This window comes from Taudactylus pleione, unplaced genomic scaffold (genome assembly GCF_031769625.1).
Source record: "Taudactylus pleione unplaced genomic scaffold, aTauple2 ptg000095l, whole genome shotgun sequence".
In the NCBI taxonomy this organism is placed as follows: domain Eukaryota; kingdom Metazoa; phylum Chordata; class Amphibia; order Anura; family Myobatrachidae; genus Taudactylus; species Taudactylus pleione.
Window position 1 is genome coordinate 15,797,126 of NW_028284497.1, and position 115,488 is coordinate 15,912,613.

The 115,488-nt window shown below is 45.0% G+C and overlaps 2 protein-coding genes across 6 annotated transcripts; both read left to right on the forward strand.

Annotated features, from left to right (window-relative positions):
- The first annotated feature begins 38,031 nt into the window (after nt 1-38,031).
- Nucleotides 38,032-85,527, forward strand: DCAF11 (DDB1 and CUL4 associated factor 11). 5 transcript variants are annotated; one of them, XM_088470010.1, is made up of 15 exons: nt 38,032-38,138; nt 49,186-49,351; nt 52,432-52,559; nt 53,577-53,695; nt 55,520-55,575; nt 55,716-55,816; nt 56,480-56,626; nt 62,057-62,111; nt 65,042-65,110; nt 66,246-66,303; nt 66,611-66,796; nt 67,106-67,259; nt 67,354-67,506; nt 81,143-81,249; nt 85,075-85,527. In XM_088470010.1, the coding sequence occupies exons 2-15, from the start codon at nt 49,197-49,199 to the stop codon at nt 85,189-85,191; spliced, it is 1,605 nt and encodes a 534-aa protein (XP_088326136.1). In that variant the 5' UTR covers nt 38,032-38,138; nt 49,186-49,196; the 3' UTR covers nt 85,192-85,527. The 5 variants fall into 5 exon arrangements, with proteins under 5 accessions (XP_088326136.1, XP_088326132.1, XP_088326135.1 ...); XM_088470006.1 differs by lacking the exon at nt 38,032-38,138 and adding an exon at nt 38,230-38,310 and having other exon boundaries at nt 49,186-49,328; XM_088470007.1 differs by lacking the exon at nt 38,032-38,138 and adding an exon at nt 38,294-38,310.
- An 829-nt stretch (nt 85,528-86,356) lies between these two features.
- On the forward strand, nt 86,357-96,332 carry FITM1 (fat storage inducing transmembrane protein 1). The gene is made up of 2 exons (XM_088470251.1): nt 86,357-86,821; nt 94,919-96,332. Exons 1-2 carry the CDS (start codon nt 86,628-86,630, stop codon nt 95,535-95,537), a joined length of 813 nt encoding a protein of 270 aa, XP_088326377.1. The 5' UTR covers nt 86,357-86,627; the 3' UTR covers nt 95,538-96,332.
- The last annotated feature ends 19,156 nt before the right edge of the window (nt 96,333-115,488 follow it).

Below are 115,488 nucleotides of genomic sequence, written 5' to 3' on the forward strand. Positions count from 1 at the left end.
ACTCAACGTAACTACCCACAGGGACTCTTCCTGTCAATCAGCTGCGAGTGAATCCTCACAACATGCGTGATCACAATTAATTTGCAGCATGTGCTCAATGCAGCTGGGACGCATGCGTGGACCACCGATAATCGCTCAACTATGTGAACATGGGAATAGCGTTCAGCTCTGAAGCAGGCCCATTGTGTGATAACAATTTATGTATATAATATTAGTTTTTAAAGAAATAGAATATCATCATGTTGGGCAGTTACTGCAAACAACAAGTACTTCTAAACCTGTCCAAAAGCAAATATTATGTAACCACTATGAGGTAGTAATACAGTACACAACAATGAATATGCAGACTGTGAAAGTGATCGTGGTACTAAGGGAGGTGTCGCAGTCCTTGAGATATGCTAGGTGACTACATAAATTTGATCATTATCACAGCTTTGTCGTCTTACGAGACTTCATATAGCCAGAGGCTGTGTGACAGCAATGAGAAATAACAGGCTGTATATACTGCTAACAAATGTTCCAGTGCTGTTTTGAAAAAACAAGAAAGGACGTTGGACCCAGGGTGAGAGTTTGGTCTTTTCATGACTAATTATAGCTGCCAAGATAAAAGGGCAAAGGTACTGGTAATAGTTTACTCTTACTTCACACATATACATTTTTCAGGATTCAGTAAGCTAATACCTATTTTGTATTTTTTTCCCATTATTGTGTTGGAATTACTTTACTGCAATACAATGCATTCTACACATCAACCTGCTGCGGAGAGCTGAGGCTCACTTATCATGTTTGTTGCATGAAGTGCCCCCGCAGCTGGACAGCCGGGCTATCAGGGAAAATAGGAGGACAAATCTTAAATGATATCTTTTATAGCGCAATCCTACCCTTGCATTTAGATTGTTCTTCAGTATTTACAATTGAGAGCATTTATTGATGGTGGATCAGTATATACAGTAACAGATACATAAGTAAACACTGCTCCATATTCAATTTCTCAGAGAACATGCAATAAGATATAGGGGGTAATATAATAGGGTTTGAGTATTCAAAAGCAGTGAGATTCTGGCAATCTCGGCTTCAGATGTAAAGCGTTAATCATTTAAAAGGCAAAAGCAGACCAGGGTAGGAAATCCTCACTTGCTTTGTTTGCATCCCATAGAGGTGTTTTGAAAAAAGTGTAATGGTTAAAAAGCTGCAATCAAATCACAAATATAATACTTGCAGAACCGAGACATAGGACCTTGCCATGGAGTTATTGTAACACCAAGAGTCAGGAGGGGCTAGACCTATGATTACTGTAAGTGAATAGTTTCTATTGGGTCCAAAACCGAACTGAAACCTCCCCTCCCAATGAATCCTCTCAATGCATCTAAAGGCATTTGGGAAAAAATTACCTTGCCCTTTATTAAGTATATATAGTTGCAAGGGTGACTGCTTCAAAACGAAGAGCGCTTATAATAGGAGACATTTGTGATTTACTTGGCATGAAAGGTACTTTATTGTGGATTAGGATTGCCACTTTCTCTTTTTTAAACCAAGTAGTTTTTATTAGATTTTTCAACAAAACATTCGTTACAACAAAAAGAGAAACTCTGTCAAAATGATACAGAATATAAAACATACATGTGCAAGTAAACAAATTGTGTAGTTCACTTTAGGTTCAAAATTATATAACCAGTGACATCAGTAAGCTTTAATGGTAAAATCAGGCTGGTGTGCAGAAGTTGTGCCTTTGAGATCCCGGCGGTCGGAATGCCGACTATTACATTACCGGCTCCAGAATACCAACACCGGTCAGAATCCCGGTGCCGGCATCCCGACCAGTCAAGCAACTATTGCGCAAATCACCATACATAACATGCCTAGCGCAGTAGAGGAGCAACCCTGTTGATACGATGCCCGGAGAGCAATACCGCCACTCTGTTTCTTGGAGTTAGCTGAGGCAAAATAGTTTGTTTACTTAGTATATGAGAGTGGTTATCTGTCAGGTGAGTCTCTTGCAGAAAGACCATGGGTCGGACGCAATTTCTCAATCATTGCTTGCATGGAAATAAACACATATATTCATCTGTATACATCTCTGCAGTGTCCCTCCCCTATCCATACTTTTAAGGAGCGTACACACTAGACCAGTGATTCCCAACCTCGGTCCTCAAGGCACACTAACAGTCCTGGTTTTAGTGATATCCATGATTGTGCACAGATGGTTAAATCAAAATAACTGAGGTACTAATTAAGTCACTTGTGCTCTAGTATGGCTATCCCTAAAACCTGGACTGTTAGTGTGCCTTGAGGACCGTGGCTGGGAACACCTGGTCCAGTGTGTCCCCGGCAGGGTGTGCTCAATGTCGTTCATGACATTGAGCACACCCGCTGAACGATATCATTAACGATATTGTTCAGCGCCGGACTCTCTCCCCCATTCCCCAACATGCAGCAACCTGACAATATCGTCAGGTTGGCCTGCATGTTTACCCGATGAATGATAACGACGAACGACCCGCGGGAACGTTCATTGTTTTGGTGTTAAAAATGGACGATAAAGTGGACGACTGAACGATAACGATATCGTTGTCGTGCAGTCGTCCACTTTAATCGCCCAGTGTGTACGCACCTTTAAGGTGCATACACAAATAAAGATTTTCTGTCCAACCATCCAACTAGTTGATTGGTTGGAATGAAAATCTGGTAAGGTATGAAAGCAAATGACAATCAGCAATTTGCTCCCAAGTGCCGGAAAATGGACAAAAACTGTTGTTTGAACAAATTGTTTAGCTCAGACATTTAACAAACTTGTCTGACGACCATTTTCATCTGTTTTCTGGCATTTAGGAGCAAATTGCTGATCATCAGTTACTCCCATACCTTACCAGATTTTCATTCCAACCAATCAACTAGTTGGATGGTTGGACAGAAAATCTTTACGTGTGTACCCAGCTTTAGTTTGATAGTTGACATCATTATCAGGACGCACTTTGAACTTTCCTTAGCTGGTGGCTTGGTTCTGAGATTAATATGTGCTTTATTATGAGGAACTGTCAGACAGGTCAAGCAAAATATGTGTAAAGAGTAACTTTTAACAAGGTCTGAAGGTAGGAAGCAGAAACTAATTACATTACATTGCATATATTCTTACATTGTTTCTGTGAGATCTCTTTTCAAGGTCTTCCTGCTTCTCCTTGCATGCTTTGTGCTTTGGTCTCAGGGCCTGATTCAGACCTGCTCGCTAGGATGCGTTCACACGCAGCCAGCAGATTGTATGCATTCTGCGAATGCATACGCATCGCAATGCCTGAACAAGTGCGAGCGATCGGGAAGCGTTCGCTCGCTGCGCCTAAACAGCCTGGCTGACTGAGTGACAGGAGAAGCCATTTGTGGGTGGTGACTGGGGCTGTCCACTAGAAACGGGAGAGTGGTGGTGCGAATGCAGGCGTGCCTGAGCGTCTTAACGCCGTTTCAGAGGCATGCATTATTAAGAGGCAGCGTCATAGTACACATCTGAAGCACTAGCAGTGCTTGCGGCAGGGTATGGTCAATCACAAGTGCTACGATCGCATCCGATGGTACTCGATGTTACCGATGGTTGCATACACTTCCTGGAGATAACGTGCGCAAGTGGGCGTCTTAAGACAGGCCGGTGGGCGTCTGCATACACAATGCGATCGCAAGACATGCCTTGCTGTGCGATCGCTTGCCTTGCCAAATTTGCATACGCATCTACCGAGCGAACGCATCTAGCGAGCGGGTCTGAATTGAGCCATCAGACCGTACTGTTGCCAGCTCTCTATCAAACACGATTTTGAAGCTACATGGTTAGTTTGTTTTAGCCTTTAGCCTCTATAGTCCGTTCTGGTGCCAAAATGGGCTATTTTAATTCTTCATAGAGCTCTTCAGCTCCTGTTAAAACCTTACTGCAGGGCCGTAGCTAGAGTAGTGCGGCCATTGCACAGGGCACCACAAGTCAGGGGGCGTTGTTTGGGCCTATCAAATTTCTGTTTATTATCATACTCACTTATAGCTTCCTCTAATTTCATCCCCAACATCTCCAGGCCTCCACTATCTCTTCCCTGGCCCTTCCCCATGAGTACATTCCCCTTTTTTGGGTACATTATGTCCCTTTGAAAAATGTGGGGGGCGCAAATGCTCTTTCTGGCACAGGGCACCGTAAAGTCTAGCTACGGCTCTGCCTTACTGTATTGGATGTTGGGATCAATTATTTGTAGGGATGAGTGGGTTTGGATTAATGAAATCCGAGCCCCCCCGATCCGAGTCGGGTCCGAGACAGGCTCGAGTTTTCCAGCCTGACTCGGATCTGAAATCGAGGCAAAACGTCATCATCCCGCCTTCCGGATCTCGCGGGTTTTGGATTCTATAAAAGGTCCCCGCGTCGGCGCCATTTTTCACTCCGGCTGTGGACAGTGAAGAGGGAGGGTGGGAGCTAGGGCAGACTGGGCTGGGCTGTGTTGTGTTGTGCTGCTGTTGTCCATAGGGTCTGTGTCCACTCTGTCCATAGGGGCTGACGGGGCTATGTTGTGCTGCTGTTGTCCATAGGGGCTGGGCTGTGTTGTGCTGCTGTTGTCCATAGGGGCTGGCTGGGCTGTGTTGTGCTGCTGTTGTCCATAGGGGCTGGCTGGGCTGTGTAGTGCAGTCAGTTGTCCATAGGGGCTGTGTCCACTCCAAAGTCTATAGGGGCTGGCTGGGCTGTGTTGTGCAGTGTCCCATAAAGGCTGTAGTCCTAAAGGGGTGCTGTAGTGTTGTCCAGGGGGTGATCTGTCCATCAGGGGTGCTCCCCCCAAGTGCAAAAAAAACAATTATTTTTTTCTGTGTTTGTGAATTGTGTGCGCAGTAGCCGCACGTGCATCAACAAAGTAGCGCCAAGCGTGCGCCTGTGTCATAAATAAAGGGCCGGCTGGCTTGTCCGTTAAAGGGTGCTTTAACCCCCAAAGTGCACTCCAAAAACAATAAAAAAAATCAGTTTGTGAATTGTGGGCCTGATTCAGACATGCTCGCGAGCGCTATGTGCTCGCAAGCGGGTCGATGGTGGCCCAGTGTGCATGCGCACGATGGAGCCGGCTCTGTCGTGCGCATGCGCGAGACCCAGATAGCGACGGGCAAACCGTCACTCCGGGTCTCGTACCAAAGGGGGCGTGCTGTCGATGTTGAGTGACAGCACGCCCCCTTTGGTGGGCGGGCCCGGGGAGTGGCTGCCCAAACGGAGGCGTTCCCATGTGAACGCCTCCATTTGGGGGCGGCCCCACTGACATCACAAGTGATGTCAGTGGGAGAGATTTCAGCTCTGTGAGAGCTGAAATCTCTCTGGGGCTTGCGGCAATGAGACCCTACCACAAGGGTCTCGTCTCATCGCAAGCCCGATGGTCGCAATGGTCTTGACCATCGCGACCATCTTCCTGGCCGCTTGCTATAGCTGTGGGTGGTCACCCACAGCTATGCGAGTGGCCAGGAGGCCGCTCTAAAAAACAAGAAGGCCGGCCCTGATTCAGAGCGAGCGCTCTGTCAGTAGCCGCACGTGCATCAACAAAGTAGCACCAAGCGTGCTCCCGTGTGATAAATCAAGGGCCAGCTGGCTTGTCCGTTAAAGGGTGCTGTAACCCCCAAAGTGCACTCCAAAAAAAAATAAAATACATTTTTTTTTCTGTGTTTGTAAATTGTGTGCGCAGTAGCCGCACGTGCATCAACAAAGTAGCGCCAAGCGTGCACCTGTGTCATAAGTAAAGGCTGTCTCATCTCTTAAAGTGTGGTGTAACCCCCAAAGTGTACTCCAAAAAAAATTAGAAATTCTTCTTTTCTGTGTTTCTGTGCGCCGCACGTATATATCAATATAACATAAATGGAGGACAAAACTTTGTCCGATAAAAATAAAATAGGGAAAGATCAAGAACCACTTCCTCCTAGTAGTGAAGCTGCTGCCACTAGTCATGACATAGATGATAAAATGCCATCAATGTCATCTGCCAAGGTCGATGCCCAATGTCATAGTAGAGGGCATATAAAATCCCAAATGACAAAGTTCAGGAAAATGACCTTAAAAAAAACATTTAAATCATCTGAGGAGAAACGTAAACTTGCCAATATGCCATGTACGACACGGAGTGGCAAGGAACGGCTAAGGTCTTTCCCTATGTTCATGAATAGTGGTTCAGCTTCACATGACGATGGAAGCCCTCCTCCCGCTACAAAAATTAAATGAGTTAAGCTGGCAAAAGCACAGCAAAGAACTGTGCGTTCTAAGAAGATATCACAAATCCCCAAGGAAAGTCCAAGTGTGGTGGCGGTTGTGATGCCTGACCTTCCCAGCACTGGACGGGAAGAGGTGGCTCTTTCCACCATTTGCACATCCTCTGCAAGTGCTGGAAGGAGCACCCACAGTCCACTTGCTGATATGCAAATTGAAGATGTTACTATTGAAGTACAACAGGATGAGGATACTGGTGTAGCTGGCGCTGAGGAAGATGGCGAGGAGGATTCTGATGGTGATGTGGTTTGTTTAAATCAGGCTCCGGGGGAGACAGTTGTTGTTCGTGGGATGAAAAAACCCATCACGGTCATGCCTGGGCAGAAGACCAAACATTCCACCTCTTTGGTCTGGCAATATTTCTATCCAAATCCGAACAACTGTCTTGCCATATGTACCATATGTAAAGGTGAAATAAGTAGGGGTAGGGATGTTAACCACCTAGGAACATCCTCCCTTATACGTCACCTGCAGCGAGTTCATAAAAAGTTACTGTCAAGTTCAAAAAACTTTGGCTAAGACCGTAAGCAGTCCAGGGACACCTAAATCCCTTTGACCTGTTGTATCCAAGCGCCTTCAAACCACACCGTCAACTCCCTCCTCGTCAATTTCCTCCTTAGTCAGGATCGGAAGTAGTCCTGCAGGCCATGTCACTGGCATGACTGACTCTCCTATCCGGGATTCCTCCGGAGGATCCTGCATTGCTACGCCTACTGTTGCCACTGCTGCTATTGCTTCTGGGAGTCATTCATCATCCCAGAGAGGAAGTAGGAACACCACTACTTTTACTAAACAATTGACCCTCCAACAGTCCTTAGTGAGGATGAAGTACAACAGCAGTCATCCTGAAGCAAAACGGATAACTGAGGCCTTGACTGCTATGTTGGTGTTAGACGTGCGTCCGGTATACGCCATTAGTGCAGTGGGATTTAGATAATTGATGGAGGTAGTGGGTCCCCGGTACCAAATCCCATCTAGATTCCACTTCACTAGGCAGGCGATACCGAGACTGTACAGAGACATTAGAAAAAGTGTCCTCAGTGTCCTAAAAAATGCGGTTGTACCCAATGTACCAATTAACCACGGACATGTGGACAAGTGGAACAGGGCAGACTAAGGACTATATGACTGTGACAGCCCACTGGGTAGATATATCACCTTACACAGCAACATCACCAGTAGCAGCAGCTCAGAAATGCCAGCTCGTTCCAAGGCAGGATATGCTGTGTATCACCGGTTTCAGTAAGAGGCACACCGCTGACAACCTCTTAGAGAAATCATCGCCCAGTGGCTTACCCCACTTAGATTCTCCTGGGGATTTGTGATATCTGACAATGCCACCAATATTGTGCGGGCATTACATCTGGGCAAATTCCAGCACGTCCCATGTTTTGCTCACACAATAAATTTGGTTGTGCAGAATTTTCTGAAAAATGACAGGGGCGTACAGGAGATGCTCTGGGTGGCCCAGAAAATTTCTGCCCACTTTCGCCATTCTGTGACTGCGTGCCAAAGACTGGAACACCAGCAAACACTCTTGAACCTGCCCCGCCATCAGCTGAAGCAAGAGGTTGTGATGCGGTGGAACTCAACCCTCCTTATGCTTCAGAGGATGGAGGAGCAGCAAAAGGGCGTTCAAGCCTATACATCCACCTATGACATAGGCAAAGGAGGGGGTATGCACCTGACTCAAGCGCAGTGGAGAATGATTTCCGTGTTGTGCAAGGTTCTCCAGCCCTTCGAACTTGCCACACGTGAAGTCAGTTCAGACACTGCCAGCTTGAGTCAGGTCATTCCCCTTATCAGGCTTTTGCAGAAGCAGCTGGACAAAATAAAGGAGGAGCTAAGACGGAGCGATTCCGGTCGGCATGTGGGACTTGTGGAGGAAGCCCTTCATTCGCTTTGCCGGGATTCCAGGATGGTCAATCTGTTGAAATCAGACCACTACATTTTGGCCACCGTGCTCGATCCTAGGTTTAAAGCCTATGTGGTGTCTCTTCCGGGCGACACAAGCCTGCAGAGGTGCAAAGACCTGCTGGTGAAAACACTGTCAGCTGAAGCAGAATGTGACACGTCAACAGCTCCTTCTTCATTTTCTCCTGCAACTGGGGCTGCCAGGAAACAGGTATCCTAAGCAATCCGCTGGCGGTGATGCAGGGCAGGCAGGACCAAGTTTGGACATCTGGTCCGGACTGATGGACCTGGTAACAATTTTTGACATGTCTACTGTCACTGCATATGATACTGTCACCATTGACAGAATGGTGGAGGATTACATCGGTGACAGCATACAAAGTAGGCATGTCAGACAGTTCGTACCTGTACTGGCAGGAAAAAGAGGCAATTTGGAGGACCCTGTACAAACTGGCTCTATTTTACCTGAGTTGCCCCCCCTCCAGTGTGTACTCCGAAAGAGTGTTTAGTGCAGCCGGGAACCTTGTCAGCGAAAGGCGTAGGAGGTTGCTTCCACAAAATGTGGAGAAGATGATGTTCATCAAAATGAATTATCAACTCTTCCAGGGAGACCAGCCTTCATAACGTACAGAGGGACCTGTGGTGGTGGATTCCAGCGGGGACAAATTAATACTCTGTGAGGATGAGGGTGTACACAACACTGAAGAGGGTGAGGAATCGGTGGATGAGGACGACTTCTTGCCTCCGTAGAGCCAGTTTGTGCAGGGACAGATTAATTGCCAGCTTGTTTTGTCAGGGCCCAAATGAACCAATCATTTCAGCCACAGTCATGTGGCAGACCCTGGCGCTGAAATGATTGGTTTGTTAAAGTGTGCATGTCCTGTTTATACAACATAAGGGTGGCTGGGAGAGCCCAAGGACAATTCCATCTTGCACCTCTTTTTTTTCTTTGCATTATGTACTGTTTGGGGCCTAGTTTTTCAAACTGCCATCCTGTCTGCCACTGCAGTGTCACTCCTAGATGGGCCACGTGTTTGTGCCGCCCACTCGTGTCGCTTAGCATAGTCATCCAGCTACCTCGGTGCAACCTTTTGGACTAAAAACAATATTGTGAGGTGTCAGAATAGACTGGAAATGAGTGGAAATTAATGTTATTGAGGTTAATAATAGCATAGGAGCAGAAAAAGCCATAAATGCTGTGATTTTAGCTGTATTTATGCTTTTTTTTTTTTTTTCAAAAAAATACAGATTCAAAACACAAAGCCCAGAACCCAAAACACTGAAGGGTGGTTTTGGCAAAACCAATCCAGATCCAAAACACGAAGAAAGATCCAGATCCAAAACCAAAACACAAAAAGTAGCCGGTGCACACCCCTAATTATTTCTGGTGAATGATTGGGGCTTGGGGGACCAGGCTGATTGGAGATTTGTGATGTGGCTTTGACTTTCTTGTAAAGAAATTGGCTGTGTTGCTTTGGGCCACAGTATGAGTCACAGGCACTGGGCAGCCGTGCCGGGAGATGATGCGGTGCCGGCTGCCCCAGGGGGAACAGCAGCAACTGCGGCTACTACTTACTACTACTGTCGCAGTCTTTCCCATCACTGCTGGACACAGTGATCGGGACACAGCATCAGCCACTGCTAGCAGGAGCCGCAGCTGCTGCTTCTACTGAAGTCACGGCTGCCTGCCGCCGCGCCAGGAAGGGGGTGATGCCGGATGTCCAATCACTGTGACCAGCAGTGATTGGGATACACTGGAGGGGCAGCCACGGCTAATGTAGGCGGCTGCTGGAAGATTAGCTTCCGACAGCTGCCTAGGTGGTATTTCTGACTGGTCGCATCAGATGCGACCATGTTAGGGAAAGCCCAGTCTGGTGTGGTTGCATCTGATGTGACAATGCCAGGCAAGTGGTTAAATAATCCTTTTCCTCCCACATGCAACTTAACAAGAGAAAACATTCAGGATGTGCTGGCGGTAAACGAAATCCGGACTCTCTGGGATATATTTACTAAAGTGTGGGTTTTTAGAAGGGGAGATCAGACTCTAGCTATTATATTCTATAAGGTGCGAGTTAAATGTTAAGTAGAATCTGATTGGTTGCTATGGGCAACATCTCCACTTCTAAAATCCCGCACTTTAATAAATATACCCCTATGTATCCATTTCTACAAGTACTGTCCCCTGTTCCAAGTGCCTCAGTCACTAAATGGCCATATGAAATTAAGTGTATGACACCAAGCACATCTTCTTCTTATCTCCTTATTAATCTAATCACTTGCCGAGTCGCAGTTTGGGAATGCCATATGGCCAATCCACTTAAACTTCCTGGATTATTTTATTTCTATTTTTTTTATTTCTTTATTGGATTTTCATATTATGAAAAAATAGTCAAGGAAACCGCAATATAAAGCATAACAAATCTGCAAAAACAGATTGTATATCTTACAAAGGTACAATCATGAGAACCGTAAAGAAACATTGATAATTACCAGGATACATTGATATGTTCATCATGTTATCAGTAAAGATTCTCACATATCGGTGTTCTGTATTTTTACATAAAATACTAATACATAACATAAGAGAAGAGATATGTAATGGATAACGACAACTACATAGGAGACAAAGGGAGAATACGAGGGGGAGAGAAAGGGGCGAGATAAGATTGTAAAGGTAGTCATCTTTTGGCTTCGTTTGGACAATAGTACGCCAATCTTTTAAAGAAAGAAAGAAAGAAATCATGTGAGTAGAATGTTAATAAAATGAATTGGTCAGATAAGTTAATGTATAGTGAAATATGGGAAGGGATTGACTCATCCAGTGTCGAGTTAATACGTCTGGGTAAATACCAATCAGTAGTTTCATAAAGTTTTATAATATGCTCTTGGGAGGATGTTTCCAATGTGTTGATAAAAGATTCCCATTTCTGGTAAAATTTCTCTACACCTTTATTTATATCAGGGAGAGTCGAGCGTCTATCAAAGTAGAGAAGTTGTAACATTTTCCTTTGTACTTCCAAAAGAGATGGTGAAGACGAACTTGTCCAGTGTATAAGAATAAATTTTTTTGCAACAGTAAGGAGAACAGTCAAAAGATGTATTTTGGAAGTTTTATCTGGACCCAATCCCCAAGAATTATAATTACCACATATACACGCTTCCTGGGCTATTTTTATAGACAATGCCCAATTAGGAAATACAGAACCACTAGGTACAAGTTTAAAGTTCCCTGTCTGTGTCAGGCTCACCTTTATTAATTTATCCATAACCAACTCTGGGTAATCCATAACTGGATTGTTGTACACTTTCAAACTCTTAGAATACCTAGAATGGATTAGAAAACCATCTGAGTAGCAATGCTTATCAATTTGGTGCATTGTGTCTGTTCTCACTGGCATTGAGAATGGACACAATGCACTCCGAGACATATAGGCAATATTGCTAATGGAGGTGTTTTTATAGGGTTTACTATTTCATCTGATGTGTAAAAATGCATATTGTATCCTGCACCCCTCCCTTCTCACTTTCTTTTCTGTATCCATAACCAAATCCTCAAAAAATGTATAAAATTTAGTTTCAAAGGAAAAAAACAAAACAGATATGTTTATTATACCATTTTGCAATATAGCAACAGACAACGTATCTGCAAGGAAGCAACATTATTATTTCTCTAAGGTGGACATTATTATTTACTGACAGAAATGTATCATTTGTAGACATTAATATAATCCAGTCCCTATTGTTCAGGATAAAATGCAGTGTGGTGTATTATATTCTTATTTCCAAACCAATAAATCTATCAGTGGGGCACTGACTGGAAGTATAATAAATTGCCAGTACACTGTTTACAAAGCATATAGTGTCTGGTGTGTGTTGTTTACATAGCATGTCATAATGATAATGTTTTGTTCCTTTTTTATAAAATATTAGCATTTTTAAACGATGCCCATTTAGGTGGAAATTAAAATTAGAGAATGTTATCTTTGATAAAAGGACCAGACATAAAGGATTAAGGGCCTGATTCAGGAAGGATCGCTATTCTGCTTATACGCACGCAACGAAGTTGCTAATATCAGCGGTGATATGCAGTGGCGTAAGTTCATACCAGACACCCGTAGGCAAGTTATAAATTGGTGCCCCCCCCCCCCTGTCGCAGTGTGCAATTGACACTGTGAAATTTGCATGCAGACAGGCCACAGATAGATGAAGGCAGCAGCTGATGGTCTGACATGGAGCTGTCCGCTAGTGTATGGTGGCCTCTTAGGAGCTGGGAAGGGGTGCCTTGTATTAGGTGGCCATGACATTACACTCTGGATGCACAGCCCTAAGTGGGGAGAATATGTTGTGGACAATGGAGAAGGTGCCCCCTTCAGAGCTGGAGCCCGGCGGCAGGCGCCTCCATTGTCTCCCATAGTTCTGCCCCTGGTGATATGTAAATGTTTGCGTTCACATTACAATCGCTTCCTGACATAAGGATGCCCATTTCCCCTTACTCACATCCGTATACTAGGGCAATTTAGCGAAACAATCGGTAACATTGAGTAACATCGGAGACCATATGCACAATTGCACAAGCCCTGACCTTACTCAGAAATTGCTAACATCCACGCACACACGCTATCAGTATCTGCAATGACGTTGAAACGTAGTGGCATTCCTGCATTCGCTCGACCACCTCCCCCGTCACCACCCACAAATGGCACTTCCTGTCAATCACTGTGCTCTGAGTCTGCGTAGCCTCTGCAAACACAGTTCCCATTGCAATTGGTAGTCCGCGCATGCGCAGTGCGAATTGATCGACCGATTGCGTGTGTATAAGCAACTGCGTTCCCCCCTGAATCAGGCCCTAAATCCTGATTCATTAGTTTGACTTGCAGCATATTTAAAGCTGCTCTACCACCCAATAAAAAGGACCACCCCACGCAGAGCACTGGGGGCTGTCTTGTGTAGCCGTTTTCCCCATGACTCCTCCATATATCTTACAGACCTGGAAATAGGAGGGGAGGTAATTTGTAATCCCACAGACACACTCTGTGCCGCAACTTAATGGATTTTGACAAAATTAATTTCCGGTTCTGTACAAAAAACAGACAGAGCTCCAGTAAAAATGTCTTTTATTTGCTGCTTTTAAATAATAGAACTAAATATTGATTTAAAATTGGAACATGACACCAAAAAGCCACTTTCATCAATCCCCATAAACAGCATGTATTTATGGCTTGAAAATGAATAATAGGTTATTCCATAGGCAGCGGAAAACACATCATGGCCCCACCAACTCCCTCATGTGAATGGGTCACTAATGCTATAATCAAAGGCGTTATTCACCCACTCGATTAATCTGTCCCATGGAATATGATTGGTTGTGTGTTGAGACTGGGCGACATATGATGCTATCAACAACCCTCATTGGCAGCTCACATTTTCAAAGTTCTGCTGCCAATCACTATCAACAGTAGAAAATTATGTTTCTGCAGGAAGGATGATAATGCTGTTAATGGCAAACACTATTCAAATAACCAATCCCTCTACTAAAAAAAATGCAGGGGTCCTATCTCTGTGATCCCAATGGTTTAGCAGTTACTCACACCTAAAACTATTCTGCCATGGCTTATTTTCAACATTTTTCAGACAGCGCTGCCCTAATAACATAACAACTGGCTGGTTCTGGGTAGTATCATCAACACATGATCTCAGTGCTGTGACGCAGTAAGTTAACCACAATGCCATCATGCTGCCTATGTAAAGAGCCCAGAATGGAGAGAGTTAATTTCACAGAGAATTACCAGCATCAGCATTGGAACGTGAGTGGCTACTTTATGGTCCTTTATTTGGCATCAAAGCCCCCTCATAAATACAGAATTTAAAAAATATATATATTTTTTTATATAAAAAATAATATAAAAATCATTTGAAAAATATAATTTTAAATATTGGTTCAAATTATTTAAATATTAGAGTGCCTTAAACATAACCTACAGTTGAATAGAAGAGGTAATATATTATAGGTCCCACTGAAATACTTTGGGGGGGGGGGGGTGGACATGACTGCCCTGCACTACACCAGATATATACTATATATATATATATATATATATATATATATATTTATATATACACACACACACACAAGGGGTGATTGAAAAGTAATGAGACTATTTTTTTTTATTCACAATCAGATGTCTCCACAGGATCTGAACATTTTTCTTTTTCAAAGTAGTGTCCTTCACATTCTATACATTTTTTGCAGCTTTCAACAAAGACGTGCAGTAGACTGTTTTGTGACATCACTTTTACTTTTGCAGCTGTGGAATTTTTCACATCATAATCTGTTGAAAAATTCTTTCCACACAGTTGTTTTTTCAGGGTTGGGAATGGTCAGAAATCACTGATTCAGACCCCCTCTACCCTACGGCAAGCATTGCAAGGTCTTTAGTGTAAACTCCAGCCTGATGACGTGTGCTATGAAGCTGACTGTTACTTATTCACGCCTCTGAAACGGCATTGAAACACTCAGGCACACCTGCGTTCGCACACATCCACTCCTCCATTTTTAAAGTCCTGCCCCTGTTACTACCTACAAACGGCCACTCCTGTCAATCAATACACTGGCCTGTCTTTGTGGGGTGAGCGAGCCATTTCCGATCGCTCTGAGTAGTTCGCGCACGAGCATTGCAAACTATACGCATGCGCAGATTAGCAAACATCATCAGCAACGAGCGGACGCTTGCTAGCGACCGGGTCTGAATCAGGTACTTAGTCTGGGCTACATTCTCAACAGATTATGATGTGAAAAAATCCACAGCTGCAACGGTAAAAGTGATGTCACAAAACAGTCTACTGCACGTCTTTGTTGAAAGCTGCAAAAAATTTATAGAATGTGAAGGACACTACTTTGAAAAAGAAATATGTTCAGATCCTGTGGAGTCATCTACTTTTCAATCAGTCCTTGTGTGTGTGTGTGTGTGTGTGTGTGTGTGTGTGTGTATATATATATATATATATAATATATATATATATATATATATACACACAAACACACACACACACAGGTTGAGCCCCCCATAAAATACAGAATTATTTTGGCATGACTGAGATAGTGAAACCACATTATTACAAATATTGTTTAAAATTACCTTCAGGCTGTGTGTATAAGGTGTATATGAAACATAAATGAATTTCATTTCTGTACACAAACTTTGCTTGAGCCACAAAATTATTGAAAATATTGTATAAAATTACCTGCAGGCTGTGTGTATAAGGTGTATATAACACATAAATGCCTTCTGTGTGTATATTGGGGTCCCATTCCCAAGATATTTCATTATGACATGCAAATATTCCAAAACACCCCTGGTCCCAAGCATTTTGGATATGAAAGACTCAACCTGTATATATTATATATATATATATATATATGTATATATATATATGTATATATATATATATATATATGTGTATATTCAATATCAGTCTTGACTTAGACCGTGGGGTCTCTGTGTCATTTTTTTCTATTTATTGCCTGAGTGCCGCCTAATATTGATTCTGTTTTACCTTGTGGAGGAAGGCACCGGCATAAGCTGAAATTTGTTAAGTTTAGTGCCGAGTACCTGGATTTCTTCTATATATATTATATATATATATATATATATATATAGATAGCTAGATAGATAGTTAAAAAAAAATGGGGCACTCACCAGGTTCCTTTGCACATAAAAAACTGCCATTTATTTCTTACTTGTTGCATGTCACAAATACAAGTGCTGTAGGTATTTGGTGTGATGTACATGCTGTTCATTACAGCTCATTGTGCCTCCTGATGAAGGACCTATTGGGTCCAAAAATGTTTGAGAGAAGTACAGCATTTGTATTTGTGACATGCACCAAGTAAGAGATAAATGCCATTCTTTTATGTGCAAAGAAACCGGTGAGTGCCCCATTTTTTAACTTTCCATATCTGAGCAACCACCTGGGTTTCTTTGACTTAACTGGCAACTGTTAGACCAAACAGCGTGGTGAATTGAATAGCTATTTAGCATCGCACTGAATTGAATCGAGCCCATTATTACAAATAAGCTCAAAAAAATGAGGATTATGGTAAGAACTTACCTTGGTTAACGCTCTTTCTTCGAAGTCCATAGGGTCCACAGGGAGACCTTGGGGTGTAGGTTGGATCTGGATCCCGGGCACCACCCAGTTAAGGCTTTTGCTCCCAGGATGCACTGGTCCATCCCCCTATACCCCGCCCCCGAGGCACCGCAGTTGGTAAGTAGCCAAAGGCCGGAGGAGGAAAGAGAGAGAAGGAAGACTGGAACACTCAAGAATCACAATCACAGACGGGAATCCGGTGGCCAGCAACACAGTCCATATTAAGCCAGGTGCGTCAGGGCGGGTGCCCTGTGGACCCTATGGACTTTGAAGAAAGAGAGTTAACCAAGATAAGTCATTACCATAACTTTTATTTTCTTCTTCAGGGTCCATAGGCTCCACAGGAGACCTTGGGGATGTCCCAAAGCAGTCCTTTTAAGGGTGGGGACGCTCCTGCGCTGAGAGGAGTATCCGGTGCCCAAAGGAAGCATCCTGAGAGGCGAAAGTATCAAATGCATAGAACCTCAGAAAGGTCTGAATGGTAGACCACGTGACCGTCTTACAAAGCTGAACAGCCGAGGCACCACAGCGAGCTGCCCCGAGGGGCCTACATACCGAGTAGAATGAGCAGTAACAGAAGCCGGAACAGGCAAGTCTGCCTGTGTATAAGTCTCTGAGATAGTTATACGAAGCCATCTGGCCAATGTTTGTTTATTGGCTGGCCATCCTTTCTTGTGAAATCCATAGAGCACAAATAAAGAATCCGATTCCCGAAGAGAACTGGTCTGGTCCACATAAATCCGGAGAGCACGGACCACATCCAATGAAGCCTCACCTGCTGAGAGGTCAGGTGACTGAAAGGCCGGTACAATAATTTCCTGGTTAATATTGAAATTAGAAACCACTTTAGGAAGAAACTCAGGGCAAGTGCGAAGCACACCCCTGTCCAGGTGAAATATCAGAAAGGGGGGACGACAGGAGAGTGCACCCAATTCTGACACCGTCCTGGCAGAAGCAATAACCAGGAGAAAGAGAGTCTTAGCTGTTAACCACTTCAGATCCACCAAATCTAGTGGTTCAAATGGAGGACCCTGGAGGGCCTGAAGAACCTCCAAAGCCCAAGGAGCCACTGGGGGGGACAAAAGGAGGTTGAATCCGGAGAACACCTTGTAGAAAGGTGTGGATATCCGGGAGCGAAGCTATCCTTCGTTGGAACCACACTGACAGTGCAGAGACATGTACTTTCAACGACGCCAGGCGAAGGCCAAGGTCCAATCCCGCTTGAAGGAATGCCAGAATCCTGGAAATACAAAACACCTGAGGGTCGTTATCCCGAGAGCGACACCACTGGAAATATGCCTGCCACACCCTGTTGTATATTCTGGCCGAAGCAGGTTTACAAGTTCGGAGCATCATACTGATGACTGAGCTAGAGAATCCCTTGGACCTTAGGATGGATGTCTCAAGAGCCATGCCATCAAAGACAGATGAACCAGGTCTGGGTAAATGCAAGGACCCTGAGACAACAGGTCCAGATGTTGAGGCAGCAGGAACGGAGTGTCGATGGAAAGACTCTGAAGATCTGAGTACCAATGGTGTCTGAGCCAAGGTTGAGCCACCAGCAGGATTGTGCCTCCGTATTGCTTGAACTTCCGAAGATCCCGAGGAAGCAGGGATACTGGAGGAAAGAGCTATGCAAACTGGAAGGTCCACATTACTGACAAAGCGTCCACCAAGCTTGCTTCGGCATCTCTTGTTCTGGACCCGTACACTGGTAACCTGTGATTGTGTTGGGAGGCCATGAGGTCCACCTCTGGGAGACCCCATTTGTCCACTAGGAGTTGAAACACCTCTTGGTGAAGAGACTATTCCCCTGGATGCACGTCGTGACGGCTAAGGAAGTCTGTTTCCCAAATGAGAACTCCTGGAATGACCCCTGCTGAAATTGCCGGGAGGTGGCATTCCGCCCACGTCAGAATGCGTGACACTTCTGTCATCGCTGCCCGACTTCGAGTGCCTTCTTGATGGTTGATGTAAGCCACTGTGGTGGCATTGACGGACTTAACCTGCACAGGCTTTCCGTGAAGAATGTGATTTGCCAACCTGAGGGCCCTGTACACGGCCGAAGATCTAATATGTTGATGGGCAGGGCTGCTTCCACTGCTGTCCAACAGACCGGTCACTGTGTCCCAGCTCTGGAGACTGGTGTCCATTGTGTGGAGTACCCAGCCGGGATCCAAAAGGGGTGTCCGTTGGTGAGATGAGGTGTCAGTAGCCACCAAGACAGAAACAGGCACACCTCCGGAGAGAGCACCATCGTCTGAGCCTTGATCCGGTGCGTTAAGCCATTCCATCTGGAGAGGATCAGCCCCTGCAGGGGCCTTGAATGAAACTGAGCACATTCCACCATGTTGAATGTGGACACCATGGACCCTAGAACCTGCATCGCCAAGTGTACTGACACCCGACGACTGTGGAGGAATCTGCGCACTCGCAGCGAGAAGATCTTTTCTGGAGTAAGGAAGATTCTCTGCTGGTGAGAATCCAGAAAGGCTCCCAAATACCATCCTTTGTGAGGGAATTAGGGAGGACTTATTCCAATTGATCAGCCACCCGTGCGCTTGTAGACAAGCGATAGTCGGGCATAGGTGGTGTTGAAGCACCTCTGGAGAACCCACCAGCAAGATGTCGTCCAGGTATGGCAGGAGTTGTATACCCTGACTCCGCAGATGGGCTGCCATGACAGCCATAACTTTTGTAAAAACCCTTGGAGCCGTGGATAGGCCAAATGGCAGCGCCCGAAACTGGAAGTGTTGGTGCAGAATAGCAAACCGTAGATAACGCTGGTGATAAGATGTTATGTGGATATGCAGGTAAGCATCCTGAATGTCCAGGGATACCATGTAATCCCCAGGTTCCATAGCCAGTATGATGGAACGTAAAGTTTCCATCCTGAACTTGGGCACCCAGAGGAACTTGTTCAGAGATTTGAGGTTGAGGGAGGCCCGTCCCATCAGTCTGAGCATTTATCCTCTGACTTGGAAGCAGGGCAACTGGCGTTCCAGGCCTGTTTCTTAGGTTTGGTGGTTGATTTGGTCGCTGATTGTTTAGGAAATGACTGTCCTTTGGGCTTTCCCTGAGAACGAAAGGACCAAAAGGAAGAGGTTCTAGCCTTGGAAGGTGCAGATGCTGATGGCAGAAATGCTGACTTAAATTTTGCCAGTGTGTCTACAATTTTGTCCAGGTCCGGGCCAAACAATGTCTCCCCATTGTAGGGTAAGGCCTCCAGGCCCTTTTTAGAGTTGGCATCCACCCTCCAGGAGCACAGCCACAGGGAGCGGCGAGCAGACACTGCCGAGGCCGAGACTCTGGAGGTCAGTAGACTGGCATCCAAGGAAGCCTCACAAATCTAAGCAGCCGCATCTCTAATGTGGCCCCCCAAAGACCTCTGAGTCTCAGGAGCCTCCTCGGGGAAAGTGTCCTCCAGAACATTTGCCCAACTTTCTATCGCCTTAGCCACCCAGGAGATAGCCATGGACAGACGGGCAACCGCTCCTGAGAGAGAGTAATCGATTTCAGGAACGTCTCCACCTTCCTATCCGTAGAATCCTTCAAGGAGGAAATGGAAGGCATGGGTAGCGTGGGACTTTTAATCAAGCGAGTAACATGAGAATCCACCGCAGGAGGTGATCCCCACTTCTTACAGTGCACCTCAGGGAATGGATAACATCAGGCCAAACGCTTTTGCGGCTGATACCACTTACCAGGTGCTTGTCAAGCCTCTGCCATATGGTCTACCAGCTGGTCAGAGAGAGGAAAAACTGCAGGTCACCTTAATCTGTTTAAACTGAGGGTATTTGGATTTAGGGGTAGATTCATCATCTACTCTATCTAGTATGGATCGGACCGCCCGCACCAAAGGCGGGAACATTAATACTCGATTTAGGTTCCACCTCCAGTGTAGGGGAGTCAGACGCATCATCCACTTCCCCATCATCCGATGACACCTCCGTGTCTGATAGTTGTCAAACTCTGAACTGCACTAGATAAAACATCCACCCAGGGTGGCTGTACAGCTTGTGGTAGTCCCTGGAAGGGAACGGCAGACTGTTGTGATACCGAAGGGTTTTGCACATATTGCGGGAATCCCTGGTATGGAGTGACAGACTGTGGTACAGGAGTAGGCTGCAAACAATGCGGGATACCCTGAGAGGGAAGGATGGCTTGTTAAGGTAACCCCATATGGGGCAAAACAGCCGGGACCGCCAGGCAACCATCAATGGAGGCCAAGGGTGTTTGAGAAAAACACGCCCAAGGGGGATCCTGTCCAGTTGTTGGGTGGTTTGAGGTGCCAGGCAACTGAGAGCACCTCACACATAACCCATCCTGAGTTAAATCCTCCTTACTCACCCCTGCAGCACATAGCCTGCAGGATAGCAGAGTGGGTGCAGCATTGCGCTCGACCTCCTGGTCAGACATGTCTGACAAAATATATAATGGAAAATCAGGAAGCGCTACACTGGTCCTGACTAACGCTAAGAATAGCTGTCAGACCCCACTTACAACGTATGAAACTCACTGGTCCAACTAAAATATGGCACCGTACAGCACACAACCGTATGTGACAGACCTCACAAATACTGTAGTCTATATATGTGAGATCCAAGAACTACCCTAACTCCACCTGTTAGGGCTGGTAATAAAGAAAGGGGATAGACATAAACTGACAGATGAGAGAAGAAACACAGACAGTAAGCGCTAGCATAAGTCACATACAATGCAGAATTATATTATATACTGCAAATTGGCACTACAATCAACTGCGCAGTTCAGTATCTGGGAAGGCTATAGCGCTGCATACACTAACTCAAGGGAGAGGTATGCATTGGGACTGGACCACACGCTGTCCTGGGAGATATGCGATGCAGCATCCAGAGAAAATGGCCACAGGAGACCTCAGAGGGGGCGTGGCCTCAGGAGGAAGCAGCTCAGCAAAGATAGACCTCAGAATAAAGGCGTCCTGAGCTGAGGGGAGGACCCACTAAACAGGGAAGGCTGTCTCCCCTGGCTGACGATTAACACCCTGGACGCTGGCTCCCTCACCAAACAGTATTGGGTGCCTGCTTCCACAGTCAGCACCTCCAGTCTTTCCCCTGAGACTGGAGGTAGGACTGCTAATATGCGGGTCAACGCAACGGTGACCCGCCTTACCTGTCCCCGTATGTCCAGCCGCAGTCCGGGATGTACCGCGGGGCCAGGCTAGCACAGACCCTGGGGTCCCTCCGAGATCCCCAAATCGGTACTGGAGTCGCGGCGCCAGCGGGGTGATGGAGCAGCAGCGCAGACGTCCTAAGGACAGTCTGCTGCTGCGCGCTCTGAAGATGGAAGAAAAACTACCCAAAACATAAAATAAAATTAGCTTTGGGGCTGCTAAATAACCTCCCCTGCGTAAACAGTGACCTGACTCTGGCCGTGCACCAACGTAAACTGAGGTGCCTCTGGTTCTATAGGGAGGATGGACCAGTGCATCCTGGGAGCAAAAGCTTTAACTGCGTGGTGCCCGGGATCCAGCCTACACCCCAAGGTCTCGCTGTGGAGCCTATGGACCCTGAAGAGGAAATTATTATTAATAATTATTTTATATTTAATTAATAATCCCAGGAAAAGACTATAATAGGCTAAATATGTATGTATTATTTGTTATTTTCTGTAAACCAAGACAGGTGGCAACCCTATCTGCAGGAACATTTGGTATATGAATGTTACCTACTTTACTGTAACCAATGCAGTAAGGGCCTTCATCAGGGGAAGACTGCCAAGACTGAAGTCCCTGGCCCGGACACTTGGCAGAAAGGGGGGGGCTGCCCACTCCTACTGCCCGCCGCACTACCCCTTTGAGTGAAAGGGGGGCCCATTGCTACCACCTGCTGACCCTATCCCCTTGAGTGAAAAGAGGAGGGCCCACTCCAACCGGCAAGCTGCGCTAATTTAGGCTGATTGAATGCCATCTGCCCCGCCCTCCCCCTTGTTTAATAAAGGGATTTTTTTTGAGTCGGCACACGTGACATCATACCGCTGGCAGGGAGAGGTCAGAGGAGCCACGGCGTGTGAGGAGCAGCGCCAGCCAAACCAGGAGAAGCCAGAAGGAGACAAGGTAAGGGAGAGAGGGGGTCCCTGCCTATTTTGCCAGTCCCGGGCCACACAATTTCTGATGGCAGCCCTGAATGCAGTGGCAGATCCCGTCTCTGCTCTCTCCCTGCCCTGATGTGTCGCACACTGCTGCGCTGCTAGTGCAAACACAGTGATATTGGTAGTGTTCACTCTAGGTCCGGTAACAGGCAGGGCGCCGAACCTAGAGCTAGGGCACTTCTACGCGTGCTGAAGGGGGCGTGGCCAAAGGAAAGGGGGTGTGTCTTTATGACACATCCCCTTTTCATCACTCCTGGGGGCGTGCCTGGCACTTACGGACATGCCGAGCAGCCCCCAAGCGCTGTGGTCACAGTGAATGGATGCCGGACGCATGTGCCCGGCATCCATTCACCGGCAGTGACCGCTGTGCCGCAGTTTTGACCACCCGCGGGACACTGTGGCCCGTGGGTGGAGACAGAACCCGCAGGCTGCTAAAACAACCTAGCGGGAACGCTAATTGGGCAAAAGGGAAGTGTTCAGGGGAAGGTCAGGAGGGTGGGGGAGGGGAGGCAATAAGCACCTGAGTATTTGGTGGCCTTCTGGTCTCAGCAGACACACTCCAGAATAGTGTGCTACACTACATCCTGGCACCCCAAGTGTTATAGCAGCACGAGAGGCTTCACCAACCAGACACCAGCTAATATGCATCAACTGTGAGACACAGTTCAATTACCATAGAATGTGCTATTTCTTGGGGGTCGATTCAATTCAGTGTGATGTTAATAGCAGTGGGAATGATTTCCTGGAGCTATTCATTGTCCCTATTGTACCCTGCACTTAAGTCGAGAGATGCAGGTTATCGCACCAATGCTGTTAGCGCACGCTACGCCTTAAGCATTGCGGCACTAGTTTAGAATTTCTGCTGTCACCTCAGTAGGGTGCAAGCAGAAATCCTCTAATTGGTGTTAACAGGGTGGTCAATTGAATAGCTGTTGGAACTCATTCCCGGCGCTATTCAACATCGCAATGAATTGAATCGATCCTGTTGATGATTGCATGTCCTCATTGATTTAGCTTGATTTGAGGACATATGTGATAGCAATGAGCCTTTGCTGTGAGCTCTTATGGCAATCTCGGTAAAGTGAGTGATACTGGTCTTCATACATTTGAAGAGCAAACAAAGGGCCTGATTCAGATCTGCTCGCGAGCTCTCGCTCCGGAACTCACTACAAAAGGGGCGGCTGTTGATCAGTTAGAGCAGGAAGCTCTCTGGGGCTTGCAACGGACGAGATCCTACCACAAGGGTCTCGTTGCAAGCCCCGATGGACGTAAGGATACTGCCTTTGAACCTCTATATACCCCTGCCTATACCTTCTAATATCCTGCCTATAAACCTCTAAGGATGACGCTAATTTGCGTATGCAGTCATACAGTAAATAAAGACTCCAGACCTAGAACCTGTGGTTCTAAAGCACAAAGTATTATTCAAGTAAAAGACAGCAGTTACACGCTATGATCCTCATATAATCTTAGCGCAAAGAGATTATACAGACCCAAGTACAATTATACATACGCAGCGCTCTCTGGTCCAGATGTTAGGCATCAGCAAGAAACCCCTCGTCAATCAGCATTCAGCACAAAGACTAGGAACCCAGGGTCAGAGCACACATATTTATACCCACCAGAAATAAACAACACAATAGAGAAGTTTGTTGCTAATACCATTGGTCCTAAAGGAGAGGGCATATGTTACAAGGCATTTAACAGGTTGATTCAAATAGACACAACCCAGCCTCTAACAACTGGGGGTCTCTGGTTTCCTGCCTCATGCAACATCCTAACAGTTGTTCATATAATGTACATTTTGTTGCTTGAAGTCTCTGCGGTCCATAAGTTGAGAATGCATGATGCGATCTCCACACCGATGGTACCGGAATACTGTTGAAAGAATACACATCAGTACAATACCAATCACGGCTTACTTATCATGTATAAAACCTTAGTTACCAAATAATCTTTATTTCACAGAATGAACAAACTTAAATCTTATACTTTAAAGCTTGTTAAACCTTTTATGTGAATATGTAATGTGTAAGTATGCGGGGTGTGATGTAAAGACGCTAGTTAACTTGGGGCAGATGCGTGTGCATGAAGCTAATAAACAGCGTTTTCATACAGGATCTTATGCATTCGCTAATATGTGACTAGTTAACAGCGCAATTGTGCGTATTAATGTGTGTATGAGAAATGGTGTACTTAAATCTCACTTAAACTAAGTGAACATCAAGCAGTGTGGAATGCTGAGCCTTATAGTTCCACATGCCCCCGTCTCTCAGCAGCCCCCATCCTTCCCAGGCTCAAAGGTACAGTCCTTTGTTCTCCCAGGTTTTTGTGTAAATGCAAATTAGCACAGCTACAAGACCCAAACCTCAGATAACACTCTTGGCTTTGAAGATATTTTATTGTAGGAAGTCTGCTAATGTAAGGTGCTACAAACGACCCTCTTGCTGTATTCGTGCAGGGCCACCTGGAGTGAGAGCAGACGTTATGTCCATGAAGCTTGTCTACACAGGCTAGTTGTCACGTGGCCATTTGCTCTGTTTAGCTAATGCAATCCAATTTTGACATACTGTACAGCCATTTCTGAAATATATCCTTTAGGGGAATTATAATAATATACACTTTATCCAGAGCACCCAAACTATGCAAAGTCATGAAATGGGCTTTTGATGAATTGCCGTAACTTATGGCGATGGTCACAGATGCAATCGCATGATGCTAATAGTAATATCGCCACATGTACTAAAGTGTGAGTTTATCTAAAATGTCGCTTAGGCGGCCATTCGCAAAATGGCGTCTTGCGATCTAATTTCCAAGATGGCGTCTTGCGACCAGTCGCAAGATGGTGTCGCTGCGATTCAATTTTAAACTGATCTTGTCTCAGCCAATAATCCAGCTTCGACAGTCCACCCTTTGATAGCGAACAACATGCTATCACAATCTGATTTGAAAATATAATTTAGGCTTACATTTATATACTATTTAGTGTTATTATGGGATGGCACAAGGTGGTTCTTAATCCATCAATAATGTGTCTCTGAGTGGGGACATAAAACTACTATTATACGCACACCGCGGATCTTGGAAGATCATGTGAAAGGTGTGGGGATACACCAGTCCTATAAAGGCAGTCTTGAAGGGGAATTGAGACTTTACATTATCTGAGTTATTTTTAAAAATAACATTTCAATAATATATTCTATGTATGTCTAAATATAATACATTAAATGATGGTATTTCCTAGTTCAGGGTTGTAATGCAGTTCTGTATTTACCTCGGTATTCATACTGACCACCATCATAATTTTGTTCTTTTGTTTTACTCTATTTTTAAATTTTCCACACTTCAACACAATAGGAACACACTGGACACATATGCCAATTATTATGATGACAATCAGTATAAGGATTAAGAATTTGCCTATACTGGCAATCATTTCCTGGACTCATTCCCCTAGACCTGAGAACCATTTCACTGGGTTCAGCCATGAAACCCATCCTTCTATCTTCTCCCTTACTTCAGCCACTGAAGCGTTATGGTTCTTACTAAACTCCCATTTTAGCTGCAGAATTTCATCCATCCTCCGGTCTGTCACCTCCTTGGGGTCGCTGGTATCGTTGGTGACATAGGTGCAACATTTTACTCCAAATTGGGTGGCCAACGTTACGCAATACCCTCCAGTAACAGCAGTTAAATAATTTAACACTAGCTTGTGTTGCACCAGTTCTTTCTTGTACGCTTGCAATTCTCTCCCTGTATACCTGAATGTGTCATCGTACATCTCGGTGATATTATCTATCAATATAGCAAGTTCCTGAATATATCTAAAGTTTAATGTACCCCGAGCGATTCTGGTGGGATCCAATGTGACTAAAACTTGAAAGCCAGTTGTCTCACTAATTAACCGAGTGGCTTTGTGCACGTGACCAGGTATCATATTTCGTTTGCCTCTGTGTTCGTATTGTGTGTGAAGATATGGTGACGGTGTGTTTTTATGTATACCAAGCACATCAACATGTGTGAGGGTCATAACTTCTGGGACTACTCTTCCCAGGTAACACAAACCTTCGGAACTCGGGGAGAGCCACTTATACGCTTTTCTTCCATATATAAAATATACATTATCAGGGAGAACATAAGGAATGGTATGCATCATTATCATTAAGCACATTTCCCTTGCAAACAATCCTATTTCTGGGTCTTCCATCTGGTACATGCAAGTTTCTGGCTGTATTATTTTAGCACAATAACCATCTGGCACCTTAACAATAATTTCTTTGGTGGAACTCAATGTATACCGATACCTAAAATGTTTTCCACTAGATTTAATTGAGCGTAACAGATCATGGTTTATGGACATTATCAGCTCTTTGTGAGAAGGTCATCGTCTGATTATTCCCCGTCACTTCCCAACTCCCGAGTTTATTGGAGTTGGTTCTGTTTAAACACAAAAGTGATCTATCTACTTGGAATTGATATAGTTTGAAATGAGGTGGTTTGGATGAGAGAAATTTTCCATCCAATGTTTTCCCTTTTTGTAATTCTAAAATTTCCGTGATATTCAGCGGAAATGGCACCAACCCTACATTATGCTGTCCCTGTGGAACATGTGAACACACCCAGCAATCAGTTTGATTTAACACTTTGCCTACCATGCTATGATAATCCTCTAAAGGATACCCACCCCAGTACGGGTTATATTTAGGTTGGCACCGTTGGATACAGTTCTCATCAACTAGGGACCCACAAAGCTCACAAATACAGGAATCTGCAGACGATAAACCTCCACACCGTCCCCGAGTATCCGGAATGACAGCTCTCTTAACAATAACAGTACTAAGATTGGTCAGACACTCCCCTGATTGGCATTGCACTCCTCCTGACTCCACTCCATCAGCACTGCCATCAGCTCCCATTTCCTCAATCGGTCTCCCATCACAGAAACTGGATATTCCCGAACCGACCAGGATGGTGAACACTCTAATAGAGAATATGAAAATGAACACAGCAGGCCTGTCCATTGTCACAACAAGACCTGCAAATTTGTTTTAGTTCAGGTATCTCTACGACCTTTTCAATCCTCCAGGAAAAGGTCCACGCTATCATCCTTGTCTCCGACTTGTTTCTCCACCGGTTGATTGACCTTTTTGCAGTGAGTGAATGGACCCAGGTATCTCTCTCAGCCACCTTCAAAGAGGTAGTACTTGTCAGCAGCACCTGGTACGGACCTTCCCACCGATCAGTCAAACAACCTGAACGCAAGAAATTTCTGATCATAACATATTCTCCTGGTTCAACATCATGACAGTTAGTTTCAGGCATATCATGGGACAACAATTTCAGTTTCTGCTGCTGTTGCTTTAACTGCTTACTCATAAGATACTTTACAGTTGCCTCGTTGTTACCCTTCAAGTCTTCCTGTGGACTTATACTCAAATGAGGTTGTCTACCGAACAGTATTTCAAATGGGGATAGCTTTAGAGGGGGTCTAGGAGTGGTCCTTATGCTATGTAGGACCAAAGGTAACGCTTCTGGCCATTCTAGTCCAGTCTCTGCCATGATTTTACTTAACTTATTTTTAATAGTCCCGTTCATCCTCTCTACCTTGGCACTGGCTTGCGGTCGGTAGGGGGTGTGAAGTCGGCTATTAATACCCATCAGCTTACACATATTTTGAAAAACATCACCTGTGAAATGAGTATCCCTGTCACTCTCAATTATTTTAGGGATACCGTACCTGCATACAAATTCCTGAACTATTTTCTTGGCAGTAAATGCAGCAGTATTAGTGGCCTCTGTGTAGGCCTCAACCAAATTAGAAAATACATCAGTGCACACTAATACATACTTAAGATTCCTGCAGGGTGGTAATTGGATTAAATCAATTTGTATCACCTGGGAAGGTCCATCAGTCGGTGGAATGTGGGACGGTTCGGTAGGGATCGCTTTCCCTATGTTTTTCCTCAAGCAGGTCAAACAGGACATTGCTATCTTTTCTGCTTGTGAAGAAAAACCTGGTGCGCACCAGTATGCTCTCACCAACTTGCACATACCTTGTTTTCCCAGATGAGTCAGACCGTGTGCTGCCTCAGCCAGGCTGGGGTAATATGCCTTGGGGGCTACTGGTTTACCTTGTCCGTCCCTCCAGAGCCCGGAGGACTCTTGCCCACATCCCTTGGACTTCCAAATGGACTTTTCCTGAATTGAACACAAATTTTGCATCTCAATTAATTTCAGCATATCAATTGTTTGGAAAGACATAATTTTTTCAGTGGGAGAAAACATTTTTAACCCTGCTGCCCATTTTGCAGCTTCATCGGCTCTGTTGTTGCCCAGTGACACCGGATCATCCTCACATGTATGGGCTTTACATTTAATTACTGCCACCACTTTGGGCAGTTGGATTGCTTCTAAAAGATGTTTTATGTGTCGGGAATGTGCAACTGGTGTGCCTGCTGCTGTCATAAAATTTCTCAGACGCCATAGAGCCCCAAAATCGTGCACCACCCCAACGCGTACGTCGAGTCAGTATAAATGTTAGCAGATTTGCCTGTTGCCAGTTCACACGCTCTAGTTAGTGCTACTAACTCTGCCACCTGGGCTGAGTGAGGAGGACCAAGAGGTTTAGCTTCTATGATGTCTGTGTCATTTACAACAGCATAACCTGTACATAATTCACCTGTCTGTTTGTCTATGACAACTCCCATCCGTATAAAAAGTCACATCCACATTCTCTAAAGGTGTGTTGTGTATGTCAGGTCTAGCAGTAAAGGTCTGATTCAGATATTCCATACAATCATGCGTATCATTATGTCCGCTGAACTCGCCTCCCGCCAGCAACTCGCCTCCTTCCACCCTTTGTACATCATGTTGTACATATGGTAAATACGTTGCTGGATTCAGCGTGCTGCAACGTTTAACAGTGATGTTTGCGGGTGCGATTAGAGCTAGTTCCCATTTGGTAAACCTAGCCGAAGAGACATGATACAGCATGGGGAGTGTAGACAATCATATCATGACCCAATACTACGTCCTCACTTTTACTCACCAATAAAGCGGTAGCTGCTACACTTCTCAAACAAGTGGGGAGTGATCTTGCCACAGTGTCCAATTGGGCACTGTAGTATGCTACAGGCCTACTGGCATCACCATGTTTTTGTGTAAGGACACCTGCAGCACAACCATCGGCTTTCGTACAATACAAATCAAAAGGTTTTTCATAATCAGGTATTCCCAATGCAGGAGCTTTTGTCAGACTATCCTTAAGATTTTGAAAAGCCTGCTCTGTTTCCTCTGTGTGTATGACACGATCGGGCTTTGAGGAAGAGACTAATTCCTGTAAAGGCAAGGCCAAAATAAAAAAACCACATTCTACAGTATCCACACATTCCCAAAAAGGTACGAATTTGCTGTTGATTCTGCGGCAGTGTCATGTTCTGTATGGCCTGGATTCTATCATTTGTAAGATGTCGTAACCCCTGGGTTAGACAGTGTCCCAAATATTTTACTCTGGATTGACACGGCTGTAGTTTGTCCTTAGCCACCTTGTGTCCTGTATGCGAGAGATGAAGCAACAAAAGTTTAGTATCATTCAAACATGACATAAATGAGTCAGAACATAGCAATAAATTGTCCACATATTGAATTAGAACAGATCCATTGGCAGGTTGAAAAGATTGTAAACAGTCGTGCAATGCCTAGAAGATACTGGGGCTGTCTATGAAACCTTGGGGTAACCGTGTCCATGTGTATTGTACACCTCTGTATGTAAATGCGAATAGATACTGACAGTCAGGGTGGAGAGGCACAGAGAAGAAAGCAGAACAGAGGTCAATGACAGTGAAATGGGTTGCATTTGGTGGGATCTGCATCAGGATGACAGCTGGATTTGGCACTACAGGGAATTGGCTCTCTACTACCGTATTAACACCTCTAAGGTCTTGTACCAGCCTATAACCCCTCCCACCACTCTTCCTCACCGGGAAGATGGGACTATTGGCTACACTAGCTGTACGAACTAAAATTCCCTGTTGCAATACTCGCTCAATTATTGGAAAAACCCCTAATTCTACCTCCTGTTTTAGTGGGTACTGGGGAAATTTTGGAGCTTACCTACCGCTTTTTAAATTTACCATTACAGGGCTTACGTTTGCCATTAATCCAGTGTCCTGTCCATCCTTAGTCCAAAGGGAATCTGGAATTTGGGACAACATTTCATCTACCTGAGATGGATTTTCATTTAAACTTGTAGAGTGATACATTATCCTTTGGGGAGTGTCCAACATATCCCGCACCTCGTATGCAACTCTCTCTGGGATATCTAAAAATACACCATCAGGGGTGCAATATATAACACATCCCATCTTACATAACAAGTCTCTACCCAGCAGGTTAGTAGGAGTCGCAGCAGCCAGAAGGAAAGAATGCCTGGTATGCAACAGCCCAATAGTAACCTCTGTGGACTTTGTTAAAGGATAATGTTCCACTTTACCTGTTACGACCCATTGTTGGTACTGTCTCGTTGGTCACCTGTAAATTAACGGGAGATTTTATCACTGTCCTGGTCGCCCCTGTGTCTACAAGAAAAGGATATTCAGTACCAGCTACAGGGGCTGGCTGGCAACTTTCCACCTGGGGGGCAAACACAAGCAAGTGGCCCCAGCTTTTCTACCAGTATATTGTGGAGCTTGGCCCCGATAGGGTAATGTCATCTCCAGATGGCATTATCCTGTAGTAGCCTATGCGCTACTATTAGCAAATTCTTCCAGAGAGGGGTGCTCCGGATCACTCTCCGTCAGCCCCCAGTGACATATGCATCGGCCGACAGCCACACATACACAGTGTGCACAGAGGACCGAAACCAGAAAGCAGTGTGATAACGTTACACTATCACACTGCTTCCAGCTCTTATTGTAGCACGTCTCCTGGCAAGAGTAAATTTAGTACATTTTAGTAAATTTGCATGAAAATATTATTTTACAAAGTGTGAATTTGGGCATAAAATATTTATCACATCCGCATTAAGGCAAACATGTTGGTAGGGGATATAGACACAGATTGGAAGGGGGCAGAGGCATAGAAGGGGAGGGGGGTAAAGCTCAAATTATTCAGGCAGTGGGAGAGACTGCAAGGGAAAGGTGACAGTGGGGGAGTCTACAGCAGAAAGCAGATACTGTAGTGGGAGAGACTACAGGGGAAAAGGAGATAGTGGGAGAGACTGCAGGGGAAAAGAGAACCTTGGGAGAGACTGCAAGGGAACGGGGACAGATGGATAGACTACAGGGATAAATGGGACATTGAGAGAGACTGCAGGGGAAAGGGGACTGTGGGAGAGACTGTGGGGGAGGCAAGGACAGTGGGAGAGACTGCAGTAACTAAAGGGACAATGGGAAACACTGCACAGGAAAAGGGGCCAATGGGAAAGTCTGCAGGGGAGAAGGGACCAGTGGGAGAGACTGCATGGCATAAGAGGCCAGTGTGAGAGACTGCAGGGGAGAAGGGGCCAATGGGAGAAATTGAAGGGGAGAAGGGGCCAGAGAGAGAGATTGCAGGGGAAAGGGAGAGACTGCAGGGGAAAGGGAGTACCTATGTTTGGTGTGCACCACAGCTACACAAGGATCAGCCCTTTTCTGTGCGGTTCAATGGTAGCAGTGAGGAAGGAGGAGAAGAGAGGAAGTGAAGAGAACTGGGGGCGGTGCTACTGCAGAGCCAAGGAAGGAAAGCTGATCTGGTGGGACGCCCTGAGGAGTGAACCTGTGTGTGAGAGGAGATTCACAGCAGGGCAGGCACCAATGATCCTGGCCACTGCTTCACAAAAGCAGTTTGTAGTCAGGATCATTAGAACTACCTGTAACCCCTTCAAGGCCCTGTCTCAGACAGGCTATCTGTGTCTGCTGGCCCCTCCTCGTTCTAGTTCTAGTTTTTTGTTAAGCAAAAAAAAGAGTTTAGGGCGCCTTGGTGGAATAAACCCTAATATTTATGTTCTTATCGCATTTTATTTAAATTTGGACCTGGAACTGAACTCTTGGAATGCATAACCAATATAAATAGTTGTAGTTAAATAGTTTGTAATTATCTCTTTCTAGGTGGTAGTAATATAATATAAATTTGGGTTCCTTTTTCAAAGTGTTCCAATATACATCAGACCATAAAATATTAGTAATAAAACACAGGAAAAAAACAAACACATACCTGTACAGTAGGAAAAAATAAAACACATACAGGGGAATTCAATTAGCTGCGAGTTTGTAAAAGCCATTAAACGCGCACACTTTACCTTAAATTTGCACACTTCACCTTCATGCACGCACCCGAGATACACACATTTTAATTAGAAATGCCAATTCGCACTACTCGCAGTGAGAGTGTATTTTTTTTTTTTCACCCCAAAAATGGCATGTAATTATTGGTCCAATTAAGCTAATTGAAAACTTTCAAATGCCTATTAAGTCATTTAGGGGTGGTGTCCAAAAAGTTCTGCATTGTGCCCCGACATTTTTACTTTAAAATAAAGATTTTCTCTACCTTTACACATCCTCAGAGAGGTGCAAACAAAAACAGGAAAATTTACTCTGAATAAGAAATGCGAGATTGGAATTGAAATGCAAATGTAATTTGCAGTGCGAATTTGATGTAATTCACCTCACGTGACCAAATTCGCACCTAATTAAATTCCCCCTATAGGCTTCACATGAAAAAATAAATAAAACACATAGGTCCAATACTAAAAAAAGAAAACACATAGGCCCAAAACTAAAAAAAGATACATACATATACAGGGTTACATATAGAGACACACACAAGAGTAAACTGTGGTAGTATACATAGTGGGTGGAATAGTTAGTGGAGCGCATGTATAAGATAGTGGGTAGAGGTGGCAAGCAAGACGCTTTTTGTACACATAGCCCTGTCTAGACCACCTTCTCTCTGACATGCCCAAGTGTTCAAATGCATGGCCCACCTGTCCACCAGATTTTCCCTCAAAATTCTATCTGACCCACATGGTACCTCCTTACATGCCCCCTCCACAGCCGGCTATATCCCACCTGTGTGCCTCAGCATCTACCACCCTCCAGCAGCATGTTCGTAACATGCCCCCCAGTGCCCAAAATGTCTGACATGCCCCACTTTTTGTCCCTAATAACCCCAGCATCTACTCCACAGCAGCATCCTCCCCACATGCCTTCTGTGCCACAATTGCTCACAGGGTCTGTCTGTCTCACCCCCAGCAGCATCTGCCCCAACATGCCCTCCCTGTGGCCAAAATGCCCCCAGCTGTGCCCCCCAACAGCATGTTCCACATATGCCCCATGCCCTAGCGTCTGCCCCATCAGCATTTTTCCTACATGCCTCCTTATGCTCCTATTGTATACGACATGCCCCCTCCACATTAGTCACTTTGTGTCCCAAATTCCCCATCGTCTGCCATCCCCCAGCAGCATGCTCTCCACATGCCTCCTGTATGCCCCCAGCATCCACAAGTTCCACATGCCTATCAGCTTACCTTACTCTCATTGTGATGAACTTGCCAGCAGCCCACAAAAACTATGCTGCTGCAACTACAGGAGGACCAGGGGACCATGACACTGTGTATAACATGAGAGGGTCAGATGGTCTGATCACGTGATCGGTTCTCTCATAACGACATCAGGAGGTTTATTTCCTGCAGGCGATCTATCCTTTACCGCCCCCCTAGGACCCGGCACCTGCCTGTCGCCTCATTGCATCCCTTACTGTCCTCTCACTGTCGGGCTGTGCATGGCGGCGCCACCCTCACTATGAGCTCTATGTAACCATATACCCAGCATTATGGTCGGGCAGCCTGACACTGACAGCCGGGAGGCAGGCACAGGAACCTCCTCAGCTGTTACTTGTATATGAATACCGAGCGCAGCGGCGGCCCTAGTGCTGCACAGTCATACCGGCCCAGCCCGCCCCTGACCAGCTACATCAACCATCATGACCGGTTCTTCCCTAGTACTTCCCGTTAACCTGACTATCTGTAGACTACAGGTATGACCTGACGCCTAGCGTTGGCTACCATTCTCCAATAAAGCATTTACGGCTACAATTGGAGCTGGTGCCTGCTGGACATTTGCTGGTCTCTGTGCATATCCCTTATGGGGATGTCCAGGTCTTCCCTGATTTGGGGTTCCTACTCTTTTTACTGTACAGTTTCTACTTAAGTGTCCTGTTTGTTTACAATTAAAACATGTTTGTGGATCGAGTGAAGACACGTGATGTTGTGAGGTTTGAGCAGAGGGTAAAGGTGGTGGATATGGGTAAGGATAGGGAGGGTAAGGGTATTGTGGGGGTTATGAGGTTTGTGAGTAGTATGGGACCTGTGGTTGTATAGGGTTTGTGGAATAGAGCTGTGTTTGTTGTTGCGTGGGGTTAGTGAGGGCATATAACTGTTCAGGTGTAAGTGTGTGTGCAGATGCGAGTGTGTCTGTTGGCTGTGATGCTACCGTCATTCCCTCCAGAGCTTGTATTAGTATTAGCCATTAGTTTTTCGCTCTGGGTCTCTCTCTTCTTTGAGATGTTTTTTATCATGTTCTATGGCAGATTCTATGAGGGTATCTATTGTGACTCCCCTCCAGCCAGGTTGTGAGGTCTGAACCAGAGTCTTTAAATTCTCTTTCAGACCGTCCATGAGTACCGTGACTATAATTCCCCTGTGGTGAGTGCTATCTTTAATATCTTCTAACCCAGTGTATTGGGTGATAGCCTGCAGAGCCCGGTCGCAATAATCTTCTGCAGATTCACTCTCCTTTTGCTTAATGGTGAAAATTTTGTTCCAGTTAACTACTACCGGAAAATATATACCCAATTGAGTTACAATGCGGGATTTACTCGGTCTGTTAAGGGAACGTCACCATCCAATACACATCCGTGATAAATTTTGTCACGTCGGTATTGCGTGGTAGACAGCCCCTTAACACCACACGCCAATCTTTATTAGTTGGCTCATGAGAACTACCCAAATTTCTGAAAAATCTTTGACATTTGGCTAGTTCCTTTTTGGGATCGGGGAAGTCATTTATGATGGAATTTAGTTCTGCTCTTGTCCAGGGACAATGCATTACTACTTCCCTCGTGGGCACTACACCGTTCGCATCTGCATTTCCATTCGGAACGGTTATTGTCCGAATGGGATGCAGACCGGCAGCGCTGCTACCTTTGACCTTGTTACCTGGCTGGGGGTTTAATCTGTTGCTGCTACGTATGGTATTAACAACTTTCTCTACGGGTGCAGAGGGTGTTAGCACTTCCCTTACTGTTACTGATGGAGATGACGGCTCCACTCATGATTGTTGTGATGCAGCATCTATCATCTGTACAGCATGGGAAATGGCAGACATTACAATAGGCTCATCATCCACATCATGAACATTTTCTTTATAGTTGCTTAAGAGAGGGTACAAATTGCTTCTTACATTTTTATGGGTATTTTTGGTAACTGTACTTGCACCTCCATCCACATAAGGTGGGAGTGGTGAGCGTGAACTGCTGACAATACTCTCCACAACGCTACTGTGCTGCACGTGCACGCCATTTTGCGGCTCGCCCGTATTGCAATTTAGTGTCGCAGATGTATTCTCTGGCAATGCACTCGCAATGCTAGTTTGCGTCGCTTGCACATTTTTAAGCCACGCATCCCCTTCATGCAGCCACAACTTCATCATATTTTACCTTTTTCTCTTGGGAGCATATCAGACTGATGTGATCCCGGACATTATCTAGTACATTTTTATCAAAACTACCAATTCTGGGAAACGGTCTAACACTCTTCATCGTCATTTTAAACCATACATCACAATACCTTATCGCATAAGTACCATACTTAGTATGCATAATACGACGGGCCGATCCAAACGGCGCTTCCATTAGCAGTACATCATTGTCTAACATCTCTATTGTTTGCATTGCCCCCATTCTGAGACAACTCCTATGTTTTTCAATAAAGATTTAAACTGGTGAAAGACAATCAAGATATTTTCACTTAACTGTGGACAATTTAAACAGCAGCGCCCACACACCTGGATAAGATTTGAAAAAGGCAACTTCCACACCCGGATAAGATTTAGTAAGGCAACTTCCACACCTATGGAAGTTTAAGTAGGCTACTTCCACGCACCTCTCTACAACAAAGACATGTACACCTGCTACTGTGTATAGAACGGTAAGCTGCTTACTGAGCGACTAGCACTTAGCCCTTAAAGGTCATACGGTACCTCTAACTGTAGGGAACAAGTTACCCCTACCAACAAATACTCACTGTTATACACTTTTTTCCTGCGCAGAAAAATACACGTTAACCCAGATATTGATAACAATTGAAAAATGTAAACCTCAACGGCTTTATTTAAACACGTGGCAGCACAACCGGAAGTACGTATACGCTATTGTGCGACCAGTCACATACACAATAATGTGACTACCACACAACCGTATGACAACTTTTTAGCTGCGTACGCAAAAGTGCGTCTTTACTGTACGCAAAACTGCGACTCAGCCATGTGCTCAATACTGCGGCACCCCTTTAAACGTTAGGTTCTATCAACAAAGGAAAACAAACTTTTTCCTCTCGTCCCTGGATTCTAGTCAGCTTCCTTTGCTCACACGAAAACTGATAGCGATCTTTCAGCACAAAGTGGGTGCAGGTAAACCCTGCATGTGGCCACTCCACCCTTTGCTGAGATATCGATAACCGTATGTGCCGTGTGAGTAGGTAAGTGACTTCACTATGAGCCCCCAACTAAGGATACTGCCTATGAACCTCTATATACCCCTGCCTATACCTTCTAATATCCTGCCTATAAACCTCTAAGGATGACGCTAATTTGCGTACGCAGTCATACAGTTAAAAAAGACTCCAGACCTAGAACCTGTGGTTCTAAAGCACAAAGTATTATTCAAGTAAAAGTACAGCAGTTACACGCTATGAGCCTGTTTCCCTGCATGTGCCGGATAGTACACTTAGCCGACATTATAGCATTTTGCAATGCGATCATGGGCGGTACTGGATGCAAAATGTTATCATTAATAAATGGGCCCCTTAGTCACCTTACATATATATCAGTTTTCTTTTGCGGATCTGTCAAATACAAGAGTAGGCTCCTTCCTCATAAGCTATACCAGTTTCCCAAACTGCACCATTACAGTCCAGGTTTTAAGAATATTCATGCTTGAGTCCAGATGGTTAAATAAAATTGACTGGGGTACTAATTAAGTCACCTGTGCATGGATATCCTAAAATCCTGAAGTGTAATGGCTGAGTTTGGGAGACGCTGAGCCTAGTAATAAAATGGGGTGTTTCAGGTACAACGAGTATGTATACTGATTGTCTGCATGCCGGAGATAGCCAAGTCACAACATTCTCTGCTAGCTTCTGATTGGCAGACCACCCAGGGTACTATTGCTGTGGACAGTCACTGGTGGCAGCACAACACTGTCCATCATAACAAGTTGTCTCTCTGAGAATCTCTTCATCTCGGACCATGTCTCCAGGGTAACCCAGCCAACCAATCAGCACACTGCACCCTCTCCACAGTGCAGGGCGTTGGAAGCAGGGACCAATCAGTGGCTCTGCAGGTGGACTCCGTTGACCTGTTGGCCAACCAGAGAGTAGTCACATGCCGAGTCTGGGAAGCGGAAGCTGTGGAGAGGCGCCTGGGCAGCGATGTAAACAGCGAGTGTATGTACAGTATATTTATGTCCGTGTGTCACGGTGCCGGCACGGTGTGCGCTCGCTGTGTGCCGGGGGCAGGCGGGAGGTGGGGGTGGCGCACCGGCTTGGCTGAATGCGTTTTCGGAATTGTGGTGTGTGTCAGACCGCCTCCGTCATAACAGTTACGCAATGTCATCAAGTAAGGCTGACACATAAACAATGTACATAGTGCAAAGACACACACCGGCTATAACGGGACCGAACACGCTTACCTCTCACTGCAGCTAAATCTGGTACAGTAATCATGGGGTATAGAGTCATAAACTACGCTTACACAATGGGCAGCGTGGAAGACTGATCTGTTATCCCCTGTGCAGATGCCGTCCGTGTTATACGACGCTATGATTTTTAAAAATAATTTCCTACCTATAGGGTTACACAGTCTACTACATAACATGGTGAATAGTCACAGTAAATTGTATTTGTAATCGTTGTAGATCCTAACATACAATATGCTAATGCCTTCCAAAGCTTAGCCAAGCATAGGAATGCTCACTGCTGCCTTTTCATATATGTCCAGCAGTATAAACATCGGTAACATCGACGCGGTATGCAGTCGGGAAGCCGGCGGACCTAATCCCGACAGCCGGCTTCCCGACTTCTTAATCCCGGCGAGGGTTAAATGATAGGCGTACGCGGATAGCCGGGAAGGTTTAGGGTTCCCGTGGGGGACTTAGGTTTAGGCGGCAGAGAAGGGGGGTTAGGTTTAGGCACTGGGGGGGAAGGTTAGGGTTAGGCACCCCTAAGAGAGGGTAAGGGCTAGGGGGTAGAAATAGGTTAGTCAATACTTACCTTAGCATGATCGGGATTTCCGCCTCTGCCGCGATGCCGCTGTTGGGATTCCAACCACCGGGCATGGGTCCGGCGGTAAACCATACCGATTCCCATCTACGCATATCTTTCAGTGATGCAGAATTTAAATCAAGTCTGACCAGCTGGAAACTGCAGCTCTCCTGACACGCAGAGGGCTCTCATGCTGTGAAGGAGATCGCAATGGCTAATTTATGCACGCCTATGAAACCGCGTTTAAAAGGTCCTATATGCCTGCATTTTTCTAACCAACCCCTGTTACTGCCACCAAATTCTGACTGCCTGTCACTCACTTTGCGAGTGGTACCTCTACGAGCGTCTTCACAATGCAATCGCTGCGTGTGTGCAGTGTGGCTTTTGAACATACACAATTACAAATAATCGCTCTATCACGAGGCTGACGTTAGCTCCTTATTCATGCTCCAGCTTCTTATTCAGAACATGTTATATTAAAACATTTAAATAAAGTTAGATCACTAAGTTAACACTATGTGAACAAAAAATTGTGTTCCTTACACAAATTTCAATTGTATTTTACCTGGCACAAAATGGTTTTGGGCAGTAGAGCGGGCACAGGCTCCAAATGTCATTTTGAATAAGAAGCTGTAGTTGTTCAAGGGTTAAATAGCCTTGGTCAACAATTTCAAACTTGAAACCCACAGAGCGTAATCAGATACATATGACCCACTTGCCATTTGCGTTAACCAACAAGGATTTGGGCATGAAATAGGGTGAAAAAGTGGACACAGGCACCAGATTTTGTCATTTTGAATATTATAAGATGCTGTAGTTGTGCAAGGGTTAACTAGCCTTGGTCAAGAAATTTTACACATTGGAACCAACAGAGGGTGGTCACATACATATGACCCACTTGTAGGCATGGTTCTTGCTTTGGAAATCTACTACTATATATAAAGTCATGGTTGTTGTCCAGTTAGGAGTTAGGTTTTAGATAAGATTTGAATCACTTTCCTAATGAGCAAGCTGTACCAATGGAGCTTAATACCTCTTTCAGACATAAGCCTTGGCTTCGACCCAGGTTTTTGAACACTGGGCTCGATTCAGACCTGCTAGCTACATGTGTAGGCTCGCTATCAGCGTATGCAAATTCGGCTAAGTGAAGGCAAACCATAAGCACGCTTACTATGTCTTGGCGTGCGATCAACATGTGTATGCAGACGCCCACCAGCCTGTCCTAAGACGCCCACTAGCACACGTCATCTCCAGGAAGTGCATGCAACCATTGGTACATCGGGTACCATTGGAAGCGAACGCAGCGCTTGAGGTTGACTATACACTACTACAAGCATTACGAGCACTTCAGTGTATAATTCAACAAGGTGACGTGTACTATGACGCTGCCTGTTAATTATGCACGCCTCTGAAACGGCATTAAGATTCTCAGGCACGCCTGCGTTCGCACCTCCACTCCCCCGTTTCTAATGGCTAGCCCCTGTTACCACCCACAAACGGCTTGACCTGTCACTCATTCAGCTGGGCTATCTATGCTGGACGAGCGTACGCTTCCCGATCGCTCGGACTAGTTCGCGTACTGCAATTAGCTTGGGACCCCCTTTCACACTACACCCTGGACCTCGGAAAACTTCCAGGTCGAACATGTTCACAATGAACCCGTGTCTACCCTGACATTCAGTGTGAGTCATTGAAAGGGGACACTTGTTTTTGGCTCACAATGATGAGCTCATGAAAACTGGGTGGTGATTTGGCTGCTGGGAGATGGGTGGAGATTGCATTGTAATAATGGTTAACAGCATTTTTATGCAGTTTCACATGGGACTGCTGCAGCTGCTGACACTGTACTACTTTGCACAGTTTATTTAGCAGTCATGTGCTGTGCATGCCCCACTCATGTGCTCTGACGCCTGCAGATGAGGTCACCTGCAAGCCCCATCAAACAGCCAATCCAAGTATTTACAGTGCAACCTGGGTCGCACCATTCACACTACAGATGACCCGGGTCGGTCCCGGGAATAACCCTGGTACTGATCAGGGATGCGGACCCAGGATATCCGACCCGGGTCGGGTGTGTTCACACATAGCCAAAACCGGGGTCAAGCTGCAAGGCCCGGCAAAATCCTAGGTAGAAAGGCTATTAGGGGTATTCAATATGGGAGCGATAACATCGTTTTTGCGTTAATATCGCATTTATGACGTCATTATCGCAGGTTTTAGTTTTATACCGTATTCAATTTCAAAGACTTATCGCAGTTTTGAAAAGTCTTTGATAAAAAACGGTGATAACTTTTCACCATTGAATAGGTGTAGAAAAAAAGTGCAGAATTGGGGTTTAGGGGTGCAGGCTTAAAAAAAAATAGCCTGCACCCCTGGGAATGACATTAAAAAAGGACTGTGTCAAAAAAAGTTTAAAAAAAAAATAGGGACACCCCAAAAAATGATTTTAAAAATTGGGGTGAAAAAAAAAAATGGGAAAAAATTGTTTAACAATAGGGAAATAGGTTCAGGGCTATTCTGCAAGTATGCGGCAGGTGTTTTCTAGAATAGATTTATAGCGGCAGGTGCACTATTGCAGAATTTTAAAAAACTTACTTTAGGGACATCAAAATATGCTAGTACCCATTTTCATGCACCCCAAATTTGATGGGACCACTTAAAAAAACGAAAAAAAAACCTAAGTGCTCTTCTGCATCACTTCTTCAATGTCGGGAAAAAACACCTGCTGCGGCTATTTAAATCCCCGACTTTCATTTAAAGGCTAAATCGGGGGTACCCATAGTGATCCCCCATGTTTTTAAACCTTTAGGGGGTCTTACAATTTTTTTTAAGGATAAATTCGTAACTTTACGCAAATCTAACTTCGGAGGCTCCCGTTTTCGTTAATTTTATATTGAATATGGGGATAAGCGGGAGCGCGCCCGATACTTTAACGCAGGTAAAAACTCTGATATGAAACGTTAACTTCGACAGTGAAGTTAACGTTTCATATTGAATACCCCTCTATGTCTGAAAGAGGTATAAGGTGGATGTGTATGAGTTCCACAGGACAGTTGTGTGAATCATGCAATAATATTATTGTTATTATACTTTATATAGAACTACAAACATCTTGCAACAATGTACAGATCTAAGAACTTTTCTTCAGATATATCAGATCTTAATCTAATGGAGCATACACACGGTCAGATGAACGATTTGAACTATGAGCGATTTTTGACTGCATTAAAATGAATGGAATCGTCCAAATCTGACTGCAAACACATCAGATGTCAGACATCGTTATCTGACCATCGGGAACGCGCATCGTTCATCTTTCAGATATGTCAGATTTTCCTTCAGATATGAACGATTGAATGATTTTTTTTTCAATCGTTCGCTTTCAGATCTGAAGAAAAATCTGACCTTGTGTATGCACCATTAGAGAACTTATGGCCCCTACACACTATTCGATTATCTTTAATGATTTGTCCGATTCCGACACTCGGAACGACAAATCTTTAAAAATGTGTAGGGGTAAATTTACTAACGTGAGAGTTTTTAGAAGAGAGTTTTAAAAGTGATGTTGTCCATACAACCAATCAGATTCTACTTAACATTTAACTAGCTCCTTCTAGAAGATAATAACTAGAATCTGATTGGTTGCTATGGGCAACATCACTTTTAAAACTCACTTCTAAAAACTCTCACTTTAGTAAATTTACCCCGTAGTGTGTATGCACTACATCATGTAGTGCGCGCTCCTGTGGGGTCGTCAGCCTCATCGCCTGATCTTATGTGTAGTATGTAAGATCAGGTGATGCGGCTGACGCTCTCATGCAGCGCCAGTGTGTATGGACCGCCTGATATGTCGGCCCATCAGCGCTGGGATCGTTCGTCTGTGACATTGCTGAGTACACACATCGTTTACTGTGTGCCCAGCTTTACTTTCTGATTTCCCTACTACAGTAACATGAGCTCAAACATCTCAAAGTCCCACTCTCCTGGACAAGAAAGCTCTCACGGACAGGGCCTTCAACCCTCTTAATCCTCACCCTGCATTATCCTTTCCCCCTACTCAATCACTGACTCTGATCCTTTCTGGCTGCTCCTCCCAGGGCACTGGGTCATTGAATGCTACTGTTATTATCTATCTTTTACTTAGGGGCCCTTTTATCAATTAATATTTGCAGGATATCCCCCCAAAACACCCATTTTTGGTACTGGAGTACCCGCAAATAATAAATATCCCACAAATGTATTTACGGGGGATCACAGCAGATATTGGAGATATCTGCTGCAGTCTCCCATTTTCAATCGCAAAGTAGCTGTTTTATTATGGAGTTTCCCTAGCACCGGAATGCATTTATGACCTTGGCCCCCGTAGACAGTGTCGAACTGGGGCATGAAGAGCCCACAGGGGGAATGCAATGGTAGGGGCCCCTTGAATGGTGGCGGCACAATGAGGTGAGGCCAGCCATCAGAAGGAAAGAAGGATAACTGCCCCGGTCACCTCATCTGAGTCTCTTCTTTCCGCAATAAAAAGGGCCTCTGGCCCCCTACCATCCACTTTAAAATAAATTGGCCACCACTGCCATTGCACACAGGAGGTTAAAATATTCCATCACAATACAACAAACCTAAATGCATTAAAATAAAATTAAAAAGAAAACAGTATCCAGAAAAAAAATGTAAATTTATAAAAATAGACAGGAGGGGGGGAGAGATGGGGACGAGAGAGCGAGGTGAGGAAAAGAGAGAGAGAAAAAAAGAAGAGACATGAGGACAAGAGAGCGAGAAAGAGAGAAATAAGGATGAGAGCGAGAAAAAGGATGAGAGAGAGATGTGGACGAGAGAGAAAAAGAGATAGAAAAAAAGGGATGAGAAGAGAGAGACGGGGAGAATTCAAAAAGTAAAAAAAAAGATGCTTTTGGGGTAATTTGAGGCAACTGTAAGAAAAAGCAATAACTTTTAATTGAAATAAATACTTTCATTAAATTTAGGCCCGTGTTCAATTAGAAGCGAAAAGCCGAGATCCGCGAAAAGTATCGCCAATTGCGACTTTTCGACTGTCGGAAAAGTATCGCCGTATTTAATTCCATTTGCTTTTCGTGTACGCGAAAATGCAATGTAATAGGCGAAAAAGATTCGCCTCTGAATAGGTGGAGAAAAGAAGTGCAAAAATTTTTGTTTGGGGGAGCAAAGGTGGGGAAACCGCTCAGAACCCTTGGAACAGCCCCAATGGACAACTGCGTCAAAAAATTCCTAAAAAAAACCGTAAGAACACCCCAAAAAAGTACTTTGAATTTGGGGGCGAAAAAGTGCAAAGTGGGGGGACAAGTTAGCAAACTAGCGAAATAAGGTTCTGGGGTGCACTAGGAAAGGGTCAAGTGTTTTGGGGATTGCAGGTGCATTTTTGGGGGTGCAATTTCACTTTATTTAAATGCTCACTTTAGAGACATTAAAAGATGCTTGCACCCATTTTCGTGTACCCCAAATTTGCCTGGACTACTTATTTTCACCAAAAAATACTGCTTTATGCCATTCTTCACCACTTGCAGAAACGCTAATTAGTGGCAGTTGTGCAAGCTTAAGTACCCCAAACAGTTTTATTAGAGCTAATTGGATACTACTACATTGATCCCCAATGTTTCTGCATCTTTTTGGGAGGTTCAGGCTGATTTCCCTGATTCTAACACCATTTTTCGCCTGTTCTGACTTCCGCAGCTCCATTTTCGCATATTTTGGAATTGAATACAGCGAATAGCGGGGGCGCGCACGATAGATTTTCGCTGCTAAAATACGCCATGTAGGCGAAAAGTCTGATAGGCAAAACTTTATCGTGGGTGTGAAACTAATTGAATACCGGCCATAGGGTGCATTATTTCGCTAAAAAAAGCTTATTTTGGGGTAAATTGAGGCCATTTATTTTTTTTCACCCCAAAAATGACGTATAATTATTGGCCCAATTAAGCTAATTGAAAATTTCCAAATGCCTAATTAGTCATATATGGAGGAGGGGTGTCCAAGGGGTTCTGAAACAAGTCCCGACATTTTTACCTTAAAATACAGATTTTCCCTATCTTTTCCCTGCTCAGGGTGGTGCAAACAAAAACAGGTGAATTTACTCTGAAAAATGAATGCGAGTTTGGAAGTGAATTGCAAATGTAATTCGCAGGGTGAATATGCAGTGAATTCCCCTTGCGGGACCAAACTCGCACCTGATTGAATTCTCCCCCAGAAATAGAAATGAGGACGAAAGGCACAAATAGAGACATGAGAAAGAGAGAAATGAGGATGAAAGCAAGAAAAAGAAAAGGGAGGACAAGAGACATCCTGTCTTAGCAAGCACTGCAGCCAACAGTGATAGTCACTGAGGGAGAAGTCCACGGTGGACAGTCCTCCCCGATACTAAAGGCTCCGCCCCCTCCATCCGAGTGCTGCAGAGTGAGTGTGAGTCCAAAGGTTTTGGAAAAAAATATTACCCGTTGTTGGGGAACCCCCGCATCCCTTGCATCCTTGTTATGTAAAGGGTATAACCTTGCGGACACTGGCAGCATCTTAGGCCCCGCCTTCTCATGGTAGTGGAGGGGCTTAGAGTCACTCTGGCGCCTGCTGGTAGCTAAAGCCATTTTTGATAGCGCTAGCCATTGTAGCCTGTAGCAGAGGTTCACAGACTTGGTCCTCAAGGCACCCTCACAGTACGGGTTTTAAGGATAACCATGCTTGGGCACAGGTGACTTAATTAGTACCTCAGTCTTTTGATTTAACAATCTGTGCTCAACCATGGATATCCTTAAAACCTGGACCTTTAGGGTGCCTTGAGGACCGAGTTTGGGAACCTCTGGCCTATAGGCTACCTACTACACCATTTACTGGAAGAGGGAGCTGGATCTCTCCCTGGCAACGATCACCCGCACATGTGTGGTCAACAGGCCTAGCATGCACGTCGTGTCGCAGGGTCCCAAAGAAGTAGAGAAGTGGTCGCATTAGCAATCACAATTCTTCTTACATATTGCTGGGATGGGCTCTTTTTGGAGTTCTGGTCCCTGGGTCTGATTACACTGTACAACAAATTAATACTTTTAATTTGTGTCCTTTCTAAAAATAGTCATACATTACTAATTTGAGGTCAAGAAAAACTAAAATGATTTCAGAATATTTTTACTAGCTCTATTTTTTGAGATACACTACTTGCACTATACTGTATGTACATTAGTAATATAGTCATAGTGAAAAGCTATTTTAAAATAATCTGATATTTTCTTGATAGAAAATAAATAACAGTTATTTTAATTCAATCAATCACAAATAAGAACACAAAACGAAACAAACATACAGCATACGAAACAAACATACAGTATATGATAGTACTATCTAATATAGTGGCCTATTCATGGGGGTGCTTTCTCTTTGCTTGTCACTTGTACTCCTCTTCTGGGGCATCTCTTGTCACTGTCCAACAGTAGTGATCACCTACCCTGATATCTTTGTTCCATTGCTGAAATGTCTTGGTGGAATCGGTCACTATGCTTGTCACTCAGTGCACCACAGTTATCTTGTGTGGGTAATCCCGTGAATCGCATATATTTGAATAGGGGAGGGGACAAATAACTGATTCATTTAATTGGGTCATTAGGCCCCGCCCCCTCTGCACGGAACGCAAATTGCTGGTAAGATTCTCTCCATTCTGCCCAGTTCTCTAGGAATACCCCTACATCGTCATAAATGGGCTATATCTCGGAACTCAGAGCTAACTGAGAGTTTTAAATGTCATATTCATTCTTTGCATGCTGAAATCAATTAGAAGTAACTATTTTCACATCGGAAACATTTTCATTGTTGTGCAGTGTTATTAATACATTCGGGTATACAGTAATTTAATATTGGCGTGAAAAGCAGCGATATGAAATTTTAATTATCAGGTCTAGAACCCGATAATTAATAAATATGCCCCTCAGTTGTATAGAAATATCACTGGTTTATATTTTTCCCCTGTATCTGTTGTATTATTTGGGTGTTTTATTGTAGTTATGCTACAGACACTTTGTGGCACCAAATAAATAATAAGGGAAAAAAAATAAAAAATTTAGTCAAAAACCATTAGTATTACCAGTATCTCTTTGAACTCTGGGATGAAAGCCATGCAAAAACTCTGAGTGGCACCCAAGGCAGCACTGCCAACAAAATATATATATATATATATATATATATATATATATATATAACTTCACCCATACATTTTATCATCAGTAATTTTTATTAAGGATTAGGCAATTATGGGGTACAGAAAAAAAGAAAGGGGAGAGATAGGAACATAAGTACAATTCTGTACAATAAAGGGCAACAATAGAGGAATACCATATCACATTAGTGTAATATATAAGCAGTAAAACAGAATACATAAACACAAACAGATCACATGTAAACTAACCGGAAGTGGATCTAACAATAAGGATTTGTGAATAAATTGTATACCTTCGCTGTCTGTAACGGGTTTGGTACGGGATGCCGGTGCTCAGAAAACCGGCAAAATTAGGATACCGACACGTGCAGGTAAGTATCCTAACCCTCCCTCCCCGCATTTAAACTTATCCTCCCCTCCCCCACCACTACAGCCTAATCCTAACCCTCTTTCTAATCCCAATACTAACCGTCGGGGTGTTGGCGCCAGGATTCTGACTGCTGTCGGGATTCTGGCATCGGCATCCTGAATGCCTTCATCCCGACAGCCGGGATATAAACTACATCCCGTCTGTAATATATTCATGCCAAGGCCACCACTTCATAAACAGAGAGCATGTGTCAACCAATGTGATTTGTTTGATATAGTCTCAAATATTCTTGCTGTATTAATGAAAAACCTTTTATTAATCTAATAATGGCTGCACACAATAAACATATATTCAGATAAAACTCATCAAGGTTCTACACATAATTCAACATATAAAAGTACAATAAGCATACAATAACGCAATTAAGTGGGGAAATTATAGATGCTTTGCTGTGGTTCAATTTAAAGGATTGGTGCCATCATAGATAAGCAAACTGCAGACAGTATGTGTAAGTTAATATATTATATCTTATTTTCCATATTTTAGAGTATACACATTTTGTCCCTGAGATGGAGCAGCTGTCCGCTGTGCAGCTTAGTTGAATTACTCACTGGTGCACAATAATAATATCAGTTGGGACACAGGTTACTAGTGCACAATAATAGCAAGGACCTTGTGGGTGGATGTGAAATAAATAGTACCTTACGTGGATGTACACTTTGTCCGTGTCCCGGATCCCGAATGATGGAGCAGCTAGCATTAAGGGAATGTGATCCTTTCTTAAAATGTAGCCCTGCTGAGGGTGATGAGATGAGCTGCTGCCGGACACAGGGTGATAGCTGTCTATTGAATTGCTCCACGGCCATGGAGAGCCGGAGATGGCAGCTGTCTGTATGGAAAGCCTTGGTGCTATGTCAGCTCAGCCGTGTAGCTCTCCCACCATCACTGCTCCCTTTCATAAGGTCACCTAGAGTATTAACACCATGAGAGGACCATAGAAACACATGTAAATTGGGGAAGGGTTTATAAATGGCCAAAATGGAAAGGTAAGTAGTAGGGAGAAATATAATATCAAGTTGAGATAGTAATCTATCCCAAACCTGTAGAGAGGCCTTTGTGGACGAAAGGATCAGGGAACTAGAAGGGTGCAGGGATTTAGGTGTCCGTAATAGGTCCACGAAGGAGTAATCTGTACAATGCACCTTTTCTAAGTGTACCCAGTCCTGAAGCTGAACGAGAAGGCAGCCCTCCTGGTACTTAACAGGATCAGGAAGCGCTAAACCACCCTGTTATTTGCCTTTGGTCAACCTAGAATGGGCTATTTTCGTGGAGTGATTTTATCCTCCTTAGTGGCTGTCTCATCCGTAGCATAGTGTGTGAGTGAATATTGCAAGCTCAGAAGGCAGGGGCATTGTGATCGGACTTCCACTGACCTATACCTTTAATAAAAGTTGGCCACTTACATTTATAAAGGTATTTCTTCAGCTATGATATATGTGTCCATATGTTACTACCACTATCTATATTTTCTGGAAGTGATAGAATTGATATGAAACAATCTAGTGGCAGTTGACCGCTTGGCACAACATATATATGATTTTCAGGTTTTGTTAGTGTTTTACATTATACACTTATTTCATGTGCATATAATTTTTGTCAAACAATAAATGTTATACATATATATGTATGCTGTGCAGGGGGATGGAGGATGGGAACACGCAGTAGCAGCAGTGCGGGTGGAGGAGGAGCTTCAGGAGATTCTCCAGGAGGCTTCAACAACAATTCAGGATCTCGTGGTCTCCATGATGATGACGATGAGGAGAACGTTGACCTGGCGCAGGTATTGGCGTATCTCCTGCGCAGGTAACAGCCCCTAGCCACACCACCTCGCACATAAATAAAACAGTCTATATCTTCATTAACCGAAATGGCCTGCGTTCTATACCCATAGACAGAGACTGTAATACACAGTAGGCTGCCACAACCAGGTGTACAGAAACAATGGATTCTCTCTTTGCCCCCACCCACTTCATTTATACAATGCTGCTGCTGTAGTGAATAGCTAATGTAACAACAGCCATGTATCTGTATACCATGCTTTGTCATTCATTATACCTGAGGGCTGAGCTGTACATCATGACACATTACATGCAAGTGGGGATTAAAGTATTTTGTTGCTGCACTTATCACTAACGTCAACAGCATTTCACACTATCCTCACTTTTTAGTCATCGAGCTGGGTTTACTTATATGATATCTAATATACAGTCCTAGATCATTTCTAGGTTAAATCTATTTTTCTATTCTGCGTCATTTACGGTTAATACACGATCCAGGCATTAGAAAACTGTATGGGTCTATCCCCTTGCCATCTTATCTTCAGCTCAGTAGATTACTGGTGTTTCCTTCTTCTAACTTCTATCTGTCAGGTCTGTTTCACAAATAAAGCTGGGTACACACTGACAGATATATTGGACGATCAATTGATCGGCCAATATATCTGGTGCCGGTCGGCCACTGTGTACCAGTGATATGTCTGTGAACGACGTCGTTCAAAGACATATCGCGTCTGCTGTGCTGCAGAGTCAATGACAGATATCTCTCCGGATATATCTGGCCATCGGCCAGTGTGTACAGGCGGCCTGCCGACCACATGCAGCAGAGGCCGCGGGAAGGGGGGGCGGACATGCCCCGACCCGGCCGCCAGAACCTGCAGCCAGAAGTAGATGATGGCCGTTCAGTGTGTATGAACGACCATCATCTGCAGATATATCTGTATAGTGTGTATCCAGCATATTGCGTTATAGAAACATGTCTGCTTTTATACATCTGTTGGAGAAAAAAAGGAAATGCGGCCAATTTAGCATTTTTATAGGCTATAGATTTGAATTAACATATTTATGTATTTCTTGCTACAGGGGGAGATGCACTAAGCTTTGGAGAGAGATAAAGTGGAGATAGATTAAATACCAACCAATCAGCCTTATAGCTGTCATTTTTCAAACACAGTCTGTAAACTGACAGGAGCTGATTGGTTCGTACTTTATTTCTCTCCACTTTATCTCTCTCCAAGGCTTGGTACATCTCCCCCTGAGTCTTATCATAGAAGCTACACAAACTGACTGATTAATATAATTTGCAATATAGGGAGTGGGGAACGGGAAGACTAGTCGCACTGGCAAAAAGTGAACATATGAAAATATAAATAATGGTATAAAAATACCTATATGCACATGTATATGTACATTTTCAATTGTGCCACTTCTCTCACTAAATGACACTATGAATAAAGCAGATTATATATAGGAGGGGTGGTGGTGCTTGCTAGAGTCATATAACTATCAACAAAAAAAAAACAGGGAAAGAAACTCTGTTATGCGAGCACGCAGTTAATAGAAATGTCAGTAGTGAATGAATAATATGTTATCTACATGAAAGGTGGTTATGATCACTATTACTAGTCTACGTATTTATTAATGAATTTGTGTGACACCCTGTCCATACTGTTCGAATCTCCTGACATTTCTATTAACTGCGGACTATCATTAAAGTAATTCTCTCATTGTGTGTTCGATGCTTAATGTATGACACTCGACAGCAGAAATGAAATGTGAGCAACGTCCCTGTTAGTCTGTTGTTTCCGCAGGCAATTTGTTCTCCGGTAATCTCTCACCCCTCATAGATAGCTTGTAGCATAGGTGAGGAGCAGTAGAATGAGGAGTGACAGCCCTATGCCTGGACTTTTCTAAATACTTTTGCACCCACTACCTATTATGAAGGATGTATTTATAGGTACTATTGCTACAAGATTATATGTCTATTCACAATAATCTTACTATACACTATATATACTGTCTAATATTTTGCCAGTCTCAGGGTGTTATTTGTTTTATTTGTATTTATTGTGTGTATTGTCTTATGTATATTGTATTGTGTTTTTATATATACTTATTTGGATACTCTTTGGACATTTCATGTGTCAGTTCATGATTTTTTAGAATTTGTAATAAAGGTTATTTTTTAAGGACACATATCTGTGTCCTGCTTTCGATGTTACAGTATAAGAAATAAGGTTATTTCCAAGCACACATATCTGTGTCCTGTCTTTGACGTTACAGTATAAGAGTGCTCGCATAACAGAGTTTCTTTCCCTGTTTTTTTCTGATTAATATAATTATAAGGAAATGGCTCAACTGTGGTTTGTCTTTATAAACCCCCCGGAGAAACAGACAGACATTTACTTTAGTTCTAAATGCCATATATTGTTAAATGACTATTACCTTATATAAAATAAATAATCACACACAAGTATTCGTATACATAATGTGACAGTGACTACTTATTAGAACTAGGTGTATTTTAGGTAAGGTTATCAGGCTGTCTGTTTGTCATTCTATTATAAGGACACTATAGGCATCCTTTCACAGCTGAAATTGGTTGGTGACAATATAACCTGTACTAAACTATACGTAGCTGTACATGTGAATTATCCTAGGTCTATCATGGCATGAGCATATTTACACAAGCAATGCCTTTTACATATTGGATTTATTTGGTATTTATTTTAACACATTTCTATAGATGGAATAAATAGTTGACATAGACCCACTGTGCTGACTCAGCTACAGTGTATACAGGTACATTGCACAAGAACAAACCTTACTCAACTCTGTCCTGTGCTCTCATTTGATAGAGGCAAGTGAAAGACATTGCCATTGGTTGCTGTACCGTACCATACCATGCTTATCATCTGACACTGCTGTACCTTTATACTGTTACACAAGAAAACACCTAGCTACACATACTTTCAGATAACCTTTCAGTTACCAGCTTTTCACTTTTGACTGCCAATTAAATGTCCCCCAAACCCATAGTGAAATATCTATTAGAAGTGAATGGGATGCTTTTGCTGATAAATTATGTCCTCTCTGTCCCTCCCACAGGGGGCAGGTGCGGCTAGTACAGGGAGGGGGGCCCGAAAGCTTGCACCTGGTACAGTCTCTATCTGATTCTGATGATGACAATGACAGTGCTTGGGAGGGCTGCTTGGGGGACCGCTACAATCCCCCTGGTAAGTAACATGCCCATAAACCACAAAGTGAGCAGTCTTTTTTAGCCCTGTCCAATGAGAGGTCAGAAACAGATAACGTTATGCTATGTCTTTTGATAGGTCACTACTCATGTCGTTGTGTTTGTAACTCACAGATGAGTGAATTAAATAAAGGTTGTGATGCAGTGAAATCCACATACAGTATTGTAATTGTTTTTATTGGGTGATTCTATCATGATGATAAGTAACTATAAGCAGATTGCAGAGCAGTATTATTAAGGAAGGTAAAAAGACTATCTGGCAGTGTAGAGTTACTAATGAAACTACAGTATGTACGGTAAATTAGAATACAGACTTCTTATTAAGTACTTGAACTTATGATTTACTGGGGACATTAAAGAGATAGTAATATACCTATAAAATTGTAAACTCTATACATGTACTGTAATTAATTCATTGGTAGCTAATCATGGCATAATGTCTAATGGCTAACAAAGTATTCATTAAGATAGGAAACTTTGGTGCTTATGACAATAGGCAAATGTTAGTGAACTATAACTAGGAACACAAACATTTTTGTATTCCAGTTATCTTTTAGAAGAACTCCAGGCAGAACTGATATTATACTGTAATTTCCAAATGCCCCAGCTAGCTGAACCTCAGAAGTCCATTCAGCCCCTGATCAGTGTATATATGTCAGCAGCTCTCTGCAGAGGTATTGAATGTTGATCAGGTTCTACTTGGCAAGAGTTTTGCGACCCACATGGTTCTGTTTGCTGATGGGCAGGAAAGCTGAACAGTATGTAGTAAATTTACTAAGAAGTGATGTTGCCCATAGCAATCAATCAGATTCCAGGTATTCTAGAAGGTGCTAGATAAATGATAAGTAGAATCTGATTGGTTGCTATGGGCAACATCACTTCTTAATAGAATTCCCATTATAGTAAATTTACCCCTTGATTTGATTTGTTTTGATATTTAGCTTTGTTTCCTGATGTAGTCTTTTAATTGAGAATGTTTTGTTACCATCTCATGTAGTTGATCCAACCCCAGACACTGCTGTACTGGATCAGAGCCAGATCAGAACTCAGGTTCTGCTAGCTACAGGAAGGATAGGAGCATGCAAGGAAAAGAATATTACACGCCAGCTACTGGAGGTAAGCTGCACGCTCTTTATAACACAACTAGCTGAAGTACCCGGCGTTGTCCGGGTTTAATCTTCAAGTTATTAAGATTATTATGTGATGTCGTCCAAATCCATCCAGTGGAATGCCCAGAACAGGCTCTCTGGTCAAAGTTCTGCCCAGCATACACCAAAGGGAGGTCCGACCGGGAACTCAACCCCCTAATATGTTTTCTGGGATCCAATGTTACCACTCTGTGAAGTTTTTGTCCAAATCCATCCAGTGGAAGGCTGAGAACAGGCTCCCGGGGTCAAAGTTCTGCCCAGGGTACATCGGGAGGTCCGACCGGGACCCTAACCCCCCTAAAACCTGTCCAGGATCCAACTGGACCACCTCGTGTTGGTTTCATCCCATATGGTGCAGGGGTGTATCTTCAAGTTATTACATTTTATTATGTGATGTCGTCCAAATCCATCCAGTGGAAGGCCCAGAACAGGCTTCCTGGGACAAAGTTCTTCCCGGCTCACTCTGCCGTTAGCTGCGGCCAGGACTTTGTCCATTCCATTAGGCTTCCCAGACCAATTGCCACCCCTCTGTGAATATTTCATACAAATCCATCCAGTAGAAGACCAAGAACAGGCTCCCCGGGCAAAGTTCTGCCCAGCGTACACCAATGGGAGGTCCGACCAGGACCAAATTTGGCTGCCTGGCAACCAGATTTGAGGGCAGTCCCTTGCCGCCGCTAGTGTAGTGCAGACCGCGAGCGGTCCACACTACAGAACAAACACACAGCCGACAGCGGCAGCTGTGTGTTTTTTATAGTAGCCCATGGAGGGAGCCGGCTGGAGCTCACTCATGAGCTCCGCCTTCCGGCTCCCCCTGCAGCGGATGTTGGGAGAGACGTCATGACGTCATAGTGCAGAGCCAGAGCAGGCCCGGAGGAGTGGACAGCGGCGGTCGTCGGCAGGAGCGGGGATCAGGTAAGTTGTGTTTGTTTTGTTATATATATATATATATAGATATAGATATAGATAGATAGATATAGTCACAGTTCATGCATGCCTTAAATTATCAAACATATGGCATTGAAGATATGTACATTTCATTAAAAGGTCTAATGGTTTATTTTTTTTTTTTTTCAAATGTGAAAATTATTTCCTTTGCTTGTTCAAAGGACAGAATGAAAAGCTATTTATGTTTAAATCTATCAGGCCGATGATTTTGGTGGGTGCAGGAAAGGCCTCATTCTCTATATACAGTGCCAGGCCCTCTAAATGAATAAAGGGACGTCATTTTCACATAGGTACACTAAAGAGTTAACCTAATCAATCAGTGAATGTGGATATATATATTATTAAATTGGCAACATACACATATGAATGTAACTGTTAATAAAATGGACACATGCTATAGTATATTAGGATGGAAATTAATTTTGCAAGATGATTCTTGATTAACAAGCTAGTATACAAATGCATTATATTCTATTAACATACAACCACGTTAAAACGCATTCATGAAATAAGTTTGTTTCTTGACATTTTTGTCCTATGACATTTCAAACACTTTCATTATTGCTGCATATACAGAGATGACCCATTTTGCAGAAAGGTACTATTCCATGACGCCTTATGGAGGTGGTCAGGATGGCTATAGGCCACATAAAATGAGTTGTATAGCTAAATCCAGCCAGGTGTCAGCTAGCTAAAAATACCATTCTTAAGTGTTATATACGGAAATGTGCATGAATTTAGCAAAATGCAACATCTGAACATATAACCCATTATGAGAGTAAAATTAAAAGAACATGCTTAATTTTCATTCTAACTATTTGACTGTTGGTTTTGTTGGATACAGAGAGAGCGAGGAGGGTGCGGTTTCTCCCATGGAGAACGCTGCCGTGTGACATCACAGTGAGTATTATTAAATCACTATTACATTGTATGTCTAGTATGTATAATTGATATTGGTTCCTTAAACTAAATGGTAGTGCTTTTTGTGTTTTGAAAAAATTAGGGGTGATGACTAAAATTATGTTTTTGTTTTGTTCCAGCTTTCTGCCAAACCATGTGTTTGCCACAGATTCATACACTCAGAAAGCTTTCTGTGGGGTGTATTCTCCAGATGGATCAACCTTTATGTCTGCCTGCCAGGGTACAGCCTTAATAAATGTCTCTAGTCCCAATCGTATGATCGTCTGCCAATGAATGGTCTTTTTTTCTTTTTTACTTTTTATGTCAGTTTCATATCCCTGCAAGTGACACTTGCATTCTATTCTTCTGTTCAAAGATGGAGAGTGGAGGCTGTTTTTTCTTAAGGCGGAACAATAGCCATGTAGATACATCTGTTTACTAGAAATGCCATATGGATATCTGGTCATGAAGTGTCACAGTGATGTCACTAGTTCTAGTGAATTAATAGGGCTGCATCTTCATAAATATTGGATCGACCCTAAGTAGAATGGTGCACCCCACCCTTTCAGTGATATTGTTTATGTATAAAGTGTGTGGCTTCTAAAAATTACAAACCATAACTACTCTAAGTGGTTATCTTCAGCAGATTTAGCTGATCTTCTATTCTTTGAGCAGCCAGTCCAAGTTATTTGTAGGTTGTCCTTGTGTTCAAACTGCTACCACCATGATCAATGCAGGAACATCATGGGCACAAAACCCCTATAACTGTTCCTATAATGTACTCTACACATTCTTTTCTTTATCTTCTCTTCGTTTATATATATATATATATATATATATATATATATATATAATCTCCTTGTCTCCCACTCATCATAGTTTTCTCTTTCTCTTTTCGCCACAGATCAAAATATTCGTCTCTATGACTGCCGACATGGATCCTTCAAGAAGTTCCGGACTGTGAAGGCTCGAGATGTGGGCTGGAGTGTCCTAGATGTAGCATTTACCCCAGATGGGGGGCACTTTTTGTACTCTAGTTGGTCTGACTACAGTCAGTATACACCCTATGTTTCCTTTTTCTTCTAGAAATATGAATCTGTTGGTTTAATAATTTCCACTCCTTTGCCCTTCTCTGTGGTGTAACAGAAACATTCTGGCCTATACATCGTTACATAAATGGCCCGTTTTCCCCATTTTGCAGGCACAAGAACCGGTCCCTACCTAAATGGAGTATTAATATATGTGTCAGTCTTTTTATTGCAAATATCTTAAATAGTTCTACAGCCCTTTATATATAAAGTACACTAACAGGAATCTCGGAAGGCAATAACAGAGTCTAGCTGCAATAGTCTATCAGAGACGTGGGCACAGATTTAAAATAATTCCATCCTTATCCTGTGCATCTGATTGGTTGGATCTTTGAAGTAATCAGATCTTAGAGGAGTGTCTACATATGAAGCAGTACCTCCTATGTTCTCACATTCTGTTTCTTCTAGAATTAGGGGACGTTAGTATTTTTGGAGATTAATTGAGAGAAATTTAATAAAACAAAAACATAATTTCATTAATTACTATTGTTGGCATACCTGGCTCCATATTTTACCAAGGGGACATTGGAGGAGCACTTATTATTGTATCCCAGTCTCACAGTTCACCAGGTGGGCATTGAAGGGTCTGGCTCATAATACCAATATTCTTACCCTACCAGTATACCTTGGTAATAGCAATTTGTGGTAACCCAAGAGCATTATTGCATATGCATCACTTGCCAGCTATGGGGTAAGGAGAGGAAATATACTGCTGTTTCTCTTACTCCTGGCCATAAAATTGGAGATATTTGTACAACTGTTTTTTCTTTACCGGATACTAGAACAGTATAGATAGCTCATCACATGTTTTATTTTAAGAGCATAGCAGTTGTACAAAAGTTACCTCAGCAAAGCCAGAGCCATAACTAGACATTTTGGTGTTTTTTAGGGACATAAAATGTGTGCCCCAAAAAGAGGCATGGCCTCATAGCTAAGAGCCATTACAAATCTGATTTGTCCCGTACGATGATAAAGGGGTACTGTACCTGTTGTACCACTGTGTTCCAGGTGTCACTGCCAACTACATTGTGAATTCAGAAAGAGTGCTACTTGTAGTGTATATCCAGCAAATATCAGTGGTGGGGAGATCCGTGTATGTACCCTGCGACTGCAGCTGACCTCACTGGCAAGGGTACTCCATGTGTGCTGGTAACACCTGGGTTGAGAATCGGTGGCTGGGTTCAGGGCTGCCATCAGAAATTGTGGGGCAGATAGCTGTGTGTGTTAAATAAAAGAGGATGTGACAGAAGTTGCTTGGGGAGGTGGCATGATGGAGGGGGAGTCTGCCAGGGAGGAGATAGGGACGGCCAGGAGATGCCGGGGATAAAAGAAGAGGAAGCTACAAGTGAGAATGATTGTAAACAGGAAAATTGACAGGCCCAAACAGCGCCCACTGCCCTTCGGTTCCGTGTGCCGTAGCGCATGTCGCACCACCCTAGTTAAGGCCCTTAGCAAAACCTTTGTAGATAAGAGAAATGTTTTTAATCTAGCACATGGACACCGATGAATTGCTTAGTTATCTCTGTACAGTTGTAATTTCTGTGATAAGTCACTCTTTATAAATTACAGAGGAGAGAGGAGAAAACGGAGCCTGAATGAGAAGTGAAAAACTCATTAGACTGACTCCCACATTCATCAGTCACTCACTCATTAATTTACCTTGATTACCTCCACATATCACTAACAAGAATTAATTGTGGTCATTAATTGCCCACCACTCTCCCAAATACATTATCTTTAAATAAATAATTTCAAACATTATATTCTATCAATTAATTTGCACTTTGTACAAGAAATGTTTTAGTTATGTTGTAATCCTCAGATTTATCCATACGTGCAAAATAAATAACAAGATTTCCTTTTCTATCCCTTCAAATAGAAAAAAGGGAGGAGGGCTGGGCTGCATTAAACATAAGCATGCGCGCAGCATCCATTCAGACTTCGGGGTCCGGCACAGCTGCAGTGATGGGGGTCCCCAACCTCCCGATTTCACCTCCCGCGGGCCACTTCGGCCCACGAGTGGAACAGCGGGACAGTACTGTCTCACTGGGATGTTGAGGAGGGGTGCGCCCTCTATGGGTGGCGCCCCTGTTCGACTGCACTGGTCGAACACCCCTAGAGCCGGCCCTGACTAGTGACTTGCCTTGGGTTTGCACAGGAGCAATTTTGAAATTACGGTGATAGTTTTTTTTTAACCAAAGTCTTATAAGATTGCCTTGTAGACGACATTAGTCGTTTTTCCTCCTGACGCCACCTTGAAAAGATTTAGTATTGATACTGACGTGATACACGAAAGGGCCACAGAAAGTTGGCCATGAGAAAAAAGTCTCCACTTAGGTCATCTCCAGCCACGTTAAGTGTCTGTCCCTGTGCTTTATTTATTGTCATGCCAAAGCAGACTCTTACCAGGAATTGGATTAGTTTGAAACTAAAAATAGTTTTTCACATAAATGAAATAGGAATGGAAATATAAAGAGGAAAAAAAAAATTATTTGTATCATTAAACAGGGCTTACGTTGTATACACACGGTATGATCTGCACAACCAACGATATCGCTGAATGATTTCCCTAGAACTTTCTGTAGTGCAGGACAAGCGATATTGGGTGTACATACTGATAGATATCTATGATAGATATCTTTCAGTGAAGTCATCCTGCCACATCTCTGAACATGCAAATCTTGATGAAATCGAAGTTGGCTTGCATGTACGGACGACCATATATATCGTTATCATTCATGTGGGAACACGCATCGTTGGTCATTCGCTGCATAAAAATTAACGATTTATTGTTGAACGATATTGTTATCGATCATAGATATCGTACCCTGTGTACGCACCTTTACATCATTTTTTCTGGAGAAACCAGATACGAATCAATCTGTACATGATATATAATAAAGCCCATCGTTGTGATATATCTTTAATGGTTTAGGCTGCGTAAGGCAAAAAAGCAATCAGATGTCCCTTATTTAAGTGACTTGCTTCACTAAAATCGCCACTGCTCGGCTCCCTTTTGTCAGACATTAGTATTTCATACATCTAAACCTTCCTCGACAAATGCTCTATAGAATCCATATAGAATTCAAAATCCATCCATTGGTTCTCAATATTAGCCTGAACAAACAGACAGTCACCTACCAGGGACTTTATTTTATACTATGTATAGATATACCATGTACTTTAAAACAGTACGTTTTTATTTTGAAAAAGAAAAGTAAAAACATATTGTGAATAATGGAGCGACTAGGCAGCATTATTTCAACAGATGAATACAATATATATATATATATATATATATATATATATATATATATCTCCTTCATCCACTAGGGGACCCTGGAGCATAATAAGGCATGGAGTTTTCTGCTAGCTATGTTGCTGTACAGTCCACAGTGTGCTTCACTTGCGACCACTAACTCAGTACTGGTCATTCTGTTCTACAGCTTCTCAGCGCCTTCCCACCCGGGAGGTCAGCTTTGGGATTTCCCCAGTGTATAATCCAGTGTCCCCTAGTGGATGAAAGAGGGTTGCAGTGGTTACAAGTAAAGCAACACTGTAAAACAGAACTAAAGGATAAACTGTGAACGGTACAGCCACACAGCTAGGAGAAAAGCGTAAAACTCTACGCCTTAGTATACTCCAGTGTCACCTATATTTACTAAAGTGCAGGTTTATAGAAGTGGAGGTGTTGCCCTTTACAACCAATCAGATTCTACTTATTTATCTAGCACCTAATAGAAGCTAATGGCTAGAATGTGATTGGTTGCTATGGGCAACAACTCCACATATAAAAATCTGTGCTTTAGTAAACATACTCCTTAGGGGGAAATTCAATTAGCTGCGGTAATTTACCGCAAGCTAATTGATCCCCCGGAGCTAACTGGATAGTTAGCTCGCAGGCTACATTTTAAGGCTTATTTCTTTTTGGGTCTGAGCAGACCAGAAAATATATAAGTGATAATTAGCTTGTTATCTGGTGAAAACAGTGGGTTAACACATAGGTCCGGAAACTTCTCCTGGATTCTATGTGTAAACGCCTGATAACAGATAAATTATTTGGCGAGAAAAAAGGGCTGTAATTTGTAATTGTAGCCCTGTGCATTAAAGCCAGAGGCTACCACCTTTTTGCACCCCTGATAAATTGTGTGGGTACACACAGGCAGATATATTGGGCGATTAATTTATCGCCCAATATATCGTGTGCCCGTAGGCCAGTGTGTACCAACAATATGTAAGTAAACGACGTTCACACATATCGCGTCGGCTGTTCTGCACAGCCGATGACATATATATCTGCAGACATATCTGTCCATGGTGCTGTGTGTACGGACGTTCAGACGACTGCCCGTACACTTGCAGCGGGGAAGGGGGTGTGACGGGACCCGTGGCCAGATGGCAGATGATGGTTGTTCAGTGTGTGTGAACAATCGTCATCTGCAGATCAGTCTATCTTCAGATATATCAATTCGCTGTGTACCCAGCTTTCGTCTCTACTTGCAGCCATTTTAACCATGAACAAATTGTATCTATTAACATAAGAAGCAGCCAACTGTTTGCTTTGCAGTAGTTCACATTACCAGTACTCTCCTAAAGTTACATGTTGATACAAGATTCATAGGGGGCAATTCAATTCAGTGCAATGCTGAATAACCCCCGGAGGGAGCTACCAGGGATATTCAATTCATCACACTGTTTGGTTAGACCTAAGGATTTCTTCTTGCACCCCCCTGAGGATGCGAGGAGAAATCGGACTAAAGTGCCGGCTGCGCGGCTGTTTGACTGCTTAACGCTACGCGGTCGTCACTTTAGTCGGAGAATGCACCCAGGATAAGTCGCGAGAACCGTCATTCTCCGACTTTACCAGTTGCCGACTAAGCAAACAGCGCGGTGAATTGAATAGCTCCTGGAGCTCCTTCCCGGAGCTATTTAGCATTGCGCTGAATTGAATCGCCCCCATAGTTAGTTCCACCTTCTGCATAAGTGTGCAGATCCTTATTTTATTCTTTTCTGATCTGATCTGATTTACTGATTTCTTCCTGTTTCTGGAACTAGTTAAGAATGTAAAAAATAGGCCAAAAAAAAGGTGCACCCCTTAGTACCACCACTAAAAAGCATTCTCCTTACTGTTATGCACACACAGGCTATGGCACAGTGTCCCTGGTCTGCAGTATACACATTATCAGGTCATTTGATAGAATAAGTCTGGCTAGCAATAAATGACTGAATACTTACACAGCTTTACAAATGACTAACTTTTGAATAACAGTGTTTCTCTGACTTTAATATTGAATTTAGTACATTCATAATGCCTTCTCCATCAGTTTGTTTTTCTTTATATGTTTACTTGCTTGCAATTTTATGTCAGGATGCAACTTTTCATGTGATTGCAGTTCACGTCTGCAACATATATGGCGATGCAGAGTCGCATACTGCACTGGACCTCAGGTACTGTTAGTAGGCACTTTCTGACAGTGTATATATTCATTTCTGTCTATAGAGCTGATGCTGAGTTGGATGCAAATTAGATGTAGCTTGCGCTAAAAGATAGCAAAGGTTAATAATAACATATTTACGTCCATGTATTGAGGTGTATGCATCGGCAATATGCTTGCAGGTCGGCACTAGTAGCATATGCTCCTGGTTTATGTCACGCATAGTTTATATATATTCATACCCATGTTTTTAATAATTTGGCTTGCTTGTGAAATTTACATTTGTTAATAGGTTTCAATAAAACTAAAAAAACTTCTGTAATACAACAAGTACAAATCTTGTGTATGATATTTGTACTAGCAGTACAGAAAGCACTTATCTGTGTCACACAGTTAGAAGTGGTTAGGAAGTTCTGCCAACCGTCATCGTCATTGCACCTGCCGTTGGCCTCCCTCAAATTATATAGCATGGGTCGGCTTATCAACGTCTGCATGCCGGTCTGCACGTTGTTCCCCTCCTTTCCAGACACAAGTAGGCTCAAATGTCAGTGTACATATGTGTGTGGCCCTTTATCAAGGCGTGTACAGTGCATTTAGGAGATTTTACCATACGCAAACTAATTCCAACTCTGCATCATCCCGTGTGTTTTGCCATAAAAATATATTTTGCCATTAATTGTAAACAACAGATGCAAATTGCTTATTTAATAATAATGTCAAGTGTGCCGTAACTTTAACCAGTCAATCAAAATAAAGAACTTTTTTTCTTTTTTTGTGCTACTTTTATAATGGGATGCTATTGGTTACTTTTTCCATGTATAATTTCCTCTTATTCTTACTCTAAGGGGGCATATTTACTAAAGCTGGGTATACACTTAACGATGTGTGTACCCAGCGATGCGACGCCCAACTGGCCGACATATCGGGCGGCCAGTAAATTGGCAAGTGTATACCCACTATGTCAACCCATATGCGCTCCTGCTTGGTTGTTCATCGCTTCAACAGATCTGCAGTACATGCTGGTTAATCTGTTAATGTGATGAACAATGCCAGGCAGGTGAATGGAGCCGGTGCCCGACATATCGGGTGGGCATCAAATCGTATAATGTGTACCGGCTGCCCGATATGTTGGGTACACACATGGGTAAGTATGTACCCAGCTTTACTTGCTCTTTCTTACTCTATGCCCAAACCTGAATCAGTCCCTATGTTTGCAGACATCATTCTTGGTAAATCCCTGTGTTATATTCCTTTCTTTGAAAAGTATTTGCGAGTTGGTCCGATAGTGTATTGACTTCTATTTGTATTTTCGGCCGTGATTTTACTCCTGGAGCGGAGAGGGCTGATGACAGAAGCCAATAAGAAAGGAGAGAGGAGGGGCAAAGAGTCGCTCAGAGAGGGGTATAACAGGCGCCATTAAGAAAGGAGAGTGGAAGGACAAAGAGACAGTCAGAGAGAGGAGGTGACAGTAGCAAATAAGAAAAGGAGCGGAGAGGGGTGGTCACAGAAGCCAATAAGAAAGGAGAGAGGAGGGGCAAGGAGTATCAGAGAGCGGTGGTGATAGAAGCCAATTGGAAAAGGACAGGAGAGAGGTGGTGACAGCAGCCAATAGGAAAAAGACAGGAGAGAGGTGGTGACAGAAGCCAATAAGAAAGTAGAGGGGAGGGGCAAAGAGCCGATCACAGGGTGGAGAGGGGAGGGAATTAAAGAGGTGAGAAGTGAATGTTATCAATTTGACAGGAAAAGGGAGGTGACAGGTGATGATCACAGAGGAGGGAGGACCGGATGGGAGGCAATCTGTGCAGCTTGACGGAGCAAGAAATGTAGAGACAGATCTCAGATACATAACTTATTTAGGATATAGAGCAAACAAACACAAGATAAAACTAACAGGCAGCCATCATACTGTGCAGCGCCCCATGAATTCCGGAACCCTGGATGGTGCCTTCTGTCCATTTTGGCGCCCGGAGCTCATGCTCCACTGGAACCACCCTCACTGCTCCCCTGATTGTAAAATCGAATAACATTGATGTTGTATATCAGGGGCTAATTAACACATTTACTAACACTTAAAAACTGATGTGACAAAAGTCATGGGATAGCAGTATGTAAAAGTAATGGTAGGTGGTGCCACTGGAATGTGATGTCTTGGAAATGCCCAGACCTGCATCATTTGTAATCTGACATCTCGTGAGTCAGTTTGAAAACTGCTCATGGCAAGGTGACGTGATTGATTTTCAAACACACAGGTATTAAAGGCAAACACAGGAGTAAAATCACAGCTTTCCCGTTTGTTAGGGATTTTCATCCACCATCAAATCAAAGTTTCATTTATGGGCCCATGGGCATAAAAAGAGATGGAAGAGATCTCACATAATACCATACATAAAGGTAGAAATTTTAATAGACCATTACAAGAAAAAAAAAAATCATATAAAAGCATTTCACATAAAACTAATATTTCCACACATGGTGATATAGATTTAGACTTTTTGAGCCAGATGTATTTAGGTGAGAGTTTAGCAGTAAACTGTCACATTGGTCGAGTTTAAATCGTGAGAGTTTTTTGAGTCTGATAAACATGCGCATTTGCTCTACTGCTTTGTTCTCGGACGCTGCTACATTGTCCGAGTTTAAAAAGTGTGAGAAAACTGTCACATCTTCTAAACTCTCACCCTATTACGTTTGGCCCTTTAGGTTTGTGGCTGCAGTAGCATTGCCTGTTGACTCACTAGTCACTGTTTATATTGCTATAAGTTACGGCACACTTGCAGCTCCCTCATAGCTACTGTTTGTCCTTTATAGTTTTACATTCTTTTCATCTATCCTGTATATTTTGTGTGCACATTTTGATAGTGTGAGTTATTCAGTCTTCACCCCATTACATTACAACAATTTGCATTTATCTGCTCCTTTATGCATCTCTTTATTTAATTCCCACAGTCCCTCAGACCGACGATTTGCAGTTTTCTCTCTCACTGTATCAAGTGATGGCCGGGAAGTGCTCGGTGGGTAAGTAAATAGCTGAGAGCATAGAAGCACACAGAAGATTTATAAGGAACATACATAACTGTGTACGGATGAGTTATAAATCGGTGTATATTGGTATATCAGAGATATTTGAAGATATGTAAATAGTGGTGAATTTTTGGTCATTTACAGTGATTAGCGGCATCTGCAATATGTGGCATTAAAGTCACACAAAATTCTGTAACAATAATATTAATCACAAAAAGCAAGAGCACTCCACTATCACACCTAGATTATATATATTCAGATTTATCAGGTATACATTATATGTTGTTGTAGGAACTTCATTTTCTTAGCATAGTACATGATGCTATTATTTTAAAGAAAATAGTATTTCACATGAATATACGTGAAGGGGATTTATTGCTGTGCACATTATAGCTCGGATGTAACCAAAGTGTTTACATATTTGATCCTAATTAAATATGTCCGTCATGCCAACTGTGCAGTTTGGTGGATTAGCAGAGGGTCCAGAACATTGATGTCACAGGAACTCAAATGATTGCATTAGGCTCAGATTTTTATCCTGCATGAGATCCCTGTGCTGTGACATAACAGGATTTCTACTTCAAATGCAGGCACTCAGTAATTCGGCGTTTCAAGCACACACCTTCCACATGTTTTGCTGCAAGTGGGATTTCTGGAACTATTTCATATGGTTTTCTGGCACTCTGATTGTAGCAGAGAACTGTTTACAAGAATTAAAAAGGTTCCAACCTAGTCTGCGCACAGCAGCCAATAATGGGAGTTCTAAATGCTGATAGATGTCACCACACCCAAAAATATAATGTTTAAATGTAGCACAGAACTGTCACTGACAGCCAGCAGGTGACATGAGGCTAATTAGAAAGAAACATGCATGGTTTTAGAATGATCTAAATATGTACATTGCCTCAATACTACAATTATTCGCCTATGTAAAATAGTCAGATTTTTTACCTAAATTGCTAATAATGGAAGATTTTTTTCTTCCAATGCATAGTATGCTTACTATCTTAGAGATTATTATTGGATAATGTTAATTCCTGTGAAGTAGGGGCTGAAGGTGTATCTCCCAAAATTGAGGGTTGGTGTATTCAGTTTTCAGCAGTTCTGATCACATGTATTATTCTTACAGAGCCAATGATGGATGTGTGTATGTATATGACCGAGAACAAAACTGTCGAACACTGAAGGTACAATCTCTCTTGTGTCCCCTTTTATTTGTTTCCTTGTTGACCCCTAATATCACTTTTTCCAGGTTTGCTGCCTTGTTATATAAAAGACAACTAAACCTATATATCATATTTCCATGATAACTCTTCCTTCACATCACTTGCAGAACTGCAAAGGTCTCGTGTTCAGTTGTTGGCATTGTAATGGTAACTTTCTATTGATTTACAGGCAAAAAAGTTTGAAAATAAACTGCATTAATTGGAAAGCTCTCTAGTTATGCCTTTATCAATTTGCACTAAACCATTATAATGTTAATCTCTCCCTCAGATTGCCTCTCATGAGGATGATGTGAATGCCGTCTCATTTGCTGATGACAGCTGTCACATCTTGTATTCTGGTGGTGATGATGCTCTGTGTAAAGTGTGGGACCGTCGCACAATGCGCGAGGATGATCCCAAGCCAGTGGGATTGTTAGCTGGTCATCAAGATGGTATCACATTCATTCACAGCAAGGTGAAAACAAAACCCAATTGCTATATTTTCACGTATTGCTTTTCTACCCCGGCTATCACATATACTATGATCTATCTGTCTGATTTCATTCTCTGTATATCCTTTGCATTGATAAATATTTATTTTGATCATTATTTGGATTTCAACAATCTTTGCCAGATTCTCTTCTTTCTGTGTGTTTCCATGTGCCTGTCTTCCTCTGCCAGCATTACCTGTACTCCTTTGCCAGCTGTCTTTTTCTGAGTCCAATGCCCTTTTTCTGCCAGGTTATTTCCTTTTCTTCTGACAAATGTCTTCTTTCTATCCCAGGGAGATGCCAGATATCTGCTTTCTAACTCTAAAGATCAGAGTATTAAATTGTGGGATATTAGGAGATTTTCAGGACCAGAGGGCCTAGATGCCTCGCGCAGAGCTGTGACCCAGCAGAACTGGGATTATCGATGGCAACAGGTGCCCAAGAAAGGTTAGACAACACCCCCTAAAGCTGACGACCTCCTTGAACAGAAATACTCCTTTTGTTCTAAGACTACACTTTTATTTCCTTATATACTTCATAGCTCTGAGGAAAAAATGCCTTCCTGGTGATACATCTCTGATGACTTACCGTGGCCATGGAGTGCTGCATACATTGATCAGGAGTCGCTTTTCCCCTGCGTACAGCACTGGCCAGCAGTATGTGTACAGTGGCTGCTCCACTGGTCGTGTCGTAAGTAAGTAAACCGGCTATGCTGTGTCAGGCCACAAAATATCTCTCTAAATGGCAGATACCAAGGCCAAAAGTTTGGAGCTAATAAATCTAGAACAGTTTTAGCTTCAGGAAGATACTTATAGGGGTACGGTAATGTATGATGGCAGGTAGGAACACAAGCATCATCTTTACTAATGGCATAAATTTGCCCCAAATTGTAAACATTTCTACATCAGGGTCCATAGGGTATCCACAGGATACCTTGGTGTATAGGTGATGACGTCAGGCATCGGGCACCATAGAGTTAACGTTCTCAGCCTCCCCGGATGCACTAGGGTCCCCCTCCTATACCCCGCCCCCGAGCCAAGACATCTCAGTTTTCGTTGGTGCCCGGCTCGGAGTTGGATGCACCTGTTTAGAGGGGGGTTAAGATTAGCCCCTGAAGTTTCTTCGCAAGCAGCTGTGACTGCTCATCTGGAAGTACAGCATGAACAGTCAAGGCTGACGTACATGCTGTCTTCCCTACACCCCCGCCGGTACTGATCCAGGGATGCTGGTAAGCATCTTGGGTCACTGCTAGCGGTGACCCCAGATGTTTGGGACCATGGCCGGATTCAAGGGGGCAGCAGGTAAGCAGCGGGATCCCGCGGTGGGTCCCTGCTGAGTACATGGTCCAGAGTCCCCAGGCAGGGGGCTCCCTGGGGACTGGCTGCAGCGTGGTGCCAGGTAACTAACCTGCGCTTCCACTACCCCCCTGGGACAGCCGACCGCGGCTGAGCGGTAGCGCTGCGGCGTCCCAGGGGTTAAATGCATGCCAGGGGAACGCGCCTTCCCTGTACACAGTCGGCGCCTCCCCCGCTGCACACAACCCTCTCTGCATCTGCTGACTTGCCCTGTGGCAGCGCTCCTCCCCCAGGCCGGCGTCCTCTTTGCTCCTCGGTGGCCATCTTTTGCTGGAAGTATGGTGAGCGCTGCTGGACGCTGATGATCGGTGGCATCGCGGTCTGGGTCCCCCGGCATACCTCTCCTCTGTTGGTTACAGGTCTGTGTATGCAGCGCTGTGTCCTACCAGGCTCTGGCCCTGATTCAGAGCCGGACGCTCTGACCAGACCGCTCGCTCTGAATCAGGGCCCACCTCCATAATTATGGAGCATCCACCTGGACGCTCGTATAGCTGTGGGTCACCACCCACAGCATATACGAGCGTGCAGGATGATGGTCGCGATGGTCTTGACCATCGCGACCATCGCCAGTGCGAGCAGAAGCCTGCGGTTGAATTTCTCAACCGCAAGGCCAGGAGTGATTTTGGCTCTATCAGAGCCAAAATCACTCCCACTGACATCACTAGTGATGTCAGTGGGGCCGGCTTCTGACGGTAGGCGTTCCCTTGGGAACGCCTCCGTCTGGTAGGCACGCCCCGGCACGCCCACCAAAGGGGGCGTGCTGTCAATCAACATCGACAGCACGCCCCCTTTGATCAGACACTACGAGCGAAGGAAAGTCCTTCGCTCGTCTCATCTCGCGCATGCGCACGACGGAGCTCCCTCCGTCGTGCGCATGCGCAGTGCACACCATCGACCCACTTGCGAGCGTACAGCCGCTCGCGAGTGGGTCTGAATCAGGCCCTCTGTGTCTGCGTAGTTGAGGATCAGCGCCGATAGTGCAAGAATCGATTTCTTTGCATTGTATGTGACTTCTGCTAGCGTCTGCTGCCTGTACTTTCACTTTCTACTGTCAGCCATTTTACTGTCCCTGCTCTTCTTCTGCTAAAGCCCTTGCGGTGCGGTGATTGCAGGGTGGTTCTCCCACTATACTAACAAGTATCAGTGAGAGGGGTCACATACTTACCATCATGTCTGAGAGTGACTTTCCTCTCCAGCTTATTTGTACTACATGCAAGGTACCAATAGCGGAGGGGGAGGGTAACGCGGAGGGGCGTCATTTATTGGTGCGGCCAATTACTGTCACGGCTCCGGTACAGGAGCCGCCCTGGGCTTGTTTCGCCAAAGCGCTTACAACCCTCGTGGGCCAGTTAGCTCCGCAGCCTGCGTTCCCACAGATGGGATTGTCCCAGCAGTCAGTGGTGTCGTCACCCATGCAGGGTTTCCCGAGACAATTGATGGTACCCCACAGTCTCCCTATTTCCCCTCCTCAAGTCTCTCAGGAGCCTGCGTGGGTTAATTCACTGACAAGTTCTGTACAGCATTTGTCGGACGTTTTACAAGGGGATTCTGTGTTGCGGCCACATAAACGGCCGGTGGCGTCTCTGTCCGCTCCTTATGAGGACGACGACGTGACGACCGATGATGGGGAGATTCTGGATCTTTCGGACCAAGAACCTCTCCGTTCTAAAGAGTCGGACGCTAAGTCCAAGGTTTATATTCCTGGGCTTATTCGGGCAGTCCGCACAGCTTTAGTGATTGAGGATGAAGATCCTCTGGTGTCCAAGTCAAAATATGCCTTTTTTAAGGATATTAAGGGTGACGCCACAGTGTTTCCTCTTTCGGGTCAGTTAGTAGACCATTTCGAGGAGGCGTGGAAACACCCTGGCAAATCCGTTTGCAGACAATTATTTTTCCAAGTGGGAATCCCCTCCACAGGTAGATTCTCATGTGACACGCCTAGTCCGAAGTGCCACGTTGCCCATGCCCTCCATGTCCTCCTTGAAGGATGCTACGGACCGTAAGGTGGAGATCTGCCTAAAATCCGTTTATTCCCTTGCGGGGGGGGGGGGGGGCAGCCAGGCCGGCTATGGCCATTTGTTGGGTAGCCAGAGCTATGGAGCGCTGGGCTGATAGTTTGGGGGCGTCTTTGGATTCCGACTGTTCGGCTGAACAGACCGAGTTGATCTCCGAGATTCGGCCACTTATATCTCGGAGACTTCTCGGATTTCTTCGGCAGCTGTAGCTGCTCATCGCACCTTATGGTTGCGATCTTGGAAGGCGGATGCTGATTCCAAGAAGGGCTTGGAAGCTTTGCCTTTTAATGGAGAAGTACTATTTGGTCCGGATCTGGACAAAATTGTAGCCACGCTGGCGGCAGCCAAATCGGCATGTCTCCCGTCTGCTGCGGTTCCTTCCAGTTCAGGTACATCGTCCTTTTGGCCTTACAGGGCCCAGGGTAGCCCTAAGGCACAGTCGTTTCCCCGACAGGCTGGCCCCAAAAAATCGGCCAAGCTCCAGAAACAGACCTGGAGTTCCAGAAGTCCGGCCCCTAAGTCAGATGACAAGCCCGCGGCCTGTTAGTCCGGGCCTCCCTTTGGGGGATCCCAAAGTGGGAGGCCGCCTGCTGCAGTTCGCCCAGTGTTGGTCGGTTACCACGACAGACACTTGGGTTCTCGAGGTGGTTTCTCACGAGTATGCCCTCTCCTTCCGGCACAGGCCCCCGTCTCGATTCTTCACCACGGGTCTTCCATCAGACCGGAAAAAAGCCATGGAACTGCGGAAGGTTTTGCACACTATGCTCCAGGCTGGAGTTATAGTGCCTGTTCCATTCTCCCAGAGGGGCCAGGGTTTCTATTCCAATCTGTTTGTGGTGCAGAAACCCAATGGGTCGTACCGTCCAATCCTCAACCTCAAAGCACTCAACAAGTCCTTGCGGGTGCTAAGGTTTTGGATGGAGACCCTACGGTCCATCATTCTGGCGCTGGAACCTGGGGATTACATGGCGTCGTTGGACATACAGGACGCTTACCTGCATGTCCCTATTCTTTTACGCCATCAACAGTTTCTCAGGTTTGCAATACGCAACGATCACTTCCAGTTCCGGGCGTTACCTTTTGGGCTGGCGACAGTTCCACGTGTGTTCACCAAGGTTATGGCGGTCATGGCGGCTGCAGGGAGTCCGCATGTTGCCGCACCTGGACGACCTTCTGTTGGTAGCAGGATCTCCAGAGCTCCTTCTACGCCACTTGGACCTGACGATTGCAGTACTGCATCGGCATGGCTGGTTAATAAACTGGCAGAAGTCCACCTTGATCCCGTCTCAGAGGATTCTGCACCTCGGAGCCTTATTGGACTCCGGACAGCAAAGGATCTTTGTGACAGGGGAAAAGATCTCTGCCTTACAGTTGAGGGTGCGCAGTTGTCTGCAGGGTCGCCGGGTGTCTCTGCATTCGGCGATGAGGTTACTGGGCTCCATGGTGTCAGTATTCGACATGGTGGAATATGCCCAGTTTCACTCCAGACCTCTGCAGCAATTGATCCTGTCCAAATGGAATGGACTGCCTCAGAGTCTAAGGTCTCAGACAATGGTGCTCACTCCAGAGGTTCGCCTGTCCCTAGCCTGGTGGTTGCAGACGACTCATCTCAACAAGGGTCATTCATTCTGGGTGACTAATTGGGTCCTGTTGACAACGGACGCCAGCCTTCGGGGCTGGGGAGCGGTCACGGGTCCACACTTGTTCCAGGGCAGATGGACTCAGGCGGAATAGGAGCTTCCGATAAACATCTTGGAACTCTGCGCCGTTTTCAATGCTCTCCACCAGGCACAGCGGGTTCTCCAAAGTCACCCCGTGCAGGTCCAGTCGGACAACGCCACCACCGTGGCTTACATAAATCGGCAAGGAGGAACCCGAAGTCGGGCGGCACTCGTAGAGGTGTCCCGCATCTGGTCTGGGCGGAGCGCAATCTCCCGGCCATATCAGCAGTATTCATCCCGGGAGTTCTCAACTGGGAGGCGGACTTTCTCAGTCGCCAGGATGTTCATCCGGGGGAATGGTCTTTGCACCAGGACATCTTTCAGCTTCTGGTGGACAGGTGGGGTCTTCCAGAGATCGACCTCATGGCGTCACGGCACAACAACAAGTTGCCGGTGTACGGGTCTCGCACAAGAGACGAAAAGGCGTCTCTGGTGGATGCTCTGTCCGTCCAGTGGACGTTCCGGTTTGCTTATCTCTTTCCTCCGTTTTCCCTTCTTCCACGGATACTCCGGAAATTCAAATAGGAAGGAGGGACGCTCCTGTTGATAGCTCCCGCGTGGCCCAGGCGGCACTGGTTCTCAGACCTTCAAGGTCTGTCCGTGGACAGTCCTCTGCGGTTGCCGCTACGACCGGACCTTCTGTCACAGGGTCCTTGTCTTCACCCGGACCTGACTCTGCTGTCTTTGACGGCGTGGCTGTTGAGACGGCCATGTTAAGGTCCAGGGGGTTTTCCAGCTCTGTAGTACGGACTATGCTAAGAGCTCGGAAACCTTCTTCTGCAAGAATATACCATCGTGTGTGGCATACGTTCTTCCAGTGGTGTCGGCCGATAGGTTATGCACCTCGGGAGTTCCGTCTGTCTAGAGTGTTGACTTTTCTACAGGCGGGACTAGACCATGGGCTTCGCCTTGCTTCTCTGAAGGTACAGGTGTCTGCCCTATCCGTCTGGTTCCATCGTAGGATTGCTGCAATCCCTGATGTGCGCACCTTTATGCAAGGTGTTCTCCGAATTCAGCCACCTTTTATTCCACCGGTGGCGCCTTGGGATTTAGCTGTGGTCCTGAGGGCTCTCCAGGGACTGCCATTTGAACCACTGGGCTCAGTGAACCTTAAATGGCTGACAGCTAATTTTCCTTCTGGCCATTGCTTCGGCCAGACGTGTTTCTGACTTAGGGGCTCTCTCTTGTAGACCCCCTTTTCTGATTTTTCATAGGAGCAGGGCGGTGCTGCGCACTCATCCTGGTTTCCTTCCCAAAGTTGTTTCGAGTTTCCACATCAACGAGGAAATCGTTGTGCCGGCTTTTAACTCACCTGACCTTTCCGTGGGTGAGGCCACTTTGGATGTTGTGCGGGCCCTAAGGATTTATGTTGACCGCACTTCTTCGTTTAGGAAGTCGGACGCCTTGTTTGTCCTCTATGGCTTCCATAAAAAGGGTTTGCCTGCTTCAAAGCAGACTTTGGCAGGCTGGATTCGTATGGCCTTTTCAGAAGCATATCTTCATGAAGGCCTTCCGCTTCCTTCCTCTGTGAGGGCTCATTCCACTAGGTCTGTGGGTCCTTCGTGGGCAGCTCGACGTGGTGCCTCTGCAGTCCAGATCTGCAAGGCTGCCACGTGGTCCTCTGTCCATACCTTTGTGAGGTGGTATGCGTTTGACACCTTTGCCTCTCAGGATGCTTCCTTCGGGCGGCGGATTCTCCTTTCAGCACAGGAGCGTCCCCACCCTTGAAGGATACTGCTTTGGGACATCCCCAAGGTATCCTGTGGATACCCTATGGACCCTGATGTAGAAAATAGGAGATATGGTAAGAACTTACCTTTGTTATCTCTATTTCTACAAAGTCCATAGGGTTCCACAGGACTCCCGCCCTGTCGCACCTGTGCTGCAGATGGGCTTTACTCTGGTCACCGGTTTTTCGGTCTCCCTCTGATGAGAATGTAATTCTTGTGTGTGTCCAGATCTTTTTCTCTCTCTTCCTTCTCCTCCTCCGGCCTATGGCTTGGTACGTAACTGAGATGCCTTGGCTCGGGAATGGGGTATAGGAGGGGGACCCTAGTGCATCCTGGGAGGCTGAGAACTTTAACTCTATGGTGCCCGATGCCTGACGTCATCACCTATACCCCAAGGTATCCTGTGGAACCCTATGGACTTCGTAGAAATAGAGATAACAAAGGTAAGTTCTTACCATATCTCCTATTATTTAGACTTCTAGTCCCAACTTGAGCCCCCAATACCAGCCCGCAACCTCCATCGTTGTCATGGTATGGCTCCTGTCCCTCTCCGGCCCATTTTCTACTCCCATTGATTCCAACTCACATTGTTTTCTAGCTGTGTTCAGAACAGCACTGGAGGGTTTCTGATGCATAACTCTGAACAGTGACCATACAGTGCATTTCAGCCGCAATGACCAGAGTCCATGTTTCTGGGATACACACTGAAGAGTCAGCTGCTGCTCTCGCCCAGTTTCCAGTACAAAGGAAGGGAACAGGTTGCTTTTTTTTCTTCTTCGGGGTCCATGGGGTCCACAGCCATTACGTTGGGTATGAATCCTGGTCACCAAACAGTTAATACAAACGAGCTCTCTGCTCCCAGGATGCACCGGGTTTCCTCCTCATATACCCCACCTCCTGCCTCAGGTAGCCAGTTCTTCCTGTTTGGTGTGTTCACCACATAGACAGTGGGACTGCTGGAGCAGTCCTGCAGACGAGTACAAAAAAAAAAAAAGAGAGTTTTACTCTCTATCTCAGCGGGTGGTCTGAACTGTCCTGGAAGCAGCCTCGCGCCTGATTGGAGGCGCACCGGCCACGTGCTGCAAATACCTCCTCCGGCGCCGCACCGCTAGCCTCGGCAGGTCCTTGGCAGGGGATTCGGCAGGGGCTTTCTGGCCCTGGACCGCAACCGGATCAAGGGGATGGCAGGTAAGCAGGTGGTCGCGGCGGCCGCTGACGCCGGGACCACATGGTGGTCCGGCCTCCGGCGGTGAGACTGGCCGGAGGCGCGTTGCAGTCAGGAGGCATACGGCTTGTTCTCCTAGCCTAGACAGTCGGGATTTGATGTTCCTGACCAGCCGGGGTTTGTGGCGGCAGCCAGGTCAGTTTACCGGGCAGGTCCAAGCAGCATAGAGGAGGTACGCTACCCCAGCAGCCCCTCCCGAAATCCACACGCTAGTTCAGTCCTCTGGCACAGTTGATTGTGGATTGTTCCTCCCAGCCTCCATATAGGGCAGCCAGTGTGTATGTCAGTTGCTCTCTGAACGCTGCTCCTACAAGAGGGACGCTGGGCAGTCTCCCTGTATACCTTGCCTACTGCTGGTCTAGGTTTTTACAGGGCTCTATCCTACCTAAGCTGAGGCTGATTATGGTAGTGAGAGCTTATATGCATATGGCTCGCAGAGTATTTATGCATGACATGTGATTGTTGTTTATGGATACTGTTTCTTCTGTAAAAGAACTGTAATTCCTGTATACTGTCACTGTCTCTCCCCTTCCCTTGCTACAGGTGTGTGGGTTGAGAGTAGAAAGCAGCACATATACCCTCAGAACCAGTGGCATAGTGTTATGTCTAAGGAGTCTGAGGGTCAGGTGGCGGGAGCCCCGTTGCTGATATCCTGTGTAGCCTGCAAGGCAGGTTTGTCCCCACAGGACTTTCTACAAAATGGGCTTTGTGGGAACTGTTTCAGACAGCCACCACACCAGTTAAGTTTGCCTGTTTCAGGCCCTGAGCCTCCTTGGGCATCATTTTCTCAGGTTATGGCTCAGGTGGTGGAACGGCTGGCTGCCCCGGTACCACCGGTTTGGGGTTTGCCTCAGCAGATGCATCCTATGCCCATGATGTGGCCGCCTTGGATGGACCCTGGTGCTGGTAAGCTTATGGCATCATCCTCGGGAGTTTTTCAGCCTCAGGCTGTCAAGCCAAAGCAGCCTAAATCTAGGCGCCATGTACCGCCTTACATGAGTGAGTACTCGAGTGCCTCCTCCGAGGAGGAACAGGCACAGGTCTTTTCGCAGGAGTCTAGCTCCGAGGAGGGTGATGATCATTTCCCAGTAGCCGATGTCCCTTTTCTGATAAGGGCTGTAAAATCGGTGTTAAATATCGAGGAAGGGGATCTTCCGCTTAGGAAAGCCCCCCTGTTCAAGCGCCAAAAAGTGATTAAGGCATAATTCCCAAAGTCTGAACATTTATCAGAACTTATGGAGGAAGCCTGGGTCCGTCCAGATAAGATAAGCCATTCTTCTAAAAGAATGGCGCTTCTATATCCTTTTCCAGCAGAGGACTGTGCCAAGTGGGAGAATCCACCATCAGTTGATGCGCATGTGGCACAGCTGATTAAACGTACCACTTTGCTAATCCCAGCAGTTTCGCTGAAGGAAACCACGGATAGGAGACTGGAGTCTTGTCTCAAATCAATTTTTTCGCTGGCAGGAATGGCCACCCGCCTAGCTATGGCCACTGCCTGGGTAGCAAGAGCTATTGAGGAGTGGGCCAAAACTCTTAACGGAGTCTTTACCAGATGCCTCTAAGGAGTAACTGGATATGATCTCCTTTATTAGAGAAGGGGCCTCTTATTTGGGTGATGCCACCTTGGATGCAGGGGTCCTTTCCTCTAAAGTTTCAGCTGAGTCCGTGGTGGCATGTAGGATCCTCTGGTTGAAGGATTTGAGGGCAGATGTCGGGTCCAAAAAGGCCCTAGAATTCCTTCCATTCACAGGAGGTGTGCTCTTTGGTCCAGAACTGGACAAAATTGTATCCTCCATGGCAGCCTCAAAGGTTTACCGTCAGCAACCTCATCTAAATTGAGGAGGGCATCCTTTCGGGGGTTTCCACCAAGAAAGGCAGCACCCAGGAAGCCCTGGCAGAACAAACGTCCAGGATCTAGGGTCCAGGATAAACCAGTGGCCTGATGGGACGGGCCTCCCCCTGGGGGATCCCAGGGTGGGGGCCCGACTGCTTCGGTTCTCAGAGCCCTGGCACCTCACGACGGAGGATGCCTGGGTTCGGGGAGTTGTTTCCCGAGGGTACGCCCTGACGTTTTGGAGGACTCCTCCTCAAAGGTTCTGTTGTGTAAACCCGCAGGAGGGTTCAGAAAGAGCTTTGGCCCTTCAGAAGGCTATTCTTGCCTTACTAGCATCAGAAGTAGTGATTCCGTTGCCAGAGAACCAGTTCCGAGAGGGGTTTTACTCCAATCTGTTCATGGTTCTGAAACCGAATGGGTCATACCGGCCTATTCTAAATCTGAGAGAGCTCAACAAATTTGTTCGAGCCCCCGGGTTCAGGATGGAAACATTGCGATCGATTGTGTTGGCAATGGAACAGGGGGACTATATGGTGTCCCTAGACATACAAGATGCCTACCTTCACATCCCAATCACACAGGCTCATCAAAAATGTCTTCGTTTTGCGGTAGGGGAGGAACATTTTCAGTTCCAGGCCCTGCCGTTTGGCCTGTCCACAGCCCCTCGGGTATTCACCAAGGTGATGGCAGTGATGATGGCACGCCTCAGGCGCCAAGGCGTCAGGATTTTGCCTTTGACGACCTCCTGTTGCTAGGGCAGTTCCCACAGCAGTTACAGGATCATTTGAGGCTGACAGTATCATGTCTGTACAGTCACGGCTGGATCATAAACTGGCAAAAGTCGTCACCCTGTCCGGTATAACAGATGTGTCATTTGGGAGCGAGATTTGACTCCGTGGTGCAGAGAATATATCTGCCGGAGGAGAGGATCCTTGCTCTACAATCACGAATACGCAGGTTGCTTCGCAACAGGCAAATATCCGTTCTAGTAGCCATGAAGGTCCTGGGGTCGATGGTGGCCACCTTCAGAATAGTGGAATACGCTCAATTCCACTCCAGGCCACTGCAGCAATTCATTCTGTCTCGCTGGAACAAGGATCATCGCACGATCAGGTCCCAGCTGCTGCATCTCTCTCCAGAGGTACGGTTGTCCCTGACCTGGTGGTTGCAGACAAAGCATCTCAGGCAGGTTCGCCCCTTTTGGGTGTCGGATTGGACATTAGTCAAAACTGACGCCAGTCTTCAAGGTTGGGGGCCGATGACGGGGTTACACACTTTCCAAGGAAAGTGGTCAGTGACGGAAAGCCGGCTATCGATAAATATCCTGGAACTAAGAGCTATATTCAAAGCTTTTAGTGCAGGCTCAGGAAATCTTAAAGGGCAGGTCGGTGCAGATACAGTCGGACAATCGCACCGCGGTCGCATACCTAAATCATCAAGGGGGCACGAGGAGTCGGGCCGCCTTGGCAGAGGTATCAAGAATCCTGGTATGGGCAGAGACTCATCTGCCCACGATATCTGCCGTGTTCGTTCCAGGAATCCTGAATTGGGAGGCCGATTTTCTCAGTCGGCAAGAGATAAATGCAGGGGAATGGGCCCTACATCCACAGGTTTTTCGGAACCTTGTGGACAGGTGGGGTCTACCAGAAATAGATCTGATGGCATCAAGAAGGAACAACAAGGTTCCCAGGTACGGATCCTGGACAAGACATCCGAGAGCCGAGTTTGTAGACGCACTGACAGTAAAGTGGCATTACAAGCTGGTATATCTGTTTCCCCCGTTTGCTCTTCTGCCCAGAGTGGTCAGAAAGATCAAACAAGAGGGCAGCACCGTCATATTAATAGCTCCGGCATGGCCGAGACGGCACTGGTTCACAGATCTATGGTCTCTCTCCATAGACACTCCATGGCCTCTGCCATTGAGACCGGATCTGTTGCTACAGGGTCCCTGCTGGTACCTGGATCTTCATCGGCTATCTTTGACGGCATGGCACTTGAGGCCTCCGTCTTGAGGGAAAAGGGGTTTTCGGAGTCTGTTATACGGACGATGCTGAAGGCACGGAAACCATCCTCAGCCCGTATATATTATAGGGTTTGGCATACTTTCTTTCAGTGGTGTGAACTGAAAGGGTATGATCCACATAAATTCCTGATATCCAGAGTGCTGGATTTTCTTCAAAGCGGTCTGGAAAAAGGGCTACGCCTGGCCTCTTTAAGGGTACAGGTGTCAGCTCTTTCAGTCTAGTTCCAACATAAAATTGCTCTGAGACCGGATATAAAGACCTTTTTTCAGGGGGTGTTGAGGATCCAGCCTCCCTTCGTTTCCCTGGTTGTTCCGTGGGACTTGACTGTAGTTATGAAGGTTTTACAGGCTCCTCCATTCGAGCCTTTAAATTCAATAGACATCAAGTGGCTAATAGCAAAGACGGTATTCCTCCTTGCTATGGCATCTGCACATAGAGTGTCGGATTTAGCTGTGCTTTCCTTCCGGGTTTCGTTCTTGATATTTCATCAAGATAGAGCAGTACTACGTACTAGGGAGAGTTACCTTCCGAAAGTGGTGTCTAAATTTCATATTAATGAAGAAATAGTAGTTCCAGCATTTCAGGGCACAAGTCTCTCACAAGGTGAGGCTTCCCTGGATGTGGTCCGTGCGTTGAGAATTTATGTTAAACGCATAAGCAAATGGAGGAAGTCCGATTCACTTTTTGTGCTTTATGGTTGTCATAAGCGTGCACTGGCCAGGTGGATTTGCATGGCAATTTCATTGGCTTATACACAGGCTGGTATGCGTGTGCCGGATTCAGTGATGGCACATTCTACTAGGGCGGTAGGTCCATTATGGGCGGCCCGCCGGGGTGCTTCTGCTGAGCAATTATGTATAGCAGCCACATGGTCTTCCATCCATACCTTTGTCAAATTTTATGCCTTTGACACTTTTGCCTCTCAGGATGCCTCCTTCAGGCGTAGGATTCTCCTCTCTTCCGAGAGTCAGGAGCGTCCCCGCCCGTAGGGTTAGTGCTTTGGGATATCCCCAAAGTAATGGCTGTGGACCCCATGGACCCCGAAGAAGAAAATAAGAGTTATGGTATAACATACCTTTGTTAACTCTTTTTCTTCGAGGTCCATGGGGTCCACAGGACACCCACCCAGATTCACCTGTAGTTCTGGGGGAGGTTTTCCGTAGTTTCTTCTCTTGAGAGTCTGGACTCGTAAGTATGGGTCTTTTCTTTCTTACCCTTTGTTTGTCTCTGCCTGCTTGAGCTTGGTAACGAACTGGCTACCTGATGCAGGAGGTGGGGTATATGAGGAGGAAACCTGGTGCATCCTGGGAGCAGAGAGCTCGTTTGTATTAACTGTTTGGTGACCGGGATTCATACCCAACGTAATGGCTGTGGACCCCATGGACCTCAAAGAAAAAGAGTTAACAAAGGTATGTTATACCATAACTCTTTTTTTATTTTTTTGTTAACTCTCTTTAACAATAGAACTAAAAAAAACAAATAATACAAGAAAGAAAAACCAAATCACAGGTGTAGAATCAATACATCAATATACACTGTAATGTAGTCAATAAAACACATTTCAGCAAAAATAAAAATAACAACATGTTAGAGAATATCTGTGATAAAACAGAGTTGTAGGAGTATTTAATAACATTCAACAGGAGATGGGTTGGGGGAGGGTTGGGACTGGGTGAGTGGGGGAAGGTTCTTCAAGGCTCAAGGGCCCTGCCAGACAGGAGCCCAAAAAAGGACAAAGCACACAATCAAAACAAACAGCATGAAGAAGTACTAGGGAGCAAGGAATTATAAAAGGAGTGCCAAGGTTCCCAGACCAAATGGAATATTTGAATTGTGTTAAGATGCAGACTACTAATATATTCCACCAATGCAACATGCCAAACTTGAGCAAGCATAGCATCATAATCGGGGGAGTCCCGTTTCTTCCAATCTCTTTGGATTTGAGAGTGGTCGTCAGTACAAACATGCTGCACCAGTTTAGTAAGCAGTCTGCTAATAGAATAAACTGGGTAGCGCACTAGCAGGGTGTTTTTTTTATCTGTGTTGACCTGGTAACCACCATATGTCCAGCTCTGTGCAGTATACTATTTACTAATACACAAATGATGTCAAGCCTACACACGAAATGCAAGGTGAACACCTATATATTTCCATATACAAATAATATTATAATAATAATAATTATTATTTGGGAGCAGGTGATCTTTTACTTACATGCCACATGACTACTAACACTTACATACATATATAGGCAATAAAAACAGACCACCTCTAAGTGAATTTATATGAGTGTTTTTGATTAACAGAAATTTTAATTGATTATTATTTCTATTTTTTGCATAATGGAATCAGATGATTGTAATCATACAATTCAATAGATATTATAGTGACACTGATTTGTCTTTCTTTTTTTCATCTCTCAGTATATGACTTACTAACTGGTCAGGTAGTGAAGAAACTGATGAACCACAAAGCATGTGTACGGGACGTGAACTGGCACCCATTTGACAACAGGCTTGTGAGCAGCTCTGTGAGTGATCTGCAAAGTGTTAGGAACTATACTAGATTTAGAAAATATCATTGACAACATTTATTAAAGGTGATTGTATAGGTCCACAGTACTGTCAAAGGCATAACTATTGTGGGTGCAGTGCATGCGGTTGGGGCACGGTATGGGGCCCTGCCCGCCTCACCCTGCACCCAGTCACACCGCCTAATAGAACATAGCTGCCTGCTGGGACTGTGTGTTCAGAGGCGGCATTATAGTAGGGGGGGCGATGTGGGGGCTTAGCAGCTCTGCCTCACTGTGTTCCTCATTCGGCAAGCATGGGAGGCTCCATTGTGACGTAATTACGTCATGACATGCTGAGCACCAGTGCAGTGTGAAGAGGAGCCCGCTGTCCCAACAAGGGTTGAGCCGAGTTCCCCTTCGTCCAACAGTGCAGAACCCGGCCGGAACAGCTACAAACAGGACAGTGTCGCCAACCATTAGACTGGGTGTGCATCAGGAGATAAACCCAAAGAAAATCAGTCAAGTGTGCTGGTGCAGACGTTGCCTGGTGGGAGCATAGAGCTCAGCGGGTGTCGGTGTATGCTGGGAAAGGGACAGTGGGTCCCATTCAGACCCGGTCGCAAGTGCTGATGCGCTCGCAACCGGGTCGATGGTCGCCACAGAGCATGCGCACGACGGAGCCGGCTCCGTCGTGCGCATGCGCGAGACTCGGCTAGCGATGGGCGCTCTAGGGACGGGCGCTCCGTCGCTAGGGGTCTCGTAGCAGACGGGGCGAGCTGTCAATGTTGAGTGACAGCTCGCCCCATTTGCTGGACGGGCCGGGGGCGTGCCCGGCCAAACGGAGGCGTTCCAGTTGGAACACTTGCCGTTTGGGGGCGGCCCCACTGACATCATTGATGATGTCAGTGGGGAACTTCCTGCTCAAACAGAGCAGGAAGTTCCCTGGGGCTTACGAGTGCCCAGACCCAACCTTAGGGTCTTGTCGTAAGCCCCGATGGTCGCGATGGTGATGACCATAGCGACCATCACCCTGATCGCAAGCTAAGCTGTGGGTGGTAACCCACAGCTTAGCTTGCGACCTGGAGGCAGCACTTCAAAGCAAGAAGTGCCCGTCCTCATTCAGAGTGATCGACTCTGAATGAGGGCCAGTGTGTGCTGGGAGGGGATCAATGCATGCTGGGAAAGTGGCAGTGTGTGCTAGGGGTGAGTGGTGTGTGCTGGGAGGGGGTCAGTTAGTGCTGTGGGGGGAGAGGAGGGGTGCGTGCTGAAAGTGGACAATGATTGCTTAGAAGGGGTCGGTGCGTGTGCTGGGAGGGGGACAGTGAATGCTTAGAAGGGGTCGGTGCGTGCTGGAAGGAAGATAGTGAGTGCTGAGAAGGTTTTGGTGCCTAGTGGGAGGGGGACAATGAGTGCTTAGGAGTGGTCGATGCTTGCTGGGAGGAGGACAGCGAGTGCTTAGAAGGGGTCGGTGCGTCCTGGTAGGGGGGGGTCGGTGTGTGCTGGAAGGACAGTGAGTGCTGAGATGGGGACATTGCTGAGAAGGGTTCGGGGCGTGCTGGGAGGGGCTCGGTGCGTGCTGGGAGGGGTTCAGTGAGTGCTAAGATGTTGTTGGTACGTGCTGGGAGGGGGTCAGTGAGTGCTGCAGGAGAGGGACAGTAAGTGCTTAGAAGGGGTCAGTGCGTGCTGGAAGGAGGACAGTGATTGGTGGGAGGGGTTGGTGTCTGGTGATAGGGGGGTCAGTACGCGCTGGGAGGAAGTGAGTGCTGCGGAGGGAGGGGAGTGGTGCGTGCTGGGAGAGGGACAGTGAGTGCTAAAGAGGGGTCGGTGCATGCTGGGAGGAGGGCTACGTGTTTGGAAGGGGACGGTGTGTGCTGGGAGGTGAATGTGAGTGCTGAGAAGGGTTCGGATGCCTCCTTGGACGGGTTAGGTCCATGCTGGGAGGGGGACAATGAGTGGTGAGTGGGGTTCGGCGCTTGCCTGGAGGGGGTCAGTTACTGCTGGAAGGGAGTTGGTGAGTTAGTCCTTTTGGTTGTAATAAGCTATTTACACCCACTAATGGAGTCATTCAGTTTCAAGTAGGTCTGGTTAATGCATGTATTAAAAATGATAGTAAGCAAGGAAGATCGTAAGCGCACTCCATGGGCAGCACTAGGCATTTCCACATATCACAGCAGTATTTATCAGGTCAAATGTATCAATATTTTCCTACAGGGATAAGAGCTCTGATAAGAACCCATCCATGCAAAGAAAAAACAGCACCATCACTTTTCTTCTAGGCACGGACTCCGTTTGCTAAATATGCATGTGCAAGCATTCGTTACCGGAGAGGTGTCCTTCAGAACCCTCTCCGTAAAAAATTGTGTTAGTTAGTTAAATGTCTGTTGTGTTAGTGTAGCTCATAGGCTACAATTGCGCACATCTAAAGCTGGTGTTAGTTGTTAGGGGCAAGCTCAGAAAGCTAAGCTTTTCGGAGCTGAGTAAATGTGTAAATTTTGCAGTCCTGACAGAAAGCTATGTGTATTGCTTTCCCAATAAAATCTAGAGGGTCCCTCTTAATACATCACATTGATATTTAATGAAATCCTCTGAAACGTAATTTTTTTTTTTTTATGATTTTCGGCAAAAACACTTTAATAAATACTGTAGTGACAGATTGTGCAGTTAGTAATGCCTTTAGCTAAACCTGCAAGTGATTTAATGTATTGCAAACTGAGTGAGTGGGCTTTTATTCTGTTGATAGCCTATACCAGCAATAACTTGAAGCATCCCTGTAATTACAGCAATTGTAATGTGAGGTCACAAAGAGAATATGTCAGGTGCAAATGACAGGAAATCAATCATCTTGTTTGTTACATCATTTTTTTTTTTTTGTATAAAATTTTATTTACTTTAGTTATTCTTTAAACTTTTGCAAATATGAAATAAATTATATTTGTAGTTGCTGCTTGTAGAGGGGTACATCTGGACCCTTTACAGCAGCAAAATGGCTGCTACACAGAAAGGGCTTGCATGGCTAGTTGGCATCCCTCCATCTTCCTTCTCTTGCACTGGCCACCATCTTAGGACTTAGAAGCATGAATAGACACTACTTTTTGCTCTTTCCCTAACACATCAGCTGATCAAGCAAGGCCAGGGTAAACAGTAACACCAACTAAGCGCCCCGTGCTCTGAGCCTCTAGTAGATTCTAGCATTGGCCGAATAGGTGATCAGTAAAAAGAAATGTAGTATGCTTCTCTTGAGTCCAGTTGCCCAAAATGGCAGCCAACACAAGAAGCATGGAATGTGACGTCACATAACCAGATCAGTTACACGTCCAAAGCAAATGGAGGCCAACAGCCTTGTTGGTATAGTCTGAATGGAAAAGTGGCATCTCCAAGCGTATACATATTACTATGCTGCCTGCAGAAGTATGAATTATGTTTAATGAGGAATTAAGCAGAATTAATAAAATAAAAATAGTTCAGATGTTATCACATGATCACAAGTAATTTCACAATCTAAAGACCCTTTACCTAGTGATTGAGGGGGATGGGTAGTGCAGCCACATACTATGTGTAGTATCACATGCAGGTAGCATAGTGTATTATGTAAAACTGAAGGGTGATAGAAATGATGTCACCACTTATTCACGTGTATTTTACTGCTAATGAATTTATTGGCTTCATTATGCTACAAATAGCCATATGTCAGCAGCATGAAAATATTATCTTCTAGCCAAATAGTGCAGTATGTTATCATTTATGTGATGAACTACCTATTGCCTGTCCTATCTTGGCTAACATTGCATATTTCAGGTATCTACGTCTGATTTTCTCATTTATTTTATTTTACCCTCACTTTAGTGGGATGGAACCATTCGTGTCTGGGAACACCGCCAGTCAGAAGCTTATGAAGAAGATCTGCGTACTGCACGCCTAGAGTCTGACGGCAGCCCTGCTAGCAGCTCCTGTTCCTGGTAGCCTCCTTCACTGACTGGCTTGCTATGAGACTGAAGGCACATGGACAGCTCATAAAATTATATATGCTTTATATGTGCGAATGGATAAATGTGATTGTATGGGAGAATTTTTATTTAGGAACCAGTAAAACAATGAATGGACTACTGACCCTACTGAGGCTAGTTGGACAAGTGGGCAAAGCTCTTGATAACTGATGTCACAGTTTTGGAGTTGGGTTTGTTTGGACTACAGCAGCGGCACCTGTTTTTGACATATGCTGAACAGAGAATACTACAGAGGATAGTGGGTTTGTTGTGTTCCTGACTCCCACTTCTATAATAAACGTGTCTCAAATTTTTGGTGTGTTTTCTTTTATTCTGAAGGCGGTCACTATGTGCATTGTCTATGTAGCTTGTCATTACTACTTGGTTTTCGTGATACATGTCACACAGGTTCAGTGTGATGTATTGGGAAGTCAGGTTCTGGCTCAAATTTCCATTCAGTGTGCAGTTGTACAGATTGTGGCCAGTTACTGCTTCCAACAGCTACTGTAAGTACAAATAATCCGTACAAGGGGAACAATGTATGTAATCTCTATGTATACATGAGTGGCACCATGTCTGCATGTTAGACACAGTAATATCTGTGTGATTTTCTCTATAAATAACATTTGTTCCTCTCTTATGTTGGTTTGTTGGTTACAAGTTGTGTCTTGAGAACTCCAATATCTAGTACACATCCAATTTGAAAAATATTTTCCTAATTTAAGGATGTTTTGCCAGATGAATTGTGAAGGCATATTACACACATGACCAAGCTGTTGTATTTACAGTTGTTAGTATCTTAAGGAGAGGTGGTGTGCAGTGTGTTTCCAGTTGTTGCTTCACTGCTTCATTTAATTATTACTGTCCTATAGTTAGGGTTTGTGTTTGTGGTAGCATACTGTACACTTGGTAGTGATGGGTTCTCACAGAAGGATGGTGTCATGACAGCATGTGTGACAGGGTTCATGAAAGTGAAATTGCAGAGCTTGGCATATGGCACAATGGGTACTTTCCAAAAAGTGTCCTCATACCTGCACATGGTCCTGCACAGAGCAATATGGACAGGGTCCCAGTGTCATATGTGAGGCGCTCAGCAGCTGATAGGGGGATGGGACTTGAGCCGTCCTTCCTGGGGAGGGGGTGAAGGGCAGGCTAACAGCTGTTGTGGAGCAGTTTCTGGGATTGTGTGCTATGTGCCTGTATCTTCATGTCTGCTGTGAGTGAGCTGTGCTATGAATCTGCCTGTCGGTTCTATGCCACAATCTGTCCTCTCTGATATTTCACCTATTTGTTTTCCATATAGCTCTTTATTACTGCACCTTATATTACTTCTGATCTAGCTTTTCTATTGTAATCTGCCAACCTTACCCTGAGTTCAACACCATCTACCAAACTCACTGTCCATATTCTGACATGGCTACTCTCAGCAACTTGATGTGTGCCCCAGTGTGTGCCTGCTCGGATATCTGTGCCCGTATAGTGGGCAGTATGTGTATGAGAAGAGGATATCACTTGTGGCTGGCAGCCGTGGTCAGTCTGATCCCTTTCCTGCAGGGACTAAGTAACCCCCAGAGCATCTTCTCCAACTCCAATAACTTCTTCAATGTGTAAGTATATTAAATTCACATAAAGATGTGAGCTGGGCTGGTAATAATAGGCATGGTTTTGGTATGGACCTTAAGTAACAATGGGCTCAGAACCAGGGTTGAATTGGGTTGTACCTATTTAGAATATATTACAAAGTAAATTCTAACCAGTATATTGATTCTGATCCATGAAATGTGAAATTGATCACATTCTGCATAGCCTCATAGTTGATATTCTATAACCCAGCTTGCATTTTACATCTTACCCTGCAATACATGCATGTTACCCTATGGGCCAAATAGGGAGTAGATTTTTTTTAACGCATTGCGATTTTGACAAGTTAGCAGAAAGATTTACAACAGCAATTTTTACTATGGTGAACCAACCTGCTGTTGCCTTGATATACATTGCTGCTTTATATCTAACTGCTAACTCGCTGAAACCTCTGCACAATCAAAAACCTGCTACCTCTTACATTTGGTTCTTCTGTTTCTTATGGTCACCCCTTTGTATTGGAGCTCACTTTATTGAATGGTATGGCTGAAAGTATGCAAGCAAAATACAGTGCTCCATAATGCCCAGTTTTCCTTTAATTGCTCCATATTCTGCTAATTGGTACAGTACGTTTCTGATGATGCCATGCAGTACTACTATATCACTTATCTGTTGATTTTTAGTGTAATGTTTTGGTTTTTTTTGTCTGGCAACATTCTGACTTTGCTGCTACACAACATGCCATGGTTATTTATACTATCAGCCAGCATTCTGGATTTTTATGCCAAGCAGTGCCTCTAAGCATATTCCACATAAATGTAGGCAGGGACATTTATAACACTGGTACAAAGTGCTGTAACTCATAGTAACCAGATGTTTGCTTCATTTCCTAAACTAAACTAGAAGATGATTAATCAATGGACCACAGCATCTTTTACGTCTATACTACTCCTGAGCTCATCACTCTCTGCCAGATTGTATATTGTTACTTGGAGTAATCTCTCCCCATTTCTACATGTATTTTGTAAACTAGTTAAATAAGTTAAATACTTTTCTATATGTTTGCCAGACTATTTTATGTTAACCTAGTTACCCCAGCTATATCCTCTCATCCAGTGTACATCTATTTATGCTTCCTGTGTATCCTATTACTGGCTATACAAGTACGGCTATCTTTAGGTTATATTTTAGGTACTTGGTTTGATGTATGTTCTGCTGCGCACATTGGAAATAATTTATGAAGGATATTTCATGAGCAGCACAAATCCAGGTTTTTGTCTTGTCTGCTCTCAGGAGATGCCACCACAAAGTGCATCCAGCTATGTGGGGAGTTGGGAAATCTGAAAAGCGCACTGTGCAAAAATGTAACCATAACTGCAAAAGTAAAATTACGAATACTTTAAAATCAGTCCTCTCACTAACGATACATATCTGTCATATTATTCATGAGATTGAGGGAAAATCAGGGTTGCCTTTATTACATGTAGCACTTGTGTGTTTTTAAGATTTGTTTTACATCAGCAAAGTAGCAATGCTCTTCTCTGCCTAAGTGCAGTTGGAAGGCACAAGATGTGTATTACTAAAAGTATAAAAGTATACTACCAGACCTGATTTATTTATTTATTAAGTTTCTTATATAGCGCAAACATATTCTGTTGCTTTACAATTGGAATCGTTAATAGAACAAAACTGAGTAATAACAGACAAACACAGAGATAGGAAGGTCCTGCTCGCAAGCTTACAATATATAGGGAAATAGGCATTGCTGCACAAGGATAATACCCACCAGTTACTCTCTAAAGCTGGGTACACACTAATTGATTTTTTTAAACCATTTGTCATTTTCCGACGGATGGGAAAGACAAATCGTCTAGTGTGTACGGACTATGGGCTTGATTCAGACCCTCGCTAGTTGCGACCGCTCGCTCCCAGCATATGGAAATTCAGCTAAGTGACGTCACGGCAGGTGATCGCACGGCAAGGCATAAGCACACCCACTATGTCTGGGCGAGTGATCACCTTGAGTTTCTAGACGCTCACCAGCCTGTCTTTAGCCGCCCACTTGTGTACGTCATCTCCAGGAATTCTATACAACCATCGGTACATCGGGATCAATCGAATCTGACCGCAGCACTTGCGGTTGTCTGTCCCCTACCACAAGCACTGCGAGCAGTTCAGTGTAAAAATCAACCAGGTGATGTGAACTATGATGCTGACTGTTAATTATGCACGCCCCAGAAACGGCGTGAAAACACTCTGGCACGCCTGGGTTCACAACTCCACTCTCCCGTTACTACTGGCCTGCCCCTGTTACCACCCACAAACGGCCTCTCCTGTCACTCATTCCACTGGGCTGTCTTTGCAGGGCGAGCGAGAAATTTGCAATCGCTCGTACTAGTTTGCGCACGTGCACCGCGAACTACACGCATGCGCACATTAGTGAACATCGTCTGCAACGAGTGGCCCCTTGCTAGCGACCGGCTCTGAATGAGCTCCTATGTGTGGTCCCGCGGGGTCATCCGCCACATCTTCAGATCTGCAGTACATGCTGCTCAATCTGAAGTTGTGACTGACGACACCATGCATTTGGATATGGCGGGGGAACGGCATATCGCGATGTCGTTCACCAAATCGTGTGGTGTGTACGGACCGAACAATATGTCGTATCGTCGGCAGGGGTCCTCAATGATTGTTATTTTACACGATTTGTCATTTTCCGACAGATCAGAACGACAAATCGTTCAAATCGTCCAGTGTATACGGATTATGCGCGCTCCCGCGGGGTCATCCGCCGCGTCTCCAGATCTGCCGTACATGCTGCTCAATCTGGAGATGTGCCTGACGACCCCATGCATTTGGATGCGGCTGGGAACGACATATCGTGCAGTCGTTCACCAAATTGTATGGTGTGTACGGACCGCATTATATGTCGTATCGTCGCGTCTGCCGTCGGCTGGGTACACAGGTTGTCTAGTCTAGTGTGTACCCAGCCTAAGAGATTTTCTAGCTATGAGAATTTTTTTCTTTTAATAAATGTTAGCCAACCTGATTGCATTGTCCCTCATTCTGAAGATGTTTGCAGTCACTGCATCATAACCAAATTCCTTCATACAATTAGCATTTTACCAATGTTTTACAGAACAATATATGAGCTGGCTTCCAGGATCTTTCATTCTAGATCCTCTTACTTCAACACCTTACTCACATCTTAACTTCAATCTCTTAATTTAGAAACCTGCACTCCATCTCAATTTCCCAAGGTTTCCTATATAGTATTCACACAATACACTATATGGCTGGTGCAAAACCTTCTATAATGTTACAAATTAGAAATCAAATAATTTTGCACTACAATCTGCAACTTCTACATGCAGGTTAATTTGTGGGTTAGGCCAGGTAGTGTGCTGTGGGGCATACTTGCCTACTTTTGAAAAAGCATTTCAGGGAGATTGTGAAAGCAGCACCTATGAGTGCGGCAGATATGTCGGCGTGTACTGCTACATCTGTGAGGCTTGTCATAAAATTTACTTAAGCTGGTTACAGCGTCGGCGTTCACCGATATATCGCAATGGCTGTGCGGCACAGCTGATGAACAGATATGTCTGCAGACATATCTGTCCATCGGCAGGTCTGTACGGGCGGTCTGCAGACCGCCCGTACACACACAGTGGCAGCCACGAGGAGGGGGCGGGACATGCCCCCCACCCGCTGGGAAATGCCCCCCCCCCGACACGCCCCCTGGTCGCCGGGACCCGCAGGTGATGGCCGTTCAGCGTGTATGATCACTCGATCTGCAGATATATCTGTCAGGTGTGTACCCACCTTTGCATCCAAATGTAAACAAGCCCCAAAGCAACTGGTAATATCTTTTTAGTGATAAAAACAAACAGACTTCATGGTTTACTGATGTATTGTTTTTTTTTTACAAGGGGTTCCATATAAGTGACCAATTGAAACCTTATGTGAAAATGCATGTAGCCATAGGGATCATTGTGCCTTATAGCCAATGCAGGGAAATGGTACTGATTATACCATTTGAATGTATATATCTCTGATATCTTTTTTTTTCCCCAAGTACGTAAGAGCTACATAATGAGGGTAAGGTGCAATCAGGGAGATTGCTAAACTCGTCAGGGAGTCTCTGACAATTGGAGAGAGTTGGTAAAGTATGCTTTGGGGTCACAATGAGGAGAAGGTGAGCTCTTGCTGGACCCCAGGTCAGTAATTAGTCATGGTCAGCATATGTAAATCTCATAAGCTTTTTTTTTTTTTTTTTTTGCGCACTTTTGACCCCAATCATTGAATTGAATAAAATCCTGTTCTACAAACGAAAAACACACAAACGTCCCTACGCATGTGCAGCTCCAAAATGGGCATACAGTGTCTCAGACCTAAAAATGATTACGATATGTCGTGACTGGATGTAGTTACGATCCCAGCCAACTGTAATGCCGGAATCCCTGCACAAGCATACCAACCGCTGACAACCCGATGGTAAGTATTGGGGTTAGGGGGAGGGTTAGGGTTAGACTGCATTCGGTGGGGGTTAGGTTTAGGCTGTGGGGAGGGAGGTTTAGGAGTAGGGTTAGTTTACGTGGTTGTGTCTGGATTGTAACCCACTCGAGATGCCAGCATCGGGATTCTGAGTGCCGGCATTCTGTACCCAACCCGTCCTGACACCCTTTTGTAACAAAGTTAAAAACAAAGTAAGTCATGGTAGAAGAACAAATCACATGTCACCTAGGGAATTTTGCTATAATGTTTTCGATGAAGTTCTGTGTCCAGTATATCATGTACTGTATATGTAATCTTCCTTTCTATCAGACTTCACATAAAAACACCATATTAACATCAATCTGGAGTTGGAGTTCTAATAGCCACCTATATATGGTAATTTTTTATGTTTTTGTCCTTAGAACCTATCCCAGAGGGGGGTTTTCTCCTTTTTTCTTTCTTTCTCCTCTCTCTCTCTCTCTCTCTCGTTATAATATAAAATTGATCACATAATTGTCTGGGTATTTTTTTTTGCATAGACCTGATATTTGTTTTGCCTACGTCTCTTAATATTGAGTTTTTTATTTGTTGCGGTCTTCGATGTATTCTGTGATCTCAATAAAATTTACATTAAAAAAAATCTGTAGTTGGGGTTCAACAGCAGTTGGGCTCTATTGTTGTAACTTTTCAGCTTTCTTTTGGGTTATGTGGTATACAGCATTAGAGTGAAGAGCAGGACCATGAAAGCAGCTATTGCTATTGGTAGATCAGGTGATATGAGACCTGGCAGAAAACCATTCCCAAGTATGATCTTAAAGGCATAACATGCTGGTAGATAGATAGAATCACTATTGTTACAGACATTCTGTTTGTCAGATGTACGCCGGGGCCCATGGGTGCATCTCTCATGTGCATTTCTGTTTCTCTTCTATCATTATATATCTTCTGCTCTCCTGGGACACACTGCTTAGTCATGATTCCTCTAGATTGCAGATAAAACTGCTCACAAAGTATGCATCAAATCCTTCTCCATATATAAATATTGAAAAACTTGCGCTCCACTACACACAGTGCTGCACTGACCACGAGGATGGTCATCAACACCCTCAATAAACCTAAACAAAAAGTACCAAAGTACAAACAACTTGCAGTCAATTGCGCTCCTCCGGGATACAGGGATTCCCAAGGTACAGGAAAAATTCCAGGAAACCCTTGTCCTTAACAATATTACACAGTCTTCTTCAGGAACCTTCTCAGCCTCTTTGGACAAGATACTTCTTCAAACGAATGAACATATGTGTTTTTCCTCAAAAAGAAGGTATATTCACAATATAGTGAAGCATAGTTTATTTAATACAATAAAAAAATAATATAAAACAATCTGACAGAGTAGCAGCGTACCAGAATGTGTGGGGTGTATAGTGGCACACACCCAAATAGGCATAAATTTGAGGTATTAACAGTCACCTCCCTGGTATTAGGTCTCTGCAATCCCCCTGGTAATGTGTTCCAAATACTCTGTTCCCACACAGTGTCACCTGGTATAGTCTGCTCCTTTTCTGAACTCACCAACGCGTTTCTGCTCCCATAGAGCCTTTATCAAGGTGTAATTCCTATGCTAACCTTCTCCATATATATATCAAGGTGTAATTCCTATGCTAACCTTCTCCATATATATATATGGAGAAGGTTAGCATAGGAATCACACCTTAATAAAGGCTCTATGGGAGCAGAAACGCGTTGGTGAGTTCAGAAAAGGAGCAGACTATACCAGGTGACACTGTGTGGGAACAGAGTATTTGGAACACATTACCAGGGGGATTGCAGAGACCTAATACCAGGGAGGCGACTGTTAATACCTCAAATTTATGCCTATTTGGGTGTGTGCCACTATACACCCCACACATTCTGGTACGCTGCTACTCTGTCAGATTGTTTTATATTATTTTTTTATTGTATTAAATAAACTATGCTTCACTATATTGTGAATATACCTTCTTTTTGAGGAAAAACACATATGTTCATTCGTTTGAAGAAGTATCTTGTCCAAAGAGGCTGAGAAGGTTCCGGAAGAGGACTGTGTAATATTGTTAAGGACAAGGGTTTCCTGGAATTTTTCCTGTACCTTGGGAATCCCTGTATCCCGGAGGGGCGCAATTGACTGCAAGTTGTTTGTACTTTGGTACTTAATCCTTCTCCATGTCTGAGCACTGTAGTATTAATATGATGCACTAGTGTTAGCGCTTTCTAACACTTGCAGCCAGAGGCCTCATTTCTAGCAATAAGTTCTTTAAGGGTCATTTATGAAGTGCACAAATTGTGGGCATGAAGCACGATAATGATGCCAATTGACCACCCAGCATATACATGTTGTGCATGCTACTCCCTTTACAGCTAATTCCAGAACATTACCCCTTAAATACAGATCCTGTTTTTGCTTATAGGTGTAAACAAGTGTATTACTATGTTTATCACCAGCTTCTGCAAAAACACTATAATTATTATTATTCATTTTTATTTATAAAGGTGCCACAAAGTGTACGCAGCACAGTACATGGTAAACATACAGAATAGTCATAGGGTTACAGAGCATATATTCAATATACAATGGCAGAGCAACAGTACCAAACTATAATATCACACCACAGACTGGGTTGGACACATTGAAAGTGGCAAGGGTAGGGAAACTCACTGAAGCTAGCAGGAGCATACAGAGGCAAGTCACAGGTGGGTACTGATTCAGTGCTTAATGATCCTGTACCCAACATATGGGCGAGCAAGCAGAGAATCTAAAGCTGGGTATACACTTGATCTATATATCGCCCATTCCATTGAGCGGGTGATATATCTGTAGGGCATCTGCGGGTGTATACACCCGATATGTCTGTGAACGATATCAGTTACACCCGGCGATGCACTACAGATATATCACAAATATTAATTGATAAATAGGCCCCATAATGGTAAACAGGAATGAACAAGTTTTGAAATTGCAGCTGTAATGTCATATATGTGAGTGAGAGCACAGAACCCTGTCGCTGACCCACAGCTCTTGTTTCTGACACACCCTGCAGTCTGTACAGCTGCTTGGAGCATCTTCATGACTCCGCCCCCTCTGCTTGGCATCATGATGTCATGTGCTCAGGGGGTGTGGTCGGCACAGTGCACACTGCAGCCCTGTCATGCCGCTGCTTGTGTATGTCATATTAAACTTTACTGCTCCCTTTTAAGATTAAGGGGTCTATTTACTAAGCAGTGGTAGGAGACAGAGTGAAAAGTGATAAGGAAGTGATGAGGTGCCAGCCAATCAGCTCCCAACTGTAATTTTTCAAACACAGCCTGTGAGATGAAGGTTGGGAGCTGATTGGCTGGCACCTTATCACAGACATCACTTTTCACTCTGTCTCCTAACACTGCTTAGTAAATAGACCCCTAAAACACTTTATATTTGTTTGGTCACAGACTATTGTCCCTTACAAGATGTTTAAGAAATAGTTCATGTTTCTTGCATAGATAAAACAACTTAACCTATATCCCTGCATGTTTTCACTTTCATCCCTCCAATAGTTTGTACATGCTTTTCCCTCCTATCCCAAACAGCACACACTCTAACTGCCTTCCCTCCACAGGAAGTTCGTGCATTGCTCCTGCGGTTGGACATTTCTGCTCCTCTGTGGATTTGTTTTGCTGGTGTCTTTGGTACCTACTGGTCGTCCACTACTCTGTCTTATGCACCTGACAAGGCTGGGAGTAAGTACAGCTCTGTGCCAAGGTTTTCCCTACCTTTTCAAGCTTTTGGAGGATCTTACTGGTTCCTGTCACCAGCCAATGCCACCTGGTACACTGCTTCTACCTCGGCTGGAAAATAGACAAACCTGTCAAGCAGAAGGGCACCAATGGCAGGGTTATCATATTTCTCCCCAAACCTTTACCCTCACCCTATGCAGCTTATCTTTGGCAGAAGAGCTATCTGTGTTTGTACGTTACCTGCGAAGGGGCTACCCAGCTGGCACTGCTCTGCATTTAGTCTTCTTGCTGAATGCCAGTCTTCTGGGACTATACAATATGCTTTTGTTGTGCACAGCACTTTATGCCCCTAGCTATACACAGAGTGTGATTGGTGCAGCAACAGGGACCCTGTGCTGGCACCTTACCTATCGCGGCTGGTACCGTACATCCTATTCACCTGGACCACCTGGTTATGGAATGTTTCCTAGAGTGACAGCAACCAGGAATAAGCTGGATTGAGAAAGAACTGACTCCTGGCATCTCTCCACTCTTGGTCAATTACCACCTGAGATTTGCCTCTTGAAAACTAATGACATATGCAATATTTACTATTCATTTTTAAATAGTGCCTGGACTCTGTTTATTGTGAACATGCTAACCAGATTCAAAATAATGCAACTATCTTCTCCATTCCCACAAATCATGGTATCTCATCCGTACCTGGTACCTTAATATCTGTATTCATAATAAATAATTTAATGCCAAAACCAGCGTCACTTTGCTAAATAGTTAACCACATCAAGACAAAGTTAATCCCACCAGTCATGGTGGTTGACCAGAAAAATTCATTGCTGTTCATGTCAACACAAGATCAGTTAAAATTTTGAAAACGGCAATCTCACATGGAAGTTTTTTTGTTAAATATCAAATTGATGGTAATGTTTCTTAGCTATGCTCAGCTGAGTCATTGTCTCCTTTTCTGGTGGGAATACAAGTATGGCTTTGTCAGTCTACTATGCAGATACAGGCTTTCAGCTGATGGTAGGAGGTGGAAAAGCAGGGGGAGGATTTTACAGTGAAATTATAGCTCAGAGGGATATTCCAAAGCCTTTGCTTAATGCTATACATCATGTTACTGTGGTTGCCATGGTAGAGACACTGGAAATGGCATGCTGCTTTAATGGTGTTTTTGTTTTGAGGTGTTTCACCACAAACAATAACCATCTATGGTACTTGCCTGATCCAAATGTGTGTCAGTATGTTATCTTTTGCTGAAAACAACTACCACAGAAAATGTCATCGTTTTTAATTCAGTTGTACACACAGATTTAAAATGATATATGCATTGCAATAATATAATTAATAGGATTATCATTGGAAAATCACATTGATATGACTGTACAATCTCTGGGGTTATAAAGCATTATTGTTTTTCAAATATATGTAAAATGTAGCAAGAATTGTATAATTTATTTGATTATATGTTTGTGTGTAGGCAGTTTTTGCTATGGGGACCATATAATACTTGTTATAATCTAGAAAGAACTGACAAAAATAAATCCTCACTGCAGTTTATTTCTAATAAAACCCATCATATAAATACACTCAAAATACGTCATTGCTTTTTTACTCCAAACTGCAATTACATTTATAGCTAGGGCGCTCCAAACTGCAATTCCATTTACAACTAGAGCAACTTCTAGTATTAGGCACTTTGTATGTGTGTGTATATATATGAATATATATGAATATATATATATATATATATATATATATATATATATATGACAAAAAACCCTGGAAAGATTGTCAAGGGGAGATGTATATGCCCCAGGTTTTTAGCTTCTATCTGTTAGACAGAAGATGATTAGCAGCCTTGATTGCCACACCACCTGTTTGATACAGATGAAGTGTGTCAGTCCCTATAGTAAGTTTATCACGGCCTGGGGAATAGGTCAGAGGCCTGTTGAGAGACAATGTGATCACTGAATATAAGTGTTGTGCTAAAGACTTCTGTTTTGTGAGAGGGACGTTAGGCCCCTCCACTCTGAAAGAGAGATAGAGAATCATTTTGTTTAGTTAGAGCTGGACAGGCCAGGATTTACTTTTAGTTCTGTTTATTTTTGTGCTGCTAATAAAACTAGCTGCGGTTACCTGTACCGAGGCCCTGGACTGGTGTAATACTGCTTGGCAGCTGCCTCACAAGTGCAACCGTTTACCCCAGTATACAGCACCATGATCTTGTGGGTGTGTGTGTGTGTGTGTATATATATATATATATATATATATATATATATAGTCGAGATGTATCCACACTCACGTTTTATAAGATTGCTGGGGTGACTGCCCATAAAAGACCTCCAGGTCCTGTATATAGACTTGAAAAAAGGGGTGCACTCACCAGTCTTCTAAAAGTCCTTTATTCCAACAATAGAAAGTATAAACAGGATCAATGTTTTGGTCCCAAACGTGGACCTTTGTCAAGATAAGAATACAAGCAACTAACACCCCTTATATACCCACCTTGCTAATTGCTAAACCAACCCACCTACGGTGGGAGTGTACATCAAAATCAGTTACTGACCCAAAAGTACATATTGCATGGGTACCTATATTGTAGGCTCCTATATTGATAAAAAAGAGGCTCCTTACCTAATGTGAGCACTGCGATCCCCATGTAATAAACATACTGTCCCCGCTGTACTTTCAGGAGGCACAACATGCCTTAGCCTCGTTGAAATGTATGATCATAGATTGGTTGCCCCCTCCGAGACGCGGAGGCGATCGAGCTAGGATACTCTTGCGGAAAGAAACACTCTGGAAACACAAACTGGACACTATCTACCCGAGAGGCCTAAATGAGGCGATACATCTGGGCATATTTTTAGATTGATCTAATAAGAATTAAACTCAGGGGTGCACCACCAATAATAAATCTTTATATATCTTTGCTATATTTTTGTCATATAATTTTATTTTTTTCATTCATTTTTTTTCATTTTTTTCATTTTTTTACCTATTTTCTTATTTTTTCATTTTCCGGTCACTTTGGCAATGTAGTGGAGGTTTTTGTAACATAACCTTCTGATGTTTATTAAGGTATTGTGACATGTGGAGATATTTAAGTATTTTTTCACATATTCAACTATGTACAAAGTGCTTAAAGTCAGCGCATAGCTAGAAGTAAGTTATAGCCCATTTGTAATTCTCCCCCCATTTGTTTACCATTTTATGTTGTATTTAAAGTGCTATTCAGTCACTGAACCCAGAGACAAATATTTTTAATAGTTATTTTAAGCAGCATCGTGAGTACACGAGGGTTGCTAAGCAACCATCATGTGATCCCGCAGTTTGCTGTGATTGAAGCCAGAGCTGCCTGGGTGACACGCACGCATGCGTTCCAATAAACAGGAAACGGGAGCCAGTGGAACGCACGCCGATAGTCTCCATTAGACTCCCAGTACAGCGGGGACAGTATGTTTATTACATGGGGATCGCAGTGCTCACATTAGGTAAGGAGCCTCTTCTTTATCAATATAGGAGCCTACAATATAGGTACTCATGCAATATGTACTTTTGGGTCAGTAACTGATTTTGATGTACACTCCCACCGTAGGTGGGTTGGTTTAGCAATTAGCAAGGTGGGTATATAAGGGGTGTTAGTTGCTCGTATTCTTATATTGACAAAGGTCCACCTTTGGGACCGAAACATTGATCCTGTTTATACTTTCTATTGTTGGAATAAAGGACTTTTAGAAGACTGGTGAGTGCACCCCTTTTTTCGAGTATATATATATATATATATATATATATATATCAGAAGAATACAAAGTAAGTATGTCTACATCTTCCTGTTATTTTTCTACCACTATCTCATGACAGTGGCACTCTATCTCCCATTCCCTGTATGTGCCAATTTGTCCTTCCCCTGTCAGTGCCATTCTCTTTAGCCTTCCACTGTCTGTGCCAGCCTTTATAACCTCCTCTGTCTTCACCAGCCTCTCTGCCAATCCTGACTTCCCTAGCTTCTGTGCCCTTCTGTCTGTGCCAGCCTCTTACCCTTCCACTATCTGCACTATCTTCCCTGCCCTTCCTCTGTCTCCACAAGCCTCTGCCATTCCCTATTTTGTCCCAACTTCTCCCTACTGTGTCAACCTCTTTATACTTCCCATCTGTGCCAGCATCCCTGCCCATCCCCTATTTGTGTCAGCCTCTGCCCTTCCTCTATCTTGGTCTGCCTCTCTGCCCTCTCCTGTTTGCGCCAGCCTTTCTAACCTTCCATGTCTGTACCAGGCTCTCTGCCCTTCAACTGCGCCAGTTTTTATCTTTCCATTTTCTGTGCCAGTCTCTTGACCTTCCCGTCTCTTTCCAAATGTGTCTCTGAATGCCTTTTGTGTGCTCATCACTCTTTGTGTGTTTCTAAATCTGTGTTTGTACCTGTCTCATTTGTCTGCCTTTGTATTTTTGTGTCTCTACATTGTGAGTGTCTCTGCTTTCTTTCTCTCCCTTTGTGTTTCTGTCTGTCTCTACCGTCTGCTCCCACTATCCACTTTTTCCATATACTTCTCACACTTCTACTTTTTCCCTGCCCCTTATCCTGGTTCTACTTCTTCCACTTATAACCTCTTTACCCCTCACCTTTCTTATTTAATTCTGCTGAAGGTGATGGAGTCCTGCTGGCTGCTGATCAGAAGCAACATAGACAAACGGGTAGAACCATGTCCAAAGTCACATAACTAAACCTGAGAATGGCAGGTATGAATAATCTTCTGATTGTCATTGTTTTTGGTGAGCAACTGAACAGTAATCTTTTTTTACTTTATGCATGCTATTTATCAAACTGAAAACCTTATGTGCAATCACTGAGTGAGAATTAAGCTGGGTACACACTAAACGACGTGTGTACCCAGCGAAGCGACCGGTGACCCCTCCACGTTAACGGGCCGACATATCGGGCAGCAAATACACAATAGACGACCCTGTACTTGACCTCCTGATATGATGACTCTGCCGCATCCCGCTGCAAGGGGTCATCAGCCGCATCGCCGGGTTGAGCTGTATGTAGGGCCAACTTGATGATGCGGCTGATGACCCCAGGGGAGCATGCACCGCTGACATTCCGTCGGAATCGGGCAAATAGTTTAAAAAATCACTGAGTGTGTACGCACCTTTAATAACGAACTCAATTCAGATTTCCTTTCATTAAGTGAACTGAAATGTCATGTAAGGTACTTTTAGGTCTGGCTGAAAGCTTGACATTCAGGGCCAAATTTAATAGCCCATGATTTGCCGGACCTGGCTCGATTTCGATGAGATTAGATTTATAGCGGCATTTCGTTTAAAGGCAAAACCAAGTTGGTTTTGCCTTTAAAGTAATTGCTGCTTCAAACCTAGTGACCGTCTCACCAGAATCGTACTGGATCCAACAAATCGTGGGCTATTACTTTTGGCCCTGAGAGGTAATGTGTTATCATCGTACAACTATGAACATTCTAAGATTCTGCTAATTTCAGTTTACTTATCCTATAGACAGGGCCGTCCCTAGCCCAAATATTTTGGTAAGCGAGTATATTTTTTGGCGCCCCCCTATGCAGTGCCCTCGGTAGTGGTCACCCCTGTGCAGTGCCCCCAGTAGTAATCCCCCCTTCTAGTGTCCCCAGTAGTAGCCCCCCCTTGTAGCTCCCCCCAGTAGAGAGACACGTAATAAAAATAAAATAAAAAAACACTTACCTGAATCCCCGCTCCTGCTCCCGCCGCTGCTATCAGCTCCTCTGTCCGTCCTCTCGGGCCGCTTTGCATTATGGAAGAGACGTCGTGATGTCTCTCAAATTACTCACTGCGGGAGCCGGAAGATGGCTCCAGCAGTGGGAGCAGCAGCAGCCGATGAGAGTCTGACAGACTCTCATCAGCTGCTGAAACAAACACACAGCTGCCAGCACTGGCGGCTGTGTGTTTGGCACTGCGTAGCGCTGACCGAACTCCGTCCGGTCAGCGCTACACACGCGGTGCAGCTGTGTCACAGAGACACAGTCTGCACCACGGTAAGCCTCTCCACTGCTGGCTCAGTAAATTAATAAATCTGGATGGTCGCGGCTGCGGCGCCCTTCACTATGTGGCGCCTTACGCGGCCGCGTACCACGCGTAATCATAGAACCAGCCCTGCCTGTAGATCTAAGTAACCACTTCGCTGACTATTATAAGCTGTGCTGTTCTTCTAGCATTAACTATTTTAGCATTTTATTGAGCTACCAATATATTTTATGCCACAAAAAAAAAAAAAAAGAGTGTGATCACTATTTTTTGGTATTACACTTGCTGGTCTGTCTTAAAAAAAATATTCAACACTTCTGCATACTGATATTATTCAACTTCCAATAAATTTTTTTTGTTCTCATTATATTCCAAATCCTGTCAATGCTTGAAAGCTAATAATATACAAACTGAGGAGCTCATCATAAGCACAGAGGGGTCTATGTATCAAGCCTTGGAGAGAAATACAGTGGATGGAGATAAAGTACCAACCAAACAGCTCCTAACTGCCACGTTACAGGCTGTGTTTGAAAAATGACAGGATTTGATTGGTTAGTACTTTATCTCCATCCACTTTATCTCTCTCCAAGGCTAAGGCTGGGTACACATTTAACGATGTATATCCAGCCGACCTGTCGTGCGATGGGACCCGGTGGGGGTCCCGGCATCGGCAACTGCATACACACTTGCCGATGACAGGAGCAACATTACAACGGCAGGGACCATGCTGCATTCGGCAGCATGGCCCTCGCTGATGATGTCGCCCGTCGGGAGCGTGCATAGTCAGTGACAAAGTCTGTACACACTGGATGATATGTTGTCCGATCCACCGGACCGGACGACATGTTGGTTGTCCCAGCCTAAGTACATAGACACCATATTCATTTTAGTACTGTGGCACCTTCTGTGACTAAAATAACATAGCAAGGTTCTGTGACTAAAATAACATAGCAAGGTAACTCAAGCAATATTGAAAAGCTCCTGCTACAGCAATGGGTTTTGTCATACTCAAACAGACTCCATGAACTAGAGATAGGAAACTTTACAGGCTTCACAAAGTGTTAAGTGGTCTGTACGCAAATTACCACTGAGCTGCAGAAGTCTGTTTTTACTAGTTGCAGTCATGCTTAACCATGGCCGCCGAGGCACTTACTGAATAACAAATGGATGGCAGCGATGCAACTTCCGACTAGGGGTGTGCACCGGCCACTTTTCGTGTTTTGTGTTTTGGTTTTGGATCTGGATCTTTCTTCGTGTTTTGGATCTGGATTGGTTTTGCCAAAACCACCCTTCCGTGTTTTGGGTTCTGGGTTTTGTGTTTTGGATCTGTATTTTTTTTTTAAAAAGCATAAAAACAGCTAAAATCACAGAATTTGTGTGTTTTTCTGCTCCTATGCTATTATTAACCTCAATAACCTTAATTTCCACTCAATTCCAGTCTATTCTGAACACCTCACACCTCACAATAGTGTTTTTATGTCCAAAAGGTTGCACCGAGGTAGCTGGATGACTATGCTAAGCGACACGAGTGGGCGGCACAAACACGTGACCCATCTAGGCGTGATACTGCAGTGGCAGACAGGATGGCAATTTGAAAAACTAGGCCCCAAACTGTACATAATGCAAAGAAAAAAAAGAGGTGCAAGATGGAATTGTCCTTGGGCCCTCCCACCCACCCTTATGTTGTATAAACAGGACATGCACACTTTAACAAACCAATCATTTCAGCGCCAGGGTCTGCCACACAACTGTGGCTGAAATGATTGGTTCGTTTGGGCCCCCACAAAACAAGCTGGCAATTAATCTGTCCCTGCACAAACTGGCTCTACGGAGGCAAGATGTCATCCTCATCCTCCTCATCCACCGATTCCTCACCCTCTTCAGTGTGTACATCCTCATCCTCACAGAGTATTAACTCGTCCCCACTGGAATCCATCACCACAGGTCCCTCTGTACGTTCTGGAGGCTGGTCTCCCTGGAAGAGCTGATAATTAATTTTGATGAACATCATCTTCTCCACATTCTGTGGAAGCAACCTCCTACGCCTTTCGCTGACAAGGTTCCCGGCTGCACTAAACACTCTTTCGGAGTACACACTGGAGGGGGGGCAACTCAGGTAAAATAGAGCCAGTTTGTACAGGGGCCTCCAAATTGCCTCTTTTTCCTGCCAGTACAGGTATGGACTGTCTGACATGCCTACTTGGATGCTGTCACTGATGTAATCCTCCACCATTCTGTCAATGGTGACAGTATCATATGCAGTGACAGTAGACATGTCAGAAATTGTTGCCAGGTCCTTCAGTCCGGACCAGATGTCCAAACTTGGTCCTGCCTGCTCTGCATCACCGCCAGCGGGTTGCTTAGGATAGCTAAGTTTTTTCCTGGCAGCCCCAGTTGCGGGAGAAAATGAAGAAGGAGCTGTTGACGTGTCACGTTCCGCTTCAGCTGACAGTGTGTTCACCAGCAGGTCTTTGCACCTCTGCAGGCTTGTGTCGGCCGGAAAGAGAGACACCACATAGGCTTTAAACCTAGGATCGAGCACGGTGGCCAAAATGTAGTGGTCTGATTTCAACAGATTGACCACCCTGGAATCCTGGCAAAGTGAATGAAGGGCTTCATCCACAAGTCCCACATGCCGAGCGGAATCGCTCCGTCTTAGCTCCTCCTTCACTTTCTCCAGCTGCTTCTGCAAAAGCCTGATGAGGGGAATGACCTGACTCAAGCTGGCAGTGTCTGAACTGACTTCACGTGTGGCAAGTTCGAAGGGCTGGAGAACCTTGCACAACACGGAAATCATTCTCCACTGCGCTTGAGTCAGGTGCATACCCCATCCTTTGCCTATGTCATAGGTGGATGTATAGGCTTGTATGGCCTTTTGCTGCTCCTCCATCCTCTGAAGCATATAGAGGGTTGAGTTCCACCGCGTCACAACCTCTTGCTTCAGGTGATGGCGGGGCAGGTTCAAGAGTGTTTGCTGGCGCTCCAGTCTTCGGCACGCAGTCGCTGAATGGCGAAAGTGGCCAGAAATTTTTCGGGCCACCCAAAGCGTCTCCTGCACGCCCCTGTCGCTTTTCAGAAAATTCTGCACCACCAAGTTTATTGTGTGAGCAAAACATGGGACGTGCTGGAATTTGCCCAGATGTAATGCCCGCACAATATTGGTGGCGTTGTCAGATATCACAAATCCCCAGGAGAGTCTAAGTGGGGTAAGCCACTGGGCGATGATTTCCCTCAGTTTCTCTAAGAGGTTGTCGGCGGTGTGCCTCTTACTGAAAACGGTGATACACAGCGTAGCCTGCCTTGGAACGAGCTGGCGTTTCTGAGATCCTGCTACTGGTGACGCTGCTGCTGTTGCTGCGTAAGGTGATACATCTACCCAGTGGGCTGTCACAGTCATATAGTCCTTAGTCTGCCCTGTTCCACTTGTCCACATGTCCGTGGTTAAGTGGACATTGGGTACAACGGCATTTTTCAGGACACTGAGGACACTTTTTCTGACGTTTCTGTACAGTCTCGGTATCGCCTGCCTAGTGAAGTGGAATCTAGACGGGATTTGGAACCGGGGACACACTACCTCCATCAATTGTCTAAATCCCACTGCACTAATGGCGGATACCGGACGCACGTCTAACACCAACATAGCAGTCAAGGCCTCAGTTATACGTTTTGCTTCAGGATGACTGCTGTCGTACTTCATCCTCCTCGCTAAGGACTGTTGGAGGGTCAATTGTTTCGTAAAAGTAGTGGTGTTCCTACTTCCTCTCTGGGATGATGAACGACTCCCGGCAGCAGGAGGCGTAGCAATGCAGGATCCTCTGGAGGAATCCCGGATAGGGGAGTCAGTCATGCCAGTGACATGGCCTGCAGGACTACTTCCGATCCTGACTAAGGAGGAAATTGACGAGGAGGGAGTTGACGGTGTGGTTTGCAGGCGCTTGGATACAACAGGACAACGGGATTTAGGTGTCCCTGGACTGCTTACGGTCTTAGCCAAAGTTTCTGAACTTGACAGTAACTCATTATGAACACGCTGCAGGTGCCGTATAAGGGAGGATGTTCCTAGGTGGTTAACGTCCCTACCCCTACTTATTCCACCTTTACATATGGTACATATGGCAAGACAGTTGTTGTCCGGATTTGGATAGAAATATTGCCAGACCAAAGAGGTGGAATGTTTGGTCTTCTGCCCAGGCATGACCGTAATGGGCTTTTTCATCCCACGGACAACAACTGTCTCCCCCGGAGCCTGATTTAAACAAACCACATCACCATCAGAATCCTCCTCGCCAACTTCCTCCTCAGCGCCAGCTACACCAGTATCCTCATCCTGTTGTACTTCAACAGTGACATCTTCAATTTGCATATCAGCAAGTGGACTGTGGGTGCTCCTTTCAGCACTTGCAGGGGGTGTGCAAATGGTGGAAAGAGCCACCTCTTCCCGTCCAGTGCTGGGAAGGTCAGGCATCGCAACCACCACCACACTTGGACTCTCCTTGGGGATTTGTGATATCTTCTTAGAAAGCACAGTTCTTCGCTGTGCTTTTGCCAGCTTAACTCTTTTGATTTTTTTAGTGGGAGGAGGGCTTCCATCGTCATGTGAAGCTGAACCACTAGTCATGAACATACTAGGGATCGACCTTAGCCGTTCCTTGCCACTCCGTGTCGTAAATGGCATATTGGCAAGTTTACGTTTCTCTTCAGATGATTTAAATGTTTTTTTCAAGGTCATTTTCCTGAACTTTGTCATTTGGGATTGTATGTGCCCTCTACTATGACATTGGGCATCGGCCTTGGCAGACGACGTTGATGGCATGTTATCGTATATGTCATGACTAGAGGCAGCAGCTTCAGCACTAGGAGGAAGTGGTTCTTGATCTTTCTCTATTTTATTTTTATCGGAGAAAGTTTGGTCCTCCATTTATGTTATATCGATTTGATATATACGTGCGGCTAAACACAGAAAATATTTTTTTATTTTTGCTGGAGAGTAGTGCACTTTGTGGGCTACACCACCCTTTAAGAAATGAGCCAGCCAGCTCTTTACTTATGGGACACAGGCGCACGCTTGGCGCTGCTCCTTTGTTGATGCACGTGCGGCTACTGCGCACACAATTCACGAACACAGAAAAATTATTTTGTTATTTGGTTTGGAGTGTACTTTGGGGGTTACAGCACCCTTTAACGGTCAAGCCAGCTGGCCCTTTACTTATGACACAGGTGCACGCTTGGCACTACTTTGTTGATGCACGTGCGGCTACTGCGCACACAATTCACAAACACAGAAAATTTATTTTTTTTTGGTTTGGACTGGAGTGTACTTTGGGGGTTACAGCACCCTTTAACGGTCAAGCCAGATGGCCCTTTACTTATGACACAGGCGCACGCTTGGCACTACTTTGTTGATGCATGTGCGGCTACTGCGCACACAATTCACAAACACAGATTTTTTTTTTTGGTTTGGACTGGAGTGTACTTTGGGGGTTACAGCACTCTTTAACGGTCAAGCCAGCCGGCCCTTTACTTATGACACAGGCGCACGCTTGGCACTACTTTGTTGATGCACGTGCGGCTACTGCGCACACAATTCACAAACACAGAAAAAATATTTTGTTATTTGGTTTGGAGTGTACTTTGGGGGTTACAGCACCCTTTAACTGTCAAGCCAGCCGGCCCTTTACTTATGACACAGGCGCACGCTTGGCACTACTTTGTTGATGCACGCGCGGCTACTGCGCACACAATTCACAAACACAGAAAATATATATTTTTTTGGTTTGGACTGGAGTGTACTTTGGGTGTTACAGCACCCTTTAATGGTCAAGCCAGCCGGCCCTTTACTTATGACACAGGCGCACGCTTGGCACTACTTTGTTGATGCACGTGCGGTTACTGCACACACAATTCACAAACACAGAAAAAATATTTTGTTATTTGGTTTGGAGTGTACTTTGGGGGTTACAGCACCCTTTAATGGTCAAGCCAGCCGGCCCTTTACTTATGACACAGGCGCACGCTTGGCACTACTTTGTTGATGCACGTGCGGCTACTGCGCACACAATTCACAAACACAGAAAATATTATTTTTTTTGGTTTGGACTGGAGTGTACTTTGGGGGTTACAGCACCCTTTAACGGTCAAGCCAGCCGGCCCTTTACTTATGACACAGGCGCACGCTTGGCACTACTTTGTTGATGCACGTGCGGCTACTGCGCACACAATTCACAAACACAGAAAAAATATTTTGTTATTTGGTTTGGAGTGTACTTTGGGTGTTACAGTACTCTTTAACAGTCAAGCCAGCTGGCCCTTTACTTATGACACAGGCGCACGCTTGGCACTACTTTGTTGATGCACGTGCGGCTACTGCGCACACAATTCACAAACACAGAAAAAATATTTTGTTATTTGGTTTGGAGTGTACTTTGGGGGTTACAGCACCCTTTAACGGTCAAGCCAGCCAGCCCTTTACTTATGACACAGGCGCACGCTTGGCACTACTTTGTTGATGCACGTGCGGCTACTGCGCACACAATTCACAAACACAGAAAATATTTTTTTCTTTGGTTTGGACTGGAGTGTACTTTGGGGTTACAGCACCCTTTAACGGTCAAGCCAGCCGGCCCTTTACTTATGACACAGGCGCACGCTTGGCACTACTTTGTTGATGCACGTGCGGCTACTGCGCACACAATTCACAAACACAGAAAATATATATTTTTTTGGTTTGGACTGGAGTGTACTTTGGGGGTTACAGCACCCTTTAACGGTCAAGCCAGCCGGCCCTTTACTTATGACACAGGCGCACGCTTGGCACTACTTTGTTGATGCACGTGCGGCTACTGCGCACACAATTCACAAACACAGAAAAAATATTTTGTTATTTGGTTTGGAGTGTACTTTGGGGGTTACAGCACCCTTTAACGGTCAAGCCAGCCGGCCCTTTACTTATGACACAGGCGCACGCTTGGCACTACTTTGTTGATGCACGTGCGGCTACTGCGCACACAATTCACAAACAGAGAAAAAATATTATTTTTTTAGCACTTGGGGGGAGCACCCCTGATGGACAGAGCACCCCCTGGACAACACTACAGCACCCCTTTAGGACTGGGACACTGCACAGGACTTTGGAGTGGACACAGCCCCTATGGAGAACTGACTACACAACACAGTCCAGCCAGCCCCTATGGACTTTGAAGTAGTGGACACAGCCCCTATTAACAACAGCAGCACAGCACAACACAGCCAGCCCCTATGGACTTTGAAGTAGTGGACAACAGCAGCACAGCGCAGCACAGCACAGCACAACACTACTCTGCACTACACTACACTACACAGCCCAGCCAGCCCTAACTCCCACCCTCCCTCTTCACTGTCCACAGCCGAGTGAGAAAATGGCGCCGACGCGGGTACCTTATATAGGATCCAAAACCCGCAAGACCCGGAAGGCGGGATGATGACGTTTTGCCTCGATTTCAGATCCGAGTCAGGCGGGAAAAGTCGAGCCTGACTCGGATCTGACTCGGATCGGGGGGGATCGGGGGGGTTCGGATTTCAGAAATCCGAACCCGCTCACCCCTACTTCCGACAACCACATTAAAGCAATAACAACAAAACAGGTGTCAGTGGGAGTGCTTTTGGCTCTATCAGAGCCAACAGCACTCCCACTGACATCACTCATATCAGTGGGGCCGGCCCCAGACGGCAGGCGTTCCCATGGGAACGCCTCCGTCTGGGCAGCCACGCCCCCAGCACGCCCACCGAAGGAGGCGTGCTGTCAATCACCATCGACAGCACGCCCCCTTTGGTGCGAGACCCATAACGACGGCTTGGCCATCGTTATTCAGGTCTCGCGCATGCGCACGACGGAGCCGGCTCCCTCGTGTGCATGCGCACTTGGGCAACATCAACCCGCTTGCGAGCGCTCAGCGCTCGCGAGCGGGTCTGAATCAGGCCCAGTGTGCAGCAAAGGTCAAACAGACAAAACATGGGAGATTAAGTAACATAGGGCCTGATTCAGAGTTGTACGCAATGGCAATATTTTCGCAAATGGAGCGATTTTTTGCGAATGCATCTGAGTCGCACTGCACATGTGTCGTAGTTGCATGCGGTGAGTCTTTAACAGGCAGGGAGCATTTGGCAGAGGCAACGGGGAGTGTCTGCTAAAAACACAGATGTGTCTCAACTGTTTTGGGGGCATGTCCCATCCAACATATGCATACCTCACAACATTTGAAGTGAAGGAGTCGGGACTTGCGCGCGCAGAAAAGGGGGCGTTGCCTGATCATAAAGGGGCCGTGGTCTGATGACACGCCCCCGTTTACATCACTAATGGGGCGTGCCCGGCATCTCCGAGATGCTGGGCTGCCCCCGGGCTTCACCCGTACTGTGAATAGATGCTGTGCGCATGCGCACAGCATCTATTTTCGCTCTGCATACCCACTGCTCTGCTATGCAGAACAGCAGTGTATGCTTCCCCCAACTCCCCCCCCCCCACCACGGGACACTGCGGCCCGCGGGCGGGACAGAAAAACGGGACTGTCCCGCTAAATGCGGGACAGTTGGGAGGTATGCTATGCGATCCTGTATGCATGAAATAGGGCTCCGCGTCTCAGTTTCAGCAACCATTCTGAGTGACTATAGACTCACTCAAGGAGATTATGGGCCTGATTCAGAGCTGGACACTATTTGCGCTCGCTCGTTCAGAAAAAAGGGGTGGCTATTCAAATGAACCGTTCGCTCTTTGCGGTCTGTTCACGCCTCTAGGTCTGAACGAGCGAACCAAACATACGGTCGGTTTTTGGAAAACTACGCCCACTGGCCGCTCGCATCCTACGTCATGTCCACTATTTATTAGATTAATCGAGTACATCGACCAGTGTATGAACTGCTCGCTATTCTTGTGGTTGGTTTTTCCTACCGCAATCTTGCGAGCAGTTCTGACTATAAAATAACCCAGTGACGTGGTCAATGACGCTGCTGTATTAATTATGCACACCCATAAAACGCCCGTTTTGAACTTTAAGCGCGCCTGCGGTCGGATCTCCACTCCCCGTTTTCAAGCACCTTCCCCTGTTACCACCCACATACGCCTCCTCCTGTCACTCAAAATAGCAGGCATTCGCTATATAGCGAACAAACGATTTCGCACTGACTGGTTCGCGCATGCGTATTACGATCCGTACGCATGCGCAGTTGTGGAAACATCGCTCGGAACGAACGAGCGGCCGCTTACGAGCGGCTCTGCATCAGGCCCTATGTTTTCATTATCTGCGTCCGATGCTGTATATGTGTATGCAGTTGTGGACAGCTGCGATGGATCCCATGGGCATCTCAGTACAAGCAATGGCGGCTGTTTCATTAGCATATTTTCGCAAATCCTCAGCTGGTCAGCAATAGTGTACAGCTCTGAATCAGGCCCATAGTCCTGGTATTTTGGATTAGGCCTATAAATTCTCTCAGACCTGGTGACAAAGAAAAAACAGCTAAAATCACAAAATTTGGGCCTGTTCCTACAGTATTATTAACCTTAATAACATTAATTTCCAGTCATTTACAGTAAATTTTGATCACCTCACAGCTCACAATATTGTTTTCACTACTTTTCACCAATATAGGGCAAAGGCTGCAGTGAGCTGACTGGCTAAAGTAAGCAACACAGCAGCGTCACAAATGCACAGTAGTTAAAAAGATATAGGACATGTATAAAACAAAGCCACATAGCAATGGCAGACAGAATGGTAATTTAACAAACTATAAAAATGTCAGGCAGCAATGGCCCAAGCAGCGCATAATGCAAAGTAAAGGGGTGCAAGATGGAATTGTTCTTGGGCCCTCCCACCCACCCTTATGTTGTATATTAAACAGGACATGCACAGTTTAACAAACCAATCAGCGACAGGGACTGCCACTTCTGGCTGAAGTGATTGATTTGCTTGGGCCCCCCTCAAAACAAGCTATCATTGGGCAACTGACATTGCTGGCAATGATCTCTATGTACAAACTGGCTCTACGGAGGCAAGATGTCATCGCCATTATCATCCTCACCCTCATCAGTGTGTACATCATCTTCACACAATATTAATTTGTACCTGTTGGAATCCACCAATACAGCCTCAGATGCCTCTGGGCTTTGACATAGTTGCCAGTAAAGGTCTTCCTCGTGGAGTTTGTAGTTCATTTTGATGAACATAATTTTTTCCAAATTTTGAGGAAGTAGCCTCCTCGCTGACAAGGGCCCTCATTCAGAGCCGTACGCTCTGAGCAGAGCGCACGCTCTGCATGAGGGCCAGGCTCCATTTTCATGGAGCGTCCTCCTGGACGCTCGTATAGCTGTGGGTCACCACCCACAAGCTATACGAGCGTGCATTTTGATGGCCGCGATGGTCGTGACCATCGCGACCATCGAAATTGCGAGCCGGAGCCTGCGGTTGAGGTTTTCAACCGCAAGCTCCGGAGTGATTTTGGCTCTATCAGAGCCAAAATCACTCCCACTGACATCACTAGTGATGTCAGTGGGCCGGCTTCTGACGGGAGGCGTTCCCGTGGGAACGCCCCCGTCAGGGAGGCACACCCCCGGCACGCCCACCAAAGGGGGCGTGCTGTCAATCAACATTGACAGCACGCCCCCTTTGATCGGACACAACGAGCGAAGGAAAGTCCTTCGCTCGTCGTGTCTGGCGCATGCGCACGACGGAGCTCCCTCCGTCGTGCGCATGCTCAGTGCAGACCATCGACCCACTTGCGAGCGGACAGCCGCTCGCGAGTGGGTCTGAATCAGGCCCAAGGTTCCCAGCTGTGCTGAAAATTCTTTCTGAGTACACACTAGAGAGTGGGCAGCTTAAGTAAAGCAAAGTCAGTTTGTGCAAGGGCCTCCAAATTGCCTTTTTTTCCTGACAGTAGTCAAACAAACTGTCTGACATGCCTATTTGGATGCTATCATTAAAATAATCTTCAACCATTGTTTGAATGGTGAACGTATCAGATGGAGTCGTGGTAGAGGTGTCACTAATTTTAGGCAATTCTTTTAGACCCAAACAGATGTCAAAATGTTGTGTTGACATCATCTGCATCACCAGTGTCCAGTATCTCTTAGGAAAGCTGAGTTTTTTCCTGGCAGCAACAGTTGCTTGAGAAACTGAAGGAGACGTTGCCGTATCATGTGCCGCTTGAGCTGACAACTTGCTCGACAACATCTCTTTGCATCTCTTCAGATCTGTGTCCATTGGAAAGAAAGACATGACGTATGACTTAAACCTAGGTTCAAGCATAGTCGCCAAAATGTATTGATCAGATGTTAAGATGTTAACAACCCTTGGATCCTGACAAAGCGACTAAAGGACTTGGGACCTGATTCAGAACCGCTCGCTAAGAAGTGTTCGCTCGTATCTGGACGATTTTTGAATTCTGCGCATGCGTATGCATCACAATGCGCGTGCACAAACCAGTGCGAGAGATCGGGAAGCGGTTGCTCGCTGCGCATAAACTGCCCAGCAGATTGAGTGACAGGAGAAGCCATTTGTGGGTGGTAACATGGGCAGGCCACTAGAAACGGGGAATGGAGGTGCGAACGCAGGCGTGCCTGTGCGTCTTAATGCCGTTTCAGAGGCGTGCATAAGTAACAGGCAGCGTCATTGTACACGTCACCTGATTGTATTTCACACTGAAGTGATCGCAATGCTTGCAGCAGGGTATAGTCACCCTCAAGCGCTGCGATCGCTTCCGATGGTCCTCGATTTACCGATGGTTACATACACTTCCTGGAGATGATGTGGAGATGACAGGCTGGTGGGTCTCTGCAAACACAAAGTGATTGCATGCCAAGACATAGTGGGCGTACTTATGCCTTGCCGTGCAATCGCCTGCCTTGCTGGGTGTGTACCAGATTTGCATATGCTGGGTGTGAGCGAACGCATCTAGCGAGCGGGTCTGAATGAGCTCCTTGATCTACAAGTTCAACATACTTTCAGCTCTTCTTTCAGTTTCCCAAGCTGTTTTTCCAAAAGTCTAATTAGGGGAATCACCTGACTCAAGCTGGCAGTGTCTGATCTCACTTCACAGGTGACAACTTCGAAGGATTTCCGCACCTTGCACAACACAGAAACTATTCTCCACTGTGTCATGGCTTGTTGTGTAGCTTTGGATGTCTTTTTGCTGTTTCTCCATCCACTGAAGCATATAAAGGGTGGAATTCCACTTTGTTAATACATCTTGCTACTGCTGGTGACAGGGCAAATTAAACTGTTCTTGCAGGTGCTGCAATCTTCTACATGCAGCTGCTGAATACCGAAAATGTCCTGAAATTTTTTGCCCCACAGGCAGCATCTCCATTTTTAAAAAAAAATCTGCAACACCAGATTGATTGTGTGAGCAAAACATGGGACGTGTTTGAAATCACCCAACTGAAATGCTCCCACAATATTTGTATAGTTGCCAGAAATCACAAATCCCGAGGAGAGTCCAAGTGAGGTAAGACATTTTGCAATGACTTCCCTGAGTTTTTCTAAGAGGTTAACACTGGTATGCTTCTTAGTAAAGCCGAACTTACAGAGAGTAGCCTGCCTCTGAAAGAGCTGGCATTTGTTAGATGCTGTTGCTATTCGTGCTGCTGAAGGCATTACACCCATCCAGTGGGCTGTTCTCAGTCATTGTAATCTTTAGTTTGCATTGTTCCGCTTGTCCACATATCTGTGGTTAAGTGGACAGTGGGCACAATGGCATTTTGGACACCACTAAGTTTCTTTTAATGTCCATGTACAGGCGGGGATTTGCTTTTATAGTGGAGTGGAATCTAGATGGAATTTGGTAGCAGGGACACAAGACCTTAAATTAGCTGTCTAAAACCCACTGCATTAATAGTGGATATTGTACGCAGAACTAATATCAGCATAGCTGTTTTGGCTTCAGTGATCCGCTGTACAACTGGGTGACAGCTGACATACTTGCTTCTTCTATCAAAAGATTGTTTTACATTCAATTGTTTTTTTTTAAACTACTACTAGCAGTAGTCTTCTTGGTTCCCTTCTGGGATGAAGATCCACCCTCAGCAGCAGCAGGCCTAGTGCTCAAGGATTCTTCTGAGGAATCCTGGATTGGGGAGGACTCAGTTAGTGTTTTCAAATTGGATGCAGGACCACTTCCTATCATGATTGAGGATATTGATGATGAAGGTGTTGGTGGTGGAGATTGCAGGTGCTTAGATCTAGCAGAGAGAGGGGAGCTAGCTGATGCTGGAATGCTTGTTGTGATTTTTTTAGCATAAGTTTCTGATTTTGCCATAAAAATTTCATGCACGTGCTGAATGACGTAACATGGAGGAGGTTCCTAGATGGTTAAAGTCCCTACCTCTACTTACTGTAGCTTTACAAATGGTACAGATGGCAAGACAATTGATGTTTGGATTTGGGTAAACCGATAGGTCAGCTCAGCAGCACTGGAGTGGATGGACACTGGAGTGGATATGTCAGCAGACCTGGAGTGGATGGCCACTGGACAGATAAGTCAGTGCAGCTCTGGAGTGGAAGAACACTGGACAGATACGTCAGCTCCGCACTGGAGTGGATGGACACCTCACAGTAGCAACTGGAGTTGATGGACACAGCACAGAACAGCAGCCAGCACAGTGTGAAATGGCACCCGAATCACCGCTGCAGGGACTTAAATAGAAGCCAAAATTAACGAGAATCTGATCCTGGATGATGGCGTTTTGGAGTCCGGAATTGGCAGGGGGATCCGAGTGGCGGGTCTGGATTCCCTCGTATTGGTTAAGTTTGGGTGGTCTTGGTTCTCTGAGAACACAGCCAGCTCATCTCTAGTCCTAACACCCTCAGTCGGTGTCAGGTGAGGGGAAGGTGGTGGCTCACATATCCCCAGAAGTTCTCTCCTGTAGCCCTCTTACAAGACATCATCAGATTGCACCACATAGCAGTTGGGCCTTTGGAAGAATCCTGCACAGTACCAACTCTGTCAAACGAATTTGGATGTTTGTCCAGGGGACAACCGTCTTAAGCAATGGGATGTTTTATCATGAGTGGCTTTGAGCCACAACCTGGAGTTCAGCATAACATCCTGCACATTGTTCTCAACTTGTGGTTTAAGGGCCTGATTCAGCAGCGTACGCAATTGCAATTACATACGCAGATTGGACGATTGTTAAACACTGTGCATGCATATGCACCACACTGCGCGTGCGCTGCGATCACACTGCGATTACAGATCCACTGAGGTATCCATTGCAGAGTGAGTGACAGGCTGTGAGCGTTTGTGGGTGGTGATGGGGAAGTGGCTGGAAAAACGCTGTGTCTGTCCATTTGAACGCCGGTTCCTGGGCGTGCATAAATTAGAGATTGCTCACGCAGCTTGAGTACTCACTGTGTGCGACGAGACTTGCAGTTTCTGCGGCTGGTCAGACCTGGTGTAAATGTTGCGTGGTGGGCCGATG

What these genes read in the sequence shown, in the direction of transcription:
- FITM1 (XM_088470251.1), top strand. Translation starts at nt 86,628, where the DNA reads ATGGCTACTCTCAGCAACTTGATGTGTGCCCCAGTGTGTGCCTGCTCG. An exon ending in TCCAATAACTTCTTCAATGT is followed by an intron (nt 86,822 to 94,918) that starts GTAAGTATATTA and finishes TTCCCTCCACAG; the next exon opens with GAAGTTCGTGCATTGCTCCT.
- DCAF11 (XM_088470006.1), top strand. Translation starts at nt 38,245, where the DNA reads ATGCGTTTTCGGAATTGTGGTGTGTGTCAGACCGCCTCCGTCATAACA. An exon ending in GGCCGGGAAGTGCTCGGTGG is followed by an intron (nt 65,111 to 66,245) that starts GTAAGTAAATAG and finishes TTATTCTTACAG; the next exon opens with AGCCAATGATGGATGTGTGT. An exon ending in TCACATTCATTCACAGCAAG is followed by an intron (nt 66,797 to 67,105) that starts GTGAAAACAAAA and finishes TTTCTATCCCAG; the next exon opens with GGAGATGCCAGATATCTGCT.